This window comes from Varroa destructor, unplaced genomic scaffold (assembly GCF_002443255.2).
Source record: "Varroa destructor unplaced genomic scaffold, Vdes_3.0 BEIS01000004.1, whole genome shotgun sequence".
NCBI classification, from domain to species: domain Eukaryota; kingdom Metazoa; phylum Arthropoda; class Arachnida; order Mesostigmata; family Varroidae; genus Varroa; species Varroa destructor.
Genome location: NW_019211457.1, coordinates 38,521,022 through 38,665,200, shown reverse-complemented (window position 1 = coordinate 38,665,200; position 144,179 = coordinate 38,521,022). Strand labels below are relative to the sequence as shown.

Sequence of the window (144,179 nt, the reverse complement as noted above, 5' to 3'; positions counted from 1 at the left end):
CAAACGAAGAATACACACATCGCATTTATAATTATAGTGTATTATTATAATTATCAACAACAAAATATAGCATTAAAATTATTGCCAGTTGAACATATATCCGTGCTTGTTCTCATTTACTTTTTAGGTATAGGTAGTATACGGATCCATGTATGTATTGCTAATTAACAGTACGAAAAAAACTTTTATAAACGTAAAGTGTATATGTGCCGACGTCTCTATAAGCAGATGTCAGCAACTTTTAACTCAGATGTCCAGTATATAAACGTGCCGCCGTGGGTCAAACATACGTCGCACAACCGTATGATAATTACTAGAACTTCATTATTGTTATTATGATATACCATAGTATATCTATATAGTAGTATACAGATAATGCTATAGTATAGTTTAAATATAGTATGAATTGTCGCAGCAAACGGGAGACCCGATTGGGCTTTGGATTTTTACTTTTTTTTTTTTCTTTTTTTTTTCTGTATATGAGCATATGCTTGTACGAGTTTAATAGAGAAAAGTGGTTATTCGTTAGCTCATTAGTAAGTAATGTATATATATATATATATATATGATAATAATTTCTTCCTGGCTGTAGCTCATCGGGCGTGTGGGACCAGCTAAATCTATGTTTAATGTTGCTTGCGTCAACAACGGCGTGCGACTCAACGTTGATGTTGTGGATGCTCACTCGTCTCTCAGCTGCTGTTTTCTATTTAAGCCGCCGCCGCCGCCACCTGCACCACCTCCACCTCCATCTCTACCACCGCATCACCGCCATTACCGTTCTCTATCGTCACCCTTATAGCTAGACGAAGAGACTACGCAGAACGAGCCAATGCTGCGAGTTTTCTTTTGTACGGCACGGCGGCCGCTCGCATCGGTGGCGGCGATTAATACTCAAAAGCTCTTCGAATACACTCGCTCGCACTAGGATACGGCATATTTGTCTATTTGGTTCGATCTATTGATTTGTTGTGTGCGTCTCGCCTGTCCTATCCAGTGCCTATTTCTTCCTTCTTAAGAACTGACAAATTCAGCTGATCGACTACCCTAACAGCGGATATTTTCTTCCCTACTTTCGCTCTCTTTTCCCTTTATTTTTCGCTAGTCTGATCGCCAAACCTACAACGTTATGAAGTTAATTTCACTATACCATATCTGCTCAATGGCCTGTTGGATTTTATCGTTTAGCAACAACGGCTTCCCCAGTACAATATTGCTGCTGTACAAGTTTGTTGATACCGATAATTTCCTCGACGGTCGCTTGTGTCGCCGAAGACAGTCGCTTAACTTCGTCGCCAACGGCTGCAACAGCAATCAGCCGGTGGGCTTCGGGTGGTTGCTCCCGGATCGCTCCGAACACTGCGCGGTTCAATGCTGCGGCTACGGCTGTCAAGGACGATCGGAACAGCCCCGAACAAACGAGCGGGCGACGTACCGACCCACCAATGTTAGTTCAGTAGTCGCACGCTTCGTCAGCCGCTCTGTTTGCGTCTGTGCATTATACTAGCAATGTCTACGCTCCGGTGCTTCGTTCGTGCTGAACGAAATGAATAAAATAATCAAATTCGTCACTGCCATTGTCGGTAGCGAGAACAAGAAAAGAAGGCACGACGTCATCGTCGACTTGGTGTCAAGATTTGAATGGGATTAATTTATAAGAAATCTTATTATAGTGAAAGTGAGATACATATTTATTTACTATGTAGATAGATACTATTTATTTACTATTTAGATAGATAGATAGATAGATAGATGTCATGACAAAGTTTACATAGATCTGGACTCTTTACTATTCATCTTGGCAAATACTGCGGTATTTGCAGGTTAATGAATCTTGCCTTTCAGTATGGACCGTGGTTGTTATCGGCGAGATTTTGTTAGGTAGGTACTGTTCCTGCCCATCATTTAAATGCAGCGGATTCATAAGTTGTCCTTTCAGTTCTTCAGGTCTCTTTTGCCCTTTAGTAGGTTTGCCAAAACGTGCTTTCCATACATTTTTTTGAAGTAATTTAGTAGAACAATTATTTTTTTTTGTTAATTGGGGTGTAATTAGGGTACACTACTCGGATTTATTGCTCGAATCCGTGCAGTTCAATAGCGAATTTTATTTCCAGTAGGATGGAACACCTGTACGCTATCGTTGTGGTGTAAGAACATGGCTTGATCGGAATCTTTCAAACAGATAAATTGGAGAAAGAGGTGCCACAGAATGCTCTGCCCGTTCGCCAGACCAAACGCCAGTGGACTATTTCTTATGGGAATGTGGTAATACCCCAAAAGATAAGGCCCATCCCTGAAAATCGACGGAGCTGGCGAATTTAAAAGCCGTTGAGTTCGTGGATCAATAGCCGACCGATATCAGCAATGTATTGACCAGAATAGTAATCATTTTGAGCATCTGTTGTAGGGGAAAAAGTTCTGCATTTTGTGTCGACTCTTTTACAGTCTTAATGCTCAAGTCAACTGAATCATAATCATTAAAACTATGCATAAAGTCCTCTGTATATTAAACTGTCAATTCCTATCTATATGATGTTTCTATGTATTATATGGTTATATGTATATATGGCGGCTAAGGCGTTTTGATTATCAGTATTTAGCAACAGTGTTCTTCATTGTTTAGTTTTCCTGCGGCGTCGATCTCGTGGGTCCATTTGCCAGATGCTGGTCCTACTGTTGATAGACGGTGCGTCTGCGGCCGCTGTGGACGGATAATTCTAGCAGTGACGGATCCTGTGACGGCCATTGCCTCCCGTTCGCAGTTGCGTCTTACCCGTTCTATCCGTTGCTGGTCGTCGTGTAAGGTGACTATAGCAGCTCGTGTATGATCTATTTACGTTAGTGATGTAGTCGTCTTCATCAGGCCATAGCGTTATCTCACTCTCTTCGACGAACCGCAAAACAGCGAGCAGCAACAGTGGACCTTGCGTGGACACGGACAGCTTTGCTCATTCTTTCTATCGCTCTTCGCCACAGGCTGGGGCGGTCTGGTGCAGAAGACAACCAGAACGACGGCTATCCGCTTTTACCACCCTAGACGTTTTCGTGATCCAATTCCAGGTAATAAAGACCGGGAAAGAGCACGGGAAAGGAGGGATTGCTTGAGATAAAGACAAAAGGACCGTTCAATAATACTACTGCCGTCAGCAGGCACCAACTGAAGTGTGTGAAATGCTCCGCTAATTCCGTTCAATCCGTATACAATAGCCTGTCGCTGTGAGACATAATGCTACATTCCTGTAAGGCCTATTGCATCAAGGCTTCTGGCTCTCTTCACCCTTGTTTGCCTCACTTCATCCGAACAGCAACAATTAAGGACGAACGATCCGAGTTTTATCTTCTGATGTTTTTTTCTACGCGCAAGGTGCCAGAATCATAGCACTGAGAAAACATCACACTCTTTGTAACGTGTTTACGCCATTCGCAGTCGTAGAGGATTAGCCATCTGACTAGCAAGCGGTACTCTGTAATAGGGCGAAAAGAGGCTGGCTGGCTGGCTGGCTGGCTAGCTGGCTGGCTGACCGTAACATTAATCATATAAACAAGTATGTAATACGCATATATTAGTCTATCTTGACCAAGCGCTCGCCAGACAGCGCCGCCCTGTTTCGTTCAGGAACTAGTTAAGTGGTCAATAAACAGTCGTTAGTAGAGGTGTGCCTAACTTGCAGTTAATAATAAACGTGACATTGATGTTCCAGTAGATGCATGTAAATCGCATGCTATTCTGATGCAGTAATCTTAAAGATAGAATTCGAGGTAGACTCAGGATGGTCTCGGAAAGGATCAGATGGTGGTTTGAAGGAGCGAGGAAAAAGGCGCGCCATTCTCTCGTGGTTAAAAGCCCAGTAACGTTTTTCTATAAGCACCTTCCCGTTGTGCTGCATTCCGTTGGCTTATTCGTGCGCTTCGATGCGGCCATTTTTCATTGGTCAACAACGACGAATGCAGACTCAACGAGCCTCGAGTGCAATTCATGTGCGACAAAAACCTGTCGCAATCGCTCCGATGCCAAATTCTACACGAACAGAACCGTAAACAATTCGAACAAACGCATAGATTCTACACTGATCAGTGCGTACTCTCACCGGTCGAGGAACTCTGTCGCATTCCCTGAGGTGTGCCCATGTTTTATATAATGTTTGTGTAACCATATCTGCTTTGAGGAAGTTTCGGAAATATACTATTACACCATTTGTACCATATTTGTCAATGAAATTTTGTCAGAAAATAGGTTGACCGCGTTTTTTTATACAGTAATTTTTCATCTCTGTATAGTAGTCACATATGCGTTTACCGGATCTCAGCATTCCGATCAGTCGCTCTCAGCTCAGGCTAACTGCACTACGAATTCAAGGGCGATGTCAGACAGCTGTCGTTCGATACAGATTCTGCTTCATCGTTTCGTCAGTTTCCTCTTTTAATCGCCATGATATAGAAGGTCGCTATAGACTAGGGATCCGTCGTCGTCGTCGTCGTCGTCGTCGTCGTTGACTCCGATGTCGTTTTTATGCTCTTTATATATTCGGGTCGCGCGCCGGGGCCAGCGTCCGACAGCTGTTATCACTGCCACTGCTGTAGAAGGTGGCCAGCTTGTTGCCTTCGAAATTGAACTGCATTTAAGCAACATATATTTGTACAACAATCTCTCGCTATAGGCAATATTGCCTGATTTTTGGTTACGGCACCGAATGGCACCAGCATGAAGCCGGGGTTAATCTCGGCTCCGCTTAGTCCAGGTCGCCCTGGTCCCGGTCTGAACCTTTCCGTTTGTATCAGCTGCTTGTGCCAGGCATCAAGAGCAGATGGTGGTTCACCAGAATGCCGGTGTATTTCCATTTACTTCTATATACGACTTGCGATTTGATGGATGCCCTTACTGACGGTGTAAATACCAGCTACAGACACAGCAGCCATAGTAATACACATAGTCACTACAACGGTAACGTGATTTGCCGCCTGCGTTCTTCAGCATCGGTATAGATGAAACTTGCTTAAGTGTGCGTTGCCCTTGCAACACCACCATGGCGTTACGTAAGTCTAGGTTTCGATTTGAGGTTGACGAACCTTCCTTAACATTCTGCATTTGTTACACTATCGCTACCGTAATAAGTTAGGGCTAAACTCATTCAATACTTGAAAATCTGTAACCGGTCTTTCTGAACGAAATGAAAACGTGTTTGTTACGGTGAATCAAAGCCACGGCAAAATTATCCTCTCATTATCATATACATATACAGAAAGAATATATTTCAAATAACTGATAATTTCCGTTGAAGTCTTTCTCGATCCGGATGTTTCGAGCAGATACTGAAAGATTTTATTGTATTATATCGAACTTACCGTTTTTTTCCTCTGCGTTGACTCATCTTTTCGTTAGTTGCTCGTCCCTGCTGCTGTCGTTCTATCTAGACTAGACGCTTGTTAGCCTTTCTTACTCTCTGCGTTCAAGAAGCTCGGCGCGATCGATTCTCGCATTCTCTTCCGAGAAATGTCATCAGACACCGCCGAGTCACGATCGGCTGGTATCGTAACGTAATTAAACGACACGACGATTGGGGTTGACTGACAGGAGAGCTCGAGGCGACGCAGGTCCTAGCGGGGGAAGGGGGCAGGAGCGCAATTTGTTTCGAAGTTGGGGCTATTGTTAGACAAAAATCTTTTACTAGGATGCGCTCCGACCAGCGATCTACGTGTTCACAGTCGGCTTGGTGTATTCGCTCACTTAAAAACCTCTTAACCCTGGTAGTTAGGATTCCGTTTGCCTCTCATAAATTAAATCGACTTGTGGCTTGTTACGAAACTGTATTATTTCAATTCTTTCCCAGAAAACCTGCCTACGATGTATAGCAAGACTTGCACTTGAAGATTAGTTTTCTTCAAAAATAAGCCATCGGCCACAGCGCATCGTACACCCTACACTAACTGACAACAAAAAGCTGGTTTTTATTCATTTATTTGCACCAAAAAGTGGCTAAAGTTATTTACAGTTAGTAAGCATGGGCTGGAAACATCTTGCACAGTTCGCCGCTGGCCATATCAGTTGTGTACCGGCATTTGTGTTGCTTTCAAAGTAAAACGAACGGCGATAGAGGGCCGACGGCGTTGTATGATGGTGTCGTTCATTGAGGTTTGGCGCCTACAGTCGACCAGTGTTGTCCGAAGCTGTCGACGCCGACGACGGTGCTATCGAGCCCAGGATTGGATAGGCCGGCTCGCGCAGGCAGATCAGCAGCATGGCCTAAGGTTTCAATCTTTCAGGGGATCGAGTAAAAAAGAAAATAACGGAAGTTTTCAAATATGACTATTGCCACTCGGACACAACCGTGAAAATCATGTCTATTAATATATTTACATTTGTTTACCTATTTCTCTACGAAGGATATATCGCCCATTGCATTTACCTTGATAGCTGACCCTGTTTGTGTAAGTGGGATTTAAGTTTTTGTACGCAAACTTAAAACCAAGTACACTTTACAGATACTCGTATTCATATACTTTAATTCAAACCCAAATGCATTCACGCTATATACAAACGTTTTAGTAACTTCGAGGCATGCTAATATTAGTGACTTATGCGATTTGAAAACTAAGTAAACTTCATGCGGGGATAGAGCCTAAGGCTCGTGATTTTAGACCAGTTCCCTAGCCAAAAATATATCGTTTGATTTAATTCGTCGTATGTCACCACAATCGCTCGAACGACACTGTCGCAAGAGAACTATTGGATAAAGCGGAACAAAGCCAATACTTGGTTTCAAAATATGTCTTAGGCCACTGTATTAAAATGAACCACGCGGAACAAGAACAATTTGGCATCCATCTGAATGTGCGTATCGTTCTCAAGTGTATCTATGGAAGCAAACTAAGATATCTAAAACAGCATCAGTTCTTAGTACTATTGTTATTGCTTCCGCTACACGCAACCCTCGGTGGCAGAACTGGAGGCTTAGTCCTGCGGGACGCATAGAGCTCGATACTGGATCACGCTCGAGGCCGAGAAGATTGTCACGGCGTGAGGTGCCATCCAACATAAGTCATCTGTTCTGAATGAACGTAGATATTTAGTTAGTTTGTTTCCAACCAGAAGCCGATGTCGGCTGTCTTTGTTTGTTCTTTCTTGGTTTTTAAGCTTACCGCAGGCGACTTTTATAATTCATGGTCCTTCCCTCCCACACATAATGAGCAGATAGTCCAGTTATAATTTCGTCATTATTTGACATAGTAGACGATGTGTGAAGCGCCTTCTTTCTAACTACCAGAAGGCGCACACGTCCTCGAGCGCCAGTTACTCTGGTAGCAATAGCAACCGTCGTCGTCGTCATCGAAGTTGGCAGATTGCTAGAATGCTGTCAGCTAGAGTGCTAGCCTATGAAGCATGCACCCCAGTTTGTGCCGATTTGGACCGACGGCGAAAGTGGCTCCTAGAACGGTCGTCGATCACGCAGAAAGTGGCCGGAAGCAAGTATCGTCGCAACGAGTAGGTGGGTGGACAGCTATGGGCAGCTCAACACAAGCATCGAGGTCGACAACAAGGGTGGCAACAGGGATGTTTGCTGTGGTGATCGTCTCGGCGGTTATATCTACTGTCACATATGTTAATGTAGTTGCTGCTGCGAGTATTATGTATGGCACGGGATGCTGTTGGTAACTATGAAGGTGATAATTTAATAAAACTGCCACTATTTCGGCTTAGCCATCCCGGTGGCCACAGACTTAGCTGCTCTACGAAAGTCACAACAGAACGGCGAGAAGGGCGCTAGTGTACAAATTTGTTGGACTCAGACAACAGTAACAAGGGCTGCCGCCTGCTTGATGATCGATGAAGGTAATGCGAAACGTCGATGTCTATTTATGAACATCACTGCAGTGCGTATCGACGGCTCAAGCGAGCCTACGTGGTCAGTCTGCAACGTACGGACCCACGGACGCCTAGACCCGTACACGGACAGCCGAGCACGGCCGCATCGTACACGCTCATGAGGGTGATAGCCGGGCGATTGCATCTTTATCGCAATCCGCGTTCAGTTTAACGTATACAACAGTGTATACAGTTGTACAGCGAACGTGAATAAGCCATGATAGTTAGAGACATGCCCGCCTCCTTTTAAATTCCTTTTTCCTCCCCCGAACCTGTTTGATGGGTCTATGATTATCTACGGTTCGTCGGAAAGAAAGAATAGCAGAGATGCGGACTGACTTGCTACGATAATCTCACGTCAGGCCGTTACGGCGCACCGAATTAGTTTACTAGGTTGTGCCGAACGGCGAGTGAGAGTCGCCGTCTGGTTGACTAAAGCGATAACAACGACGGACGGCCACAACAAGAACAGCAGTAACAACCACTACGATTGCTGCGACGACGAAAATCCTATCCACAACGGAGGCATCAGCAATGCCAACGGGGCTTCTAACTGTTACTAGATAACCTCGAACCGATAGTTATCAGTCAACCAGTAGCAATCTTCAATCAAACATTTGACGCTTCTTTCATATAGGCCTTAATTTCCACGTTAATTAGATGCAGTAAATGTATGGCTACCTCAATTATACTGTCGTATTTTTTTACTGTCTAAATCAGGCTTACCGATGACAATACTTCTAATATTAGATGCCGAAACTGTCAAATCTTGTCTTCCATGGTAGTCAGCTTCGTGTATCGGTTGCGTGTACGGCGGCCCGTACGTGTGGCTGACTCGACGTAGTCGACAGCAGGAAAACTGGCTGGCACAATAAAAATTGCTCGACGAGGGTCTCTTCTACCGTAGACCATATACGGCAGGTCTTGGCCAGAGCAAAAAAGAGCCTTGTGGCAAGATGTTAGGCAACTGTCAGATCGTCTAACAAGAACGAACAGATGTCTGTCGACGTTCCACAGGATCATTTCGCAACAACTATGAAATCTTTGGTACCGCTTGACATACGCAGACACGACTGTGTTTACAGGTCTGCGTGTTGTATGTGGTAGTTCCTTGATGTTGGCAGTCATCGCAGGGCCACAAATCACCCCCAGAGAAAAAAAACAACCTTACTTTTATTACTTAATCAAGGTGAACGGATTTACAGGTAACACTGACGCTATTCTTCCATTCAGTATTGCTACTCTGACAGCTCGCGCTAGTTATTTAGCAGCTATCAATGCGAACGATTTCTGTTACCACTAAGAATGGCTACTCGGGTAGCGCTGACGGTCGAGGCAGCATTGGCAGCAGCAGCAGCAGCAGCACTGCAATGTCGACGACCACAGCAAACTGTCAGCCAGACAACTATATCCATCCTTGTATGCCTCAACAATGCACAATTATTACTGTCAATGAAACCGAAAATTCTCTCCTTTATTCCATCATCGTCGATGGCAGCGTGCTTGGCTGTGATATAACGTTGGGCTTAGTGGCGTTGAGGGTTGTGCTCTTGGTCTACCACGCACACAGAGCCCTGGCCGTGACAGGAAGCCAGGGTCAGACGGCAACAGCGGAATCAGAAGTTTCTGTTTGGCGGCTTACACGCTGGCTGGCTGGCTGGCTGGCAGCGTTGATCAGTAGCACTAACCGGGGCGGAAGGCAAGGATAGCCGAAGACTGGTCTCCAGCGTGGCGACGACGATGGCGACCGTGATGGCGGTCGCGGCTGGAAGACGGTGCTCACGGTCCCTCGCCCTTCACCGACCCTTCTTCCTCCCCCGCTAAAAATCTATACCGACCAGGCAAAGCATGCCCAAGGAGGAGCCTTTCATGGACCAAAGTCACAAACTGGCCTGCTGTTTTTTCAAGTTCTTTTTGCTTTAACTAGTACGTATAGCTGCTACTGTTGTTGCTGCTGCTGCGTTTACTGACCGATGGCGATGCCGCGTGAACAGCACAACATTGAGAAACAAGAACTTCAAACAGCCAAACAAACCGGTGGCCGTTGCCCGACAAGGACAAAACTACTAACAATAAACCTCCTTCTCTTAGATGGCCTGAAAACAGTGACTTTAAAATAAGCAGAAACACGCTTCGGTGGGTTGATCCAATGCCGTTGATCGACTAATCGCTCGCTTTGAGCATACCGTTTAACCGTGACAGCTGCAGTCCTTCTGCAGGGCCAGCCGAAATAGGGGCTACGACAACCGGACGAGCTGGAACACTCACTTGCTCTATAATGTGTTTGCGCGATCTTCTCTTAGCACTATTGTCATCATCATAATCGAGATCTAGCTGTTTATTGAAGTACGAAAAAAATCGCCCCATCGCCCGAATGACTGCTTGCCCAAATTCGCTATCATATACACTGCACTAAACCAAATAGTATTCGGGGAAGAAAGGTCACAGCCGTTACACGCGAACGGGCTGTCACTGACGTTCGAAGCTCTACGTCGCATACAGCAAAAAGGGAATCGCAATAGCGTTTTGAAGCCGATCGATCGATCGAATGACGCTATCAAATGGCGCGAGCGGAATGCTAGCGGGAAAAAAGCTGGCATCTATTGGTAGCGAACTGCGCCATTGAGTTCTAACCACAACGGCTCTACAAGGCAATAGCAGACTGGCAAAACTGGCAGATGGCAACCCTTGTCAGACTGCAGAATAGCCATTCTAGTATTAATTATGCTGTTAAAAATGCAAGCGGATCAGCCAAGTCTTTGCCATTGGTCTACTTGTCGATCGTAATCAACTCCTCTCTTTCTCTCTTGGTCAGTTGCGGTGCGCGTATGCCCCCCCATGCACGTATCGGATTTTCCGAGACGCCTAAAAATCGGGACATCTTGCAAAGTAAAGTCCTGTTTAGTATGCAACTATTTTTCATAGAAATAACATCGAAATGGGACATGTTCCTATTGACAAATCTTAATTAATTGATACTGGAAACCCTTGAAAAAAGATTTCATACGCGAAGGGGGCGAACAGGATTATCTGTGAACATATATACGTGATGAACAAATGGTAGCCTTATGTCATCAATGAAGTACTGCAACTGTGGGTTTCATATGTACGATGTATATATTATCTATATCATGTATAATCGATCTAGAAGGGTGATAATGCGTTCCGCCAGATGTAAAAGTAATAAGCATTGTCTTTGAGGTCTCTATTTTCCCTCAGTCTAGCTTGAGTAATTTGTGCGTTGAGTAATATATGGGCGAAAAATCTTGCCTATAGTTGAGAAACTTGTGCTGTGATAATTGTGAAACCTCACAATTGAACATCCGAAACCTGGCATCCTACAAAAATACGTGTAATTACGGTAAAATACGTGTAGGTAAATTACACCTAGAGACTGCTGATTGTGATTGCCGCTGTTATTACTTTTGTACAAGAAAATGCTAATCCATAGTCGTTATAGAAACAGATTGAAACATTCAATTGTGTCTCGGGCTTCACCCAGCGTGTATACATGTATATATATATACACGCTGGGTATATATACTTCGATAAACGTGTAGTGACGCGTAACTTGTCGCATCATTCGATGGAGATTCACGTTGAATCAAGTTTTATATACCGAAATTGATGTAGATTAGTTTCGATGGAATTTCTAGACAAAACGAGCACGGAATGGTACAAGCCAACTGTGCGCGTCACGGACGACACACGTGTAAAGCACGAAATCGGCACTACAAAATAACATGGTAGGTAGGTAGGCAAATGCTTTTGTCAAACATTTCTAGAGCTTGGTAGACCAGTTTTTGCATTACCCGTATGTAAGCAACGGTTATTTTCAAGTGTTACCAAGAACCAAACAACGATAAACGATATAGTTTCTATGCGTTTTGTGTTTTTCTTTTTGTAGAAGATAACATATTTGACTTTTTATTGATAGCAGTTTTTTACAGAAGCAGCTCATTGGTATGAAAAGCATCAGAGAATGGCAGCAACAGTTTGTGCTCTATATGAACAAATGGTCGTTACCGGCAGTCCTTCCGCTGGAAACTTCTACCAGTCGAGAACGGTACTTTGCCTGCTAGGATGTTCATTCGCAAAGGTAAAACAGGCGTGTTTGACATTTAGCAGCTGGCGGCCGGTTCCGGTTGCCCGCTCGATGCGGGTCCAGTGCCGAGCCCTTTGTCCGACAGTGAGTGTTCGCCGTGACTTCTTTTCCTCGTAGGCCTCGCTAGATAAAACCTGACTGAACCCCGGAGATCAGATTGGCAAACAGGCCACGTCGTAATGCAATTTTCGGAGTGATGACTGCGGCAGCAGCCAAGGTAGAACCGCTGGCACGAGGAAGCAGTAGTTGCGACTTACGGCCGGTGGCTTGCCACTGTCGCTACTGAGAGAAGGTCAGTCGCGCACAACCCTATAGAATCAGTCCCTCTGTCTTAACTGTTACTGCACCCGGCTGGGCGCTGCTAACGCTCTATCTGCCAGCTTCTGCGACTACTGTGTACATGGACCTTAGCGTAAGGAGGCAGGTCTCAGTGCCTGCTGGTCATGGTTTTCTTGACAGGGTCTAGGAAATCTCCGAACAAGGACCACAAATAACACGATGCTACGGCCCATAAGCAATGCTAGCAGCAACAGAAAAAGTAAAACCAAACGACAGAGCGAACGGGAGCGAAAAACGTTACAAGAGCATAGTCTGAACAAACTCTTCCACAATGACAAAAAGAAGAAAATGATCAAGCACTACACTATGCAATGTTAGAAGGGTCTTAAATAGAAATAGCAGCCGCACGCGATGACGTACACCATTTTCTGATCCTAGATAGAGGATAAAGTAGAACAAGGAGAAAGAGAAGACGGGCTAATCCTGTCCCACTCGACGAAAGGAAGGTGGGAGGCAGCGCTGTTTTGGCTCTTTCTAGCGACAACCAGCTTCTACAGCTGTATAGCTTTGTGCAGTTCAAGGCAGAGTGTATTTCCTCAGGTCCGCTCGATTCGCTCACTGCTTGTTCCTCTCGAAAGGAGACGACAGCCGAACTACTCAGTGGCCGGGGCCGTTGAAGACCCTACTTATGGAGTACTTGGCTACGGTTACTGGTTGCTGACTTTGTCCTGGTTGGTGTCTTGTTTGTCTTTTCTCTTCATGCGACATCATAGACAAGCTGGCAAGCAGCAGGAGGCCTCGCGCTGCTGCTGCAGCTGCTCCTCTGTTCATTATGACGCTTTAAATAGCCGATCGATGAGAGCGTGCGCGGGCAGGCAAGAAAAGAGAGGAAGCCGTAGGGCAAGCATATATACTATCACACTCATCCATGCACAACGCACATTCATACACACACACACACACAGACAGATACATAGTGAACCTCATAAACACACAGCCGCCCAGACGCATGCGACAACCACTACTGCAGAAGCCCTCACTGACTATACGTCGCTGTCTTAACAGAAGAACCATTGGCTACGTCAATGGCTTTGAGTGCTGTAGGCGACGATGACGACGGCCATAGCAGCAGGAGCAGCGGTGGCAGGACCACTCATTTCCGCAAGAAACCTACACTCGCAGCGGCGTTTGGATAGACCTGGGCCTAAGACGACTGTGGCACTCGTATAGTCTAACTGAGTTAACGAAAGAATCAATGAACGCCGAAATAGTAACAGCAGTTGCAACAGCGAGGACGGCATCGGTCGGCCGTTTGGCTTCTAGCGGTTGTCCGGTGGACTGAACAACCAGCGGGGTGTAGTATCTGATCAGACAGACCTGCCTGCCTATCTACACGGTCTGTTTGTTATTACTTCTCCCTCTTTTTTGCGGCCTAGTCATCCGGACTATTCACTTCGTCGCCTGCTTCGGGAAGGACGACCAACATATCGGCACTCCAGCACTTCGTCACCGTGCCGTATCTGACAGCCAGTTTACAGGCTTAAATCTGCGAAGAACGTAGCCTGTCGCTGACTGTTTCTGGCGTTCTACTTGTTCAGAGCTTCTGGCTAGTTCCACACACAAACGCACGCATAACAAGAATCGATCAGGCGGCCAGTCAATATTCAAGAATGAGTGTAGCCGAAGGATGGAACCGGACGGATGGACGAATGAAACGGCCTTCCCGATAGGCACAGCCAGATACTTCATGCTACTATTGCAGAACAAGCACGGGATAGAGGATTGAGTTGAGCGGCTGATTCTTGAGGGATTTGATCAACTTCGGCGGTCGGTGTGCTCGACTCAGATCCGCAAATGTTAGAAGGTCCAACAGAACCGAGGTTGGTCGACGACTATTTACAATACGCCCTACCTCGACGGGCTGATCGGGATATTTAAGAAGCTGCAGCAAGTGTTTCAGAAGCACGACGATAGCCTAAATCACGATTCAGAAGTGGTGGAGCCTTCCTGGTCGTCTCTCACCATTACAGCAAAGAGGAAGTTTTTTGTAGAAACCACCGTATGGAGAGATGAACAGAAGACAGAATAACCTTACCTGATAGGCTGCCATTTGTGTCGGTAGGCTGGCGCACATGGTTAATGCAAACCTAAGCTCACGAAAAACGCTAGCTTATGTAGTGCTGCTAGCTGGCAGAAGCGACCTGGTTGGGTGGCGCTAATACAGAGTTTAAAAATTTTCTTAAAAATAAATACTCGAGTATAATAGAAAAGAACTATAAATTTACAAATTATATTGCAAGGTTTAACAAAACTAGAACGAGATAGTAAAGTCTACTGTATAAGTCGATCTAACCAGATCGAGCCACCTATTTGCCGCTCTTAACAAAAGAAGAAAACGACTGAAAAGGCTAAAAATACACCAAGTGTTCGCTTTTGAGAAATCCTATTTGACAAGTATAAGTTTTTAAATAAGATTCAGTCTGTCACGATTGAATCGGCCTTTAGTAGGTCTACCCTAATGGGGTCGAATTTGTCACTGGTTTAATTTAAACTAAGCTAAATTATAACATACCCGGTAACGCGATGACGCTTAATCAGCTTTTCTCTTCTATTCGATAGTATTAGGCCAGTGGGGTGGTTGGACACCCAGTGAATGAAGAAGCGTCACTTACATTGACCCGCCGGTAAACCAATATACAGACAAGCACCATCTGTGCAGCAATAGGAGTTTGGCCTAACGGTGAGAGCAATCTCGACACGCAGGAGGCTCCCAACTTATCCGAGCAGCGGTGTCGACCTGTCTTGCTTTCAGCACTAGCGTCGCAGCTTTCCTTCGAGTATCAAAGCGACACTGAAAGTATTGTTAACGAATAAACCTAGGCCAGGTTCAGCTGATACAGACAATTTTAGTACGTTTAACATAAACGCAAGCTTTTCTTCTTGGCACTAGAGAGGACTGGGGCAAACGGCAGTTAGCGTTAACAGTCTTTTCCGAATCTTTTTCATCGAAGAGTGAATAGCACTCACCGAGTGCGTATACGAATAGCCGAATCGAAATCTCGATAGTTGTAAGAAAAGAGCCCATCTTGTTAAACATTAGGCGGCTGATGCTAAAGTCTACGAAGTCAAAAGGTGTCCTGTTTTGGTTCGACCCAGATCCTGTTTTTCAGGTTATTAGGCTTCTTGACCTGTTACACTTGTTAGATAGAGTATTTACCGCCATCAGTTCGTTAAGGTGTTATGCCCTGCTCAGCTGGAGATAGCTATTGTGGTAGATCGTAGCCGTCCATGTTTCTCCGACTGGTCCGGGTGTATTGCCTTTGCTTGACGCTCCATTCGATATCCAGTAAAATTCATTTAAATTGTCAGAAAGTAACGACCGCTTTGTCCATCGGTCGTTGAATGTCTTCACTAAGTACACGTTTTCATGTACAAGTATCGGCACCTCCAATCGTAATATCATATCATAGCTATCCAGTTCGAACAATTAAATTCTAGCCGACCTCGGTGTGTGTCTCGATTACTTTTTCATCACAATTAGTTCTCCATTTCATGAAGTTTTTAGAGCTTCTCTCTGAACTTCCGCTCGTATTTGTTACGTCTTTTTTTTTTATGGATATTTTATAAACAGACATGCCGTACGTTCCGGTCAGGGTCACAGGTTGACAAAACGTCTGTAGCGAAGGAGAGAGACATGCTAGGCGCGCTACCAAAAGCGACAGTAAATTGTTCTGACCGTCCGGGTAGATTGGAAACCGACATCGTACACGAGGAGTGAAGTTACAATGGGGGCAATAGCGACGAGACACGAAAGATAAACGTTGCCGAGGAGACAAAAAGGACGCAGCAGCAGCAGCAGCAGCAATTCTCCTTGACGGATACTGACGGAACTGACAAGGAAATCGACGGCGACAGGCAGTGATCTTGGACGCTACCTCCGTTGCGCAGATCGTCGACCGAAGCTAAAAAAGAGAAAAGAGCTAGAAAGATGTAGGGTTACAAAAGTTACGACAGTCAGTACTATCATAGACACTGTACGTCGCTATGAGGTGCCTGTTTTCCGTCGGCTTGTTGCAGGCCTTTAATAGCTAACAAAAGCAAAGCCGGATAGATTTAGCTGCTCAACAACAACAACGACTACGACCACAGGCCAGCAAAGACAACAGGCCAACCTTGTAGATCGTTTCCTTTGCCGCTTCTGGTCGATGGCACGTTGTTATCGGGTAAACGGTGTAGCCTACGGACGGTCGCCGAAGGGAGTATAGAATACCTATATCGGTCCGACCCCGTTCGCTCTTGCTCACTTTCATGAAGCCAGCGCTCGTGTTCGACGACGTGCTTCGCTATCTAGCGAACGCCGTGTTTTCCGAGCCTTTCGCCTTTTTCTCGAGCAACACAACAGCGCCAGCAACAGTTAGTCTCAGGAACGAGTAGGTGCTCAGCAGGTAGCGGAATCAGAGGGAGAGAGAGGGCTTTTGTCCAGTTGACGATGATAAAGAAGATGAAAAAAACAGTCGGTAAAGAGGCAGCGGTGGCTATGGGTAGTGGTAATAGTAGTGAAGCCGACACGGTCCGGCTGGTATTGCGATACTCTGTAGTGTCTGTGACTCAACATCGAAACGAATACATAAGAGCAACGAAAAGTGACAACCGCAGCTGAAATCAGCCCATTGAGCCGTCTACGAGCTTCGCATGCTTGGCCAGGTGGAGAGCCAGCAGGCTCTGGGTACTGGCGGGTGTCTAGTACTTCTGGCATAGGACAAAGCACAGGGCAGAACCCGTCAAGTAAAAGCACAACACATAGCGCCATGCCAGCCAGTCAGCCACCAGACGGCGAACAACTGTCAAAATTACTTGGGGCTCCACCGCGACAACTGCCGAGTCAGACATGCCGTTACGCATATCATCGCTAAGTATACAATCGCAGTTGGAGCGTAGACCGTGCCTGTGTTGGCCAGCGTATGAAGATGTTCGAGGACGCAAAAACACAACAGAGGCCGACAGACGCCAGTAGAAAACGAGAGAAAACAAATCGAGTGTACACATGAAGCGCAAAATAGACTTACACTTCAGTGTCTGCCTGATGAGTTCAAAGATCGCCAGAGCACAAATTTGTGTAAGCTTAGAAAGCTTCTTACAGACAAAATGACCGCGTATTATTCCCTGTGAGTGTAGATATACGGCTATAAATACATGTATAGATTTGTATGCGAACGTCAGACGGTAGTTTCTGAGTAGAACGAAGGCAGTGGATGTAAAAAGCTCGAAAGGGTGGCCATAAGCCTCCGGTCATCAAGCCATCAAGAACTGAGAGGCCATCAAGAACGGAATCGAAAACTTTCAGTGAATTCTAAATTAAACTAAATTCTTTCTAGAACACTTGGTTAACTATTTTAATTTTTCTCGCTATTTAGTAGAAAGCAGACGCCGAGATCTTTGTTTGGAGTTTGGTTATGAATGATTCATACTACTAAAGGCAAATCTTTTGGGAGCTTCCGCAACGATTAGGGAAATGTTGCCCGGCTTTTCTTACCAACATTATTGTTGTCTTTGTGAGTTAGCTCGCACCTCATCTGTCTCAAGCACCGCTCTGCCGGCAGGTGACACTTCACTCGATACTCGCCTGATCAGACTGCCAAAAACAGCAGCTGTCGTCCTCTACGCGGAATTCCCTAAGCATAGTTCTTCCCTAATCGTTTGAGGCACTTCTTCGAGAGTTTGAATGAACGATCTGTCGCTGCGCACATGTGCTGGCGAGAAACTGCCAAATATTTTTAGTGTTAGTAAGAGATTCTATTTGGACGACTGTTTGCTACTAAATATTAGATAAGCGTAGAATAAACTTATGCATAAAAATATCTCATAGTAAAGTTAGAAGGCTTGCGTTCCTAGAAAAAGCATAAATAAATAGATTTAACAAGAACTACCTATCTGGTTACGATCCAATTTTTTCATCAGTTATCAGATTGTGATTCAAAACAAGTTGATGTTGTATGTGTGACTGTTGTTGTACCATGACGGTGCGTTCTTGATACAGAGGAAGTTGGTGACGTTTCATTGCTGTGACAAATCAAAGCAGCTCGACCACTTTATTCACTTCGGAAGAGTTCAATTGAGAGAATCTTCCCCACAGGTCTTAACATGACGAGGCCACTTCGTCTATCACTTCTGTTGACGGCGCCCATTAAGAAAACAGCTAATATTTACCCCACACAGCAGAAAAACACATCGATTAAAGATAGCAATCGGCGGTTCGCTGGGCCTGCTTGATCAACGGGCCGTTGCTTGGAATCAGACCCAGTCTTCCAACCTGGAGTTCTAGGGTGCTTAGAACCCGGCAACAGCTATTGTACGGTTTCACAATGGCTCCAGCTGAGATCATTTACTTTAAAAGGTAAAGTTGATCAGACAAAGACTCTTCGTTTCGTTTGCAGACGGTGGACGGACTTGGCAGATTATCCTGGAAAGCGCCACTTGTCACCGATAGCTTAAAGCTGTTTGTCGCGAAAAAAAAAAAAAAAAAAAAAAAAAAAGTAAATAATACCGTGTTTTTCAAGAATATCTGTCTGGCCATCTTAGAATAGGCTATCGATCTACGCCAAATAGAATAACAGAGGAGTAACTACAATTCTTTTTTTTAATCCATTCTTGTTTACGTCATCCAGCCTGTTTAAGAGCCCTATAGAAACCATCCTTCTCACACGTGAGCCTGCACGAACAAACGACAGCGACTAAGAGTATTACAAGGCGCATCAGTTTGAATTGTCCCAATGCAAATCTTCTACGGTCTCGATTATCGTATATCATCAGTACGGCTATTATGTGTGCATGCGTTTACTCTACGAGCATCCTCAGGATCGTAAACAGGACAATCGGCCTCGTTCTAACAATGAGTACAGATTTTTGGCGAAATGGCGCGGCCGTACGTCGAAACAAAACATGTCACGATTTCGATTTCTCTTCTCTAATCAGAGCGACATATTGGAACGATGGAGCAACGGCGACGCCGGACTCCACTGAACCTCTTGGCGTTCCACTTATTTTTCAACTTACTATTGTAGTAACCTCTACTACTAGGATTTATCTGTGTATATCAATCACGTACTCGATGCTAACGAACAATCCTGTAACGAAAGTAACTTCGAAGCACAGTATCAACGAAGATAATGATTCGGTATGTGTAATGGGGCGTATGACTCTAGAAGGCGTATTAGCCGGAATGAAACTCTGTTCTACATTTGGAAAACTAGGCTCATGGATACATCTACGCACTGGAGTAGACATGAGGTCAAAGGATCCGTTTGCTTTAACTTGACGTACATTCGTATCGTGACGTACGTGCTGCATTAGGCATTTGGGATCAATATTCAGGTACAACTGTTATGTATCTTACCAGTTACATTGTAAGTGAATTGGCCTCTTAAATGAGAAGCAAACTCCCCTTACTTGTTTAACTTGTATATATACGTAAAACATGAACCGCTAACATAACATGGTCTTGAGGCTCAAAGGACTTTTCATAAAATCTAATTCAATATCTATTCCTTCTGTTCTTTTCTTTCGTTGAGACTAAAAAAAAAAAGAGTTCTGTATATTGTGCTCGCCTCTGCTCGACCAAATAAAGAATGAAGACGGGCAATTCGATATAACCTAGTTTAGCCTAGGATCATTGCTTCAGGATCGTTCCGTTTTCTGGCGCTGTCCTATTGTGGCTGCTACCGCCGCACGAGATCATGCTGTAGCCGATTTCGCTGGTTTTACCGCCTGCCAGCAACGAAAACACATGCCGCACGCCTATAAGACACAATGGTCGACTCGACATCACTGCCGCTTGTCTGACAATCGCTATCGGCAGAGTTGGAATTGACTAGTGGCGACTACTGCCACTGGTGTTATAGTTTACTGTTTCTACTGGTCGACCGATCGGGCCTCCATCCCTCTAGCACCGCTGCATGACCTGTGAGCTCGCCACCTTATACATAGTTCAACTCGAGCTGCCGTCTGACAACCGGCCGCATAACGGCAGCGTATTGCAGAGGCTCGAGGCCACGTCGAGAGAACGGTCGGCGACAACCTTAGCTTACGACTACTGTGCCGCCGGCTGCCGCCGTTACATTTAAAAGAACCTCTCTTCGCTTGGCTCGATCGCCGTCGCCGTGGTCGGTGTCGATCACCGGCAGCAGCGACTGCCTCGTGAGACCTTCGACAGACGCTGGAGCGCTACCGTCGCCGGATTGATATAGTACGATGGGCCTACATATCTCGCTGTCGCATCGAGCAGCAGTGGTAGCCGGATCTGTTAGTATTAACTTTGATGTATGCATGTGAATAGAGGCAAACGTGAAACTAATGGGACAATAGCTTAACTAGAATATGGAGTACAGGACCAGAGAAACTTCTGTTACTAATGCAGGCGTTCAAAGATATGCGTTATGATCATTGCCTTTGTGGCTTATTGGTTTTATGGGTTCGCTGCTAGCTGATATCAGTCCGCATGCTAACTCAGTGAGTGACAGGACACATGACGCATTCTTCAAATCGGCCCAACTGCCCTTCGGCACATTATTTTGCGTCGGCTGGAGCAATGCACGCAGAGGCACTTGCGTTCCGACCCATCATCGTGCTAGTCGAACGACCTTCTAGACTCTTGTAGGCCGACGAGCATTAGAAATACATGTTATATCGCTAAGACCGAGAAAGCATAGGAACTCGTTCTCCACTTTGCACTCATTCTAGAAACATGCCCGAAACGGAATGTAAGCTCGTAGATTTTTGCTGAGACAATATGATCTTTTTTTTTTTGACATATACTTTTAAGATATACTGACATGATTCAACAAACTTTTGTTTAGGTTAACAGTATCCAACTTGGATCGATGTCGACAATCCATATCACTACCTATTCTATGCCTTTCTCTCCGACGACTTTACCATTTATCGCCTGTCCAAATCAAACAGCACTTGAAGATGATAAGCAGTAGACACTGATTGCGCATCAATCCCGGCCGACGATAAAGAGCCGCGGCTGTATGATTCGCTTGTTTACGAGAGTCTCCGTCTTCTACTTGAATTCTCCCTATCCAACTCTATAGTTTAAGCTTGTGATCGTGATATCAATGACATGAGACACGTTCTGCTGACGTGACCGGTTCATCTAACTACTAAGTCAAAATTGGCTCAACAGCAACAGTTGATCGCGGGAGCCGATTGAAACATATATCTCTTTTCTGTTATTTTCTTCCCCTCCCGCAACTGCGCTTGGTCCTTTTTCGTCTCGAGTAAGAGAAGTAAGGAACTAGCTAAAATGGAGCAGCCTAAATAGATGCAGAAAGGTCCAGTCAAATAAATATATGATCGTTCGCTTGGCTTTGCATCATTGAGACTATTCATTATATATAAATATATATATATACATACATATAACTGTTGTTATTGTCTGGTCATCTCCTCGATCAACTCTATTATTTATTTCCTGTTTTTCTGTTGCTGATTTTGCACTTCTGGAGAAACCGTGGTTGTGTGCGTTTTCTTCGTTGCACGTACAAATTCTTTATGGCGCTAACGCAAATAAACCAGCCGCGGGTCCTCGTAGTTGAAGGGTCGTGAACTGCGCGAAAGTAAAGCTTGAAGATATTTGGAGCAATCTGCTGACTCCCTCCTTACTGGTCCAGATCGACTTAGGCACTTTACTCTCAGCCTCGGCGCCTTGACCTACCGTAAGCTAATCTCAGCTTCGTATCTACTTTCTGTCGGCCCAGCAAGGCGACAACCTGAGTTTTATTGAGTCGCCTGTTCCAGCCGAGTAGCTAGTTACCTCCACCGAAAGTGGCCAGCGCTTGTTTCTCTTTTCCATTCTAACTGCCTTTTCCCTATTCAGCGGTTACATTTCGGTTGTTTTCATCGTCGCTCCCTTTGCTGACATCAGTATTAGCTGCTTCATGTTCCACTAATTCAATTACGGATCCTGTGTGTTGAACACGCATAAACACTCACTTGCACATTGTCATGCAAAGAAGACGCCGGCCGAAGCACACAGCGGCATCTATCCTAGCACAGTAGTATTCATTTTAAAGATCTGTTGTTCATTGCAGCTGGAGTAAGGCCGCTCTTTCGGACGATGGTGGCTCGAACATCGCTGCCATTGGTGGCGGTGCATCGTAGCGATCACGTCATGCCGGCCGAAACGGGCTGGAGGTTCCATGTCGCGTACTTATCCATGACTCATCAAGATGAGGACGCCACAAGAGAGCTGGCCAAGGGCTAGGGATCCAGTCGGTGCAGGCATCCATCGCAGAAGGCGTCCCACCTGTGTCAATATTATACAGTGATATCGCAGACTACCGTGACCGCTGGCACCATCCGCTGTACTTTACCAAACAACAACTTCGCCACAATATCACACTACTACGACAGTGTTTCGTGACGACTCATCCATGGGCAAATACTGGATCATCACTAATTATATCAATGCATACTAATATAACGTGAACCGTAACACTTGTAAGGGAACTTGTAAGGCAGTCAGGCCAATGCGTCCTAGATAGGATCTAAGTCTGCCAATGAGAGTGCCAAGAAAAGGTCCCCGCTGCAAGGAGCCGTCATATTTATCACCGCTATCACGGTAGATGTGACACGGCCATGTAGCAGGTTTATCGTCGAATGAGACACCAGCTATTTATACGAAACGGACACCTAAGATAGAAACCAATTCAGTGGATAGTGCACAACACACGTAGTAAAGGGGTAGATAAATAATTATACTTTTTTTTTTTTAAATGCAGTGTTCTTAAATGATTTATTAAGGTTTTAGTATCTTATTTTTCCGCATATGATCATAGCCAAGGCCAACTTCAGTGATACTGCTCGTGTCTCAGAAGTCGCTGCTTATATATATATTGCTTATATACATATATATACACATGTATGGTCCTTTACCTGTACATGTTGCCTGATAATTTTAATGAATAAAATCATTAGAACTCTAGCGCGGTAATAATAAGGACTGGCCCATAGCAGCAAGTAATTGCCAACAAGAGACAGTCATAACACTGTCTAAGAGCTACTTTCTTTTCGCCTAGGCGCTTGTCAATAAGTCGTAGCGTGCCATCAGAATAAGTCTGACGGTTTACAGGAATGATGATGCACGCACTGTGTCATTCAGTACTGGGTTTCCGTTTCTGGCCCACGTGCAGTAGCCCCAAAATCATGTGTGTTGGCAGATATGTTGCCAAGAAGAAGAAGAAGAAATTTGGGCTAATTTCGCTTAATCGGATGATAGGATATGTATACACTGATACCTATAAACCTGTAAAATTGAATTTTGTCAGATATGAGGAAGCTGTATCTTTCTTCCCTGCACGATATTACATACAGATTTTAGAGACAAACAAACAAGCAAGCGAATGACAATACAGGTGCGCAATACAATTGGCTTTATATGCTTGTGTATATATATATATATATATGAGTATATATTATAATGAATGCCGTCACTCGACTAAATGGATAAGGTTTTATATTGAATACTTTATGGCTTTACCATTGGTGATGGTCGCTTACCAAAGAACAGGTTTTTTTAGTCGGTTACTTTTTGCTCTATCATTGAGACGATCTTGTTTAAACTAATATAGTGGCCAAATACTTCTAAGAGCCATTATCTATAGAACTAGTTCTCATAAGGGTATAGCAGTGCTTTATGTAGGCCGATGTTCACCACCCATCGTCATACCTGGCTTACCCGTGACAGAAACTTGGTCCGTCCGAGTAATCTCCTTCTCATTCGAGTTTTTTTTTTCCCTATGCACCACTCTGAGTGTTACTACAGATGCTATGCCCACATCACTGAAGATCAAACTGTTCAAAAAATTGCGCTGTTTCTTTCACTTTCATATTTATATATAGTATATAAATAATAAGCCTGTCCCCATATATCTACTGCTCCAGTTGATGCGTTTTAGGCTTGTATAGTTGCAGAATTTATCAGTTTCAACTTCTGCACGTAAAATAATTGTACTTCATTGTACAGTTACCTAGGAAAGGTATAGCAGCTCGTTAGAATCTACATTCATTTTAAAACTTAATGAAATAGATAGAAAACAGGAAAGTGGACGTTACAAATAGGTTTTCTCATCGATGGAACTAGTGTAAGTTCGTGTCGTCGTCGTCGTTGCTACCAGACAGCTGTCCGTACCGCTGTCATCCGTACGCTAGATAGTAATATTGCTATTATTAACAATGACGCAATTGTGCTTTGAGCTATAAAACTTGAGAGGGAAAAAATAAAAGAAGCGAAAAAATCTGATAGGACAGAAATGGTGGCTGAGGCTAGATGTTAACCTAAGGATAGCTTTTTTCCACCGAAGGAGTGTGCGTAAAAAGAAGGACGATCAACTCGAAGACAACTATGCTGTTGTTGCATTTTGACTAGCTCCTAGCCATAGAGGTGGCTACTAGGTCCAATAGAAATGCCACTGGTCGACACTATCATTATTTAGTTGCATCAAAGGGTAAATAGCTCTGGTGGCCAAAGCCGACGTCCAAGTTCTCTGTGTGTTCCTACTGTGTCTGTCAATAGCATCCTGCACCCCACCTAAAGTTAAACTGGATTAAATAACTGAGTTATGGTTATTATTATTAGTGCTATTATAGTTGATCGCCTATTTGAGTCATCGTAATTAAACCGCTGTTTCAACTGCGTCTCGTAGACCCCACGTGGGCGGCGCCGATCACAGCCGACTCAGCAGAGAAAAGCACCTCTACGATGCCACACGAAGTGCGAGAAAGAAAAAAATATACCTAGGCATAAAAATAGGTCCAAACAGAACTAGCACGAGCGAAAGGAAGTCGCACACAAATATAGAAACGCTTTCGATTAAGCAGAACAACTGACCGCACCACAGCTACCTGCTTGCTCCACACAACTTATTAAACAATAGATTGCCATTATCGTCGACGCTGCGTTTCAGTCACGTTGTTTATGTCTGGACAGTAAACGTGTGCTACACAGTCTACAGTAAAGATTGGAAAGTGTACACGGAGAGTGCGCGTTGTTCGTGTACGGTATACGGCGACCAACGAACGGCGATATGCTCGCTTCCCTTGTTGTTTGCTAGAGCTACGAGCTGACTGATGTTGTTGCTCGACGGCCTTCTAGGGGCACGATGGGCCTACCGATGAAAAGACGATCCACAACATGAACCAGGCACTGTTGCAATTAACAAAAAGAAAAAAGCAGAGCCAGAGAGGGGAAAACGGTGTGAAATGACGCGGTTCACAAGTTAATGGAAAAAAAAAAAAAAAAAAGTAATTTTACCTCATGTCTCGATTATGGTCACATGTACCACGAATAAGCCACGTGCTTGTTCGACAAAGAGGTAAAATGTTTCATCAGCTAGTCAGGTTTCTAAAACATTGTAATTATAACATGAATATATCTTTTTTGGGTAGGAACGTTCGTTAGTTGTGAATGTCGGTGAGACTCTTGCTTTTTTTTTTGTGGTTGCTTGCAATGAGCGACATATAGGTGAGCTATAAGTCGAGAAAGGAAGGCAGGGTGTGAACATGCGGACGCCTGCGACAAGACGTGCCAAATATATTTGCTATATTCTTTTTCGTTGTGTAAAGGATTCACCTTTGATTGTCGATCGGAATCCTTAAACTTTAGGTTGATGGTACCAAATGGATGAGGGGTTGGTTTCGGGTAAAATGTAGGAACGTGTCAGCACGACTTTTATGTTGCATCCACTTACAGCCATACTCTATATAAAGCTACATTTACTATTTATATAGTGTAATATGAAAAACGGAGGCCAGACTAACAAGAGAAATGCTCTACAGAGTCCGTGGTCGACTATATTTTTATACTGCAACACGACCTTGCGAAACATGCGACATATAATTAAATGGGACGTTTATCCGAAACGTTTCTCGATACGTGAACATCTGTGATCATTGTTTATACAGGTAGCAATCAATGTTGTTGGGATCAAATTGGGGCTGACTACTAGCGCTTTCCCATAGTTAATTCAGCGACTATTGGCGTATTTGTTTTTGTTGTATTGCAGACGATTTCGGCGGAAAGAACTCCGATGGGAGTTCAGGCGTGCATGCCGCCGTCTGGCAGGGGAGGTGAAACACCATTGTTTCTATTATTGATAAATTGAAATTAACCGCCTATCTCTAACCGTGCTTAGCCCTTGATTATAAGCTTGTTCTCTGGTTCTGCGACTGCAGCTACAGACTATTGCTGTTTTGCTTAAGATGATTTCTTTCGCCGTAGCATCTCATCTTATCGAAGTACCTATTCTTGGTTCGATTTTTCACGTATCTAACGAATGCCACCGCCCCACATGGCGCATTTGGCCGATTCGTTGTCCTTGAAACCTTCGGAGTTCACTCTCGGCTCAATGATACCAGCCGTTGGTTCTCTATTTGTCTTTATATTGCCGTTCCTTGACTGCATTCGTAATTGGCGTCTCCGGCCTCAGTGAGAAGCGCGCGAGCGAGGAGTAAGCACACAACGCATATACGAGGTTTCACGCTCCATTGCGAATGTTGTGGGCTCGTTGAATCGTTAGTTACAAGCATACGATTAGTTGAGGGAAGCTTTCCGTCAGGGTCTCTCTGTAGCATTGGATAATGTTTGCGAGAGCTCATTTTCCCCCCTTTTGGCAGATTTCTTTTGCCTCGTATATCTCGATGCAACCGCAAGCGGAGAGAGAACAAGGCCATGGCCCTCGACGTCAGACAACGAATAATAAGCGAATGAGCAAGCTACCTTGACAGCCATGGCTGAGTGCGCAGCAGGCATAAAGCGTCACCGTATCACTTGCAGCCTTAATGGCGTCCGTGAACAAACCGTACGGGAGAGACTGTTCGCTTCCTTAACAAACATATCGATGTCGCTCCGCGGTGCTGCCTCTAAACAAACACGCTGGCAGCTACGACCATATCTTTTGTTAACACGAGTAGGCCTATGGGCTTCTGTGTTCGGTAGTAATGATGTTGTTCGTGGTGAACTCTACGTTCGATATACACACAAGCACCATTTTGCTAATTCCTATAGTTTCGTTAGCGATCGGTTACGGCTACAAACTCGGCGGCACGTCACCGCCGTTAAACAGCTTACACCCAAAAATCTCACTAATCACTGCCTGCTTATTCACCGACGGTCCTTTTACTCTGTTCGCCGTAGCGCGCGACGCCGTTTGTATGTGATGGGGCAGACACCCGACACGGCCAATCGTTAGTCAGTCAGCCAGCCATGTGGTCACTGCAGACTTTGCCTGTTTTCAACAAAAACAACGACAGTCGGATCGCAATAGGACTTGTGTCAGTATAAAAAAAGAACTGCGCATGCGTGCCGCCTTTCTGAACACGTGCTCACGTTCGTCCTGCTGCTGCTGATGGCGGCGGTAAGCCTCTGCTTGACGGGTGGGCGGCTGTGATGGCGCGAATTGGCACATGTGTGTATGTTGGCGCTAATCATTACCGTAGAAATTTCGAATTTCGCCCGTCAATCTATCTGAACGCCCGCACTACGCGTTGCTTCTAGTGTTCACAGGTAATTGCTACTGAACGGTAAGAATAGGACCGATGTGTGAGTTTTTCCGCGTGTCCATTCGCAAACAACCAACAACGTTTAGAAGCAAAGCGTCCTAAACTGTCGACTGTAATAAGAAAAATGGACAAACAATAGCAAGTAGGAACCACGCTTTGAGGCGCGCTTGGGAAGAAAAATAGAGGGGATTAAGATTTTAGTTGTCATATAGTAGGCGCATAGATAGGAATGCAATCGGCACCGTGCCGAAACAAAGGGGCGTCACGTGTTGCTGCGAAATTTTATACATATTGTGTAGTAATAATTATGTCTTTACAATATACAATATATATATATATATATATATATAGGGGAATCTATCTTTTTGTCAACTTTAATTAGGCTTTCATTTGTTCCCTTTCTTCTGCCGCTTTTTCGCTTACAGAATTTAGTTTTGTTTTTAGCAAGGTCCTTGCGCTGCAATAAATATATTGAAATAAAGAATGATTTCTACCTTGTAAACAATCGTGGTGCCCCACGATCATTACAGTTGTACAGAAACACATTAGCCATTATTAATAAAGAAAGGACGTCCTTTAATTTTTTTATACTGTCCTAGAATGGATAGACCTGCTTTTCTGTTCATTCCTAATTTTCAAAATAATGACAGAAAACCAAAGCACGTGACAGATTTGAAATTTACACTTGGTAGTTCTTGACTCCGTCTGTCCCGATACAGTTGACAGATTCCGCTGACGACATCTGAAAGAGAACGAGCATGTGTCGTCATGAGTTTAACGGTCTGGCTACGGGATTCTGCTTCTCTTTCTGTCCCCTGCCCCCTGGTTTTGTGCGCCGTTGTAGAGGTAGCTACATATAACCAGTGCCCTCTTACGATGGGGCTGCCGTCAGTAGCAACGTTAACGGCAGGGTGATTCTGCGGCGTAGTATAATGGATATTTGTCACTCGACGAAATACTGCGTCGCCTCAAACCCAGCACCGTGCTCACCGCCGGTAGCCTCACCACCGACAGCGTTCGGGGCAAGACGACGATTGGGACCATTTTTGCTGCCGTTGTTGTTGTTGTTGTTACTGTGAGTACGCGTGCGCTAGCCCACGTCCTCTTGTACATGTGTTTATGTGCGTATTATTGTTTGTGGTATATAGGCTCCGCTAACCACCGCTGAAGGTGAAGTGTAGCGCTAGCATTACACGACTTCTGCCGAGAACGATGGATACAAGATCACCTTCGAGGCGGGTAATAGTAGAAGTGTCCGCTAGAGAAACCTCGAAGGAACGAACGACTGGAAGGTTGGATAGCCTGGACCGGATGGACACACAAGCGCATACGCCATCTAGGTGGTGCTAAAGTCATAACATACTTAAAAAAAGTAGCTGAAACCCTGTCGCGTGTCTTATGGCCTTAATTAATGGTGGTGTAGCTGCTACGACGAAAGGAGACTGTAGCCAAAGACGAATCTTAAAAAGAGACACAGATAGAAAGACTGAATAAGTAAAGCGTTGAGTTGACGCCAATCGACCCATATAGGCGAGCAAAGCTACTACACTATAATATAGTCCTGGACGTATCTGTCTATATAGCAGCTCCGAGCGTGTTATGGACGCTTGCAGTCAGTTACAGAATGAGGCATCGAACTCCGAACTTTTTCCTATAAATTGTTGCTAAGTCTGGAACAAAGGCAAATAATTAGCAAGGACGATTTCTTTGCACGCGTTAAAGGTGTCATCTCTAATGCTCATGTTTAGCTAATATAATTATCACTGGACGCGATCACATATACCTATAAGTGCTCACTAGTTGTCTTCTTTTTTCGATTTGTAAATAACCATCCGAAGGTTATTAGCTTTCCGCTTAACCGTGCCTCAAATGATACTGGTAAGCGTGAACTCGCTTAAATATCGTTCAAATACGCTACAGGCTAAAAAAGCCCAGCGAAACTAAAGTCCGGGCTAAGAGCAGGCGAAAAGGCTCGAGGGAGCATGCGTGCAAAAGTTCTGAAAGGACCAATAATTGGAGCTTATTTGAATGACCTGATTGACGTCTTGCTCTTCAGAATAGCTGTTAACTCCTATATAAAAATCCAGGTGTATACAGAATGGCTTCTCTCAGAAGAGGTTCTCTGATGAATTTCTAAACCTTTCAAGTCTGAATTCTATTAATGATTTTCAATCGTTTTATACGTGTCGACTATTGATATGAGACGCACGACCAATTCCTTCCGGCTGAATGATCATTATCTACTTATCGACGATGATTAAGTTTGTGCTTTTGATTAAGATTATGAATTTATCTAATTCTATCTAATCACGTATGATAAAGTTATAGTTAAAGGGCAGTTTTTTCTAAAATTAGGTCTCTGTGGGGTCATAGGTTACGTGGTAGAGGATATATTACAGGTGTTCTGCTAAGCAGTATAGGTCTGTTTAAACAACGAAAATCAATTATAATGATAATGTGTGTGTGCGTATTGTCATCACACATGATCATAGCATAATTATTAGCACAGCTGTTAGTAATGCAAATAAATTCGTGACTTTTTCTTATGATGAACGTGCTTGAACTCTTGCAGCAAACCAACTCAGTTTCAAAATGTTCTACTCGTATGCTTTCTTTGGCAGAAACGTTACGCAAGTTATAACCCGCTGACGTCCTATCGGACAAAGCCTCCGTTATCTGGTGAGGGTGCGCTATTGCAAGCGTTTGCCGTAGCGAAAGGCTGCCTGAAATGCCGTTCGTTACGAACAACACTATCCTGAGTATTCACGACGTCCGCAGATTTCCCCTCATACTCGATTTCGTTAGTGTATCTAAAAATGTAGGCCAACTCTGCTTGTGGCATGTCGCCATCGACCTAGCCGCCATCGTTACCGCGCGCAGCTGACAACGATACGTTTCAAATTTTTGTCTTGCATATCGTCAGCCGTAGATACACATATACACACGTGTACATAATAGCTGAACAAGCAGAACTTCCAACGAACCCAGTCGTGAGTACCAGCGGCAGCCACTGAACACAAAGTCCGCTTGTAAACGACGCGAACGATGACGTTCCTGTATAGCTCGTCGTAGAAAGCCACGGCAGAAAAAGATGTGGCAGCCATGTTTTTCCCTTTCTCGCGGAGAGCTCCTCTTTTGATTGAGTGGCTACGACGTAGTCTGCTGCCGGCTACGGAGAGATCGGCGAGAATCCACAATCGCGTTTGCCGCAAGAGGAAGCACTTGCCGAGGGGTATTCAGTTTCTACGTAACTTGACGGAGGCAGCGTGAGCTAACCGTCGTCTGCAAGCTGTTCTTTCCCATTTAAGATGAGACGAAGTACCGGCACGGTTGGTTGTCCGACATCTGTCAGGTTTACGATGGCCCCCATCTGCTGTCGCTGCTGATAGCTGTCCAATGCTGTTAGAGGCCGCTGTCAACGTGACAGATGCAGTAAACGCAACCTATGCAATGCGGCATCTGCTGCGGTAATGATTCTTCAATGGTATTTCGACTTGGAAGCAAATTGTGTTATTAACAATGCTTTCTTTTTCATTTCTTCTTCCACGGGAATGCAGCTGTCAAATGGACTTTTTTCGTTCCGTCTATTGACGACTATAGGACGCCGTGTGCCTGCGAAAGCCCTGTCGTCCTTCGATTATTTGGCCAAGCCGGCATTATAAGAGGGAGGCGACAGAGGAGAGCAGGTTTAACACGCATAAAAACAAAGATTTTGATGCTGTAACAATTTCACTGTGGATGTCGTTCTTGCGGGTACCAATGGGTGCATTTGTCTACACATGACGACAAATATAGAGATACAAACCTCGATTGAGACGTTTTTCGTGGAGAATGCACTTTACTCAACCGACTGTTGAATTCTCTACCCATTATAACAAACGAGAACATCAAATTGTTGCCGGCCTTGTCGTTTTGTTGAAGTGCACGGCCATTCTATTTCGCTATAGTATGAAGGTTGACCCTCCAGTTGTCAGCAACAAATTCGTATAACAGGAAGGTACTGACGTAACCAGAGATCGTAACGAGAAGAAAAAGGTAAAGAGTTAGCACGCTCCTTGGCCTTACGCGAAGATCAGCCAACCTATATAATTGCATGAAGGGCTTCAATAAGCTCTGCCAAAGTTTCTCAGCATATAGGACCCCTGGTAAAAAGTATCGTACACTCTAAAATTGTCCGCGGCTTTTTGGAGTTCAATGTTGAGACTAAAAATTAACGATGATCTGTCCGTTCTGGCCTGTGATGACTACTTGAAGGTCTTAAACGATTCTGAGAATGCGGATGAAGTTATGAAGTCACTTTAGGGGTACGTGCAGGAATGATCCGCGGGTATCGACGTTTGGCAGGATTGTTTCCTGTATAGATCCGTTCGATCAATCTGAAGCTATCGCGTACAACAGAGTAGAAGAAAGGAATAAAAAGATGAATTAAAACTATGCAAAGATACAACAAATTTTTCGAAAATGCTATGTTCGAATTTTCCAAAGATTGAAATAATGTTTTCAGCGGTCCCTTGAAAAAGGCCTAATATGATGAATAGGCATCCTGGATCTTTTACGTGCACACAAGTGGAAAGCACAGCAACTTATGTACCAAGCGGCCCATATCATCCGCAGTAGTATATTACGAATCGTGGAAGGAGTGGTTTACTCTTATGGCAAACGTAAAAAAAAAACGAAGATTAGCCCGCCACGGACATACGCGTACGGAAAGCAAAGGTCCGCTATTTTTCGAAGGCAACTGCTCTTATTATCGATGCGATATAGATTGACTTCAAAAATGCCTTTGACGGTCACATGCAACGCAAAACCGTGCCGTCAGGTCTCCGTCTCAGGCTGGTAACTTGGACCTCCGATTTTCTTTATGGAAGATGCTTGATGTTATAATCAACTTGTCAGTCTTAGGACATAATACGTGACCTACCGGAAGTTGACAAAGCGCAGTGCAGGGCATTACCTTCGATTCTTTACGCATACATAATTTGGAATCTTTTTTGACTTATCGACTCAGATTTACTTGAAAGAAGGACAAAGAAGGTTCCTTCTACGGATTGGATATAATCACTAGATGAATCTGTACAACTTTCGACCAGTAGAAACGCTGACTTTAGACAATTGAGACAATATAGAAAGTTGAAGACAAAATCGACGAGTCTCGAGATCTCTTGGCAAGATGGTCGAAAAGTATTAGTATAGCACCCTGTAATCGTTTCAAAAGAGAGTTACCAGACTTCGAACGTTCGACATCATGCAGTAACAAAGCATTCCTTTGCGAAATTCACAAAAAAGGTTCCTAAAAAATGTTTCGATAGCACGGAAAAAAACATGCTGTGAGTATTTCTACACAAAACACTTTGGCCAACAGGTTTCTTTTTCGTATAATACTATCATCTTCTGACGGCACTGCATCTGATCGATGCGTTCAGAGTTACCTTTGGTAAGGCATAGGCCTGCTGATTGCTCTGCAATGCAATATAAAGACAGTGGTCACAACTTGTCAACGCATATACAAGGTTTAGTACAGAAGAGTTGCGATTGCTGGAGAAGTTTGTGATGATGATTAGACACGCAGGTGTGTACCGGCGCAAAGCGGCGTAAGAGGCGATAGCGTAGCTTGATACACAGAGAGATCCTTGGCGGCGTGTTGTACTTCAGTTAATTGGCTGTGACCTCATTTATCTCGTATGCTCGTTCTTGTCTAGTCTCAATCATTAACTTCGTGTGTTCTCATTCAAGCTATATCTTACACAGTCAGGTTTTACCGAATTGCTTATGAGAGCAATAACCTAATATATGAATCAACAAGTACGGGCTTTTAGCATTAGAAATTAAGAAAGAGACAACGCGGTTTTAGCACCTGTCTCCTACAAGAAACAATTGCCTAATCGTTTATTAAATGCACACAAACGTCAGGCCGGTAGAATTAGAAATGGATAGATCAGGACTAGACACGACATTGCCGTAGGTTTTGTGGCCAATTCTTTGCCACTGAATTGACGATGACAGTTTGGCCTTCGCAGTATTTTATTACTCGCCTTTTATAAGATGGTGGACTAATCAATACTAGTGTTATTAGAAAATAAATATTTATACGTTGCAATGTGGAATTACCATTCAGTACACAGACAGTTTCGTAACCTATATTTGACGGTCTCAGGCTTCAGGTAGTCGATTATTATCGGTTAGTTTCTGTCAACCAGTTCGTATCTGCTTCCATGATCTGCTTCATCGGGCTGACAAGAGCTGCTAGAAATAACCGAGTTTCTAGTCGAGTAGATAAAATGGTACTATTTGTGACCTTTTCTATTGTCTATTGAATCTATGTATGGAAATCTAGGTACATTGGTTCGTTAGTTTACATAGGCCTATCCACGCCACACGACAAGTATCTAGGTCCAATTTAGCAGTGGATTTCTTCGTAACGCTACTGCTACTCGTTGTAAAGGAAAACAGCACATGTTAACCACATAACGCTTAAACGGCCCATACAGACTTCTTGACGGACACGTTTTTTTCTTTATATCTAATATCCGACAACAAATAAATGTCTGAGTGATTATAGGCCGACTTGTGTAACGACACCTGCTAGGCTGCGTCCTTTGGTCATTTCCATCGAAATATCCGTCACCTAAAATAGCATTATTTACAAGTTTTAAATTAGCAGAACAGATATTGTTAAGGAGTTCATTTCACAATATATATGGAATTATATTTATCTAGAATTGTCCAGGGGCGTTGAATAATGTGGTGGGCCATTTACGATGCACTGCAGATGATACTAATTACGAGAGGACTGTGTCCTAACATAACAGAATTTGCATTGGCATACGACTGTCTTTGAGAATAGACCACCCTACAGGCCTTACAGGTCTTCATAATGGAACAATAATGGCTAGAGAGCTAGTTTTGCTAGTAAAATCAAAAAAGTCAGTGTGGACGGTGCCTGTGTCAGCGGACTGTAAACGGATTTATTTTACGCAAATAGTATATTTTACGAAGTGTGGACATCGTCTGAAGGAGGAAGATTCTGAATTCGAAGATAGGAGAAGACTGTTTTTTCATATATATGTGCGTATTTAATTAACTGAACAGGCAGCGAGATCAATAGAATGTTAATCGTACTGGGAAAAGACAATCAATAGCAAACCATAAATAACTAAAGTTGCAATTTATCATTCTATTACGTACACTATACAAGCTCTACTCAACGTTCACAGGTTGTGTGTTAGATGTTTTTCGTCCCTACCGTTATTAATGATGGACAACGTAGATTTTTCGCGCCATATAGGAGTATACCAATCGGTAAACGAATCAGCGAAAGGGACCCCTCTGCCATTCAAGCAAGTCAATGTATTGTTTATCAAGCAAACACATCTAATCCGCACTTTCCATAATGCAAACGTATGAAAAACAGAGTGAGCTAAACAGTAAAAAAGCAAAGAAATACATAAAAGCAAACATGATACGATAGGATTTAAGTTCTGCCTAACACAACATTTAGACCCGTATGAGGTGCTCAGCGCCGCTTCAGAAGTCTTCTCTATAATACAAACCCGGTGAATATTTCCTGTATCTTTTCTGAATACAGATGGGGCTGCTGGCACTCCTAATACCAGGTCTTCAGCGTTAGGCATACAGAGTGGGTCCGCCTCAACACTGATCGATAATGACACAACTGTCGACTGTCGCCGTTCCGGCTGGTGAATTATACTGGGTAGTTGGCAAGCCAACTAGAGAGTCCTCGGAGCCTTGTCGAAGCTATCGAAAACACAGGTGATTATGGCGGTCATGGCCGATGGCGGTAGCAATCATGTTTGAGAGGTGAGGTAGTCAACATTGAAGATGTGGAAGGAAGGCAGGCTCGCGGTAGAACGTCGGAACGATAAGGAGGAGTGCGGGAACGAGAAGGAAGAAGCGCATATTAAACAATGATGTAGTCGCTTGTAAAAATGAGCAGAGTCGCTAGCTTTTGTAGAGGTAGAGTTGTTTCTCTCACTATCTTTCTGTTTTCAGGCCTTACTTAGCAGTTATATTAGCATGTGACACCATGCGGCCTGTTGTATAGTATAGCGGCTTAGAGAACACCACGTTATGTGTATGCCTTGTTTTGACTACCGCTTACGACGTTGACAACGATGATTCTACTGTGGTAGCCGGTGGCCACCGCCACTTAAATTTCCAGTGCAACAGTACTCATTAGTCGGCAGTCGATAGTCGGCCTGGGAACCGACTCTTCAGGCGACTGAGAACGAGACTATCACTACCGAAATAACTGCTTAACACAAACGGACGGCAGGCATGCGAACACACCGACCGATGCAACAAGCAAGCATGGCCTCACTCAAAGGACAGACACAGACACTTGATGGCGCCCGCTAGTGGAGGCCGATACTGAAATGGAGAGAAAGGGGAAGAGATAGACATGGCATAATCTCGTCGTCTTTCTTTCGAAAACCTGGTCATATGGACATCCTTCCTTCCAAGTCAGTTCAGCCTCAGTGACGCTGACATACATTGTAATGCCATATATGCGGTTCGGTAGACTACTGCTGGCGACACTGCCGCTGTGTTCCTGCATCAATGGCGTTATAACGTTAGATGAGTTAAGTCTTTTAATGACAACGACCAGCTAGAACGGTAGTCGTCTGATATGGACACGCGCGTAAACTGCAGGAGACACGGCCAGCTATGATTATTGAGTCTACCGTTTGAAGCTAACAGTCAACAGCATGGCTGGCTAGTCGCCTTTAAACGCCTCGCCTTAAAACGCAATCGTTCATTCAGCATCCGTTCGCCTCGCGATTGTGTTCGCAGATCGGCTTGTGGCGGTAACCGTGCTGACAACGGATTCCCAAAGGCCTGATCGGCCGCCTCGAAAGCTGTTCGAGGTAGCGTAGCTCGTCAGCGATGGCTGACGGGGCAAAAGGGAAAGCGCGGTTACAAGCAACGGTCCACTGCTTCTCTTGCGTCCGTCGTCAACTGTAGCCTATCGCTTTTCAGCAGCAAAAGGTACGCGCCTTTTTTTTGCGGCGACCCGTAGAGGCACAGCCTGTACTGTCTACGATAGCAAAGGCACAGGGGCAGTGACACCAACGACATCCTACTAGTTTCTAGTGCTTAAGCGTGCTTGTACTGCTGTTAGTCATAGCAAATGTCAAGGCTTACTGATGGCTGACGATGATATCGCTACAATCAGGAGCTTTAAAACAGCTTTCCTCTATTCATCTACTTCGTTACTTCCCTCTAAAGGCGAGGATGAAAAAAATACGCAACAGTAGCAATGGCAATATTTAACGGCGGTAGGTAGCGAGCCTTCAACACGTGGAAACGCTTAGAACAGTTGGATCCAGATCTTTCTCTGAAATGTGCTGATGTTCCTGTTGACGCCCAATAATAATAGAGCATAATGGCATTTTGCGAAGTGCACATACCGTCAGGCTGACGACCGCTTTGTAGTGTACATTCGTTCTCACATCGAAATCTGAATATGTATTGGTAGAATTTTATCTATCAGAATTAAGCATCCCTCGAGAACTGTTTCTTGTTTCATTTTATCTTTGAAGATTTTGCCCTGAATAATAGACAAATTTTGTTCGTATAAATATTGCTTCCTCGTGTATACTTCTTGACATTATTGAGCGACGATAGGCATTCGTATTACTGTAAGAGAAACCATCGAATACCACCTACTATGGACAATGTAATCATGTAAATTCGGACTTTTCCTTGTAAGTGTTTTCAAGACCGCTTCAAGGCGAAATAAATAAGAACAGGTGCTTCGAGGAAACTTTGTGCATATGCTGTAGGGATCACTCCTGCGAGCAGTCGCCTTACATCTTGAATTTATAACCTGAGGCCACTCACTAATATTTTTCAAAATGCCCATATTCGTTAAAGCGTTACTTAAACGCGCTAGATAAAAAAAATTCCATTGGAAATAAATTTTGGGCTGATAGCGGGGCAAAGGTCCCAGAAATGCAAGGGCTCAAAGCGAACCGCAATCACAAATAATGCAGGAAGTCTCCAAAGATTAGCCGTTGGGGCTTAGCTGAATGACTTAGCAAGATGCCCGTTAAATTATTGAACCCTAAATTCGATCCCTTTAAATACAAACTCGATAGAAAATCTCCCGGTCTGTTTTCTTAAAATGTCTCTTGCATTTTAAAAGCCGTAGCAAAAATGGTGAAAACGCAGGCCGTCGATTTAAAACAATATAGAAAGCTTGTACTCTTGGTGAAGAGTTCGTTACGCCTGAACACAGCGGACAGTAACGTCCTTTTGAATTTCGAAAACAGCAGGTCGTTTTCGAAATTATTTTTTCGTGTTTATAGTTTTTGTTGTAGTTAAAACAGCGGGTAAGCGTATGTTCGCTGTGACAAGCAGCCCGCCATCATTCGTCAAATTCAAACGTTCCACGCTGCATGCGGAGAGTACGGCACCTAAACTGAAACAAATTTTGGCGGGTTGTTTGCCGGAGCGCGCATGCGTGTCTCCGCCACTCCTAATATTAGGAGATAGCCAACTTTTTCCTGAGACAGTAAATTTAATTCTCTAATATTCGGTAAAGAGCAGTAGTGCATCGACTTTAGAATTCAAACGAGGCTTAGTTGTTACCTAATCTTTACTGGGACATTGTAAGCTTCTTAGGTTAGCCAAAATCGACAATGTAGAGAATCACAGGTCGGTACGCGGCTGTTGAAGAGGCAGAAGCTGCTTCGATGACAGCACTTTAAAAAATACACAGCAGAGAAGTAAAAGTGTGGACATGAAAGTTATCTAGATGTGCATATTAAATAATCCTTCGGCTTCGATCAGGGCGCTAGTGAATAGATTTCATATAAATGAACCTACGATGTTTCGGATTACTCATGAAGACCTCTGGACGCCTCATATGCCGTCAAAGTGAAGATACTGAAATCTAGGAAATTGGACCAATGTTATTGGCTAGTTAATTATTTCAAATCTCAAACGGAAGGTTTTTTCTGATCAGAGATTTTTTGTCCTCGACGCAAAAATGAATCCTAGAAATTGTTGTCCGCTTACGATCCAAAGTATGTGTTTGTCGGGCGTATACACAGATCTTCGGCTAACGTTCATATTCTAAATGGGGGATCCAGTGAACGATACGTTATGTCACCATACTTCTTTCAGAAAACCAAGCACATAGCTAAATAAATCTTTCTGCAAGCCATTGTGCAGCCACAGAATGCTGAAGTGTCTGAACGAAGAGCATGCGTCTCCACTCACAAAGGCCGAGAGAATACAGATATGTATTGGAACAAGCACAGAATAGCTTTCAGATTTTAACCCGTTCGAGTACTACATATAAAACGTTACTGAGCGAAAATCCAATAAGTTTCGACATGTCAAGGTCGCCTCGCTCACTGGTGCCACCAAGAGGACGTTTCGTATAATTTAAAACCAAAGATTAGCAATTTAGTCTGTGTGTTTAGCATCTGAATTAAAAAATTGTAATCTTTTAATTTATATATATATACTTATGCACTGTCCGCAGGAGTGGTTCATCTTATACATAGGCCGTTTGAGGTAAAATGTGAGGTGAATGAGGAGATGTAAAGGATAATTGTAGTTGTTCACACTTGGACATACAGCATCATGATTCCTTTTTGGCCGATCTTGCAGTCAACACTAGAAATTCTAATGTTAGAAGATATTTTTGGCTTCACACAAAAGACGCGTCCATGCTGGGTATCTTGTAACCTGTTCATTTTTGAGACCCAGCTTTTGTCTTCTAATCTTCCGATGTACGGCGGCTGCTGCTGCTGCTGCTGTCTCAGCGCCTTCGTGTTTCTGCCCAACGTCAGCTCGTACTACTCTCGACGAGCGACAACGACAACAGCCTCAATCATCACCGAGTGAATAACCGTAGAGCTAGCAGTTTGCGGGTCAACCAGTCGGCGGCCAGCTCGACGCCGTCGCCGTGAGAGTAAAACGGGGAGATGAGTAGTCGTAATTGTAACCATCGGCAAAACATAGATAGGCGCCACTGCATGGTTTCCATCTAGGATAACGTACGGTTGTCCGTCTTTCGATAAAATTATTATATTTGCTTTATTTCGACTAGACATAAAAGATCATTTGTGAGAGAGAGATTCCTAATTTTGCGTAAGTAGGGGGGGGGGGGGATGAACAAAAAAAAAAGTCGGCAATTAAAATAGTCGACAGCAAACAAACTCCTAAAGGTGAGGCAGCCACGAATAGAAAAATATTACTAACGGATAAGTTGTTGTTATTTATTCTAAAATAGATGGCATACTACATATACTGTCTTCACACACAACGATGATCCGTTATGTGTCCTAAGAGAACTTGGCAATACTCAGTAGCTGAATGTTACCAAAAAATAGACTACTTTCTCCTGGCTTTTGTGGTGCCTTTGTTCGTCTAGTCTACGAACCAATACATAATTCATGGTGCTTAGGTGACCGTGTATGCAACTGAGGCTAGCCCTGTGTGATTCGAGAGTCATTCTTCTGAACGTACAGTAAATACCTCTTCCCACTACGTAGCTATGATGAAGAAGATTTGTTTTAGATTATTATTAAAAACCTTATATCGTTGAGGTATAATCGAGATTAAACTTCAGTACTGTTTTGGGACGTTCGTGTACCCAAGTTCAACGCGAACGACGTGCACGTGGACGTGGACAGGATAGACGGATACCGTTACGTGCCTGTGAACAATGAATAGAGCAAAAAACAGTTTATTAGGGAACACTCCTGATGCTGTGCCTAAAATTGCTGGAGTCAAGCGACGTCAAGCGCGACCCGATCCATGATGGCTACTGCTTGCAGTAGTCCATTAGTTCGACTGATCTGCCCATCGATTAAACGATTTCCGCCTATGAAAATAGCGTTGGAGCGCGCCTAAGTATTGCTTTTATTATTCATGGAGACCCACATTGGCTAATCTGCACCCGTTTGCCAGGCTGCGTGAAGATCATAAATGTTTAAGCTGTATAATTAAGAGTACAAATACAATTGTAGCATTTTGACGTCAGTTACTCACGGGGTTCTTCACGTGCGATCCATAAAACTATCATATTGACGAATCGATAAAAATAGCTTCTGACGTCACTCAGTAACCAGCTAGTAAACAGAGCACTGTCCAATAGAAGACCTGGACCGCCATGTCTAACCTTTGAAGATTATAGCACGTTCCTGGGCTGATGTACGTTCTGTTCGAAGATTCGATTCGCGGGAAAAAGTATAACCTATGTGATATTTTGATTATGCATATTCTTCTTTTTTTTTTTTTTGTTTTTACGTCCACTAACCAGCAAAAATAAACTTATCATACTATTTCAATTATAAATAGCTGAAGCCTTTTCCCAACGAATCTCATCCTAATTGTATGTTAGTCCGCATGTCATCATCTAAAAAGCTTTATTCAGCTCACGTGAAGTCACTAAATGGATGCAGTTTTTATATGCAAAATAAAATATGTAACACTAATTTACCTAACTATGAAATGTCTATCAACTGGAACACTTCACTAGCCGATGAGGGTCACCGTAAGCCTTACGGCTTAAAATTCAACCACTTAAGTTTCATGTTTTTAAAGACTATAGGAAGCGTAGGTCTTTCAATAATTAGACATGCTAACAATTGCCATAGCAATCTATTGGAGTTAGCCAACCAACAATGTTTTTGGACTTAGGCTATATTCCCAAAGGACCATGCACTGACGTAGCCATTGGACACACGGAGAAAGAAGTATGTCTCCGTCGTTGACTTTGACGAAGACCGATCCCTGAAGACATTCAGACCGAGTAAGGCTATTATCGTAACAGACAGAACAACTACGGACAACCGCTTGACAGTCGCTGTCAAAAATAAGAGCTAAAATGGATGGCTCTTTCCTATTATACTGACCACGCACGAATTCAAACAAACGAAATGTTCAAAGTCCACGCGTTACGTTGATGGACGACATTTTTCGAGCTGCTGGAATCTTCGGAAGAATTTCGCCCCCTCTCAAGTACACGGGTAAACCCTAAAAAGGTAAATGCGTATCTTTCTGCTTCCATTTTTTCGAGTTGTTTAGGCAATGAAAGTACATTATGACTGATATATGATCAATGACGCCGCACGGCAAGAATCAACATACATTTCGTATAGTTTGCAGGCATATCGTGGGTCTTTTTTACACTGGCTACTGAATTAAATACAATGTGTGGAATATCGAAAGGAATGCTATTGATATTAGAAACTAAGTGGTGCCTATAAGGAACATTGCACTCTATAGGGAGGCGAGGCAGGCAGCTAATGGAAACCGAGAAAGGCTTTTGAAAAATGATAGTTACGGCTACTGGTCAAAGGCGCTCCACATTTTTCGACGGGTGTCTTTGAGGTTGCAGTTGATTATGCTACTCACTAGACGCCAGTGAGTTTCTTAGTTCTTCTATGCTTTCTCAGTTGTTTACGAAGTGTTCCCAGCACTATGTTAACTAAGTACGGCTAGAGCACGCTGATTGTCGACAGCTCTTTCTATTCGTTCGCTGTCATTGTTCCTCTACTTGCCCATCAAGGCAGGACAATGCATTTATCACCATTCAACATCTGCATTTAGTATAATATAATCTGTAGATCAGCCACCATTGGCGCACGCCGGATTTACCTCTGTTACCCGTAACAATGAACGAGCTTTCTGTCTACTGGGAGTTACTCAGGATGGCTTGATAAAGCCAGGAAACGACGATGTAATGATAAACTAATACGTGTAGGTAGGCGAGGTCCAATGTGCTTTCAAATCGCTGTTTATTTATCACCTAGGTAAACCTTTAGAATACAAGTACAACGTATGTACTCTAAACACTCGCAGCTAGATTCTTATAAATTTATAGTACAATTACTGTATTCTGTTATTTCGATATGAAAAACCTATTTCCCTTTTGAGCAAAAATATTGTAGCAATGCGCCACTCGAATTGCTTTAATGGTGCATCGCTCTGTTGTGAAATTATCCCATGTGTATGAACAGAACCAACGTTTCTTCACGGGCTCCAGTGGGAAAAGACTCCAGGAACGATGAATGTAGCTTCTGGAAGAAGGGCTATCGGTTCAGTGAGAGGACACAACAGCTAGCGCTCCAGATGTAACTAGTGCCAAGATAGAAATTGACCCGGATCACCCACATCAGTGACGTCATCTAAAACGGGTTTATGAGAATGGGTGCTGCTTCTCACCTTTAGCAGCACAGCGTTCAGGTCAGGCCCGAAGTAGCCGAGAGGTCAACGTCCGTTTCGTAAGTCACTCCCGTACTGTCAGTCGTTATATGACAATTCTGGGCGCGCGCGCGCGCGCGCGCGCGCGGACGGATACTCCGCTCTATAGCCATGCTGTAAAAGTAGCAGCGCTAGAGCAAACAATCTCTGGTTTTCCCGCGCTTGGAGCTGACCCTTGCAGGTACACGATCGAACAACAGATCGTTGGCCCGTCGATTTTTTTGTCGTGCTAACCGTTCCTGCCGCTGACGTCAAGAATGTGTTCGATAGAGCAGCTTATTTTATTTTCCCAGTTATTCCACTTTAATGCCATTCATACAATCCGATCAGCTGATCAAATATACTAAATAGCACTAGATCAGACCGTGCCGTTGTTCTGTGCGTATCAGCTGAACGTAGTAAGCTACACACAATTGATGAAAACGCGTTACCTGCATAAACTTATATTGTGTCAATTAAAAATTCTTAAGCATGCTTGGGGAACCACTGAGTGGGTTTGGTTTTTGGGATGACAGAATCTGAAGATCATGGCCAGCAAACCGCCATGTCTCAGTCACCAATTCGAAAAATCTTGTCACAGATACACAAGTTGCCATGCAGAGAATGCAACAATCGATTAAAAGGATAAGCAGTTTCCGTAGCTATCCACCGATGGGGTAGGTTTGAAGAGATTCAACCAACGCCTTCAGATTGAAGCATTCGTAGGGAAAGGAGTACAGAATCTAGACCATTACATAGACCGATACAAAACTAAGTTGGTAGAAAGGATCGACAAGACTCTGCAGATGGTAGTTACGTCGCGAACGCTCAGTCCTATACAGTCGGCACCCGGAAAAGTAAATTAAACAATCCTCTTACAGCCTGTAACTTCACGGTAATTTGTACTTACGACCAGAACTACCAATATTGCCATCTAAAGAGGGGAGCAACAAGACAAATGTCAAAGTGGTATTATTTAATCTTCGGCCTCCTGAGAGGGATACCGGAAGAAAGGGCTCCACTCGCCCACAGCCTGCGAGACTCGAGGGGACTGCTACGCAAGGACACCAGGTGACTAAAGCCAATCCCGGCCTCTATGGAGAAAGGACAAAAAAGCCATTCAATCTAGTAAGCAGCGTGTCACAAAGCTATTTGAATTTTTAGAATTTCTCAATGCCAGACAATGGCACAGTTTCTCATACTTAAGCCAGTTCTACAGTGGCAAGCATAATGAAATAATGATTGGAATAAAAGTTGTAGCTACAAACCGTAAGTACGGGCGACTAATGTGCAGTCTTCTGCCATTATATATATATATATATATATATATAAAGAGAGAGAGAGAGATCTAGCTCGGGTTAGCTTTTTTAACTAGAGATCGCCAGAAGCATATGAGTACATTTATGAATCATTTGGGTTAGAATTAACTAGAGCAGTCTGCTACATTTGAGCTATCCTTTGTTCAAGGAAAATTGGAAAGCCAACTTAGCGACTCATTATCCAAAGTCTATACGGGACTATTTTCAACGTTATATTATTGATGCATTAGATTTCAACTCGTCATTGATCAGTTTCTACGAATCATACAGTTACCTATTAGCCACGAAAAGTTGTGTCGATGAGTGTCACTGTTTCTCCGATTCAGGTCGCGCACGATCTTGCCAAGTCAGCTGAACGTACCGTTTTCGATTACAATTCTGCGTTGTACCTACCTAGAATGTGTTACACACGAGGAAAGGCGTCATCGCCATTATCGTCAGAGGGGTCAACCTAAAAATGAGACCTACGCTAGCGTTCAGTCATCGCAGCAATGGGCACAATGACTAATAATGATCACGAGCCGCCAACGGACCTAAGCCATGTAAACAGTCGGCACTTGGCCGCACGCTCAGACAGAACATTTTCAGAATGAGGCCTTCAAGAATCAGGCCAGGTTCCCAAATGGCTCGACTGGACAGCGTAACCGAACAGTGGATCGGAAGAGGTCAGGCACAGGCTAAAGAACACAAAGAGTAATTAATTTTGCATTCGGGGCCTGCAGGAAGTGTGTGTCTCTGTATAAACGTTCAACGCGAGCGTAGCATAGGTTTTGCTCTGAGTGGAGAACCAAAACGACTCATTGTGTTATTACCTATACCAAGATCACATTGCATCCGAGACGTTTTAATAAAGCATTGTACGACCCACAGCCTAATAACTGTATGTTACTGATACAAAGAAATAGAAATGCTTGACGAGAACTCTAGATGTACACCACATTTATGGTTGATGACAGACTCGATACAGATGGGCCTGATAAAATAGGGAATGCGGCCAAAAATAATGTTGTGTAAAGCAAATCAATGTCATTCGGGCTGGTGTTCTGGGTTTCGCAAAGTGGCCCAATCGTAAAACATTGGGGTGAGAAATCAATACGCTGTACTATGCCTGTGATGTATACGTTTTTGAGTAGGGTATTGTTAAAGTACGAGTGGCTTGTAACTGTGAACTCAGGTAACATTATTAGCCTGGTTGGGTGCCTATCTATTTTCTAGGTATTTGCTTTCACTTAAAACTGTGGTGTTTGATTCTGTCAATGAATACATTGGTGAAGTCGTCAACAAGGAACGATTCTGAAGGTCTAACCCTCCTTAGCTGTGGCAAATGATGCCATACTGACCACACCATTGTGAATGAGATTCGGATGACGCGCAGTTGTGCGCTCTATTATCTGCTAATGCTATAAGCGTTACATGGCAGCTGAACGCGATAGATACAGAAGAATGCCAGTAATCGACTGCTACTAGTATTCGACGACTCACCACTGATGACAATGATCCTACCCAGTCAGGAAGTACTCACAGAAGACTAAATCTTCGTGAGCGCCAGCGGCTAGCAGCAGCGGCGGCAGCAGTATCACACTCAATGAACTTTTTGTCTCGTCAGGGAACTGAACGGTGTTTTTATGGCGGTACCAGTCTGTATTTCAGTATGTTTTGGTATTGATGTATGTATGGCTTTCGGTCTGTGTTTATATGCCTGCATGTGTGAACATATTATTTTTGAGGGAAGCATCGGCGGTACGCTACCCTCATCAGGAACGGGCTATAGATTCTAATATGCCATTGCCTCTGTTAGAACAGCACCTATAACAAACAAACAGTTAGTTGATTTTTGCAGAAAACAGCAGACAAAACCAAACGTATATAGAGGCGGACGCCTCTGTTTGTTCGTTACGAGCATCATCATTTGACTACCGTCCAAGGACTCCGCGGATGTCGTTGTCGTAGCGACTGCCGCCACAGTGGTCGTCAATGAAATTTCCGTGTTAGCTCGTAACGTCAGACACCCCACGTCTGCTAACAATTTGAGTCACCATAGTTCTATTTAGCCTGACGCGCGAACAGCTGAAACGAAACTAGCGGCAGAAGCAAGTATCGGCAAGTATGGACGACGATAGAAGAGAGGTAACCTGAAATAAAGGAGAAAAGCCAAAACCGCCTTTTCCTTATACTGCTGCTGCGGCTGCTGTAGCTGATTTCGGTTTGTCGGTCCGCAGCCGTGGCATTGGCTGTCGCATCATGATGATTGCGGTGCTTAGCGCAGACAAAAGCTTCACGGTTCGCCTTGCGAAACGTGCGGGTAGGCAAGCCAAGCTGGATACCTGCAAAAATGGCATGGCGGAAGCACCAGCAGCGCTACCGACAGCGCCGTCACCACGCGACTGCCGATACGAGAGAGCAAAAAATATGGACCTTGTTTTTTTTTCGACAATGTATGCTTATTGCTGTTTTGGCAGTGGACTATCTGAGGAATTTATTAAAGTTTCGCTAAGGCAGTCAGCGCGCCAATCTTGCCATAGCGCAAAAAGGCAATGCCTATGTAGTGCATTGCCAATTCGCTCGCGATATCAGTAGGTAACGTGGTAAGGAAAAGTTATTACAGGATAGAAAACGGCCTGATCCATCCACGGTCCACCCACCTGTCAACTGAAAGGCGTCATTGTAGCAGAGCTTTAATGATAAGAAACGTGCACAGGCGAACACACACGCACTGATTATACTTTCGGTTAGATACATGCATTTGGTCACAAAGATATATATAGAATAAATAATATGTATTTGTGGGCCCAATTCGACTAGCTCAAAGCACATACGTGAGGCTTCTGCACGCGCAATGCGTACTCTGTCACACAGTTACGCCATTACAGCCGTGTATCTTGCTAAACAAAACTCCGTTTCTCCGTCAGACTTCGCCTAGATGGATGAAATAAGCGCGTTTCCACACTCATACGCTATATTGCATTTCCTTCTCCCCTTCCTCCCCCCCCCCATACCTGGTCATGGACATCTATATGTCATGTTCCGCTGTTTGCAAAGAAATTAACCTCTCGAAACTAGCGGACCAATGAAGTACTCATATATAAGAGTACTTCATTGGTCCGCTATGATCAATTAAAAGAATGACTACTGTAAAGGTACGCGATGTCTAGAAACAAGACTAAGCAAATCTGCAAATAGCAAAAGCCAAATCGATATCACATCGTACATATATGGCTAGCTTCGTTGATATAAAGTTGACACAAATTGATAATAATAGTAAATTAAAAAATAATAATCATATTATTACGCGTTAAGAGGCGCCAGCTTACGAAGGAGCGTATGATACTTACGTCAAATGATACGATGACGATAGTGGTAACGGTTGTCTGATGGTGATCTTCGTTCTTGGCTCAAACAGATACAATTATAGAGCCAGCGAATCACACAGCCAACAGTCAACCCGTAAAGCCAGCGGCCGCACGGCTACGATCTTCTCCGTTTGGACGGAGGGAGACGTCTGATCTACGTAGACAGATCTACGTGTTCGTTTCGTCCATTCGGCAGCGCAGGCGAGCCTCTCAAGGTCGTTATCGCGCACCGTGAACGAGAATCTGGGAGAACGAAGCAGGCACGCCAGCAACGGTTGGCAGCAAGCATTCCTTGAAGCGCGTATCTCTGCGGCTGTTCGAATCAGCGTCGCTGTAACGCTTAACAGAACGAAGGGCCTTCGCCCATGTTACTGCCTTCTTTGCCCATCACAACACTTCGTCGGGAGGGTAGTATTATTTCTATGGCAACGCCAGCCAGCTTTTCTACAAGAGTATATCTGCACATAATATCATGCTGTCTGAAAAAGCTCTGACGATCTGAGACTGCTTCGTATCCTGCGGCTGAACAACGACGATGCTAAAAACGTGTAACAAAAAAGAAAGGCGAAAATGGGACAAGCGAAAAGTACGCAGCGCATAAAACAACACCGAATCTCTAGCGAGGACAAAGTAAACGATCGGAAAGGGCAGAACAAAGAGAATAAAAATATATAAAGTATATAAAAAGTCGAGGCTAAGAAAAGGAGGAACCGGAGCTAGCAATAACCTATGAAATCTATCGCGGGTCGAAATAAAAGTCGTGGAATTGGGCATCAGGAAAACGAAACGAGTCAATCATGGGATTAAGGAACGATAACAAAATATAGAACGGTGCGATCCGATGCGATAAAAACAGAATGAAAGGTTAGCGATGCGCCAACGCGGCAGGAATAACAACGGCAACTAAATAAGAACATCGTAACGAAAAAGCAAACACACACGAGACCTAGTCGAATAGTATTAAACTAAGTTTGAGACGAGGTCCTAGTTTCGAGCCTAAACCGCCTGGATCACGTGTCAGATGCTGCAGCCGTTGTGTGATGATAGCTAATGGCAAAGGCAGAAAAAACAGCGAATAACGTTACTTCTGATGATGTATCGATGAAGTCACAGGTCGGCAAGCGCAGTAGCAACAATGATAACGAATCAGAGAATCCGATTCAAATCAGTGGCAGAAACATCCTGGCCAAGCGTAATGAAGTGACAATAAACTGATTTAGGACGTAGACGAAGCAAGTTCTATTAGAGATCGAAGTTCCACTAACGGTAATAAACAGAGATTTTTTATTTGTTCTCTTTATCCATCGCTCATCATACGTCCCCTTCCTGCAATCATGCTGTATTTTTATATGGGGAAAAAAAAAAAAAAAAAAACACCAAAATACAGAATGTGCGCTCACAGCTGCACAGGTGAATAAAACCGACTCCTGATTGAACTTTTTCCAGCAATAGAAACAAACTGTATGACTAGCATCAAGCGTCTAATTGCCATAAGCTAATGTTGTAAACAGCGCCACATGTTCAGACTGTCAATTGTCGTCTGCGTGACGATACGTCAACGGCTGCCCGATGGGTCGCTTTCCATGGACGCAAAGAATGGCAACACCTTAATTTAATTCTCAAATTTCTTCTTCGAATTTCAAAAATAGATTTTAATAATTGACATAAGAGTAATAACCTACTTATTGCTGATCTGAATCCCATATAATGTGAACCTCAAGACGAATAAACTGGCCAATAAGTGACACTACCAATCAGCCAATAACGCATCATTACCCATTGGTATCCGCTGATCTCTCTCGGCAGAAAAATATCCGACTAAACTATGCCTACCGATCCAACATTTTTCCGTCTGTTGATATATAATGTAATAGCTATCAAGTAATTGATTCAGTCAACCTCAGCCTCAAAACCTCGGGAGAGTCTTGCCACTTGACGTCGCGCTGGACTGTTTACGTTCCGTCCCGTCGTGTCTCCTCTTCCCCCTCTTTGTCAGTTTCTCGACAGGAAAAGTGACTTGGCTTCTGTGGCAACCCAAAACAGCCCACTGTAGCGGTAGTTGCCTCTACGGGCAAACGGTTTGAATCGGCGGGAGCTTTGCGGAACAGTTTGTTTCCGCTAGCGATGACGACTGCTGCATACGTGACTTGATCTACCCTGATGTGAAAATGATGTCGCTGAACGGATACAGTGTAGCGAATCCAGCCAACAGCAGTCGACATACGAACGTACCATATGCAGCAGAAGCGTCGCGTCGTCTGCTATCTTCGTTTTTCAACAGATACCTACTTTCTCTTCAGCCCTGCCAAAAATTCAACCAGCTATCTTTACCTGATCTACTCCTCTGGGCCGAGCTTGATTGAGTATTAGTGTTGATACTTCTATCGAGCTCTGTTGAAGCATTATTCTCTCTAGAGTATATGCATGTTTGCGTACCTTGAGCCGCGTGTTGGTGGGCCGTGTAAGTGCGCCTCTGCAAAGTGTGTCTTTTGTCTTTCACTAAGTCAAAAGCAGAACGAAAGCCTGCCCCTGTTCGAGCCTGCAGGCTCTGAAGGGCTAGGACAGATAACAGCGACACCGCCTCTAAGCGGAGCTTACCGGCTGCTAAAGGCCTGTTAGCGTAGACTCGACGAAGAACGTTCAGGGACTATCTGTGCAGTAGGTACACTGTGGTTGACCACTTACGTTTGATCCTGTGTCAAAGTGGCCGTCTCAAATTCCAGAAAGAGTCGATAAGTCAATGCCTATGAGTGGGAGGGTCACACTATCTTTGCAGAGAAACAAACACGCACACACACACACACACACACACACATACACACGAGCGGATATACATGATGTCGCTGCTCTAGAATTAGCGCTTTGAAAAAAGAAGTTTTCTATGATTACGAGTCAGAGAGCATTTCGTGCGGAATATCTTTAGCGGTTATCTTGACGTAGCCCTAAAACGCGCTGAATATCCCGAAAATATCCAGTTAGCTCCGACATTTAAACGGAGTAAAGGCGCCAGAAGCGTTCATGACGTCGTCTGAGGGTTACTTACGTGCGTATATAGCATGGCAACCATTATACGAAACGGAAGGGGCTGTGTCTATGTCGACAAAAATAAACTGCGGTTTCGAAAGACCGGAAACAGACACCTGCAGTATCATTCCTATCGGTTCGGAAATAGAGTTCGAGCTACCGATATATATCTAACAGACTATACAGATCTAACAGATAGGCTATTGTATCGAGAATTATATGTCTTGCTTTGTGTGTGACATAAGAGACAATACGAATATCTCATTTCAAATAGGTTCTCGTTACTTTTCTGCTCCGCGCTTTATCATAGATGTGATTCAGAACGTGCCGCCCATGTGTGTCTAACGAGTGGTACCTAAACACTTATCAGAAATTAAAGCACAGTAATACAGTTTATTGTTAAAAAAATGGCCAAATTCAGGAAAAGTGTTGACAATCAAAACAGAAGCTTTTGGAAATAAACAAATATCCAGGATTGCTGATCAAATAAGTACGCGAGCACCATTATCACGATGCTAATCTGACTGCAAGTCAAAAGTCGAAAGCTGCTTAAAGGAGCGTGTGCCAAAAGCCGAAACGCATCTCGCATCAGTCGTAGTAACAGAGACTAGATCAACACAAGTACTTACATTTGCGCGCTAAGTACTGATACTACATTGACATTAGCTCGTCGCTTGAGGCCGAGAAGAGGCCAATAACCTTCCTTCCTAACATTTTGTTGGCCGTTCTGCGCATCCGTAAATACCAGTCTGTTTGTTAATGACCGCGTACAATCGTAGCGTTTCTGCAGACCTGACCAGGGGCACCACGAAAGTATAAAGAAACTTTAAAAAACAATGCTTTCCTAATCCATTACAAATATAGGTGATACTTATATACTATAGTATAGAATAGCGATAGGAGACGGACAGAAGATCGTCGTTTGGGTCATTCAGAAAATTCGACAGGCAAAAATAATAACTGAAATGACGTATGACTTCGGTCGAACAACGACACAACAGCTTGCAAGGATGATGTTGATGATAGTCGTAGTGGTAGAGTGATGGCAGGCCTTCCCAAGGTTAGCGTTCGACGCAACTATATCGAACATTTATTACGCCTATGAGAGATAGACGATTAAAGATTGTACAGATTCGACTGACACTGGCCCGTCTACCTATATAACTTAGCGTCATTGTCACTATGTCGTCGCCCCAGAATAAAATTACTCTGAAACCGTACGCGACTGGTAAAATAATGAAACATACCTATCCATTGCAATTTTTCTCTTAATCCGTCGCTTGATGTAACGTCGGATGGTGTCGAACAGGCAAAAAGAATAGCGTACAAAATGAACAACGCAAACGTGTTAGGTAGTGATACGCTGAATTTTTTTTTTTACTCGTTTTATGATGATACTAGAACGGACGACCTTTATGCGACTGTTATTGCGCAATTTCAATTGGACTCTTCGTGTTGTTACTAGGCTTTCGCTTGATATAGCTTAGCGACTCAAGCCAGCGGGAGTGTGAGTGAAAATAGGCTTAACAATGGCGTACGGCCGACGGTCGATAGTGGCGTCTTCGAATCTACAAGAAATTTATAAGAATAATCACACAATCGTCGAGCCACATACAGATCGAAACTATAATTAATCCTCCTGCTGATATTCTAATCGTCTGCTTCGTTTTGGCGGAGCGCGGGCAATACAAATCGGTGACGGCGAACGCCATATCGGTGCGAAATTAGCGAAGCAGGAATAGCGATAATGGTCGCCTGTTTTATTTCTAATAGTACTTGCCGACCGCGCATCACAAACAGCGGCTCATTAATGAGTTTTTTGTTATTGTTCTTGCCGTCTGTAAATTATTAACAATGGAGTCGGTCGATCGATCGATAGATAGCTGTCCGATGCTTACCGCTGTTGTAAGGCAAGCACAGTAACGTGTCGAGTTGACGATCGAAAAGGCAGCAGTGTATTCAGAAACGAGTGCGTCACAAAGTCGAAGTGTACCAGTGCCGATCTTGCACAGTCACCGTAGACGATAGAAGTCGAAAGGAAGCACAGCCAGCCAATGCGTAGATAGATGCCTGCAATCGCGATACTTAGAGACCGTGCTATAGCTTCCCACTCATGGCAACCGATCCATTTTGCACTCTTTCCGACCATCGAGCACAGCGGTACCTTCACGACTGCTGACTGACGTCGACGGTTCCCAGCCGAAGCGACGACAAGTTTTCTATTCATACGCCCAGTGATGATTATGACGATGGTGATGATGCGACGAAGGCCACGGGAGAACACGGAGGACGTATACGCTGCGCACCAACCAGTTAGGTAAATGCTGGCCGATGAACCTACAGCACAGTAGGGACGTTCACCGTCGTCTTGGTTAGCAACGAATAATGAGAATTAGAGAGAAAGAAGAAGTTTGGCTTTCTTTCGATGGGGATGACATGGATTGACGAGCGAGGAGGCTGCCACAATGATGCCAGGAAAAGCGAGGGTACGAAAACGCTCGCTGGCGGAGCCACGGACAGCGAGTCGATTGAAGTAGTCCTTGACGTGCGCAACGGACTTCCCCGACCGAAGCCAACCACCTTTCCACAAGCGAATCGCACTAATCGTGCTGGCGGTCGTTATGGTCACCATCGAGAGGGCGTTGACGTCTTCTCAAAGAGCTTTTCTATCGCTCCCTCACGAGGCCACAGCTGTTGCCGTTGGCGGCACGTTCTGCGTTGCGGCGCCTCGTCTGCAGCTGTTGCAGCCAGCGACAACACGATTAAGTGGAGCTGTCTTAGTAGATGCTAAGTAAATGCACAGAGACTCGCATTGTAAAGAACTGATTAGCTGGTTGGTTCTTCACTATGAAATCTTGTACGACGGTCACCTATATATAGATACACAGTTCTTCGCTCTTGCGTGGGTAGACAACATTTATGATTTTTTTTTTTAGCATTTGTGGCTATCGTCGACTTGAAAACAAACCTGATATCGCAGGTAGTCGGCCTGTACGGCTACATATGCAAGAAACATATGGCACAACTGATTGAAGCATTGCGCGCGAAATTGACAAACAAGCAGCAACTCATTGGCCTTAGTGAAGGCCCCATGACGCAAGCGAGGAAGGACGGGCGGGCGGGCTCGCGCTTCGATTCCCGTGCCTTTACCGCTAAACCGCGGGCAGGACAGTAACAAATTACCTTATTCAGTGCTCTAAAAATATACTTAAATAGTTTTCTTTACAGTACAAAGCTTTATACGATTCTAAATAGTGAGCGAGAGTTCGGGACATTGAAATCACTAGTTCTCACGATTCCAGAACTATGATACGCAGGTTCTGAGAACGATCCCACTATACTTCCCTGACAACCCATTGTCAAGGATGTTCCTCGGGTAGAAACGGACTTCACCTGCTCTTCCGGGGACATCCAGGCTCCTGTGGAATATGTAAGGTTGTACCTTATAGAACAAGCACATTTCAGGATATATATATTGCGATCGGAACGCCTCTCTTTATAGTCGAACTATATCGTAATCTGTTTTGCTTGAAAAAGAAGGGTTTTCACCTCGCGTTTGGAGCTCAATTGCGTAATACATATGGGCTTTGTCATTTATTGAGCACGTCATGTTTGATTCTGCATGAAGAGCGAAATGCAAGTTATGAGCTAGAAGAACTGTAAGAACATTTGTCATATAGCGAAAACTAATATCGCTCAAAGAAAAGCTCAAAAATACAAGTCCAAAGCTGTGCCAAGAACGACACCATGCCCCACACCTGTGTCTGTGTGTGTACCTGCACGTGTATGCTGGTGTGTCTATGTGTGTGTACACAAACTTTACCCTCGACTAAAAACATGCTATCCTCGGAATGGTTTTTGCCTTTTGTTCGATGTTTGCCGTTTCCAGATGATACGTTCTGGTAGGGGATAAAAACTACGCACTATCGATCGCATTCACCGATTATTTACTTTAGAGGCACTTTTATCTCTAATTTTAGTGGCTGCAATAGCTATATTATTGTTATCCGTACACAAGATATTCGATTTTTTGAACCTATTGATGAAAGCATTGATACCTTTACAAGCCCAGTAAATGTAATGAATCTTCTCTCTGATCTATACTGGTCCCATGAAATGAAATTACTTAAATTTAATGTAATATATAAACAAACAGAAATGTTTAATAGCAATGTTCTGCTGGAAAGCAAACTGCCTCCGCTAGGACGATGTCTCCCGTCAACCTATGGATGATCAGGTACGGTTGAATTCGAATCTGATGATAGAACAATCTTACTCGAACTGTGGTCACTGACAACGATTGCGCCATGTTTCAATCCGTAGTCGAGCTTTTCATCACTGACCATGTCCCAGATAGCGTTCGTTGATCATTTGTATATATTTGGCGTGTATTCGTGGGTAGATTGACTCTGAGTACCTTCAAGGTGCTGCATGACGCTCGTTTAGACAAATGCTCGCGGTTAACCGCTCAGACTTGAGCTGTGGATTCATCAATAGTTCTATTGACTAATAATGTTAACTGTAGTATAAGTTACTTATGGATACTTCAGGATTATAATCAGGAATATCCGTCATACTTATAAAATTCAGTAATATGAGTTGTAAGCTCGTATCAGCTTGTTGATCGATCAGAGTTTTGGTCGTATTTTGCAACAAAAGAAGGGCAGACGAACTCTCCCTAATCGCACAGTCTCGCTATAAATTGTGCGCGATTCAGATAGTCGGTCGTCTTTGAATACTCTAAGTGGCCATCGTCGCGGCTGGGCGATCATAACTCAGAGCGACCGATCGATCAGTCGCCCGATCAAACCGCGGCTGATCGCTGTCTGACAAGTTCGTCGTAACAAGTGACGAAAAATAGTGAGAATCGGTATTATCTAGAGCGTTTATCCTATAACCATGCGTCACAGACAGAGCGATATATGTATTGACTAAAATGTACATCATTAGGAAATCTGTTTCGTAAACAAAGGTACCCCCAAGAAGCTAACAGTAATAGAGCATTCGGTAATCTGCTGTTCTGTTCTGTTCTGTTTTTTTTTTTTTTTTATCATCTTTCCATTATTTTCCCATTTGCCTTTGTGCTAGCACTAGTGCCGCTACATTATCGTTTCCATTACGGTCGTTTTTTTCTTTAATGTGTAGAATAGCTATATGCACAATTCACACAATACTAACTCAACGTCCCCCCCGCTGTCCACATATTTATTTCTCGTTAAAGACTCTGAGGTGGTGGATTTGCTGCTTCAAATTCATTGATTTGTTTTCTGGTAGCGTTTAGCCATGTCTGCGTAACGTCGGACGCTCGTTGCTCTGATGGTACGGCAAGGGAGTCGCACATTTAAGCGACCGATCTACAAGCGGAAGTTTTTGTTTTTGCTTCTATTGCGACGATTCAATGGTGTCGAAAGAAATAGAGCGCCGACATCTTCGTCGGTCGGTCGATCGATCGGTCCCAGGTGATCAATATATCTTATCTTGCCAGTACTGCTAACTGGCCATCGCAGCGGGCAGCGTCGCCATCGCCTCTGCCAGTATTTAGCTTAACTTCATGCTTGATGAATCTAGAAGTTTTCGCCCAGCGTCTTGTATCTCTGTATTAAAGCAGAATGTAAGCTATGTAAAACCTGCTTGATGTCGTTGCTAAACTGCTGTAGTTTGTTGTATTCTCGGATGTTGCTACGATGTCACTGCTGTTCCTACCATTGACGTTAGTAATGAAAAGACAAGGACTGGCACCAACATCAGTTGGAAAGAACGGCATTGTTTCGCGGGCGACAACACCACCAACAGCTGCCTCATGACTGTGAAAGTTAAGGAGCAGATGAACAAGTTTGGGGCCTCTCTATAGGCGTGATGTTTTGCTTCGAATTAATTCGCCAGAAACAAGGCCCGAAGTTTGTGTTCAGTGATATTCATAACCCCTCATCGTTAAGCAATTTTTCTTGTTTTTTTTTTTGCTCTTTTAAGCCAATTGCGACTGTCTGCTTACCTATGACCTTAGACTCCGCTCGTATTTGGCTGGTTTCGAATCGGTAAGTTTGTCGATAGATGAGATGTAGTTCTTGATAGTAGTGTATCTAAACTAAGCGCCGATGCTCCCTTCAAAGGCCTACACCTCCCCCCACGTGGCGCAAAAGTCAGGATAATCATATTTTAGATAGATTATGAGCAGGAAAATAGTGATAATATTCGAATTGATAAAACGCACCCGCAATATTTGCTATTTTTTCCGGCGGTAACTATAATGTACCGTTATGATGCCGACTCATTCATTTTGTTTCACCATAGCGATGGACACTATTCAAGATTGAAACGAACGCCTTCCCCACGCATCACTTACTTTGACGTGTCACGCTACACCATGCCGTGGTCCAGTGTGTCGCACCGTGACGGGCATATGGCCGCACGAGAACGGACATTTTGCCGCTCTGCCCTGTGATGGTTGTCAGATCCGCCGCGTCGGCGGATCTGTCTTTAAGCTGCTTGAGAGGGATGCCGTCAGCCAGCAGTTGTCGACAACGCTCACCTTACGTGCGGGATCCTGAAAAAGAAGCGGGACAACAACAAGCGGAGCAATTTAATGGTTTCACCGGCGGCTTGCAAGTAGTATTATCACTATTATTCTGTTAGTAGCGTTTCGGAGGAAAGCGCGCCCGAGAACGGATAAAGAAGGAAAATACGCGCGCGTCAGCGTCACACGTCCTCCCTCCCTATCGGCAGCATCTTAATAACGTAATGGCAATGAGCAGCGACCTATTTGTGCGTAGGTTGGTTTTTGCTGCTGGCGCCGCCTTCGGTCCACGTCCGTGGAACGTGAAACCAATGGATAGTCAGCTGCTATACGCACTAACCGATCACTCTCAATTCGGTCTAAAGAAAACGAATCTATTATACCTATATATACAGATATATATGTATATATACCTATATAATAGTGATATCATAACCAACCATGTAATGGCAACGACTCCGCTGCGTAATTTCTCGGCCGCTCCGTCATTTTGCGATCGTGTGCTTCAAAGTAGCAGTTATAGAATCGGAGCCAACAATAACAGCATGCCATCCTGACTGGGTGGCGTCGATTGCTCCGCGCGCGCGCGCGCGTAAGCGCGCGCAAATGCCTCCAAAGCAAACGTCGTCATATCCTGCGCCACTGCTGTGCGTCTTCGACGGCAATTACTGGCGGCAAAAGAAGCGCGCCAAAAAGTGACAGCGTCGTAAGTGACTAAGCCGAATGGATGGCGCAAAGAAGAGCAGCAGGTAAGACGGCGGCAACGACGGCGGCTGACGGCGGCAGCGACACCGGCTGACGCCGATAGCGGATAACAGCGCGTGGTAATTGGGACCGTGAATGTAGCCCTACTCACTCTATTCTTTCACCCTCTATGTATATTCGTACCAATTTCTTCCGTTGATTCCCGCTTTTTTCCTGCTCTCCCTCGTCCGCTTTTACAAGCGTCTGTTCGAATAGATAGCCTACAGCGCAATTCTTGTAGTAGCTGATTCTCCAAACGACCAAAGGACCGACCGTCCACCCGAACGTAAGCAACGTCGGGCACGCCATGGCCGTGCCGCCGCCACCGTCAACTCACTCGCTTAGTAGCTGGTGGACCGCGAGGACACTTCGTACTGACTGGCCGCCGGTTTCTGGTTAGTTGCTTCCTCAGTTCGCGCAAAGCAGCGCAACGGAGCTCGACGGACTAAACCAGCAGCGGACAGACATCTGACAGCGCGCGTCAGCGGCGTTGCTAAAGCAACGATGGCGGCACACACACATTAGGGACGAGCTACAGCGTTGCCGTTGCCGACGGTGCACCCGGCCGTGAAGCTGACTAGCAACAGATGAAACAGTCCTGACAACGACGATGCCGGCGTAGCAGAATGCTTGTAACAGCATCATCTTCAGAGCGGAGCGGGATACGTTGTCTGTAACGACGACCCGGCAGCAGCCATTGGTTAGCGCGAATGGTTAATGCCCCCAACGACGTCAAGGTCAGACGCGTCAGAGTCACGTTAGACACATTTGCCGCCACACAGCTGGCAGCGTTGCGCGACAGAATAAATCAGCAGTAACGGTAGTGCTGGTAATAGCGCAACGATCGTTTACCAGTCAACCACCGACGCGCAAACTAGTGGATGACCGATAGTTACGTATTAACAACACATCCGCATGGAGTCGACTAATAGTACTGTCACTCGAACAGCAGCGCCACGTGACGGGCATATAGTAGCTTATATATATATATATGTTTGATATATATTGACACCACTGGTCGGGCAGGAGATAGGGTAATATAATTATTTAAATAGCATTGTTTATCTGGATAGAAAACGTCAGCTAGGAACGAGCGCGAAGGCGTAATAAAAATGAAATAGTATGAGAAAATCGGCAGCAATACGTGACTCAAACGCTGACCGTACGCAAACGTAGACAAATTGAGTTGCAAGTTGAGGCATGAACGCTGGGACAACAATTTACGGTGGTCTTCGAAAGGCCTCGCAACAAGATAGACAAACAGCCCCTATTCGAAACCTATCAACTAACACGAGCACCTTATAACACAGTATGCGATATCCAAGAAGCAAAGAACGTCGGGGCACCACAATACTTAGGATATACGCTTGCCGACGTAGCGGGTGCTAGTGACAGAACGAAGAAAGAGGGGCAAATAAAGGCCTCTCGAACGCAGCTCTTCCCGAGAGCTTGGTACGTCGAAATATTATTGCCGGACCTGGCTCCATATTCCACCGGATTACGGCCTTATATCCAAATAATCGACGGGCGACTAAAAAATAAGGGTACAATTAACCACGCCAGTGTCGCATCAAACCACATAAGGATTTGCTCGTTTTAGTTGGCAAATTAAGCCTAAAGCAGTCTTCTGATCAACTGTCTAACGAAGCTACACACATTTCTCCGCACGACTCAATTCTCGAGATCCTTTGGATATTGCCATGGGAAATTGTGGCTCGCCCTTGTAGCCAACCAATTTCCAAACGTATTCCAAGTATAGGCATCGTCAGCTTACGCTGGCGTCTTCTCCCATCGAAAACGATTTCTTGGTCAAGGATTTTTGCGCAGGTGTCCACACGTGCCTTGCGGCAAATTGGCTTATGACATCAGCCTCGTTACCGGTTACGCCATTACCGGAACACGAAGTAGTAGTAATAAAATGTTGTGACTGGTAATAACTCGTAGCCATTCTTCTGTACACTAAGCATTGAATCAATATGTGCAATTTCTCTATGCCAACTAATTCTTTCACTAGACGTGAATATAAGCTATATTTATTGTAGAAATAACCTGTGCAAGTTATCCTGTACGTGTGCAGTGAACGTCATATCAATATTATCTATACTTCCAGCATAAGCACAAGCGATTGGCGGCCAATCATTTGCAGGCTGCACAGCCAGTCATGACTGGCCAGCCATTGTGATTACTACTACGATCTGGTAATGACGGACTCGGCAAAAGGTAATCAAGATGACCGAATTCTGACGCCGCCGCCTATACGGCGGCCAGCAACTCTTACTCGACGACATGTTGTGTCACATGTTTACAACGTCATTGTTGCTGCTGCTGCTGCTGCAAACGATCACTGGAAACTTTTTTTTTTCTTTTCTTATATTGAAAGCGTCTCGTTTATAATAACCTGCCGCTTTCTGTAAACTGTTGTCACGACCCGAATGAACATTGTCCTGTTGCGTATTTACAATCGGCGTCAATGGAGCAGAACCGGCAGCACCTATAGCAGTTGATGCAGACTGGAACAGACAAGCGGATGCGCGGTGAGAAAAGGTGTCGACAAATTTTGCGTTGCGCAACGATCGGTGTCGAAACTTCTGTTCCCGGCTCGTTTGATCCGCGTCGGCATCCACGTCTACAGGCCATACGCTGTAATGACAAGGCCTTTAGCTCGCAAGACCCAAAGGGAGCAGAACTCTATGTGCGAAGATGTGTGGAGAGAACAAGAAAAGCAAGGGAAGCCATCGTAACGCAGCCATGAGATAGTCCTAGACCACGGAAGCGCAGTGCGCGCCATGAGGTTAGCTGGAAACGAACACTGGGAAAACCTGGCGGCACCGTCATCGACTGCGTCCGCCACCCCAAACGGTACAGATCGAACGAAAACAAAACCTTATGAATATACTGATTTCGATGTAGAGTATGAAAAAAGAACTTTTCGTTTGTTAAACACAGATAGTAATATAATTTTACCTTACAAGACATGGATTTGAGTGATAGTTAGATTAATATATGTGATTGATTCATAAACTATACCTTCTCCCGTTCTAAGAGTAAATGGTTGATTAGACCAATTGATATTATATGGGTACATACTTTCAGATTTCCGTAGTCGTTATAGCACTCATATTAATGGGGAGTGGTGGTAGTAGTAGTGGGGTAATATATAAACTTACTAAGCAGTCATGAAAGTAACTGCGCGCAAATAGCAAACGTTGTACAGACCCAGTCTAGAGTACCCTATAGCAACGCTTATTGCCTCTATCAGATTCTAATATTACGACTATAAACCGTGTCCTGACGCGCTAATATACAGGATGTCACACAAAACATAGATACAGTTAAATTCAGTTTTTATTTACGTGTAATTAATATTTAAATTGCGCAAACAGTATCTAGAACTTCCCCTGACGGCAGATGCGTAAAATGATTATGCCTTCTGGTCAATACGTTGCCGATATAATATATATCTATAAACATTTGATGTTGTGGCGCGTCTTTGCTCGGCCGCAATTTCAAGTCCTTCAGCTTCGCGAGCTTTTGGGAATAGACTTCACTTCTAAGATATACCCATATGAAAAAGCCCATTGGCGTCGCATTCCGGAGGGGCGGGGGCAGGGTATTCCATAAGATCTCTTCCCAGTCGTCACGTCTCCAAATGTAATAGACACTTAAGTTGTTTACGCCAAGTTCACGGCTTGATTGTCTTCTAGATGTTTTGCGACGCTTCGTTATAACTTTTCATCGCTCTCTGTTGGCTAGTGAAGCTTATTATGTATGCTCTTCGCTTTCCGAAACGTTATCTATAAACAAACACTTGAAAAGTTTCACCCGTTTTAGGCTAGATAGTGGATTATCTTTGCAGTTCTGCTACATTTTCATGCTTCCGAGAACATTTTAAAAGACTATTATAATTCAAAGATTAATCTTGATCTACCCGTAGTTTCTAATCAAAAAAAAAAAACGAGATAATCAGACGCACTGAACACTGCATACGTTGCTATTCCGTAGAAACTACTGGCAGACGATTATGGGAAAAAATGATCCGAACAGTCGACCATGGGCAAAGAACGTAACGACCTTGAACTTCGCAGTCGAAGGAAGAATGAAAAGTCGGACGAAGCAGCGCCTTTGCTGGCCGACGACGGTAGCAGTAAAAGCTGCAAATATTAGCGGCAGATACGATGCTCACGTTGGCCAAAGGAGGACCGATTGGCTCATTCGCTGACAGTTAAAAAGAACTTCAACCCAACGCAAAAACGAACCAAGTTGAAGTTTGTGCCAACACGCGTTAGATCGGTACTGACCGACGGCTAACCGGATCGCGTACTGCTGGAGAGGTAACTGTCCATTTATTGTATAGGCATTATTTGCTTTAAAATAGAGTAGAAAATAAAAAAGCGCACTGCTTGATCTCGCTTGCGGTTGTATTGTTGTACTATGGGCTTTTCTGTGAAAACACGCGTGATGAAGGCTATCCAGCAGTAATTATATTGGAAGGACAGTTTTTTAGTGACTTTCGACAATTTCTTCAGTCATCATCGATTTAACCGGTCCTAAGTCACCTATCATTATCAATGAAGTCTGGCCAATTTAATGAACGTGCCCTTTTACCACGTCCACGTCAGCTGTGTCTGTGACTGTTTTCCTGACTACTATTGCTATTATTGTGCGCAACAGAATTTCTATGACACAGGTTCATTGCCAACTGAGTTACCTGCCGAGCCTATAAGAGATGCATGGGCTTTCTAATCAGCGTAAAAATCGTAACTTCTGTTTTGTTGCAATTGTTTTCCGTAGTAAAAACAAACTAATTAATACTGCGGTATCTGTGTATTTTGTAATCTGTTTTTTTTTTTTTATAGGAGCAGCTAAACAGCAGTCAAGGACGATTTCGAGAGCGATGAGCTCAGCAGTGACTGGTAAATTTATCATTCTGATCCTCAAGCATTTAAATTACTAAGGCGTTCCTCTCGTTAGCCACTTGCCCCGTTAATCCTCGATGCTTTCAATATTTTTCTACATAATGAAGCAATACCAATTTTCTGCCTTCATCATCAGCCATTAATTGATGACTATCGCTCCAGCCGCTGGGACCGCCATTGCTAATCAAAAATCTTTGGTTCTGTTAATGCCGTGAACGAATTTAGAAATTTTATTTTTATGTTACAGCCTTAAAGCAAATGCAAGTGTAACACTATGCAGGCGAAGTGTCGTTTTATACCCATCAACCAAGCAACGTCAACAAGACCTTTTCTGTTCTGAAAACGCACTTCTGGCCCTTAGTCCATATGGGGGCAACAATGATCGCACCTGTAAAGTCTCAATATCGAACACCACTGCGACATGTCTGAAAATTACGCTATAGAATCAAGCTTACGATGGGTTGTCAGAGTCAACAAGTTAACGGTCTCTCTAAAAGGATAAATGCATTTATTAAGCAGCGGTTTGTTTCCAGATGCTGCTAAATACTCTTATCTTAATTAGTAGTGAACTTGAAAAGAAGTACTCTTTGTTGGTTTCGGAACAACAAGCTCACTTTAGCTAAGCTCATTGACGGCCGCTTATAGCCTGGATATTTGTGAGCGCCAAGAGAACTCCTCGAGCCCCTGAAAAATCTATGATTATTATTCATAGAGGCACTTGTGGATTTCAACAGATTTTCGCATGAATGCTGACCAAGTCACCAGCACGGCGGATAATTTTCCGACAGCTTCCCGCACACTATTAGCTCCATTACACTGTGGTTGCCACACCTGTCCTTGCCGCTCACTGAAGTAATTGAAGTGCTCTCACAGTAACGACAACGCCAGCTACCGTCGACATGTTAGTTCTCGATGGTGACTGCAAATAGTCTGTTGCACACTCGTCAACTATTGTGTAACATTGGGAGCCTACGAACGAAAATTGCTGATCTATGATACACTAGTTCCTCTTCACCGTTGACGCAGGCACGCCGATGTCCGCTGTTCCTCGTCGTGGTCTGTGAGGAAGAACGAATTTTGTTGCAGCTGCCACCATCGGCGGAGTCTCTGCACGGTCGCGTTAACTTTACAGCCCTTCGTTAGTCAAGCTGGCATAGAGGTAAACAGTACAAGCCATTGACTTGAACGGCCCGGTCAACGCCGAATACTGCAAGGACGCAACAAGGAACAATTGCCACGAAAATAATAGAAAATCAGAACGTAAAACGGGGAGCGGTCGATAATGACACACACATCAACAAACAAAAATAGAGAGAGAGAGAGAGAGAGAGAGAGAGAGAGAGAGAGAGAGAGAGAGGGTGGTCGTACCAGTGATAGATGAAGTCGGTACGTCAACGACCAACGAGATTCGATGACAACGAGAACTTTTTGGGCAAGTAGTCCGGTGAAGGCGGAGATAAACGGTCAGCGGAACCGGAAAACGGGCGAAAGAAAGATGGACGGATTATCAAACCGTGTAGTTGCAACGGCCAAGCGACGACTAGCTGCAGGAGAAGAGATCCACGAACGAATGTAGAATCCTTGCTGGTTGTTGTGTTCGTTGTCGCCGACGCTACTTCTAACTTTATAATCGCGAAGATTGCGCAGCAGCAGCGCGTCGTTGCGGTTTCTGTTTTCTGCCACCACTGACGCCGCCGTACCACGTTGGACACAAGAACCCGGAAACTGAGCTTTCGACAGACGGACAGTCTCATTGGCAGTTTCTTTCAGTTGCTTCCCAACGAATGCCAACATTAAGAATGCTTACGATCCTCCTATTACCATTGTGTCTATGTCTCGCGATGTCAGCTTCTGAACTGCTAGAACATTGACTGTATAGTGAAAAGGGCGTACGGCAAGCAAAAATTTTGCCGCGACACAATAGTCGAAAACACTGCTGCAGAATGGATAAATGAGCATGCGCAGGTCACCATACAGACATACAAATCGAGAAAAACAATGGTATGGATGAGATTCATCGATCAGGCGCAAAAACGGCGGTTAAATTAGGTAGAGAGTGGCTTACTGCGAGTGAGAATGACAGCCGTGTCCTTTGTCTTCGATGTCAAACATTTTCGAGATGTGCGTCTCGAACCTAAAGTATGATCAAATGCTAAAGTACTAATAATTACTAAAATAAGACGCGACAATGAAACTGAATTCCCTTTGATTGATTTGTTATTGAAGAATACCGATCGTGTTAGATGTTTCAACGGATGTTAGTACTGGAACTTCTAGATGTATACTTCAGCGTTCTCGGGAAAACTTTGGCTGGCTCCACCATCGGATTTCTGTTCTCTTAGCCTGCTCATTCATTTTTATGTTTGTTCGAATTTTATCTAACGGTGACAATGTTCATCATGGTTTCAACCAGACGCACCAGAGCGATTAGCGCTAGTTCTACGGATATGTCACACGACGAGAAACACCGTTTTGAGAAAACCACCGTCACTAGCGTTTTCCACCATCATCATCGTCCCCAACTACATGTTGAACGCCGTCTTCCGTCTCGTTCGTAAGACGGCAATTGTCATCCGACTAACACCTCGTTCCTACTCCGTTAGACTTTTTCTACCTGTCACCTACAGGCTCGCCTGTTTTGACTTTACTCATAGCTGATACTGCTGTTTCTGATCTTCTGCATTCGCTGACCACTCATTCTATTCGTCTATTTGTAGGCTGACCATCACCAATAGTACCGAGGAACGTTTTTCGTCTGCTCATCGACAATCATGACCTTCATAATGCTACCCACCGAACGAACGTTGCAGAGACTGATGACCAACAACTGCCGAGGGTCCATATAATGAACTTGTACAGAATTGTGTCGGATTTTCGAAGACTTTCGGATGCAGTCGTAGTTGAAGATCAACAACGACAGCGATGAATCGACGACGCTCAGCCTCGTCAGGAACAGAATAAAGCTAAATGTGGCTTTACCTGAGCAGCAGCAGCAGCAGCTGCAGCTGTAATACGGTGCAGCCTTTATCGCCAGCAGTACTGTTAGTACTCTTATGACCATCGACGACGGCATATGCCACTGTTGTCGCGCTAGATATTCCTATCATCCATCCGACAGTTCCCTCTTCAATTCAGTAGCTCACAACCGACTACAACAAACGCGACGATAACAATAACAGAAGATCTAGGCCGCGTGCCAGTAACGACAGCAGCGAAAATAACAGACACATTGTATGCGATAGCGTTAGACGTAAAAGGTTCTTCCACACGGATACCGGCATCCCACCAGCCTTTAGGGCAAGACAAAGTGCCATCGATACCAACATTGCCATTTTTCAGTGAGTTTACCATTTCAAATCGCGCCGCGATGGCGCTTGCCGATTCGTTCGTTGCCCACTGCCGTAGCGAACACGCCACCGTCATACATATCCAAAAATCAATGTACAGTTTACAACACAGCGCAAAGTTTAAAATATATTTACACATGGATGAACGAACGAAAAAATACTTAGTAGGTTACGCTTAGGACGATAAAGATAAAGTAGTTATAATGGAAATTTATTGGCCATTCGTGATCAAATGAGCGCGATAGAGGCCTGCGCACCTTGGCTATGCATAGCCGGTAGTCCGAAAATTTGTTGAAAAATCTGCTCGGAGAGATCTTAAAGAGATAAATCGTCAATACTAACATTGTTATTTAGTGCGGATTCGCGGCGACCCATTAGAGAGATATCTTTCGTGCGCGAGGTACATAATCGCACATAATAGAACAGTAAAGCTCATTAACAGTACTCAAGTCGATAAATTCTAATAAAATAATCAATGATGACAAAGGAATACAGGTATAATAGGTATTTCATAGAAGAAATACGACCTTGACTAAAGTAGACTAAGCGATGAGCTGCTTACTAAGTACCCTGGCTAGTATTCTTACATATTTTTTCTTGAAGTTACATCGATATTGTGAACTTTATTCTTCTTACATTAGTTTTGGCTCTAGTCAAACATTACTTGATAAACATTACGTAGATTATTTTTCAGATCAAAAAACACAATTTGTCTCAGAGAGAGAAAACGAAATCGTTCAGGTAGCGATAAATTAAGTTGTTTACATATAGCTCGACTAACAAGTGGTACTCTCCTGTGAGAATATCTTACTAATGATGACTGAGCCTGAGAAGGCTTGTTCAAAGGGCGCCTTGGTTGTTCGAACCTTTCTATTCGTAGGCCTCGTTGGCTCCGCGAAAATGTTTCACTGCAAATAAAAAAAAATAGCTATTGATCGTATTTCTTTGAAATAGATTCTAACCCTGCGGCACAGTATCCGAGTCGTGTTGGTGACTCCAGCATTCCGCGAAAGAGTCATTCTGAAAAACTTCCACTGGCCTTTTTTATTGCGCCTGCACATAGGCCTTGTTTCCTCCCATGCAACGTCTAGTTTTATACTTCTATCGCATCAACAATTGTGGACGCCTTTCCATAAACCGTCGTTCATCTTGTTACGAACAGTAACTTTCGAGTGAATTGCATCCCCTTTGCCTCTGAAGAGAAACAGGCAGCCATTAAGTTTGTGCTACGTGATGTATCATCCTTTAGAACATCTCTTTTTTGTGCTTTTCAAGGCCCGTTGAAAGGTCTACACAAAGTGTTTTGCGCGGAGCGACGCCGCCGAATGTAACAGTTCCTGACCAAATAACGTGTGCCGTTTGTGACGGAACTTTTCACAATCGGCGCTACTCCTGGGACGACATTTGATCCAATCGATGAGAATGGATTCTGTAGAAGTTTCTTAGTTTATGAGTGCTTTTTCTAGTTGCGCTATGCATGATGATAGCCATCGAAGATTTGCTGTCTTCGCTCGTTCTGCCCTTTTGGTGCAGTGAGAGATCTCTGCGTCGTCGCCATAGGCATTCACAGCCTTTTCCTCTGACTTCTACTCTGTTTTCCCTCCGCGGACAGAGACGGAGCTTCAACCGTCATCGATGCCGCTAGCAGCATAACGAATGCGACAGATCGTTAAAACGTGTTGTTGACACAGCCGTTGTTGTTATTAACATCTATTGAGCTTTATGATATCGCTTACGTGAGGGTCGGTCCGTCTGACCGATACTCTTGTTTAGACTTCGGCGGCTGCTGCTGCCGTCGTCTGAGTTATACGAAATAACCCTACGACGCTGCAATAAGCGGTAGCACTTAATTTTGTAAAAGTAGCGTACGCTTTCACACAACACTCTACCCCGGCGCAGCTAGAAGTCGGCTGCTGCTGCCGCCCCTGCACTCGTACAATATCCAGTAAAGGCGACATTCGCTGCTGAACAAACGGAATAGCAACGAGGCGAACAAACCCAGCGACGGGGACGACCCACATCGAAATCTGGAGAATAAGGCAAAAAGCAGCCGGGCGAGCGCCTACTATTTCCAGATGGAGTCCGGAGTTTTTTCTTATCGTTCCAAGCGTCGAATCGTAGCGTTGCCTGACTGCGGCCGCCGATAGCGATGACCAGCTATTGGATTAGTACAAATATCTTTGGACAAAGAAATGTAAAGAGGCGGAAAGCGAACGAGCAATGCTAGAAATTAGGAACCGTTGGCAGCGTGGGAAAAGCACTGTATTTACAGTATCTAACAGTCAAATATATGCGCGCCGTAAGGAAGGCTTTCTAAGGCTGCCCCCTGCTACCTTCCGCACGACGTTAGTCAATCTCGAGACTTTCAACGCTGATCGATTGTCTAGTCCGAAAAATGAACGTACCGTGAAGTGAGCAGGATTTCAGCTGAAGTCCGGAGCTTTTCTCACCGTTCTAACCATAGATCGGTGGCGTTGTCTGATCTGGCCGTCAGCAACGATGGCCAGCTATTGGACTAAAGCAAATGTTTCTAGAGAAACAAATATACGTATGGTTAGAAATTGTCACAGGCAACACGCGCTTCGGCGTTAGCAAACGTTAACAAGCGAAATTTCAATAGCGTAAAAGTTCTAATGGAAATTGAATTATTTTTAATCTAACGTATTGCTTTAAAGTGCCAAACTTTTAGCAAGCGTGTAGAGTGTGACTGTTTACTGCTGCTTCTAACGACACCGCTTGCATAGCAATAGCCAACCAACAATGAGACACGAGATCGACTATTCCCTGTTACTAATCCAGTCCCGTATTACCCAACTTTGCTAATATAGCAAATGAATTTTTCTACTGTATAGTAGTTGAACGCGGATATTTGCGTAGCGGTACTTGTTCTTTTATCGCTGAAAATTCCCGTACCGAAATTATACTGCATTTTTTTCGCGCACTCTTGAGCGAACGTGCTCCATATAGATAAACACGATATGGAAACATAATATATTTGTTTTTGGCGAAACAGAGTTCATGAACTGCTTGTAACCCAGCTGGTTCCGTACGATTTATATTAAACAATGCATACTGTAACCCTCTGTGAAAATCAGTTACCCAATGGGCAATGCAAATCTAACACGAACATCTTGCCCATGATCGGGACTACTTTACTGTGCATTGTAATGCGGGTACGTCCACGGACGCTTCCTATAGGCAGTAGCTATCAACGACCATTTATTACAGCGTGCTTACCGAACCGTACCGCATCATCATACAAATCCGTTCTTATGCAGTACGAAGAGGGGTTACCTTCGTGGAAACGTTCGATTCGCGCGGTAGCAGCAGTAGTGTTATCGTCATCACTGGTCATGGTCATGGACAACTCAAATCAGCTTTTGGAAGCGAACGCCAGAACAACAGCGCTGAGTGATCGGCGCAATCTACTGGTTCAACAACGGCGGCAACAATCGTAATGACGCTCTGGCCTATTGGTGCTGGGCATTGTCATTGCCACTTTTGGATGACAGACAACTGTGTGCTGACTTTGACCTTACGGGCCCCATTTAGTGGGCAGGTAGTTGGAGCCGGTTCAGTTCTTCTTTGGAGTTCCAATTACAAGTTTTTTTTGCCTCACTTTACTGTTGGCCGATGGTGTCACTATTCGCGCGAAGTTGGAAGCATCGCCAGTGAACAACCCAGGCCGAGAGAACAATTTCCTAGCAGATCGTTCGCCTTTGCCACTTGTAGCATTGGTCGCAATGGCAAGAAAAGGCCAATGAGCCGCGCAACCGGTTTGGCTGACGCGCTGAGACTTAGGGAAGCCGTTGTTTAGGAGGGAACCATCAACCAACGGCGATCAATGGCACCGCTGCAGGAGCAGAACGTGGGGCAGAAGAAGATGAGGCTTCACTGATGGACACGATTTCAGAGGAGATTGAGCAAAAGTCAGAGAGCGGGAGTGGCTTGACGGAGATGGAACTTAGATGATCTGAATTTTTTAGAAAAGGAAAGTGCGTCTGTAGTCGTCTCGTTCTTCTTCTGTAGGTCGCAGAAGGAAGTTGCGTCAATTCACTAAAGTGTTCTAAAGCAACTGAAAGCGAAAGTTGGAAAATCATTTGGACAAAACAGTTGCCGCCACAGCCGTCGACGCGTCGCTGAAACGTACGTGGGTTATAACTTTCTATTCTTACCATAATCCAACAACAATGACAACAAGGAGCAAGTGTAAATTTTATCTAAATACTGATGCTTGTCATTTAGATCTGATAATAGCCATCTACCTTCTTTCATCTACTTCGATAATTATTGCGACAGCGCAGAAAATATGGTGAGATGATCGCAACGAACAGAAGTACACAGTATGTCAGAAGTGCACGTACTTTCTTGCGTGTAAGGTTATATAACTTCCTTTTCTTGTCTTACAGGCATGGGAAGCAGTCTTATCTACAGTGAGTAGTTCGAATTCTCATAGAAGTTAAACACAATATGTACCGGATATGTGCAGGTACCTGCATGTGCTATGTCTATGAGTATGGCAAAAAAGGCATTTTGCATCTGCCTCCGCACCAGCTGGCGTCGTACACGTGCATAGTGTAATTATCAACGAAGTAGCGGACAGCTGCATGTAGGGTCGACAGAGGATAAGATAATAATAACGCTCTGAACAACTAATCTGGATTATTAATATACTAATTATAACACAAACACACAGACGCGTGTGCATTTCGAAGGGTGCCGTTGTGCTCGTTGCCTTAGGCCTCACGTAGTTCAGTCGCTGCCGCCGCCGCCGCCGCCAAACCTGCATCAGCTATACGATCACTGCTGTTTTTTTTTATTATAATGAATCCATATTTGTCAATGCATGGGAAGAGCAGATGCAACTACTAAAGCTGGCTAGACGGAGTAAATGTATCGGACCGGCTATGAGCGTGGCTTGTGCGATGTTATATCCTCGATCCGTGTCCCTTTAGTCACAGTTATGTTTTCGTCACTGTCGATGCAATCTAATATGAGTAGTTATTTAGCAATCAGCACAAGCAATCGCCTTCTACTGCCATCAGGAAAAATATAGAACATTGACAAGATAGGAGGCGTGATCGCGCAGCGTCGAAATTTCGGTGTTGTTTGGTATCACTACGTTTGCGAGCGAAGGACGCGTGAGCGCAGGAATGGGCAAACGGAGAGACAATCCGTATGCTTTGTAAGCAAAGGACGAAAGGAATATTATTTAAGCCCTGCATCGTCATTAGCGACGATGCTCTATATTGGAACATTTCTAGTCGATCTTTTGTTACGTTACTTATACAACATCGTCACTGCAAATGAGCAGTGTCGACAGACGCTGGAAGTCGAGGATGAAAAATTTAGTGGCTTATTTTTCTTATATATTTATGATTCCTATTGTTATATTATGATTCCTGATGCTGTGTGTAAATGTGTACGCTTACTGATCAAAGCAATGAACAAGACCGTATAAGTTGTTACCAACGATCTAGAATTTCTAGATTAAAAGTGGGCCAATATTGCCTGCTGTTGGCGTCCTGCATCTACTGAATAATTATTATTAATAAGTACTCCGATGTTGTTTTGTAAATACTATAATCTGTTTTCCGATAAAGTGCAAATGCAGACCTACGACCTCATACTTAACAACAAAACACGTACACGTACATTCATTGCCAACTTACTTAACAAACTTAGAGTTATTTCAACTATCTGAACTGCAGGAACTGCTATACGAAGCCCCATCTCTCTAGCCAGGCGTGTCTGCCTTTACAAGCAGATACAATCTGCAAACAAATGCCGCTGGTGAGCCTCATAATCGGAGACGCGTCCCTTTTTTTATCCGGGGTATAAAATAGAGTATTTTTTCATATTCAATAATGCGCATATGGCGTCGAACGTTAATGGCCATTATGCTGCGAGCCACAGCAGGCGTCTGTATTTATAGTGACACGTTATTCTTATTATTAATTATGTAAATATATAGTAAAATTACTACTGAGCGCCGTAGTTGTGTTAACGGTTATCTCCAGTACCTTCTCGGCCGTAAAAACAGCTATTTACTTGACTGAATATTAGGGATGCCTACAGAAGACATTCTGAGGCGGAGTTAACGAGGCGCAATCGAGGCGTGCAAGGGTATGATGCCATCGTCCGCCCGATGTTCTCTGAAACGTAGGGCGGCTTATGAATAACCAGAACAGCAACCATCTACGCACCGCGTTGCAGACAGTTAAGGCACTTCTGAACAGTGCTCCATGCACTTCGCTCACCAAGCCAAACTCATTCGGCAGTGGATTCCATTTGAGCTGCTCCGACTTTTTGCTCAGGAGCGTCGACGACAGCTGCAAGGCCTCCGAGAACCGACGTCGGTACCGCTGCCACTATTACGTTCGTTGTAAACGCTGTGGCTACGTCTATCCCTGCGGAGCTTCGGAGCTATTCGGAGCAGTGAGCTGCTGCCTACCCAGACTGGATGGACGGGCCTCACGTCACCCTTCCGTTGTCTGCCGCCATCGAAAGCCCGAGTTGAGCGGGCCATCGAAGCGGGAGGCTGTCGGAGATACTGGCGGCAACCTAGCGGCCATCATATATAGACACCGATGGACAAAAACGACAAGACAGAAAGCAAAAGGAAATGAATATCAAAAACACGGTGTGAAATAGAAGAAGAACAACCAGCTGTTTCAGAGCCTGAATTTGTGGCGGACGTAGCTACTGCTGTACCACGTTCAAGACGACAACGTAAACGCATGTCATGTTAAGGGAGAGAGTAAACCATCGATAAAGAACTGCGAACAAACCACGACGCCCAGAACCAGAATTGGCCCACTGTCGTAACGGTTAAGGCTTAAGGGCGGAAGACAAGCTGGGCGAATTAAAGCTAATTGTAGCCTTCCGCACATTGCACAAAAATGAATGTACTACCGAAGAACTGATGATCGTAGATTGAAAACAATGCCGAAGTTGTATGATCTCTTGGATACCGCGTAGCATACGTTCTAGCTTTTAGAGTGCCTTATCCGTTAATTTATAATTGAATAATGAAACTACGCTATATATTTAGCGATTGTTCAAGATTACTAGGTGGAAAGAAACGTGAAGGGCATTTGTAGAAGGCGTATACATTTAAAACTTATTGTAAGTGCTCATAAACCGTTGAAAGTTGTTTTGCGTGTAGGGAGCATGTGTGAGCTCTGATTCATTTCCTTCTTTAGCTCATAGATATCGTCATATAGTGTTATTACGTGAGAGCCACTTGGGAAGTATGAACGATTTGAACATATATATATAATCCGACTAAATAACATTCGAATTAATTACACTGTTAAGTTCAGGCATTATTTGTCCGCAACTACAGGACGCAAGCAAAGTTGAAAAACGTTGCGTGTTTTTGCACACGCATTAAAATTTCAAGTCACTAATCATCTGAGATGGCTGAGTTAGAACGTGGATCCGAGGCACACTTCGAGCCCTCTATATCGTCGGGCAGCGCAAATTGGATTTCAAAAACAGTGTATCCTTTAAAGGGCAACAGAACCTTTGATGTAGTCGGCATAAGTTTCGCTGCAGCGCCACCCCCCCCCCCCCACGCTCTCTTTCGCTCGTTATACCTATAATTATCTACAAAGCTTTCGTTTTAATGGGCCAGTTGGGTGATTGTGCGCGTATTGATAGTGTCTTCGTGATAACTTAGTGGATAACTTATTTACCTACTAATCTTTGCGATACGTTGTTGTCTGGGTTCAGACGAGGAATAAACGGGCTTCGTTTCGTACTAGGAGCCGGCCGTTGTCCAACCGTGCCAGCCAACAGTGATATAACTTGAAACACAGAAAGTTTACTGAAATATTCGAAACGCCCCCAACCATAGACGGTGAGAAAATCTTTGATTGCGACCGTGGTAAGTATACGAGCGAACCCCTGCCCGACCACGCGAAGGCCTAGGGCAACTTTGGACCTTGACCTACTACGGCGCCATATGTATTTTTTAAACACAAATAACGCTATTGGTGGATACGAATTTTCTAAGAGAGAGGAGGGCGCTTATATGCAGACAATAGAGATAATGTATGTCACGCGTAGATATTTTCTAGATTCATTATTCGCTTCTCACCAGATGCCATAGGATTTCGAACTTAAAGGGCGTTCACGTTTTGCGACGGTAACTTATACGCAAGCATTGTAACGAAAAAAATGTAAACAATTATTGCGCATCGACGATGGGGAGACGACTGATGATCCATGACCGCTCTCTAATTTTTCTACTGAAAATTTTCATTAAGTTGTGCGCATTTTTAGGCGGAAATACGCCGTCCGACTGGAGCCATAACAACGAAAGGACGATGGCAATGCCGCTGGCACTGCTGCTTTTACTGTTTTTATTTATGCCTATTATTACCATTAAATACGAGCTGTTCTCACTCTCTCGAAAGGGCCTATAACATAACTTTTCTGCAAGGCTTCTTCGTCCGGGTGACTGTTATCCAAGAGTATAGCAACGACGGAGCCGCACATCCGAAGAACAGCAAAAAACAATAACATAAGGGTCGGCAAAAATGACGCCGTGCAACTGCCTTTTACTAGCAGCCATCCGACAACAGAAACAACAACAACTCGTTATGGTCAGTCCCGTCAAAGTAGATGTTAATTGTGATCCTTCAAGCCATAAATTAGTTGCGATATTGTGTTTACTTGGAGCGCCGGATAAGGAGCTGCCCAGCACCTCAAGAGTTTGAACTCGTTTAAAAGAGCTTACGGATGGAGTTTTGAATTAAAGTAAAATGGAAGATCAACAAAAATGGTAGAGAGGTTGAACAGTTGAACAAATTTAGTAATTAGATTTGAATTTAGTATATGTGCTTAAACATCCCATACAAGTAGCGTCCTTTACAATTAGAAACGGTCTTTGTTAGCATCGTTTTATTAAACAAAAAATGACCCAGAGACCTTTCTAGTTATATTTTCAAATATATTTATTTCAGCTTATATAGAAACCATGACCTCTAGTGTGAGCCAATGCTCTGTTAGAGTTTTACAAGTTGAAATAATATTGCATTTCGACATTGTTCCTTTAGTTTTTTTGCGCTACACAGCCGCCTATGTAAACGTAAGTGTTTCGACACAACCTGCTTCGTTTTACGTTCCACAGGAGCTAGAAGGCCAATGCTACTCTTGTTGCGTTACCTATATGTAGGACACATGTGTCAAAATGGGGCTACTGTGCAAGAAACATATCTAGTCGTTCATGCGACCTAGAATAGTGGTGTTTAGGAGTGTGCGATATATTGCTTTGTTTATTCACGTAAGGCTGCTTGGACATAAAGATCGGCGAGCTCTCCTCTTCGAGGATACAACCGCCTGGAACAGGACGTATGTTCACTCTAATATGAGTAATCATGTTTATGTGGCGCCCCACTTTCAAATGAACGGAATATTTCTATATATGAATTAGTGGAGAACAGCGATGCTTATCAATCTGATTTTAGTGCTACAACAGATAGTTCCCCAGAGAAGTGTACACACAGTAAAAGCAGAACGGTTTTTTACTAAAAATTGTTAGAAACGATCTGAAGCAGCAGATAAGTATAATTTGGGATGAAGAATCGGGCACAACTAGCTCATCTACAGTGATCGTTTGGTGTACGTAGGACAGGACACACAACAACAAGAGAAAATGCTATTTACTTCTTCTGATACCTGACGTTTTTACAGCCAGCTATGTAATGGCGCTTGATGAAAAGCTGCGTTAATCGTATGACCCGCGATGCCATTATAATCTAGTTTGTATATATATACTAATCTGCATCTTATGTATGACTCTGTATATATTTATGATTACGATTCAATGATCGGCCGTTATTTAGTTCACTGACACTTTCGGTATTATGCTTCAGAATATTCGACTGTCACGTTCTCTACGAGCTCTAGCCGCGTTCAGATCATGCTAGATCGGTGCACATAAGCTGTACCGTACCGCGTACGTGAGCCGTGTCGCTAACACCCACGAACAGTTTGGACCTGAAAAATAAAGGCCAGCTAGGGTTTGTGCTACGTAATATTTCTAATAAAATAAAGTTAGCTAGAGTCGCCTCTGTACGGCAATTAATTATAGCAACGAAGAGTTTGAAGCAGCTGTAGCGATTAACTTTAGGTACTTTACTTTTCGAACTTTTTTGTACTGGTTTGGCAAGAAGCGTCGACAACGGGCTGACGCTCCTCTCTTCACCCTCGAAAGTGTTAGCTTGGAAGCTATGGAAGTTGTTCGTTTTTTTATTTTTGCGATGTTACGGTCATACAATCGCTGGATTAGCTTAAACAAATGTGTCGTCCTTCTAGTAGAAAAGTGACCGAAGTGTATCATTTGCGCGCCATTTCTGTCATTCGAATCAATGGGAAAATGCTTAGAAACTTTCGTAATAGCTTTCCAGTATGTAATAATCAGTATTAGAAAGTAAACACTGTCTGAAATTATGGAAGTGAGGCGCGGTTGCATCGCTCTTCGTAAGCCGAAGCCATTTTTTGGACGAGCTATCTAATGGTGCTCCAAGGGTTCGCCTTCAAAACATCCCTAAAATACTCAGTAGAACTCCTCATCGTCAACTACGTAATGTAAATAGCAAATCTAGGATTTTTCACAAAAAAGTATTTCATAGGACAGTTGTGAAACCAACTTAACAGCTACACGAAACAACGGGTTCAAGAAACCGCTACTCAGTGATGCTCACGTCGTTTCGCTATTCCTCGCATAGAATTATACGGATCTTGATTCTCTGTAAAAGGGCGCTCAGTGCCGTGACATTTATTACCTATTGCAAGCCTTTTGATGTATACTAAATGTTTACAGAAAAGCACACGTACAACCAACTCCGTAATTAGTACGTACCGCGCGCGGGGTTCTGAAAAATAGTGGGCCTGAATCGCGATACTTTTTACACAGACCATTTTTTCAGTTATATTATGCCATCTTTTGGATACCCCGTCTATAGTTGACCTAGTGCTTGGAACGGTGGTGCCTTAACGTCGAATTTTTCGTACATAAAACATCCGAAAAAACGACACAATGCTACAGCACATTTCTATATTATCTCATCTAATCATCTCTGAACGTTGTGTAAATAATACGACAAACGACTCTTGCGTTAAAATATTGAACTCGATGAAGGCAGGTAAACCTCTGTCGTTTTCAAAATCGACCAGCCTTGAATCTTTAAATATTTAAAATGCTATCTATCTCAAATTATTATAAAAAAAAAATATGTATTTCGATATTAGAACGAAACGAAAATGTGATTTCATGAAATGCCCCACCCTCATAAATATGTGTGTCCTCTTTTATAACAATTATTTAAGCACGGCAACGTTTTGCAACTAACTTCATCCTTATTCGTACGTTTAAATTTGTCATCGTTGAGAAATGGGCTCGATGGTGTGCACGCATTTGTTTTTGCGGTAGTCGTCCGGTATCGCCGTTAGGGTTTCCATAAGATGACTAGTTTTCAACACGAGACAACCTGTCTGTTCGGGTCCGAATCTGGAGCACAGCGTGTCCCTTAGATTAGCAAACAGATAACATTTTTGCTTAACCACTAATTTATATAACCATTAAGCTATCACGAGTACTTGTGTTATTAATCTATTGGGAGAATGAAAAGTTTCCGTGCCCAATATAACTAGGTTCGTAAATAGCCGAGGACCTTCATAAGCTATTTGCTTCACCTCAAACAAGTAGTAGATGCGACAACGGCTGCTGTGCCTGCTGTGACGGTTCCGTGCCCATATGCCATCGGCAAGCACTCGTTTGACGGATGAGGATTGCTCACGGTCAGGTTAATTTCAAGCCCACTTCGTCGGTTCCCTATTACGTATGTGACCGGTTGTCGTAGGGCTTGCAACTTGGAGCAAGTACTATTTATGAGTCGGCCTGTACATTCTTGACACTTAGAGATCGATTGTAGCTAAGGCAATAATTCACAGGTAGCCTCGAACTGACCGTAGCATTTTGCTTGGTGTTCACGCTCCTTTAACTTAGCTTTATAATCGAACGCTGATCACGTAGTCGGACTTCAACGTCGAGAGGGCGCAGACTCAAGAGCCAACTGTAGCCGGTTTGTCGCGCCATCAGCAGCAATGTACAATCTTGTGAAAGCTTTCTCACTCCTATACGAGGTGTCTTTTACAGTTGTGCTTATCTTCCCTGAGTCAAAGGTGCTCCAGGACCAAAATCAGGCTGTGTATATTTACTCCAACGTAACGGATGTGATCGAGATGATTCGGCATGATCTTGAATATAAAAGATGGACTCTGATATTCGTCTATCGAAAACTAACCCAGGACGAAGTTCTCCAGTTAACTCATGCAGCGCATTGGCTACCGCTAAGCAGGTGGATATTTTTCGGTGACAAGCTGGAGGATTTCGGAAGGATGCGTAGTGCCTGGTTAGCCAAGTGTATCTCCTGTGCCCATAATCCAGATCACAACCTATTGGATATCCCCAGCAAGTATCGTGACTGTGAACGACGTACCAATGTGAACTTAACGTCAGAGGATGCTAGCATCCGCCTCAGGGAGATGAACCGCATCGATCGGCTAATTGTTGTCTGCCGAAGTATTTGCTGGGATTTTGATGAGTTTCAGGAGATCATTCGATCTCTAACCAATCATTCGGCAGAAAAGTTACTCGTCAATCTCAATCAGCCTGTCCAACAAGAGTCCGAAGAGGTGTTCTTCAAGCTAAGATCTAGACAAGGCGATGTGGTGCTCGCAAGGCACGTATTTTCCGAGGACCGTCTAGGTCAGGTCGGCTACTCGACTGTAAGCTCCTTCTCACAGAATTACTTCATAACGAAACGGACCCCACGGCACCGAATGGGCAGTTTCGGATTAATAAATATATTCGACAAGTATTGCTGGTTTACGTTGGTCGCCACCGCTATGGCGTTTACATTCATTTTGAACTTAAATATCCACAATGCGGCGTACTCTGCGCTTCAAGTACTTGGCTGTCTTCTACAAGTGGGCATTGTAATTCACAAACGGCGAAATAGCATCCTGTATATAACGATGCTGCTCGGGTCGATCCTGATAGCGCAGGTGTTTCGGACAAAACTATTGTCTAGCTTCAATATCCCTTCGCATCGGACGCTCAACACAGTGGCGGATTTTGTCGCGGTACTCGAACAAGGTAAAGTGCGCGTGTGTGTCTTTGAGAAAGATTTCATCTCTTCACTTATAACGGCCGAGGCGAATCTTCACGTGCTTCGACTGCTTGCCGAAGCCAAGCGAAATCGGAAGCTGTACCAAAGAACTCAAGAGGCATGCATTCGTTTTACTGCACGTAATGAGAACGTCATCACGATTTTGTCTTCAGCCGAGATTTACACGGCAAACTATTCGCATCTCGTCGACATCTCTGCCCAGGCTGTAGCTGAACGCGTCAGCGGCTTCCTGATATCACCGGGGCATCCTCTTGCTAACAAATTCAACCAGATTGTACTACAGATGCTCGACATGGATATGTTCACACGTATTAAACAAAGGAAGCTGTTACGCTGGAAAATCAAAACACTTCTACGACAGACGCATTCAACCTATATTAACCAGCTGAATGTTTGGGATGTAGCTATGGGCTTGTTGATCCTAGCGGCCGGCCTATTTATGGCTTGCATAGAATTCTGCATCGAATATGGCACGAACGTATACGTCCGGATAACCCCTATCGATTACGACCCTTGACAATGTTTTATTTGGAATCATCTGCTGTATTCAAAAATTAAAAGCCATATATACGGCCATAAGGAGCAAAACACCTAAATAGCAACAACGCATTCTACATACGGGATTTATGACTCTCTTTAAATATCAGTTTTACCTTTCTAAACAAATTTTACATTTAAATGATTTATAGTAAGATAGCAAAAAAAATGTACTTAAAATAGCGCCATCGGATAGGTTTTACTTGACAGTTTTAATATATTGGATTTCAGCTTAGTAACTTCTATTAAATGGCAGAAAACGCTACCAGCTTGACCGAAAAACAGCGGAACATTTTTTCTGTTGAGCCTTATCCCTGCATAAAGGCTTAAATTTGCCACAAGTTCTGTTTCCTATAATATACGGTAAGTACGGTAATGCAAGTTAAATATTTCACAATTTCTACCTTTTAAATCATCGATAGCACCACCACCCAGGTACAGGCAGGCGCCTCCAGTTCCAGCCGATGTTCGGTATCAGTACGGAAACAGGTTTTCTGTTAGCGTACCTACGCGTTCAGCTTCCATGGTAGCCGTCGGTGTGACGTAACGTTCCTTTGCGACCGTTTTTATTGTTGACTTAACACTAACCAATGTGAGATAGTCACCGAATCAGCAAATAAGGGGGACGAGAAGAGTTCTACCTACGCTGAAGTTCAGATGGCGGGGCTATCGCCGAAAGGAAGCGTTTGGTAATTTCTGAAACGATTACCCAGTTCATGTCGACTATGAGTGTTTCCATTATAAGTCTTTTGCTGATGAGCACTAGTCGTTATTATTTCGTTATGTAGTAACTGAAACGTTGTTGTTTGATGGCTTAGTTAATTAGCTTTTTTTTCTTTTTTTTCTCTTTATGAAAACCTCAGTGTTTATTCACTCGACAGAGGTGAGTGTCCTTACTCTGGGTAGAAAGCCCGTTAGAAATTGGCCTTGCTTGACTTTCTTGTATAGTGCAATTGTTGTTAATGGTCGTTGTCCTAATACGGTTCATGCGTCCTCAGTCGTAACGCATAAACCAGGTCACCTTCGATTTGGTAGCTGACATCATCCCCTGATGGTGACATGCTTGCCTACTTCTTATAGGCACATAGTCGTCTAGGTTAAAGACCGACATCGACATGCTGCGTTGCGTCGTGAAAATGGATAGCCGTCTATAGCGGTACTTGATGCTAGTGGCAAACTTAAGACTCGAAACGTTTAACTTTAAGTAACTAATGTCGTTAATGTGTTGCAGTGCTGTGGGCATTTTACCTTGCGTTATTTGCATTGGAGAAGTATTGTCAGTAGCAATGGCCTTACGATAGAATCTCAAGATGTTGTCCGTTGTGGCTTTCATTCGGTAGAGTTCAGAGTCGACCCATTTGTTCTACCATGCTTTGTTGGAGTGCGGAAGTTGACGATAGATTAAAATGGTCTTCGATGGAGAGCAGCGTCCCCGCCCAAAAAGCCTGTTACAAAATGTCCAGTGCAACTCCAAGGCTCTCTTGAAGAATGAGGCATTTGTTCGGTTCAAGTGCTCGAGATTTTCCACTAGGATACCATTGCAGATCAGTGGCAAGTTTGACTGTACTGAAACAATTTGCCTAGGGCAGCATGTTGAAACAATTGTAATTGCGAATATCTAAATCGTTTGCACAGGAGATCATCTTCACCTAATTTGTAGAGAGTCCAGAGAATTCTTAAGCAAGACTGTGAAAAAAACTTGCAACCTTGGTCTACACCTGTAGGCAGCTGCTTTGAGCCTTACACTATCGAACAAATGATTATCAGAAACAATAAATGCTTAGAAACGGCTTTTCTAGAAAGCTTCAAACTTCGGTTAGCGCCTGTTAGGATGGTGGAATTAGCCCTCGCGATAGCTCTGTGGGTAAAATGTTTGCATGTTAATCTTAGCGACGTGGTTTAGGTTCGAATTCGGATGAAAACACATTCCGTTCCGTGATGGAAGCCAGCCGTCCGGTGGAACGCCTAAAGGCGATGTCGGACGTAAAGCTCAGAACATCTAGTATTGGGAAGCTAAATATAACTAGTAAATCTCACGAACAAACATAACCATACATCTTATTTATTAACGATGCTTATTTTACAAAAGTTATAACCTTAGGATAATGGTAAAAAAAAAAAAGCAATACATTATTCATGATTTATAGCTACCTAGGGCAAAATCATTCGCGCATAACCCAACGTTTTTGTCAGTCTACGATACGAAGCGAACTACGATCAACCTGCATATCTCGAACTATAGAGTAAATAAAAAATAGACCGCGTGAGCTTAGATTCGATTCTGAAAAAAAAAAAAAAAAAATGGCTCACAATGACGACTGTTGCCTCTTGAACCCCCACTTCCAGACTACCTTAGTTCGTATCCACTTACATCACACGTCCAGTTAACTATTATCTTAAGCACATGTGCCTCGTAGTAGTTCGTTGTTGTACCGTCACTCTTCGATTGAATCAACCAATGCGGTTGCTCCACAAGTTACTCACACTTACTTTTACGGCTTAAAGTTGAATCAAGCCATTTGTGCCCTATGCACCTTGAAACACTGTGTACGAGCAAATACAAGAGAGGCGACCGGAACGCACGACTGCGTGTCGGATAAATCATCTGCTTGTGGACTGCTAGCTCTTAGCGACTAGCGACGCCTAAGAGCTTGGGGTGTTGCCAGGGGAAGCGTAATGCTTCAGAAACATAATCACCTCACCCGCATTAACTGTATGTGACAGGCAACAGACCTGAGTCCCGCAAGTAGTTAATAGGATCATTGGCGTGACACGGGAGGAGATCTTTCCTATCTAGACTATAAAATCTACTGTAAAATCAAAAAGCTTCTCATGTGTTAATTTTTACTGCTGATACGGATGAAATTAGGTGGATTTAACCTTTGCTATAATGTGTAATCTTTTATAGCTAAAACGGTGTCTTAGTCTATAAAACAAAAGATAGAACACACATGCTGTTGAGACGACAGAATATTTTTAATGTAAGATTCGTAAATTATTACCTAGACCTTTGAAGGGTCCTATCGAGCATATGAGTTAAGCAAATTCGATGCTTAACGATTCGATGAAGGTCATGACTTATCTTCAACCTTAAGATGATGTTTTTAGTGTTCTGCTTTAGATCTTTGATGACAGCATCCCGAATCACTTGCGCGTTTTGCGAAAAGAGACCGTGTTTTTTAGGCTATTCTAAGCGAATCTGGCCCACTTTCTCCTCCTTCTCTCCCTCTCCTTCTGGAACAACTTTTGGACTAGATGCGCCAAAACAATGAACTTTTTTCTTTTACTCTTTTTTCTTTTATTCTGTCCCAACTGTGGCAGTTTCTGAACAGCCATATATACTTTCCATCGACGTTTCCATATTGGCATTTCCTACGACTTCTCAGGATACATCGATAATCGGATATGCTTGCCTACCAATTGCCACTTGTAGCCAACGATAACCCCGTAATTACTTAGATTTAAATCGGGAGAGTCAGTGGATTAAAGAAAATATAAAGTATTCCTTTACTCAATCCAGGAAGTAACTAAGGTATGGCAATGCGCCCTGGCATCAAATGGCCAGACTGCGTGATTTCCATCACCACGTCAACGGTCCATAAGCCTTCTGAAGAATTTAAGTAACTTGCGTTTATTTCTTAATTTTCGGCAGTTATTTCATAAAAAGAGATGTTCCCGATGTCCATTGCAAGTACCATCAACATCTTACGACCAAACCTACTCAAGATTGCCACTTGAGATCGATTTACCTCCAGAACGACGCCGTACTCACGCCGGGCTCTCTCGATGGCTGGCGGTAAAGATGAAACGAAGCCTCATCTATGGCGACCGTGCATGGTCAACAAAAGATCAAGACTGTGCACCTCTAAAAGTGACTCAAATTCTAAAAATGATTAGCATCGAAGGACTTCTTCCCATATGAGCAATGCGTTGAGCCTTTCCCGTAACAAGGTCGCTACTGAAGTTTCTTGACAAATTTTTGTTAGTTTCAAGTTTTTGCTTGCAACTGTGCCAAATCCGTTTTAGGTGCATAGAAGTTATCTGGAGCGGTCAGCTGGCCGAAATATATTATACGAATATGCTGCTGAGCCATAGTATACGAATCGACCAATGAAGTCATAAAATTCGCCATATCTCTACATTTCGTGTTTCAGGCACAGTGTCGCCGTTAGGTATTCCATAAGACGGCGGGCTCCCAGCACGGAACGAAGCGTGTCTATGTCCAGATCCCACTTACTCCCAGACTATAACGTGCCCCAACAATTAGCAGGCAACACGCTACCGGTTAACCTGCTACCGGAACCAATTCACCATAGTTAGGTACATCGTACATAGCTTAGATCACTAGAAACAATGTGAGATTCCCCGTGCCATGCCTGCAACCTTCGTGGGCATTATATATAAGCTGTCGCTCTGTCGGAAACGAATTCTGTATTAGAAATCCAGTCTTCTCTAGTCTGAATGTTTTGTTCGGCAATTACCATTCTACTTTAGCCAACATTAAAACTCTATTGTTGGTAATTCTAAAAGGTTCTTGGTTGAGAGAGTTGGTAACGGAAATTTTAAAGCATCATAAATATAATTGAGTAATTCTGTATTAGAAAAACATTCTGCAGCCATAAAAAATTGTGATCATCTTACAGCGTAAAATGTCTTGTGTAAATCTGAGCATTGTCAAGACCGAAGTTCTGTGAGTAGACGAAAATTTCGTATCGTATTGTCTAGTTTTATATGGTACGGCATTATTTAATCAAGCACAACAATGGCCCATGGGCGACACAAGCTAACCTATCGACGACTTAAGCGCCCAGTAAATTTCTCGAGTTGACCATAAAAAGCAATGCAAAATTCAATTTTAGGTACCGATATATAGCACTGAGGGGCAGTTTCGCTACTTAACACGGAGGTCGCCACGTAGCGTAGGTAACACTACGTTCTCTCTGAAAAGAGCTTCCACCAAAAGCAGGGATTTAGCTATATGCTATCTGCGCTCCGTTCATGTGTACTGCACCCAATGACTTACTGGCCTCATAATAAAACGCACACCTGGATTATGTTACAATAAGGCAAACAAACAAACAATAATTTGTAACGTTTTTTTCGGCGTGTATCCCGATGGCAATAGAACATCTATATCTGCGTCAGGCCTGAATACGTTGAAAAACGATCATTTTCAAGCGTGTGACCGACGGCACATTACTGGTGAGGTAGAGTAAGGGCGTCCCGTTGCAAAGGGTAATGTAACAGCTGTGTCTCGAGCGATTGATCGTAAGAAAAAATTGAAACATCGTAAGAAAAGAGCTTTCTTTCAGCAATCGCACAACATAAACCTGTCACCATGGGTGGCTGCAAGAGCGGTGGACAGCCGATAATGCAGTTTGAACTGCTAAAAAGTAATACAATTGTGTCTGTAGCTCCATTCAATGGTTTAGATAGAACGTTTTCAACACCGTCAAACGCAGTTGAGAGACGTGTGAGCTCTTACTAGAAACGGCTTATTTATAATGATAATCAATATCATCGGTACGCTGTCCGTTAGCAAAAAAGGCATCACGCTTTCGCCTTGTTTCTGTGCTTGAGATACTTCGCATCAGGCAGGCTGGCCTAAAGGCCAGTGGAGGATTGGACCTGGTAGTCATCTAGCTGCTTCGATGTGAGCCTTGCCGTCATTAGATCGTAGGCGATAATACGTGAAAGATACAAAGTGGCATTGGGGAAAGGCAGGATTAGCTCGTGATTCTACACTTGCAATTGACCCATTTAGATGGGTCGTCACTTCGAGCTTGTCAGCGAGACTACAGGCACTGTCAATCGCTCTCGATCAAATATGCTCGTTCGGATGATTAGTATCGCGAACAAGGTACTGCCACGCAATTCCAAATACGTAAAGTGGACTCGTTCAGACATACCGCTTGCCTATCTGCCATGCCGAGTTTTCTTTGCCAGCAGATGCCGGTCGGTCTGCGGCGAGGCGGTATCGCCAGCAAGCAATAATAAACTTTTTTAACGCAGTTTATTATATCAGCGATGGCAGTAAGCGGCTTACGTCAAGGGAAGCGATTTTATAGAAGAAAACACCAAGATTGAAGGCGGCGAGTACCATTTTTTGGTTGGTATGATTCCGCGAGATTATGGACGACGCTGGTTGTTTAACGTTGTAAGCGTTGTAAGTTAAAAGCTAGATTTTTTTTTATCGGACAACTGGTCGCAGACGTAACGGGTATAAAGTGAATCGTGCAGTTAAATGTATGCTTTTTAGAGTTGGCCGTAATCTTTATCCATTCGATTGTAGCCGCCTTCTATAGAATTATAGCGAAATCAGAATGTACATGCTATTACGACACGTTAGGACATCTTCAGATGTTGTAATGTTTGCATTTTGAGCTAGTCTTTCAGGCGCCTGTAGTCTAACGGTAGTGGGTCCGTCCAATACCGTAGATGAGGTATGGGGGGTTCTATTTAGTTTCAATACTGTAGCGTGCGTTCCTTCCGTTTTCTGGCTTACGCTTATTGGCTTAGCTACGATGAGATGATCGATTCTACGAACGCGCTATTGAGCTATACTTAGATTTTCTGTGCCGAGAATCCTTTCATTGCTACGGTCGTGGTAAATACAAAAGCTGAAAAATTCACCCACTGAAAAATCAAAAAATCTACATGTTATCCACTAAAGAAAAACGCTCTCTTCACGAATTACCAATGATAAGGGACGGTTATTTCAGGGAAAGGATCATGCGATACACAATACTTCTACATGCGCTTAATGCACAAAAGGATTGAAAAAACACTCATGTAGTAATATTAGATACTAGATATTATTTCGTCTGCCTAATATCTCCGAATCGTCACTCGCAAATGCAGATTTCAAGCCTGGGCGTTCCTCTTCGGCCTGCAGCGATTCCTCAGAAATGTTACATAGGCCTTTGGAGACCTTCGTGTTTTTAGCTCACTGTAGTATATATACGAATAGAGATCTACTATTGTCAACAAGTTGTTGTTTTTCTAAATATAAATTACTATGTTCATTCCGAATAGACGTAATTAGAGGATTACGAAGCAACTACGTTTTGGGACGTCCGTCGAACTCTCCGACTATAGTTCTCTATAGGTTAGTATTCGTTTTAATAGTCAACAAACTGTTAATTGTATAAAAATCTCATCTTAATGAAAATCTAAATCCACCTAATAGGAACTTTCGCTCACTTGTTTATGCTTCGGGCTGCGGCCCAGACTTCCTCCTATCGTATATATATACATATATATATATTAATCTCACATATGTTACAGTGAGCTCCTTAAAAGCCCTTCTAAGTTCTGAGAATCAATGACTGTAACCATACAATTTAACTTTAGCATGTTAACTGCGTTGCAAGTAGCGACCTTCTATACATTGAAAACATACGTATGTATTATATGTCTTGTCGTGAACTAGTTAGAATATATTTAAAGCACGTTTGTGCATGCTCCGATCGGTATACCCAATGGTACGTGTCGCTTCTACACCGGGTATATAAGCCATTGGGCGTTACTTCACATTGGGTCTTACTGAACTTATCCGGGTTTTCTCTCAACAGACCTGTGAAGTAGCACGGCAACAATATGCCAACACTGAAATTTGGACTAGCTATAGTCGCATGCTCAGAGCCAGTATGGCAACTCGAAAAAACGCGCATTAGCATCTAGGCCACACCGCCCCCTTGTGTCAGGCCAAATACAGGTGTCCTGCTCAAGACAACTGTAGTTCAAGAAGCTAGAAGTGACTGTTTCAGAGAATAATTCCCTTGAATAATCGCATAGAATTAACGCGCGATAGTTGTCAACTAAATAAGTTCGAACTATCGAAAGTTCATCGGGCTTGAAATGGATCTGTTTAGAGGATCGCTACGGACAAAATAACGGCAATAAGTTAACAAAAGATCTGTCATAGGTCTGTATTTGCCCTGTTTACTTGGTGTGGGAAAGCGTTTTGTATAGCAGAATGATTACGTGCGTTCTATTAACGAGAACGGCATCACGTCTTTTTCAAGTAGTACACCTGCTGGTATCTGTACATACGACTAGTCAGAGTGCTCGGATATTAGAATCTCACGATAGCCGATTAGGCGTATTGATCCGTGTTACTGGATTAAGTCAATGAGTGAGGTCATTTAGAGAATGGCAAACTTCATTCATCTAGGTCTCGCAGAACGACGCCAACGATTTTGCGTCCCCAACTGACTAGTTAGTCACATTGTCGGCTATGGACGCAACATGTCAATGATGTTGTCTTGCTACTTCAATTGTGTTTGTGAGGCTACTTTAACATGATTAGAATTACGAGAATATCCAATTGCTAAAATTATTTCCCTCTGGTTCCCCCCTACGGACGGTATGGACTAAGTTTTACAGTAAAACTTACCGAATTTACGGCCCTTTCCGCAAAGTGGATACAGTAATATGTTCGGCGAAACTTATCATCGTATGGAAACCACGCTTTCAGTCTAATGACCATCTGCAGGCTTCGGACTATTACTTACACCCCTTTTTGCAGCTAGATTTGTGTTGGTCTTCCTTCGTAAGTTACTTGAGAAGTTCATTAACAGTCGTATGGATAAGCTACTGATATCGGTTCCATTATTTTCAAAAAACAGCAACCTTTTTGCTATGTAGTTATGCTAACCGGCAGTAGCTGCCATAGAGGAACGATATTGCAACGTAGGGCATTTTACCAGGATATCATTGCAGTGTACGAGTTTTTAAAGGGAAAACTTCTAAATACAGCCAATCTGTCTATTTTACAAACTTGCGGGGAATTTTTCGGATCCTACTATTCAGGTCATATTTACGGCGTATTATTTAGTCGATGGGCATCACTGGCAGACAGGTCCTTATAGCACTCAACGTCGCTAGTTCAAAAAAAACGTGACAAGCAGTACGTGATATGGCAAGTTGTGGTAATTTACGGTGGAGTATCAGAAAAGTTAATCTTGTAAAAAATGGCTTCAGAGTCAAAAAATCAGTCGATAAAATCCATAAAGTTGTCGCTTCCTTTATATAGACTCCCATTAATCGGAGTAATGTAATGGATTTAAGCCCATTTCATAGTAGAACAACATTGGGTTGGTAGAAGTATAATTATTGCGTATTCAGCTCGTTATGCTGCTGAGTTTCGAAGACGACCACTAAAAAAAGTCCTTCGTTCTCTTCGGATTACCTTCGTTCAATGCTTGGACAATACACGGATTTCTAGGCGAATGAAGACGTCTCCGCAGGTGGTTCATTCATAGGCTAATTTTCGAACTTCTGCCTGTTTTAAAGGACCATCAACTCCTGTTTTTACGTGTTTACACTCCAGCCGCATAGGATGCATCTGAACAAAAATGTTTAATAGTAATGCGAATAGAACTTGAATGTTTACTTACTCATATTGGAGACATGTGAAGTAGTCTCGGTTCGAATCCGGGCGTAAGCACGGTTGACCTCCTAGTAGGAATCCGAACAATGGAAAAGACGTTGAATATATAGTAGTGGTCCTTCCTCCTGCTCAGGCTCTCAAGATTGAAACTCCCTGTTCAAACATATTGTCGAAAGAATGTTACACGGCTATTTGATATGGAGTGGAGTTAACAAAGGGTCTGCTGTTCTTTTAGATGTGATCCATAATAATGTGCGCTATGTTTCGAGTCAAAAATGGAGCCTAAGAATACTTTTCGTTTACGAGGTTTGAGACATAATTGCCAAAACCTAGTTAACCTTAATGTTGCCATTCAACAAGTTCAATTTGTACATTGGTCCTTTCTTGCGTAGAATCTGCTTATTTAAAAAAAAATCGCATCCCTGATTAAATAGTACTCTTTTTTTTTTTTTTGTTTTTTTTATATGTCGTCATTCCGTACGGAAAAAAGAGAGAGAGTCTGCAAAACATCGTCATACGCTGGCTACTGCCGTATATCAAATAACTGTTGCTTATCGAAACCGTACGCACTAAAGCGCTCGAAGCAGTTTCGCTTGACGTCAACAGCTTGCTTACCTCTCTCTCTCTCTCTCTCTCTCTCTCTCTCTCAGCGTCAAATACAATCCCTATCGTCTTAGCCTTATGGAAATAGTAGCTAGTTTAATACGAGGATACGTATTTTTTTCTATTTCATATTTTGAACAACTATTATTGAATTGGGTTAAAATAAAAGCAATACAAAAAACGTAAGCCAGTTTATCGATGGCATTTTCTCAATGTAGTGTTCTCGTAAGGCCATTCGGGGAATCACGAAGGTAAGCCGTAATTCTCAATCGTTGCTAAAACAGGACATTGTCACAAGCTGATTTATGCCCACTGTTCATCTAGCCAACTTGTGGAACGCAATTCGAAGACATCGGATCAAATCTGAAGGCACCGTCAATGGCAATCGTTTCTAAAAGGTGTTATTTATTGCTGTAAAAGACAAAAAATAACGAGCACTTCATAAAGTACCAGCAAATGAATCTACTGCTGACGAAAATAATAGTCGTGTACAAATGGCCAAACTTACAAGTTACCCGTTTACGTTTGAAATTTTGGGATATTCTTATTAATAAAATTTTATTAACTCGGAAACGTTATTTTTTTCATCGCTGTTATATATAGACACAGCACGTAAGAAATAAAAAGGTCAACTAATTTTTGATAATAGATGTTTAACCAGGATTGATATAAATATGCATTTTGTGTTTCGAAAGCATCTATAGTTATCTATTTTGTACATCGGATGTAAAAGATTCAGAGGTCTATTTCATAGAATGTGAGCAGTACACAAAAAATACTGAAGCCTTTAGTTCCCTTAATTTAATCGTACAAACACGCCACCCACTACGCCATTAACAGAACTGGACTACTTCGAGGCAATTGTTACAACTTCATCTGGACTAACTTGCCAGGCTTCTTCAAGATGATACTGAAGGCAGCGAGTTTCATAATGTCTACTACAATTATCTGCAGCACTCGCACCTGTGCTGTCTGCCCCAATTCATTGCTAAACCCTTAATGGAACTTATTTTATAGTTATATATATTTTATAGGAAGTTTACTATAGATTCTGCAGGGAACCGGGAATCTAGGAGATATGCACGACGGCTTCTAAGGCAGCAATAACGGGACCATCCGAACCAAAGGCCTTGCCACCACTACATTTATAACTAAATAGTTTGCCGCAGTTAGCCTAAACAGTTATGTGTTAATAATATTATATCTGTCACAATTTACAATAGCAGATTTTTAGGATATGCACTTTTTATAAATGTTTGTAACGATATGACCGAAGTCCGAAGTTCGACCGAAGTCCGAACGATTCCGTCACATCAAACTAGTCCTAATTTATATTTGACAAAGCTCATGACAACAACAACAACAACAAATGGATTTTATCAAAATAACAGAAACTTATCACACATTAACCACCGTTGACACACACTCATGAATTATGTTGAATAAGAAAGCATGTTAGTACCGCTTCCTTTATCGCATATAGCAGTATGCTTTGGATGTTCGATGGGAAGGCAGGTGTACGATCTAGCGTGCGTCGCAATAGTATTCGTTGTAGTGCTTAAATCGCTGTTTCCTTCCCAGACCTTCCCGTGCCGAGGGGCATTCTGCCCAAGTCCACCCTGGTGAACCGTTCTCCACGAACCTGCACTCCATTCTCCTCTCCCGCAGTCACTGCTATCTGTGCTATCGCCAGAACTCTCTCCTTCGTTCGAACGCACCCCCACCTGGCCGCTTGTCGTGAGGGCCAGACGCAACAGTTGTCCCCTGGAAGGGAGTACATGTGGATCTTTGAGAGAGCGATTGACAACAGTCGAGGCCGAAAACCGTTCGAACGAGTAAGGCGCTGGGCAAGATGCGCAAGATGGCAGGCAGGAGGACAGGCCAAATGGAAGGGCGACCACACAGGACCTCGCCTCACCGCGGCAATCAGACGCTGGCTGTGGAAGTTATGGTCGTGGTAGTGACGAGGACGTGATGGCGAATGGCCGCCGACTTCACTTCAGTCCAGCTTCCTACGCTTTCCTTTATCTTCTGCGTGTCCCTGCTGACTGACCAGCCGGCGGCGATGGTGTCGGCAGTCGGTCCGTTGGCTCTAACGCGTCGCCCTCGCGTCCCGCTCAAGTTGGCTTGAGTCGGACGTCGTCTGGGGGCGCCACCATCAATACGCAGTTGGCGGAGGGAGAGGAAACGGAGCCCACTACTCGTCGCTGATGCGAGGGCAATGACAAGCGGCGTCAGCAGTATCCACCACTAAAGAGCGGCTTATGAGGCAGCGTTGGCTGGCGATGAGGTGGCGGCAGCAGTCACCGGAGCAGCAGCGGCACCACAACGAGCGACCAGAGCGCAGCTGTGAGCGCACCACTGGTAGTGGTGGTACTGGTGGACCCTGCTGATGTGACAGCAGCCGCAGCCTTAGCAGTTGGAGCGACACAGCAGTGCTCCTAAAAGGAGATAGTATCGTGCACAAGTTCAGCGTTGGCGGTGGTCGTGGTCGTCAAGGAAACGCTTGCTTAGGTCCATGGTATCTGTGTCCATTTGATCAGGAAGGAATACAAGGATAAACGGGACCGTCTGTGGAATTAGCCGCGGCACGGCGAGTAGAGGCGCAAGCAGAGAAAGCGGCTGTCAAAGACTTGTCGTTTGGCAACCTTCCACACTAGGTCAAGTCTTGCCTGGCTGGGCAGGGAGCATCCGACGACGGTTGTGCTCCACCGGCTTAAAATCGGCTGATTCAATCGGCATTTGTTGAATGTGGCGGTACCTATCTCAGTGTGGTTTTGTCTATCTATCTGTGGTAGACAGTAGCAGCATCCCATAACCTTGCTTTTCTTCTAGCTTAATGAAACCAGCAAAACATAACGAAAGGCCATAGGAAGGGCAACAGCGGCGATTCCACCAACAAAGGGTTAAAAAAAATTCGTTTTCACGTCTTCTAGTGTTTATCCCCCCACGCTCGAACAACGGCAGCACCATCGTTATGATCGTCAGAAGCAGTGACAGCGGCTACCTAAGAGCCAAACACAAGTTTTAGAAAGGAGAATGCCCTCGCTAAATTCGACTCGTGGTTCCCTATATGAGCACTCAGTGGAGTGAACATTAGTTGTCGAGCGGTTCTCTCAGACGGTGCCGGCCATCACTCGCTGGCTTTCTGTTCCTGGCCGCTGTTGACGGTGGCGGCAACCGCCGTAGTATCTTAGTCTGGAGAGTGTTGTGGACCGAGAAAGGGAGCAGCTGTGTGTCTGCCTGTTTATCAAGGACGACGAAAAAAGGACGAAAACAGTAAGGGATTCGACAGTGTCGTGTCCTAGAGGTCCTGCTCTATTTGCGATGGTACGTTTTCCAAAACACTGGAATTAGCACTGGTTGCCAAAAGACAGTCTACAACAATACAATTCGCGTTAGTACTATGCAGCTCTGAAACATCAGCGTTTTTTTTTCCTCTGCTATCATTGGCCGGTTGTCATTGTCTCCATTATTTTGGCTAACCAGACGCGGCTGAACTCTGTGTGAGAAGTCGAAGTGAATCGGTTCCTCGAGCCTACGACTTCTCCTGTAATCGCCATGTACCACTGCTGCTGTAACTGCGAAGAAGTATGAGCGCCATATTCGAATAAACGACAGCGAAAAAGACAGAGGAAAAAGATCAATAGAAGGAGAGAGCGTATATGAAGAAGCCGGGGAGTCCCATCATCCGGATGTGTTGTCTAAAGTGTTGATGAGAGCGAAGGGAGTCTAGGAAACCGCGCGGCACAGTGATGATGGCCCACGCATAGTGAGTGATAGTGATAACAGAATTACCGTAGTGTTTGCAGCGTCCTTGGAATTGTTGGCACTACCTCAAAAAGATGCTATCGTAAATGTCCTTGTGCTTGTCTTGTGTGATGGGTCATGAGTGAATCATTCTAACATAGTGTGACTGATGTCTATTCGTAGCGTACATTACCTAGTGCTCTTCTTGTGTAAACATCAGGCATCATTATCATTGTAGGCACTACATCGAGATAACCGCTTAACAAATTAACCCAGTAGAGTGTCTCGTGTGAACGCTCACATTCGAGCTGTTATAAAATAAACACAAAAGTCGCTTTTACTGCTACCACAACAACAACAACAACCGTAGCAGTAACGACAACAGCGAACTCCGTCAAAATCAATGGACCATACCAAGTGTATTAGTTTGTTTATTCATGCACTGTATACATGACTGATACATATTGGTCGCCAAAGTCACAGCCATACGACCTTTGACAAAGTAACGGACGACTTCAATCGGCCTCGTTGTAACCCTTTTGTTACGTCCTCTGTTGCTGCAGACCTTCACCGCCTTCTGAGCTGCCGTTATCGCTGTTGCTGCAGCTGTTGCTGCAGCTGCTGCTTCGACGACCAGCGCTACGGCGAAGAAGCACTTTCAGCTGGTCGCTACGTGACGATTCGCGGGCAGTTCAAGTATCGCGGCAGTGGGGCTTACGGCTAGGGCAAAGGCTTTACTGCCAAAGGCACAGCCACGGTACCTATCCAGCGGTGCAAAATATATTGAGCTGACAACAGCTGCTACCAAAGTAGGCGCGACAGCCGGGGTCAGCAGCCAAGGTGGCGGCAGGCGGCCCCTTGTTTCGTTGTCTGTTGTTTGTCCGTGGAGGCATCCAGCTCCAGTAGCCTCTACAATATGCCTCTGTTCGGCAAGAAGGACTCGACGCGCGGCAGCAAGAAGTCCGTGTCGTCAAACGCAAGCCCCGACGGCCATTCAAACAATGATACGGCGGCTAACAACGACTGCAACAAGGAGAACAAATCGGCTACCCCTGCCGTATCCTGTTCGGAACATTTTTCCAAGGATAACATTTCGGACAAGTATGAATTTAAAGATCTGCTTGGAACGTGAGTAATATTGAATATGAGATTACATTTAATTTTTTATAGATAAGACATCGTGCAACATAGAAGAACTCACGTAGAGCAAAGAAGATACCAGACAGGTGATGGATGAATGGCGAAAACGTTTCGATTAAAACGAATCTTCGATCTGTTTAGTTTGAATGAGTCGTTGCTCTCACTCATCCGCATGAATCGTGTGCTTAACATATCTGTGACATTGTTGTTGAAATCGTACGCGGAGAAAGTTCGCATCGTGTGCCGTAGGTGCCGATTCCTCTCGCAAAGATCTCAGGCGCTCCCCAATACACCTACCATGATAGCGTCAATCCAATCTATCTCTATAATATATATATCTCCTCTAAATATCTGCCATCTGCGATTTGTAACACTGTTAACTGATGTCCTTATTAGTACTTCTAGGATATGCTACGTTACGTATCGCCTTCGTTAAGGCATGGAAGCAATTGAAATCACACGAAGATTAGAGGACCTGAAGTCATCGGGCGATTCCCTGTTCCTGATTGAATCGCACAAACGAAATCCTGCGTTGTCATCGAGTAGCCAAATTCTGTATACTGACGGTTACTGCGTTGCGAATTTATGAGGCTCTTCAGAAATTCGAAATATCCGGTAGTATTAAACATTTGATTTTGGTAACAGCCAGTGAGTGCTCTGACGTCTATTGCAACGTATAATCACCGATTTACGTCCGGATCTACCCGCCCCCATTGCTATTGAGGTTACTTCACCACGCTGTTCCACACCTGATCTCTGGTCTCTCATGGACGGCACAAACTAAGCCATGTCTCGTCTGTGGCGACAGTGTGCGCCAGATATTTTTTGTCGGTCGAAACTACACAAATTATTTACAGAATACATATGAAGTTTGCCTTTAAATTGATGAGGAATTCATTATCTGCATTTCCTCTATTTGTGGACAACTTTCAAATAGGTACTTCAATGATTTTTATATTGAACCGACAGGAATCCCCATTGTCGATGCTCTGCCTTGTGTAAAAGATCCCTTGACTAAATTAACTCGTCCTTTTGTTCAAGGCCCTAAGATGTAGGCGTCAATCTCGCAATTGCGGTTCTTGAAAGTATTTCGCCGGTAACAAAAACTGTTGTCTGGTCGAAGGTTTATTTGTTCATTGTTCTCGATAACCTTCGATGGACTCCAGTACCGCTTTTTAACTTTAAGAAAGAGGAAGCTTAATCACTGATCAGCCCCTAAACAATATCTTTACCCAAAATGATTATTCGTTAATGATATTCTTTTTTTTTTTTATTATAGATCGTTATTTTACCAGGAATTTTGTATACATTTACATATTTAACAAATTTCGTCTGCTAATACCGTGTACTTAATGAATTATTCGAAATTCTGGTACCAGTTAATAAATCTCTACAACCGATGCGACATAAAAAGAGAGAGACACTACGATGAACTTTTTAGACGAAACGATTTTATATACTTTATTGGAGCTGAGGTTAGCATGACTTGCCCGCTAATAACTCCTCATTGAAGGATTTGGCACGCACTCATTATAACGATCTCAATAGAGTTGCGCGTTGTCACTTTTTGTCACCACCTTCCCGTACCAGGGTTGAGCGCGTGCTACTTTTTAGGCTCCGTGTCGGAAATTGAATCCTAATTCTTTTTTACCGGTTACAACTATTCCCGATAGTTGTAACCGGTAAAATGCTCGATAAAGTCCACCAGAATTCCGAAAGTATGATATGCACGATGCATGTACATGCATCCATGAGGTTTGTATGAGATAAGTGAATGCAGATAGAAAGTAGCCTTACAGCTCTGTACTCGTTGGATGCACAGATCAAAAGTGCAAACATTCAGCTCCTCGCCTAAATGATGATCATCTTTTTAAATACAACATTAGAAAAATTCAATTGGGAAAGCGTTACTGCTACAATTCCTGTCGATGCTACGAGAATCGTTCCGGTGGGATAGACTACTTAGGCCTGCGTCTGTAGAGACGCACGTCCGCACGGATCTTGTACTGGATCGTTAAATCCACCTGCTTGAAAGTTTTACCTATGTTCGTGCTTAGGAAGAACAGTAGAGGTAGTGATAGATATTGGGCTTGCAGGTGTAGAAGGTGGGTTGATCAATACTCTTCTGAGGTTGCGAATTCCTTTTCAAGATCATCGTTGGATGCTAAGCGGCTGTACGTAGTTAACAGCCGATACCACTGAAAAATTGCTGCTCCGTCATGAGCGATGCGCTCGCGTTCTTAATTAGTTTTCAATGTACGCACGCTAGTTTCCTTTAACTGAATAGCGGCTCCAATGCAATCACTCGCGAGCATTTACGGAACTATGATGGCTACAGCAACCGCTAGTTAGCTTAAGTTGGCAACAAAATAACGTCCCACAGAATTTATGGCAACGAATAATGACGGCGAGCTACGAGGCAAAACAAACAGTGGTAGGTGCCATTTGTACCGCTCTCCCCGAAACGAACTACACCCATTCAAACCAGAAACACTTTCTCTGCGACGACTAGTTGAGCCTAACTCGTTTTCCTTTCATTTCTTTTTCCGTCTGCCTTTCACCGGCAGCTCTGCACTGTTGTTTACCAAGACCCATGTATACAGAATTCCATCGATGCGCTAGAAGCTGGGCATTCGTCCTATCGCGCAAACAATTGGACCGCGAGCAGTCTCAGCTGAGCGAACAGGCGCCTTGCCATGTGAACGTATGGTTTAGGTGGTTCAACAATAATTTGCTTGGTTTGTCCTGTTTCCATTGTATCCTCTGTTTGTCATTGACAAGTGGTTCTTTTTACTCGTTGACCTTGTGGATTATTTCAAAACTCGTCGGATGTAATAATGGGCTTCGCCAAATATCAGCACTTCAGCAGTCACGGCTGGCGACCACAGTGCAATCTGGGTTTTAAGATCAAATGGTCGAATTGTACACTTTCGCAGATCATGTGAGCGTTGATGAAATCGCCGCTCCATAAAACATCGCTTCCGTCCGGCAGCATAAACCAGCACCTCGCGTGGTCACCCCAACGTATCCCTTCATTCAGCTCGGCAGCCAGCTGTTCAGTCAGCTGGCTGCCGAGATGTCTTCTGCTCGAAACTGGTATCTTTATTCTTATACAGACTGGCAGTGCTGCCAATGATCCGTATAATTCATTACGTCAATCAGCTGAGCTGAGCTTTTCGAAGTGTAGTGTGGCCGCGTAAGCCGCAAGCTGAGTAAGCATTGCGTTAAGGCTTCTCGCACAGACAAGGGGTATGAGAAGATGAGGCGGACGATCATCGGTGTTAGGCTATAAATTTGATAGAAGGCTCGGTCCTGTTCATCTGGAAGCTAAACCGTCTGCAAACAGCCCGATTCCATCCGCTCAGTTCATTTCAGTCAGATTTAATGTCTATCTCTATGTTATTGTTAATATCAAGTGATTTTTGAAGCCCAGAAGCTATTTTCTTACTAGAGCCCGTCTTGTACCAGATACTTACTGTTCGAGTCCAATCTAATATCCTGTATGGCAATCGTTTGCTTAACCAGATGCGCTTACGCTTCATCACTAATATTTGGACCAATATGATATAATAGCGATTCTAGCGAATGCACGAAATGCCGTAATTGGTTCGTGGTGGGATATATAAACCTTTCGTTATGTCTATAGTTAATTTTACATTACATTTTCGTCCTAATCATCCCAGGAACGGGCAGGTAGCTCTATCTATCCTAGGCTGCGTAACTTTATAAACGGATATGTTAAAAGTATTTTAACCGCTTATGAGCAACTTTCATCGTAGCGAGGCAGCGTTCGTCCGAGTCACGGGACTACGTAACACTTGTCGTTCCGCAATTCGATCGCATCTACTCCTTCTATCTATTTAGCGGTGGTTGAAAGATCAGCTCGAACGCTGCACATTGAAGCGAAGCCTTCATATCGATCTGCGTCAGCAGGTCAGGAAGACCTCGCTAGCGAAGTGCTGGTGCATGTCTCCTTGGACAAGCGAATGTTCTAGTAGGCCGTTGTTCACATGAGTTCACACTCACATGGCCCGTAAGGACTAATAGGCCTTAGACAGAAAAGAAAAGCCACATTGAACGTCTTTGAATGAAAACACAGAAGCGTAACGTATTTTTTTTTTTATCTAACTGCTAACATATCAACGAAACCTTAGAGGCCAATTGTAATTTTTGGTTTTCCCGCTTATGCTTTTTTCCTTTTGCGATCTTCTATTATCATTCGACGATCTACTATTATTATTATTATTATAATGTAGAAATAATTTCTCAACGATGCTAAGATACGGTCACAGTCATTCATGTTGTTATCATTACTCTAATCCTTAGCTGCTTATGGTTTTACGTAAAGGCGTACGTTGTATAAAATTATACATATTTTACATACGTTCAGTAATAATAACAATTAATGAACTTACCTAGCAGATTCTGAAAGCAGCTAGTTTATCCAACGTAGATTGGTTTACGCTTTACCTGATTTGCCAGCATCTGTAGAGTCGTTTTGAAGTATCATTGAAGTGACGATACATAGAGGTTCGATAAAAAAAAATCCCTTTCATCAAAACAATCCTATTGAAATAATATATCTAGCCTGGAGGCAGAATCACAAACTTGTTCAAAGGAACAACCTACGAAAGTAAACCATCACTCCTAAAACTATGTAAATGACAGTGAATTCTAAAGGATCTGGTAGCTCCTGAGGATACAGAAGTACAAAAGAGCAACTCTTATATTCCCTTCGTCCTCTAGGTTCCAACAGCACGTAAACAGCCTTTCGAGCTTTTTCTGAAACAGGTCCTGGTGTCGCCAGGCCGTAAAGAAAAACTACACTCGTAAGCATTTATCAATCAGTTAGTTTGTTCGAGAACGAAAACGGTGCATTACTAAAATGAATGTTGGGGGGTGGTCGAGCTATACAGTCATTCTTTTCGGCAAGCGACTTTATGACATTCATATACTCACGAAGTCTCGGAGGAGAGAAAAGAATGGGGATGTTTTGTTGGTTACAAGCTTCTGCTCAAACACAGGACTTGGGGGCATCGTTAACATGAAAGCCTACAAAAACATAAAAAAACATATATAAAAATAACGCGATTAGAAAAGGGCAAAAAGCGACAGACAGAGACGAGAGGCTGAAACACGCGATTGAACATTCTTCGATAAGCGAGCGATTTCTATACTTATATGCAATTCATGTTAATGAATGAACACATGGGTCCTATGAATTAAATTCTTGTCTACGTTGACATAATAAAGTTTTGGTGGTTACTGTTTGCAAGACTATAATACGCCCTGTTATATCAAGAAAATTAAAAAATTAAGGAATTGCAGTGTTTGTTTGAGGCCTGCTTTAATTGATAACCAATATTACCGTAAGAGCATCACTGATTATAACAGTCGCATCATATCATTGTAGCACATGGCATCGTTTCTGCCATAAATCACGAAACCGGACTGCAAACTTCGCTAGTTTCGTGCGCGACCTTAACACCGTCGGCCTGCCCTGCGGCCGACCCGACCAGTCAAATATAGTATATCTAGAACGATTACGAGTTCCCATACTTTTATATTGCTTTGTCCTCTTAAATCTTAGCCCAGATAAGTAACGAACAGGTGCCATGATGATTTTGCAACGGTTTGCAGCTGTAGAAGGAGTGCTGGCTGCTAGGTAGATTAGATGAAGATTGTGAAAACCTGCTGGCCATCGTGAGTTTACTGTTGCTGCATTTGAGTGCACTGAAGTGTTGCCAGTTGGCAGCCGAACGAAACAAGCGCTGGCTGTATACAATTACTTGTTTTCAGTAACTTCATAATGCTGTACCTTGATGTATCATATCAATTGCACCTTAAAATCTAACTTATTTGTTTGTCAACAAGTTATCCGGCGACATTTGGATTTTTTCTTTTTGATTTATACGTGTTCACTTATAGGGGTGAAATGTACCGTTCTGATAGTTAGTTCAATTGATTCAAACGCGATATTGTATAGATAGCATTTGTCTGTTTATATCAAGCGTATCATATAGATGTTCTTACTCGAAGATGAAAAGTACTCTTTAATTGTTGGATGATACGTAAAGGCGGAACCTTTTGGCGCCAGGCAATTTTTTTATTATATTTATATTTTCTATTTGATCTATGAAAACTTCGCGGCCTACTAATGTTATTGGCCCGCTGAAATTTCATAATTTTACAGGTTTAATCGGTAGGTGGTGATAGCAATCTCAGTATGTTTCTCTACTATATGACTGAATGGTTTAGGTTCACAGCTGAACGTAGGTATATTGCATTTGGCGCTGAAACGGGCCAGCCGTCTGACACAGTACCTCATGCCAGTACCAGACTTAAAACTCGTATTAGTAATAGAACTTCGTAAATTTACGTTTAATCATTTGATTCTGTGAGAGAGTAAAGTATCTAGTGCTTGCTGGTGGTGGTTTTTGCTTAGCCAGGCGTATTTGTTATACCACTAGCAAAACGAAGATGAGAAGACCTGGACAAGGGATGTTTCACTCAATTCGATTAGTTCCCCCCAATAATTATTACTTATAACTATTATTACGCTGTTTTTCTTTTCTAATCAGAAGCGGCGTCGACACGAAAACCTTTACCCCTGCCCCTCAAACAGAAGGATGTCTCTTTGTCGTATATAGCGTCTTTCTGTCTGGCGGAGCCCGTCACGGCGATTTTCGACTATTGGGTAGCGGCGGGCCTTAAAACGCGAGAATCGACAGAAATAGGTAGCTTGGCCGCTTCGGCCTGTTACCTTTGATGATACTCGAATGAAACAGAGTGCTTTCCTTAGTCAGCTGGGACGATTGCTACAACCACTGTTCCTTTGGAGCTCTTGATGTTGCGCAGCCGGAACTGTGGCTGCCATCCGCATAAGCGAAAAGCCTTCTATCACGTTCCATTTCTTCATCTCGAAGCCGAGCTCCTACGTTTCCTTAGCGCATCATGTCCTTTTCGGTGCACAGAGGGTGAGTCGTGACGAAATCGTCAGCTGGAAGCTAAGGATTGACGAGGACTACAATAACAAAACACAAGTTAAGCCCGCAGTGAAACTCAGACTGATTAAATAGAGTACCAACTGCGACGATGGCAGAAAAAATGCAATTTAAGTCGCGACATACTTTACGACATATTAATAAATGATTCAATACACCCTGAACGCCTGACCACATATAGAACAACCGTTCAAGATGTCAAGGTCCACTTAAGCACTTGCCAGTTCATTACCGTTACTCGTAAAAAATTTACTGTAGTTAGTACCAGATGTGACGTTGATCGCCTATTTTAATTAATCCACAACTTGCCCGAAAAAAAATTATCTATATACTTTGTTGGAAGTAATAGTTACGCCATAATACGAAACAATTGAATTTATTAGTAAATTATACTCTGATGATGCTAATTTGTAAACAAAAAATTTTTTCCCCATGTTCTGTACTGAAACTCCGATTCACTATTGTTTTATATGGTATTTATGGTATATTTAATTAATTATTATTTAATTAATTATATTATTAATATTATGATATTTATATGGTACTGGGATGATCTATAGAACGTAGGGGTGATGAAACTGCTACTTTACTACTGAAAAGCAGTATACTTTTATCCCTCAGATCATAGGTCAAACCAAATTGGTGATGCAACGTAAATATAACACTAAAAAAAGTGTTGATATCATTTAACTAGCAGCGTCGACGGCACCGACTCTGACGTTTGCCGTTGAAGTAATTTTTGAGGTCCCCCGTACCATTGACTCGTCGTTCTCTGCTATTCGATTTTCGGCAAATCTAACAGGAATTCTTGTTGGGACGCTTTCTGCTGGTGATGTCGCTTTTGCTTTATAGAACGTGCTTCTGAACAAGTGATTAACAACCTTTAGATTTTGTCTTTCTCTCAGCCATCTGAACAGTGACGATGACGGTAGTTTGTCATAAGACAAAATAAGCTTATTAGTTAATTACTTGATATCGTCACGAGAGCCGTCACTTGTGCCACATTGCCTCGTAGACTTATCCTCTACCACACACAGTGGCCTGGACAAGCTTACACGTCAATGCCTATCTGCCTCTCTGTTTGTATGCCACGTAAGATGTTTGCGTAGTCTGATCACGCCATACACCGGGTCACAATCGCCACCACACAGCTATATCTTGATTGAAAGCGACATTGGCTGGCGTCATTGCCAAGATCCAACTGGGGCCGTTGTCTGCAACGCCAACTAGCGATCGAGTCGTCGTCGCTGGGTGCGATCCAATCCGTCGGTGGTTACTAGCCAATACATGGGAAACCACAACGTTTAGCCGGTAATCGATCATCCTGCGTATCTGGTAGACGTATTTTGTTTTATCGTACTAAACATTGGGTGACTGAAGGGCGATGTACAAGGACCGCCAGTGATCACCGAGGAACGATTTCGTGTCGAATCAAATATTGAAACCAACGAAGCGATTTAGCTAAACGGACGGGTACCGAAAAGGCTATCACCGTTAACGTCGAAAGTGCAATCGAGAAGCTGGGAGCTTCTATGGAACAGAAAAACAAGTCTAGAGGCGGAATGCTGAAAGCGGTGCGATCATAAGTTTGATTGCCATTGTCGTCATTTTCTTCTGACAACAAAAAACTGTCCTGTCTCTTCTGTCCTGACATGGTCAGGCCTGATCTGTAAAGAGGTACGTTAGATACAAACACAACCAAAAGTACTCCAATGACATTAGAAGTCTCGATGGTCGCCAACCTGTTTAGCCGTTCAATACAGCAGGTCGTTGTAGGAATAGTGTCATAACAGTGCTAGCTCTTCAATTACTTCTCTATTGTGTATTACCTACTTCGTTTTTTCTGTTGGCTGGCAAACTTCAGAATGGCGCTCTCGCGCTGCTTTCCGGCCCGCAGACTTGTGTAGCCTGCCTGTTTCGCTGCCTGCGTGTTGAAACTTGATTTCAATTGTACGGTTCTGCCTTCGTGATATTAGGACCCGTTGTAATAGTGAAAGAAAAAAAATGCTGGCGGAAAGAGTAAATATTACTAGATAGACAGGTCGGTTGGTTAATTCCTCATCCGCTTCCTTTGCCAGCTGGCTGTTATTGAGCTTCTCTGAATTTAGTAACGAGCGGCTCCGCTATCACCCTATTCTGCCGTCGCCCGCTTTGCCGCTTGGCTTCCGGCACTCGCCGCTATCCGGCGAAAACTGGGCTCCTGGGGATGGTGTATTACGTCGCCAAGCTTTTGCTTGCCGCCAGGGCGTTCTATTGTGCAATTTGCCTTTAAGGCACTGGTGATGACGACAATGGCTTCGAACCCAACGAAGCAGGTGAGCAAACAATCTAGATGACGCTTGTCTGCCTTTGCGCTCGTGAAAGGACCCGACTTATAATGGCTCGTTCGGCTACTATTGCTGCTGCCATTGCCGGCGCTTTACACTTTTTCTTATGCAAAACGTATCCTCAGGATTTAAGCGCGAGCAGGTAGGCACGGAAAGCGCGAATAATCCTGTGAGGCTTATAGGACGTCGACATAGGCTCCGCAGGCTTACTGCGGAAACGTTCTCTTTCCGTTCTCACAATGGCTACGGCTGTTGGTTGGTTGCTGCCTCGCGGCTGCGTTGGTTTGCCCTCCCTCCTTGTAAAATAAATCCCGAAAGAAATCTGAAGTCAGCAGCGATGCTGTCGCTAGGAACGGAGACAGGCTGTTGATTCGACCCTATGGAAGGTCTGAGAAGACAGTATGGAATAGTACGGAACCACAAAAAAACTTGACGATATGTGCATATGGCTCACTGTACGTGACTTCGTATTTGTATTGTCTCCTCCTATCTTGCCGTCCCCCTCTCTCTACTGCTGTTGCTGCTGTTTTGATCAACCGACGACTCACGACTAGAACTGCATTGTTAAGGTACCACTATGATGATGGTACAGGCTCGAATTCGGGTATATACCGCTATGCTAGACAGAATACCCTATCAGAGCCGCAATGATGCAACATGGGTCTTCCACTTTTCATGTACTATATGCATTTGTGGTGTCTTCTGAATATTTTTTGTCGTTATGGAAGCGCACAACGGTTATCTAACAACAACAACAACTGGGGACTTGCAGCAGTAACAACAACAGGGTTATTAGCAGTCAGCGAAATAGAAGACCTCAGATAGGCGTTTCAGTGGTCTCAATAGGGCAAAAAATATTTTGAAATAATCAGACACGAAAAGCCGGTAAACGGTATGAAGCGGCTTGAAATGAATATTATCCTAATATCACCGCAAAAAAATACCCTAATATCATTCCAAAAACTACCCTAATATCACCTGGTAATTACCTTAATGTTATCGTAATATCATTCTAATATCATCACCCTGGTAGTTACCCTGATATTATCCTAATATCACCTAATAAGTATCCTAAGATTACCCTGATATTTTCCAATGGTTACTCCAATATCATCCCAATAGTTACCCTCATATGACTAGGTAATTATTCTAGTATTACCTTAGTACTAACCAATGATTACCCCTAATATTACTTCAAATATTACCCTAATGTTATTCTAATATCATCCCGAAAATTACCCTGATATCACCCCAATGGTTACTTTAATATCATCCCAATAGTTACTCTCATATCACTAGGTAATTAGCCAATGAATACCCCTAATATTACCCTGATATCACTTGGTAGTTACCGTAGTGTAAATGTAAACAATTTGTCGCGTTGAGCTGGGATAGTCTGAATCCTAACGATGAAAAATGACAGATGACAATTAACATAGCTTTATGCGCACCTGATCTTGAATCGTTGTTGCCATTATTGGTCCTCCGCGACTGACCCCTAAGAAGGCGAAGTCCTCTGCGCATAGCCTGATACACTTCGACACTACGTCTACGTTGAAGCCAGCAGCGCAGCAAGCAGTTCGCTCTCAAATACGTACTACCTTTGCTCATACTACATGTTATCGGTATGTCTGGTTAGCCTAATCGGCGTGGGTGTCGGTTAGTCGAGGTGCACGCTTCCAGAATTCAGAAAACACTACATAATAACACCCCGGGGCATGGCGTCGCGCAATATCGAGCATGCGCGTTGTCTTGGTCGCGCACCAGGAGATAATTACTCGGAACAGCAGATAGGTCCTGGAACTATACGGCAAATTGGGCTGCCGCAATGCGAGCGAAGGCCTCGAAAGCGGGTGAAGATAAATAGGACAATACGGCAGTGCGTATATTATTGACATACCGCCAGCCGATTTGCCCGTTTGCTCGTGCAGGCTAGCTTCCTGTCGACCACTCTGTATTCGCCACTGCCACTGTTACTACTCGTACCGCTTCCACTCCTGCTTCATGGTGTGAGTTGAGTGTCTGCCGAACAGAAGGCTTTTAGGACAAAATGGAAGTAGACAAGGGCACACAGACACGCTCTCATACCGACAAACAGCTATATATAAATCACACAGAATATGTGTGGCTTACGTCTGTCTGATTTTCTGCGTCATTCTGTTCAAAGTGCCGGCAGTGGGTGGTGCAGGCCGCCGAAGCAGCCGTAGCAGTGGCAGTTCAACGTTGCTTCCGTCAACAACACCGGTAGCGCTATTGTTCCACCTCTTTCGATGCACTTAGAAAACATTAAGAGCATTGCAGGGCTAATATTGAGAAGGACAACACAAATAGGGCGGAGAGATTGCCGCAGCTATATTAAAACTTTGAATCTCCCGTGTGACTTTTTCAATGATTTCCTTCTTTAAATCTTGAGACGCTACAAGCCATCAGCGACTCTATCAACACCGGGACATCGTCATCACGTTGAAAAGGCGCACGCACAGCCCTGACGATACCTCAGATACTACGACAGCGAGTCCAGCATGTACTGTCACCCCGATTGTATATGGTAACAGTATAGAGACACATCAACGTTCAGAGAAAAATCTAAATGCGGTTCATTCTGCACAGCTCTGCGTGTATTTAGTGCAACGTATCTTATCTTGTGCGAGAAGCAACTTGCTTTGTGTTTACGAGTATCTTCGTGCTACCGTCAAATAGTATATTCAGTTTAATATATTAAACACAACTCGAAACGAATTATCACGCTTGATATAGCATCGCGTTATCTTCAGGTGATTACATCTTGAATAAGAAAAGATCTGTTGCCCATAGGTCGATTTAATCTTTGAACTCAATAGTGGGTAACCAAGACAGCAAATCATCTTCAGTCTGCTCAAGATTGCCCTCGGGTCCCTCGCTTTCCCCTTTCTCCCTCTGTGCTTCTTTACCAAAGAGAATCGTTCTTCTTATTTAAATCTTTTGAATCGAACAGCTAAGATAATTTATTCTAGGCCATTTTCCCCAATCGTAAGATGTCTCGACTTAATAAACACTTATGGAAATCCACGTAAGCCGCCAGTTGAGAGTTTTTCAAGATTAGTCGCGTCGCCAGCGTCCTTCCCATTTTTAGCTTAGTATTACTTCGTTCACCTTGTTTTAGGAACGAATGGCGGATAAAAGCAGAGAATGATGATGGTCACATGACGTCGGCTAGTGGGGCACTGCTGCTGCTACTGGTGATAATAATTGTGATCATGCGAAAGTTGTAGAAATTGGTGGAAAAACAGTTCCAGCTTTGCCCACCAACTTTGACTCTATTTTGTCGATCCAAATGAGAAGCTGTCTTTTACTTCGCAGCGCTGAAAGCTGCCGACATCTTGAATTCGAAGTAATTATAAACTATAATTTCCTATCGCAGTGGCTCTGAGGTCTTGAACTTCAGGATGACTGTGTTCCTGAAGTTTCTTTTATCCAGTTCTGTCATGGCTTGATAGAGAATAATGGTCGCGATATGTCGCGCTGTGCCTTTGAGCTATTGCTTTTCCTTCCCATTCCCATCTATCGCAAGATATAAAAAAAAAAGTTAAACAGTTTTATTTTTGTATAGATTTAACTGTCAAGGCAGCAGCAGCAGTAGTCGTAGCCACAGCAGTATAATGATTTCGACGTAGAAAGTGATTAATTCAGGTGATCGACTGCCCAGCTTTTAAGGTAAAAGTATCAGGTTTGTCATGACTGAGTGAGTTATCTTGCCCAGATTTTCTCCTATCTGACAGGAGGGCAAACTTGTGCTTATGTGTGTTGTACAGCTTGAGTGCTATTGCCAAATCTTTCTGCCAGCTGAACATAGGCGCTAGCATACTCTATGGAGAATAGCATTACGCGTTACGGTTGATTCGCCTTACTACACCCAACATCTTATCTTTAAACAGGCTGAATGAACTAGCTTTGTCAGGATATTTAACTGCTCCGCCATTTTGCTTCTGTCTTTTTGCTCCTGCGCCTCAAGCAATGGCAGAACCAGGCTTAGTTCATTCAAACTCTAGTAGTTTTCATATTTTTTTTCTATTTATTTTGATATTTCACACTGAAACATTAGAGACAAGACGCAAAAACTGTAGGCGATAACGGGCCACTGCCATTGAAATGAGCTGCCTTACCTTGCGTCGTTACAGGTGTGGCCTTATAATACGCGTTGGTACGTTGCATCTACCAGTACAATACTAACTCTTATATAAATAAATAAAAAGAAATAAATCCCATTATTAATCCATGTTTTCCAACTATTATGCTATGTCCATTTTCTTCTGGGTACGTATGTGCTTTGAGCAGCAGGGAGTCTTTTTTATGGGTGGTGTTTGTTTAATAAATGTCGGCCAGGCTGACAACGTTCATGTTGCCTTCAGCCCGCATACAGCAGCCTAAATGGGCTGCTGTATGAAGGCAGTTTTAATAGGAGTCTTACCAAGAGCTGACAAAATTACGCGGCCAGGTTACCTGTACTCCCTCATAGCTACGCTCGCAAAAGGCATTACTGTCCGGCAGAAGTCGACAAGAACATGACGACCGATGAGCAAAAAGTAGCCGTTGCTAAAACGCCGAATAGAACCCAGGCTTAGGTCAACGACGCCAAAGCGGAATACAAATGAATACATTTTGGTTGACATTGACGATAGCGGTCTCGCCGTCGAGGTACACCAATGGCCAGGACCTACCATGCCTCCCACACGTATCTATACGCAGCCACAGCCACTGTGGCAACAGGAAATAAGGGATAAGTGTCGTCCCCCGGAAAAGAACGGCTTAGCGAAACACAGCCGGTAGGTGGGTAGTTGGCTACATTGGACATAATGGAAAAAAGCAAAAGAGGTATCTAACTTACCAAGTTTTACGTGAAGGTTGATCTCGATGACACAGTATTCAGACTAGACGAATCTCTGTACAGGATGGCGTGTTTCTATGCACATACGGCTTTGTCCACTGTGTATAGTGATGCAGTATGCATGTTTGTCTTCCTGGAGTCAACGAAGGAAAACAGTTTCTTTCAGCTTCAGGGTTTCTTGTGCATATCGCCTTCAATCCGTTATACAAAACACAGCGTAAATGTTTTCTTCTTATATAGTCAAGTATTGCTAAGATTAATTGGGTGGCACAAAATGGCAATAAGGCCCAAAAATGCCGTACGGGTAGAATTACCACATTGCCAACAGTTTTTATAGGTCACACCCCCGTTATCGCCATCATGATTAAAGCCTTGTTTCTTCGTTGGCCAGCCATCGGGTTGCCTATCAGCCATTTGACGTCGGAGTACGGCCAAACAATATTTATGTGTGTCGCGTCCGTCCCTGATGAGAGAAGCGGTAGGATGAAAAGGAAAGCAATTTGCATCGTCTACGTTTAGTTAGGTCGTGATAAGAACAATAGGAATATTTCTTATGATGCAGAACATATATGATAATAATATGCTCATCTGAAATTGCCAACATACAAAATATATTGGTATGCAGCACAGCAGATTAAGGGAGACTGGTCGAACGACTAGAATTTTAAAATATGGCGCCGTAGACCCGGCCTGCCTTTCGGTGTTTTCCAAAATCGTAACTGTTACCGAAAACAGTACAATAATGCTTTCATATTGATGAGAGAAATTCGAGTGGGTCAATAAATTATGTGTTTTCGGTTTACTCCTTGTATTACACATTGTATAAAGCGTACTTCTCTAGGGACAGTGGTTGAGGATCTACGGCAACTGCTCGAGACCGAAACCTTCCGTGTTTTTGAAGCAGAGAAAGAAGTTCATTTTGTCTGGGTAGTGAAGTAACTTTCATAACCGTTCACATAAATGCCGTCTTATTATTGTTGTTGCAATGGGAAAGATTAGCCCGTTTTTCTCAAATAGCTTCTAAGGTTGTTCTCCGCAAAAAAGGCTTCATATCACAATGGCTTTTTGAATGATGTATCCAGTCAAACCATAAATCAATTGATATTGCTCGATATATATAAGTCAATGGGTTTTTTTTGACGTGGCTAATTCTGTGTCCTTCAAGTTATACGAGTTACTGCAATAGGGAGAAATAGAACGTAGGATGTCTCTGATGTTCTTAGTTTTTTTTTTTCTTACTCTTTTTCTAATAAATAGACGTTTTTATGTAACGTAACAGCAGGTAAGCTGCGGACTTCTACGTGACTTCATATGAACTTGATTAAATATGATAATATATTTTCTACACTTGGAAGAGCCTCAACAACGACTCGTGTCCGGTCCCGTTCAAAATGTAATGCAGCCTATGCCCTTTGCAGACGTCCAAACGCTTATAGACTGTCAACGGACAGTGGCTTCAGCTTATATTGAGGTTTCTTAATCCGAGCGCAGCACCGTATCGAATTGTCGACTTTGCGTTATTTGTCTCACGATTGAAGAACTCGCATGGCGAAATGAACAAGGAGACCTTCTTCCCTGTTGCTAGCATGACATTGCGTATTGGGACATGCAAAAAAATGAGTAAGCACGAGGAGAACTGCTTGATACTGTTAGTTCTCATTCAGCTGAAAATTTAATTTCAAAGGGTAATTTGAAGAACGCGGACGCTTCCCCACAGAATTCAGTCGGACAATACGTTCCAGTCGACTTCGACTATTTTGTTTCTGGCCCGGCAAAGAACTTGCACCAAGGTCAGCATCGAAGGGGTTAGCAAATATCGAAGTTATTCCAAGTAGCGGCAGCAACAAAAGCAACGGGGGTCGTCATCTGAAAAGCAATGGTTTTTGAGCCTAACCCCAGTCCCGGCCATGCAGTTGTTAATGCCGTCCAGTGCGACTGCCACCAACAAGGCGCCTCCGGGCACTACCCTACCCACCGTAACGACATTAAGGCGTCACATTAATTCTATCGTCAAAGCTCGGTTTCTCCCCTGTCCTTGCTTGCTCCCATTTCTACTGCTGCTAATATCGCTGCTTCTATGCATGATACTTTTCGGAACATCGTTTCGTGGAGAAACAATGGGCCGAGCGAAAGCCTATGATCACAAAGGGACTTTCCCTGGCTGTCCACTGGCGGAATCAGTCAGTTTCGCACTGCAGATAATACACGGGTAAATAATAGTACAACACAGATAGAAAATGCATAAGAAAATGCTAAAGTAGTTTCCGCAAATGAGACGCTACATAGACTATTTATCCATTGTATAAGTCTGGTCGCGTACGTAGCCGAGGATATTTAATTCTTCCATGTGTATATAGGAAACGGTCGAACAAACAAATCGTATGCAACGTAAGAAAACTTACTCTTACTGAAAAGTGTTACTCTTCACTTAAGTATTGCATCGACATGAGAGCATTTGAAAACGTTTTTTCGGCACATACACCAAATACGTGTGCGTTTCTTCTGAATGTTGCTGTTTTCGATAATACGTAAATAAAACGTGAACTAATACTAATAGTAATCAATAATAGTCTCCAGTATCCAAAAGCACAAGACCTTTTTTTTATCCTACTACTTGATATTAACACTACAGACTCCCCTTTAACTTATTTGCCCACCATTTTGCGGCTGCGCTACGTGCAATAATTGGTTGCTGGAGTAGCGCCTCGATGCGTTGAACCGGGCCAAGGTAGACCTGATGCAACGCCTAACAGCGATACCGAACGTAAAACTCGAAACATAAAGACCTACGCAAACTAAGAGATCCTCATGGTCGAATCGGTGGCCCTTGCTGATAGCAGGTGCTCACTGATCTTGAGCGTGATAGCAGAATAAAGGAGGAGAAATCCGCGTGATCTCGTTGGGGCGTGTTGGCGTCACGTCAGCTCTGGGCTACGCAGACAACCAGCTGTTGGTGCACTTTCATTTGCCCTCAGAAATATGCACCTCTATATATAGAGATCGGCAGCGGCGGCGACCCCGCCGATAACGACAGTCACAATGGCAACACTAATAATAGGTTATCTTCGATTCTAAGGCCTGCTACAACGGGCCTATCAACACTATGGGCAAGCTGGCTGATTGGCTAGCCAGCAGCAACGGGCTAACAACATGACCGGATCGAACCAGATTAGACATCAGAGATTACGTATGGGCACGGAAAAGAAAAATGATGACTTACCGCCATCTACCAAGTGTCTGAATACGAGGTTACGTTCTACATGCTTCTATACGCTTTCTTTACTACTACACGTACGCGTACCTTAGGAGCTGGAGGATTCGTATGGATCACTTGAGGAGGAGACCTAAATTGACCGCACACGAGGTAAAAAGGGAATCACAGGGAAAAAAGGCAATAGCGGCATACGCTACCATTGGCTTTCGATTGACTGCTGTGACTATTATAAGTACTTCTCGTACTGTTCTCAGCTGGCTCAATCTGCGTACGATGAGCCAGTCGCCTGCGCCTAATCGACCAATTAAGATCAACCTGTAAAAATCTTCCAGCCGCCCCCTAAGGACCTCTCCCATCAGCCATGATGTTCAAATCTTGATGAAGCCTGCCGTCGCCGCACCTGTGTCTATTCTTGATGCGTTACTCCACTACTATCGAGTAAGGCAACTGCTGCATAGGTTATAGTAATAGTAGCATTTATGGCGAGCTAAAAGGATATCGTGAAGCTGGTCCGAGTTGGCCAGGCTACAACAACAGCAGCACCGTAGCGTACCACAGTCCACTTCCTTTGCCTGTATTTCTATTAGGAGAAACAGGCCAAGGCCGAGTAAGACTGAGCAGCGTCAGCGGCTCACGACGAAGAAAGGAATCACCATTCGCTCGTTTACTATTGCCTCGATTGCTGGTGGAATTACCTACATATCGCTCCGCTGTGTCTGCTGCGTGTTCACTTGTCATAATAGAATATGATTGACGTACTTATTAAAGCTCTCTTGAATTTCTAAAAAATCTTGCCCAGAAATAAAGAAGAGAATGGGAGGCTACTAAGGTTTAGACGAACGAGCCGGTTAAATACCAACTAACGCTTCTTTTTAAAAAGTTCTCCATTCCACTGTTTGTTCAAGTCGGCCGATGGCTTGTCGCCGTCCGGATATGGGGTTCACGCACGTGTGACCTTCCTCTCCGATCGTTTGCCTCCACCGTTTATTTGGGTTATATTTTAAAATAGAACTTCTCTATCGATCGTTAACGTGGCACCGAGTTGCTTCATGCACGCGCATAAATGCATCTATATGCCTTGCCTATTTGTCGATGATTCGATCCTCTTGGAAAAAAACTGTATCAAAAAGTCAAGGAAAACGATCGATCGGGCTGCGCCGGATCGTTCCACCTTGAGTCAATGTGAGCCTAAACTTAACCAGCAGTTTAGAAGTAAAGGCCGTTCTTTCACCTGGCAGGCAAAGTATAGCACATAGAAAAAGATGTGTTTCGTTGAGTTTCGGAATCTTTGGGACAGTTTTGATCTGTTACGGATTGTCATTTGCAGCACCAAGAACGGTGGACCCATGAGAGGTTCGGAGTCATGGGGAAACCAACTCCAAAAATAAGGTGTTTGCTTGCCGGACTCTGAGCACATACGTTAACTGTAGGCGGATAAACGCTTCTTCTACTGACACCAAAAGAAAACATGGTGCGGGACGGGAGAAAAGATAGTGTATAAGCCCGCTGTAAATAGGCCAAAGCATACTCTATGGCCTGGTGCAATTGAGGGCTGCTGGGACGGCAATCTCGCATTTGTTGTTTCGGGGAATCCAACCTATTTATTTACTCCTTTTCTGAGCTAATTGGCCACCGTGTGTCCGTACGTGCGCTATGGGCCGTTCGATAGGAACGTCGCATTGCCCATAGAAACGCATCACGAAGCCGTGGAACGACATGTTTTAAAGGAACATGTGCTTTTTAACGCGTGATGTTATGTTTTCGCCGAAGGATTATGTTTTTGAATCAAATAGATGTTAGCCAGAACGGTTGAACAGGGTTATTATTATTAGACATGGTTCAACAGCTGTGTCCTACAAGTTCGTTTAATATCATCACTTATATTCGATATGCCTGACTTAGGACTTTGTCTTAAAATGTATTGAGCTTTCCATAACTGGAAAGGTGTGAACCGGATAAAAACAATGAACCAGAGTCGGTAAAAATGATCAACACTGGACCATTTCATGGCGTAATCGTAATTATTGTCTTCGTCATTGGCCGTCACGGATAGCGGTATCCGATCGAAAATCTAAGTTACCTCTGTAAGAAACTGGCCGTGCGATACAAATACAACACATTATGATACAGACTATCGACTATATTATCACATATTCTGTTATATGGGTTCATCATATATGGGTTAGTTAAACCACTTATGCGATATGATAGCACAGGCTTGCAGCCTACGTGCTTTCCAAGCACGGCGTGATGATGCGAATGACTGCAAGCGAAGAAGACCATGGTCCGTCACCATGGTGAGATTAGGCACGCCTCGAGTTACGCCAGTGCTTAATTCTAATATTATTATTATTATTTAGTATTACATGAAATAAACCAGATCTTCCGCGACAGAGAGGCGTTCTATCGGTCTACTGTGCCGAAATCAATTTATCTATTATTATGCGTTACGAAGAAGTAAACCATTAATGTGAGTGCAAAGTTTCGCAACGAATGTCCGTACTTGGTCGCGGCAGGCACGTGTGTTATAGTCAGGTAGGTTCAGCCTGAAACCTTTTTACAGTCAAAAGGGCCTTGCTACTGCCGTGCTAATCTATAGATGATTATATAATAATACCAAAAATAACTAGTAATGTTAGTATTATCTTTCAAGACGCTGGCTGCAGTAATTTCCTCGTAACTTAGCGACAGGGTATATAAGACCAAACACTTCAGTTACTACTGGTGAGGTACGCCTTGCAGTAATGGTCGACGGTGGTTCCTCTCTTGTATTTACTCATCCTTAACATTCGAATCGTGAGAACGCAGTCGTTATTGGCTGGCGGAAAGTTCGAATTCCATTATTTGACTAAATTTTAGTAGAGGAACCTTAAGCAGCTAAAAACTGTTTAGAGCACAACTAACCAAATCTCCAAGATTAGGGGGAGCCCCGGGGTCCGGGATTTTTTAAAAAGATTTCATACTACAACTGTAACAACAAAACGTTCTAGCTTGTTTGCATTTTTGGCTTATTTGATTCTTTTGACCTAGCTATCCCTTAAAAAGAACTGCATAGAACTATCGTAGAAAACTAAATTCTTTGCAGAGTACAACCGAATGGCTGCACTACCCGGTACATAATACCTTATCATACAGCTAATTAGCTGAGAAGTATAGTCTATAGTGCAATATGCATTGGGAAACAAATATCTCGAACGTACAAACTAACAAGGGCGCTATCAGAGTAATATCAAAGACCATGAAAGTTGGGCACAATTGAAAGCGTCGTTGGTCGCCCAGCACATCCGACATTTGTTTTTAAGGTTTTGGGGTCGTTCGATGGAACCGAATTCACATAGACGATCGTATGGAACATCAGACTTCTATCAGATTAGAGACCGATTTGAAACCGAAGTTCGGCCTACCGTACAATACAACTGTCTATTTGACCAAATTCATGATCCGACCTTCTGATAGGAATGGCATTATGGTACAGCATCATTCTTGTCTTCTACAAATATACGCACCATAAAACAGTAGAACAATCTTTTCAGTGGGCTAAAAATAGAAAAATTTCTCGCCTTGAATCATTGGCTGGTATCGTGCTGACCTTGTGGTGTGTTGGTTGTTCCAGCAATAACAGCAGTAACAGTGGGATAGATCGCGCTGGACCGATGTTATTCCGTTGCACCCCGTTCCGTTCTGCCAAAAGATGGAGATTGGACCATCGGGACATATTGATTCCCGATGAGTTGATTCGTGTCGCTTTCGATCAAAGCACATTTCCCAGGGTCTTGTTCTGAGTGGAGCTTGGCTGTCCCCGGGAATTCGCTATGGTACTTTTGCTACTGCTGCCATTGTCTGTTGTCACACTGCACGCTGTAAGGGTACGTTGTAGCTGGCAGAGCGGCCGGGTAGCCGCTGGCTACAGAAAAAAGCCACGCTCGTTCATGTGTTCTTGCGGCAACAGCAGTCTCTGTCACGGCGACGAGAAATGGTCCACCACGGGCCATCACAGACATACAGAACAGATCTTGACACCGCTGCGTACCTACTTGCTAGACATTCAGCATCCTTTCATAAGCATTGCACACCTACAGACATGTACATCCGTTGGCGTGTATATTGTTCGCTAGCGCCGGAGCAAGGAAGGCCATCCGAGGGGAGAGTTGCAAATTACAAGACACGGCAGAGAAAAAACTACAGACGCGATCAAAAAGATCTAAGAGTAAAACACTATTGCTTATGCGTGACGGAAAAACGAAGGCCGAACTGTACCCGTTAGCCAACCGAAGCCATAACGAGGATGCATAGGTCATTTTTTTCGATACGAAAGACGTATAAAAACGTATTTATATTATTATTGTTATTAGTAGTATAGGAGTATATCGATGTACGTAGGTAGGAGCTTTTCATGCAGATGCGTTCAACAGAAAGCTATCCTTCTCGTCCAAAGGAGATACACCGGGCTGATCCGTAACGGGGGACTGCAACAGATGCATTGAATGTATTATATTATATAGTATCCTTTTTCGATATTTTCTGAAGCTAGCGCATTCATATAACGATGGCTGAATCAAGTTGACTAGGTATTACCTGTCCAATGAAACGTATTCATCCATCTAAAGTCTATCTAACATGTTCCATATTTATCGTTGCGTATTTGTGAAGGGTTTGTGTTGAAAGGTTCGTTGTTTTTTTATCAGGTCCATACAGTGTTATTCTTCCCCTTTTCGTGATTTAGTTACAAAAGGAATGATTTTTTTACCGGAATTGATCGGAAATGTTGATTGATGAAGTAGGAACAATCCCAGTTTATTTTCTGACCGTGAAAAGCGAATATTTTGTCCTTTCTGAAAGGGAACAATGCTAATTTGCGAACCAAATGACCTCAGTATATATCGTTTCCCGAATAAATGACTACTTTTCCCTCGGGAGGAGTTTATATAGAAAATACTATTAATTAGGGCTAACTGACCCATTCTTGATAATTTACTCGGCAACGCTGAAGGGTTTGTAGAATCTTTCGATTGATTTTTGTTTTCTTTATTTTTTTTGAGGCTCTAAAATATATATAATAATAATAATAACAATACGCACACAGGTTTGGTTTGGAGTATAATTTTTATATTTTGAAGTCTCTGATGTACCAGCAGAATAATGATTTTTACCCAGATCGTTCACAGTTAGTACCATATGAAGCGTCACAGTTCAGATTCACTGAGTGTGCAGACACTCTACTTCTCCTGATCTGACTTCGGTTAATTTACGAAATTATTGATGAAGTATAAATTGTTTCGGAATTTCACATATTTTTACCGTATGAAAACTTCTTTCCGAGGCGTAGGAAAATAGAATACATACAGTAACAAAGAATCGTTACCGTAATAATCGTAAAAATTAGATAAGATTTGTCTCCGCGCCACGGTTGAGATTAACATAGAAGTAAAAGTAAAATTTACCTAAGATTTTGAAATGTTGGATTAAATAGGGTAAAATAACAACGTTATTGGGACATTCGTTCAAGCCAAGTAATCCATTTTTCATTAGAGCGATCACACATTTCTGTCAGATAATAGAGTCCTGGGACGAGAGTGAAAATTCGAGGACTTACGGGTACCGTAATTGAATAAGATATAAAGATTAATACAATAGGGTTTTACGAGAGAGCATGACGCCTATTAAGGTGTCAGCCTGTAATCGAGGAATAATCTATGCTAGGGATCGAGTTTAGCAGAGATCAAACATTATAACAGGTAAATAATAACAGTGCGGTAGTAAAACTAGTGAAACCTTCCGATGGGAGGTACGGAGTACTTAGGGCTGGTTACCTGCAACGCAACAAATGCTGACGAAGGATATAGAAGTACCGTGACAGGATAACGCAATTGGTACTGCAGGATCTCAGGAGAATCAGAACCGAATAGTGAATATCTGTAATTGAACTATGATGTATATTAGGCTTGGTGTAACGTTAACGGAATTCGTTCACACAAGGTAAATGCTGGTGTATCCTATAGCTTACGTTTTTCGATGCGTACTCACTATATATGCATCGAGTACGTTCATCGTAGAAGCGTACGTAGCCTTGCCGTGTCTTTACGAGTCTACGGCCGTTGCAGTCCAAATGTCGGCAAGACGGCATTGATAGCCGTCCCCCGTTGCCGTTTGTTCCATTGTTTGTTATCGCCTCCTCCTTCACCTTTATGGGTAAGGGAGTCTATAAGACCTGATGGGTTCCTGATCATTTCGCAGCTGTCTGTATCGCGTATCTTTGTAACTACCCTAGTTTGTTTTTTCCTTACCAACATATTAACAGAAAGCTTCTAGCTCGCCCTATTCTCGAAAGCACAATGTTATCTAACTTGAATGCTGGTCGACGGTTGCTAGGTGGGAAACACTTCGATATATAGAATCAACTTGGCCCGCAAAATGCAGGGACCCGAGAACGACTTATGCGATGTGTAACACTGTAGTGGTTTTCCTACGATTGCTTTGGTTTTCAAAAGGGATCCATCATACAACTGCAGTACAATCGGTCTGCTTTCCTGCGTGGTTCAATTGAGTCAAACTGGACATGGGAGACAGGGATGGCTATCCAACGGATTGCACTTGATCGCCCGATTGCGTGAGAATCTATTATAGCGGCGTTGGCTTATCTTATAATGTGCCCGGCACTTCTCTCGGTACCATGTGAAATGTGCCTCTCAACGGCGTACAGCCGGATTATTATCACGTCGCTTGTTCGGGTATTGAAAAACGATTTTGAAGTTGTCAAAGACGAGTTAAGTGAGTGGATCTCTTGTACTAATCCTTCGTTATTTTCGCAGAAAATCTGTATGCTGAAAGTCGCCTATGGAGAAAGTACAACAATGTAATATATATCCGTTAGCTGTGAGGCCTTTACGGCTTTTATAGTAACGAAAGATTGGCCCCTTAGAGCTTTCGCCGTGCTCTATCGTGAGAGTTCCATTGGCTAGCTAACCGTATGAGGTTAGAAAAGTAATGCCACATGTCTTCTCAGAAAGAGGTATGATTTCGAACGTTTCCTAACGTATTCTAAGGTGACGGCAAGCTAATTAGGAAATAAATGACAAGATTACATAAAATTGATTCATAGTTCAGGTACGTTTCGAATGTGCCCTGGGAATAGAGGCCTGTTTGACTTGATTAAAGAAGCAGTGCTACCAACAGTCAGCTCACTAGTCCCGATAAAGACTCCATTCGCTAAGATGCTCGCTGATAGACCAGCCGTCGAAATAAGCGCCAGTAAATGGGCTCCAATCGCAGTTATAAAAGGAAACGAGGTAAATGATACCAAGGCATGGGGCGATTGATGAACAGGGTTAGAAAACTGAGGGAACGAAGGAGCAAACAAGTGCTCTATATCGAAGCCAAGCGTGGGTGGCGCCAACCTGGTGTAGTGGTGATTTTAGGTAAGAACAACTGCGACCACGAGCATGATTATCTGCAATGAATAAGGCCAACGAAAAGTTAACGGCGATGACACTTAGTTCGTCATCGCTGATCGGTGTCGTGTCACAATGGGTTAATCGGCCCGTCTTTGCATAGCCTGCATTGCTTCGTTTTTGATAAAACGCCTCATCATACACCCGCGTTGGGCCGTACCTCTTCAGCTTAAGCCCCTTTAAATTCCCTGCAACATCTTTTTGAGCATCACGGCTAAGTAAAACCAGCCATCTGGTCCAGTACTCAATACATACTTTCTACTAAGCTATTATTTCTTCTTTCTGATCGTGCTCTTTTTCTATTTTCATGGTACGTCGTTATTGACTTGGTTGAGACTTTTCGTTTACAGTACGCGTTCAATCCAACAGGTCTGTACATTTGCTCGTTCGTTTGAGCTTGGAGACTTCAAACTTCTGTTTATTATACCAACTACCATATCTGATTTACTTGAGGTCATTTAAATAGCTTGGATCATTGCCTTTACAGACGACGTAAGACGTACGCAGTATATACATCGGAGAGCCGACTCTACCCTTAGTCAATAAGCACGAAGCAGGAGGGACTTGGGCCGTAGAAACCATAGAGATTATTAGCTCGTGAAGAACTGATGCCCAAGCTCCGTAAGGATCCCTGAAGGCATGAGGCTTGTGTGCTAATATAGACAGCTGCAACCTTTGTAGCTCATTTGTCAAGTATTGAAAAATAATGGATCCTATACCACTGTGTGCCCCTGTCGGCTTTATATTGTCACACTATCTTTGTCGCACCACCGCAATTTCGAAGTCCTTTTTGTAGTATCCGCTTTGTTGAGGAACTTTCCACTTTCATTAGGGAAAACTTGCAGACCATCGAGGACAAACTAAGAAAACGATAACGAGGCATCCGGAAGCGGGGGAGGAATGAATCTCATCGTAGCACACTTAACGTCGAGGAATGTCGAAGATGTCGAGATTATGACAACCCTTCTTGATTGTATTTAGGTTTTTACCTGTTCTGTCTCTTTGTTCATCCCCTTCCCTCACTTTTCCGTTTTTTGTAATGCGGCAAGTCTGTTACCATCCGGAAGTTCGCTAGTCTAGTGCCTATGCTGACTACGCCCCTCTCGTCGTGCAGGGACGGTTTAACTGACATAGGAACTTCGTTTAACGGTGGTCACCCTATCTCAGACGAGACCTACGATCATTTCATAGAGCCAAAAAGGGTATAATGGGTTAAAAAGAAAAGGGCCAACAGTAGGAGCTGAGTAGGAACAGCCTGCTTAGGACTTACTGAAGCTGGTGCGTGACTTATATGCTATAGTGCTATAACGTATTATAATCATATGAGACCAGCACTTTCTAAACGATCTAACAGCAGCCCATCATATTAACAATATGTCTGAAGCCTCGTACCTATTCGACGCAGAAAGAAATGGGGTACCTTTAGCATAACTACAACATCGGTTTCGAGCTGAAGTGCCTCCATGTTAATACGTAAAGAAACTATTTTATGTATAAGTATGTCATTGCGTTTTGGCCTTTAAGATTCGAGGAATCGTAATGGGACTATAATATTCTATGATTAAACTTTTCAAGGCGGAAGCACATGAATTCTACCTCAGCGAGCAGACTTAGCCAAGATGGCAATTTCCACTGATTGCAGACATAATTGGCTCACTACCACCTTTATATTCATGTGATTACTCTTTTTATAAATACATTGCCATAAGTTTAGACAAGCTGTTAACGTCACAAGTCTGACAAAATGTTCCGTGTCACAGATGCTGTAATAGACTCCTTACGGGACACGATTACTCAAGGCACTAGCAGTGCTGTTTCAAACGAACGACTCTACGGACGTGTTTGTAATGAAAATATGTTTCTCCCAGTAGCTGGCACAATTCAACAACCTGTACTATTCATCCGTCATATTGTGTTTTCTTATAAGTCGATAGAAAAAATTATAAAATTTAGCGACAAGTGGAGAAGATACAGATATAAGCCACGAATTCATGGCTCATACTTGATCTTGTATGCCTCCGTGTGTGTGCGCACGACGTGCTATGCCAGCCGGATACCGCCGCAAATCGTCGTCTGCTCGTAGTAAATACTTCCAGCCAGCTGCTTACGATCAGGCGCTATTTCGTTATGTTTACGCTTCCCATCTCTAAGATATATTTTGCCGAAATCATTATATGCCTCCGCAGAGGCTTTTACAGACGACAGTCGTCATTTTCTCGGTCTGATGCTCGTACAAAACATTACGCTGAAATTTGTATCGAGCATTATTTGGGATTATTATTACAGGGATTATGTAGTTAAATCCAATCAACCCACGCGTCCTTTGAGCTTCCTTTTTAAGCAGCAACTCTTCTTGCGCTTGCACCGAATATTTGACTCTGTTGAAACTCACAGATTCGTCGGTGAAAAGTTGATCGATATCGGTCCCTTACTGCTAGTACATCAACAGTTAGATAACTGTTGATGGGAATCAATTAAAGGAATTCTATTGTTCTTATGCAATAGGAAATATCATCCTTTTATGAAGGGAGCTCACAGGTAGGTGAAGATTAAATGTTTTTCTGTGCAGTCCTTCTGACCTGCGAATTCAAACCGAATAAACGAACTCAACTCACAGGAAAATGGCACAGAGCGATTATGCACGATCGGGATACTGCCGTCATATACGTGATTTCTCATGCCGTCGTCTTTCAATTTTCAGGCTATCTGACAGAAACCAGTCGCTTGTAGCTGTCTGTAGGGGAAAAGCTTTATCTCGTGGAAATTCGTAGACATGCATTCTCTGCAATAAGGAGCAAAACAGCGAGCTTTCTTACTAAATAGATCGACCTTCGCGTTGCAGAACAAGCCTCTCATAGTTTCACTCGACCGTTAACCGATTAAGCCTTTGTAGCGTCCGCACAAAAGCTTACTGAGTGGTTAGTAAATGTAAGAAGGGCCTGAAAAGGTGTTTAATGTGGATAAGCAAGTGGCGTGAACAATTGGGTACTAAAGACAGGGTCGGTTAACTTACAATCGAGGTCGTTCATTGGCCACAGGTCTTCGTTGATTATCGATTGCAAGAACCACGAACCGAAACGATTCGTAGCAGCTGGTGTACTCGTCCCGTCGACCCAGTGATCTGAGCTGATCAAACCGAAGGCAGGCAATCTGACAGACATGATGCGGAGGACGAAAATGAAGACAGAACTGTTCAAAAAATGGGTCAGTACCCCTACAATAAAGTGCGCACAAATACGCTCCGGTCCTTTTTTTTATATTCATACAGATCAGTTTGAATCAGACGCTTTTGTTGTTATGCATACGAAGTATGCGACTTATGGCAGAGTAATATGTTACGAAAAATTTACTGTCTAAGCCGACGTGATCGGCCAGTCATAGTGGATTTATATGTACGTATACATACATACATACATATAAACGGCCTCAGCTCTAAGTTGTTACCTAATCTTCTAATTTTCTCTTCAGTAGCCAATCGTTCATGTCACTTGCTCATCAAATATATAATTACATGTTATTGTTGTACATCAGTGTGCATCAGAGCACCGTAATCTATGGGTTTATTTTTGAATGCGTGTACGTCTTGTTCCAATGCATATTTGGGCATCCAAGGACTGTAGACTAGCTTGGATCTACATTCCTGGAAGCTGTCTGAGGTCGAAAAAACTGAATTATAAATTATAACTAGTCTATTATAATTAACTCCAACACGGTAAGAATGTTATCATCTGCATGATTCCAGGCGCCGATTGGGCGAATCAGGAGATCTTCCATTGTTAACGATAGGTAATAAGATAAACTGTTGAGACGGGCAGCTTTACATTGTCAGTATATCTCTAAATAACGGAAAACACTAGAAATGTACATAGGCAAACTGCTGTATCGGCCCGCTGATTTTAAGTTCAGCTGCTATGCCATGTTCAGCAATGCAGTTGAAAACGGTGTGTAGTACCTCGGAAATGCCACTAAAGTTGACTACGTGGAGCACCACTGACAACTGCAGGACATAAGGCGCAAGTGCTATACACTCAGTCGGTATAGTACGCGCGAATCTTTGCTCACATACGTTTCTACGATTACCCGATTACGTAAAGGTCCGTTGATCTATCGGCAGGAGGTGCCTGCTGTTGAGGGGAAACAGTACAGAAAAGCAGGCCGAATTGAATCAGAGTGAGGTACGTGGCAAATATCGGATGATTTCACGTGAAACGTCATTGCTCTTGAAATATTTGCGGCTGTTTACGCCACTGTTGACCATACGCAAGCACTCCCCATCTTTATAGTGGGAGTCTTTATTTCGTTAGCATAGAAGGCTTGCCTGACTAGATAGAAGACCAACGTCACAACGAAAAACAACGATCCATGATTTCCTTGAAGGTTTTCCGAATACAAACGTGTTTGCTATTGTGATGCTTATTACTTGACAGTTGGGTTCGCTCTGAGGATAGCCAGGCCATGGGGCTAAGCCCTGCTGGCAACGAGTGTCGTAACTATTTGTTCTAATCTATGAACGGTATGAAGCGTTTATCTATAGCTAGTAACGTAACTCGATCGCTATGTACGTACGTTAGGTAGTGATGCGCGAAACACATAATTTTTATAATAGACCCTTGGCAGGTATTGTGCATACATGCTGTACGAATATGTAACGCGTTCTTCTTGCAGGGGCGCATTCTCACAGGTAGTGCTCGCGGAAAGCCGCGAACGCGCAGGAGAAATGTTAGCGGTGAAATGCATCGACAAGAAAGCCCTCAGAGGAAAAGAGGACTCGCTTGAAAATGAAGTCAAGGTGCTGAGGAAGCTCAAACATCCAAACATTGTCCAGTTGCTCGAGACGTATGAAGACAAAAATAAGGTCTACCTCGTCATGGAGCTGTAAGTGATACTACACTCACTATTGATGACTGTCTATTTCGCAAATGACGTTTTGTTTTTAATTCTTAATTTTTAGTATTTTTATAGACCATTAGAATAGAGAATGCGCTAGTTATTACGCACTAAAAATCTCTGAGTAAGTGGAAAATAGTTCGTCCTTTAGATTTTACCGCTAGTTCCATTCATAGACATTTTTTGTTTGAGTGCGGTAACTTAGCTTAAATTCGAGTATTGAATTATCGTCGATTTCCTTTACTAGTATGAATAACATTCACTTTAAAAGGCTTATGACTTAGCGGTAGCTATTGACCATATATATCAACCATAAGGATTGAAATCGGAGTTTTCTATGTTTGTTTTTTTCTTTCCGTTTAGCCGAAATACTTTCTGTTTAGTATAATGTGCTCCATACACCTCTTGGGGAAGCTGTACCGATCAATTGAACGGGTGAAGGACCTGAAGTATCGCGGAAACAATTAATATATTTGAATTCGGTAACGGGATCCAAGTTCGATGCTTTTATTTTTTTCCTCAATCGGATAGGTTATCCATCAAATGAATTTTCTAACATTTAGCATGTAATAACATTCGGCTCGACTAGGTCCGACAGACCGAAAATGGTCTGTCAGCCTGTGCGTCCTGCCATATGTCCTAACTTCTCAGTTGATGCGTCCGTCGGTCTAAAACGGTAAAATTTTCTACCCGGTAGCCTGAGAGGTTCTGTCTGTTATCGTGTAGAACTGTTATTTTGTCTGTTCATAAAAGTATTATTTTTTGGCATAACGCTGCCTATTGCTTATTGTAAAATGACTATTTTGACGTTGTCGACGATCTCTTCGTTTTCAACAAACGTCAAGGGGCGCTTAGCTTGGACCTAATTCCTTCCATACCCGAAGTGGGGAGCTATGCATGAAGCTAATCTTTACTTTTCTAAGGTGGTAAATGAGCATAAATCGCTACTTACAACGCGCAGGTTACCATATGAAGTGGTTCACACGACTTCGTCATTGTTCATTAAGACAAGCTACTAATTGGGAGCCACGGAAGGAAACACAGACGCAAGCAGTATCCTAGACCTGCTTCAAGGGTGTCACACGCTGCGCACGCCTAATTTAAAAACAGCCAACGTTCTTCGAAATAACAATTACGTCACATATGCATCGTTAGCACGTCATTATAAAAACTAGCACGAGACAGCCGGCGGTTTGCGGAAACCAAATCCTCATACCGCAACATATCTTGAGGCGATTTCTGCCTATCGTAACTCTATTTGTTACGACAGTGCCATGAAAAGTCGTCTAATTTACGCTAATTTACGGCGCGATTTACGCTGCTTTTTGCTATAACTTTAGTACTTCCTTAACGAACACTTATTCGCCGCTGTACTGTATATCCTATCGTTATCGGCGTTATTTTTGGATCTGCCATCATCAATACAGTCGCTGGTTTTGGGTGGGTTATGGACCCTCATGACACATTGTAAATCGCGTGTTTTTTGCATGGAACAACCTCGCGCGGATGGTGAAAAGGCTACAATTGAAGGAAGTTGCACGCCTGAAGTTAAAAAAAAATCGAATTGCACAAAATATCTATAATAGGGATGTTGTTTTTGTTTTAATAGCCAGCTAACTTTTGATTAATTTTTCCCTTTGAAATAACCTATATTTAATTAGAAAAAAAAAAGTCTAAATTAGCGCATAGGTGCAATGCAAGAAACAGCGTGAAGGTATGAAGACAGAACAGACATGCGAACGACTTCACCCTGATGAAGACCAATAGACTACTATCTCATTGGTGCCGTTAGGTACTTGATTAGGTTTGAAACAACCACTACAGAGTATGGCATGCAATACCTAGTTTTAGTCGAGGCTTTTATTAACAAAGGTACTGTATTTTTCAAAGCTGTAGAAGTAAAGATACCTTAAAAAGCTGCATAGAACGCAAGGATCACGTAAGGCTAATTGAAATCTGGTAACTCCTATCTAAATCTTGCCTCCTTGAACTTAGCAGACGTTGTCTATAGTTTGTATATAGATATATAAAAAAAAATACCCATTAGTCGAGCTACCAGATGCTAACACAGACACAAGGCGTCGATGCATGACTGGAAGGTGTACACCGCAAGCAGTAGTAATCGTGTTTCCTTGCTGCCTAACTGTGGCCACCGTTGCTTGTCTTAGGTCATGAAAAAAGCCTGTCTAATCACCTACATATTTAATCCATTCAGAACTGTGGACAACATTTTTAAACAGCAGGCCTTACTTGTATATCAGTTCAGCGCCACAGGATTAATGGCAGAAGCGAGATGGCGTAAGTGATATAACAACTGGTACGCTTGGTATTGCAACTATTAGATATATTGATTATATTGTCTCCTGTGCACATTCCACAGCACCGCGGCAGTGTTAATTAAGGTTATAGGAATAGACTCAGATAGGCCTATGCTCATTTAAACAACGATACGAAGACGTACCGTACGCATGATTCACGTATCACCAACCTAAGACAGGTCGAAGCTCAAACCACCGCTGAATGATGGTCACGGTCTTTTAAAAGGATTAAATGTTCGACACTGCTGTTACGCGTTCCATTAGCCAGCTGGCTTCTAATACAAAACGAAGCGTGTCGACACACGCTTCGACTATCCAGAGCCAGATTACCACGTGTCCCTAATGGTACCAGGCAAAGAGTAATTGAACTTAGCGCCATCACAGGAACACTATATACAGACTAGATGGCAATTATATGACGCGTTGTTGGTCTTTTTGCTAAATTGATAAAAATTTTATTCTGATACAGTGAACGATTGGCAACGATTCATATGTCATAGCTAAGGCCTTGCGTATCCGTAACAAACTGGAGAAAGATAGAATAGATCAGTTTTAGTACGCTATATACCCCTTGTTTTGCTATATTTACTACTCAGATGACTAAATTTGAGGGCACAGAACAAAATGGAATAAATGATACAAACTACAACACGAACTCGAAACAAACGAAGTCTATTCATTGAGGGGATAACGTGTTGTTGAACTCTTTCCTATCGTTTTTCAGTAGTACGTACGATAGAAGTTCTTCCTTCGTGACACATTAACGGGCTCATCCCTCACAGCCTTACACCGCTACGAGGCGGGCTGTTACACGCCCAGAGTTAGCTCCTCATAGGAACTGTGTAGTTCTTGCTGACGATGATGTCGACGACGGCGGCGGCGGCGGCGGCAGCGTCGTCGTCGCCGCCGTCATTGTCCTTTCCTTTGAAACAGTTCCGCTTACACGATGTTAATGTTGTATTGGCTTTTTCTTTTCTCTATTCATCATCTATTGGGAACTTGTAGTAGTATCTCTCTATAGAAACTCTGAATATTATAGCAGCATTTAGTGGTAAAAACGTTGAAGTACTCGCGTGCTCAGATAACCAACAATAACAAATGCTGAGAATGCATCTGTCAAACGCAACTATCAAAGTACAGCATAAAAGTACGCTATTACCATGAAGATGCATGGCGTTATGAGCAAAACATGTCAGCGGAGAGTTCCTGCAAAATACAGGGCAACGCGTAAATTCAATGTTCAGAGATAACGCTTTAGTATAAATAGAACATACATTAAGATAATACAAACTGCAATATTTTCTAAAGTCCCCTAAATAGTAGCAAAATTATGGCTACAACTGTTATCTTTAGGTTGACTCGATAAACGATTTTTTGAAAAAGTATTTTAATGATGGCAAAAATGGTCACCAACGGTAGGCCAACACATTTTTTTATTTAGCACTGTCAATTTTGTCATGCTCGTATGGGTAAACCTTAGAATTCACCAATTTTTAGGTATAGCATCAAAAATTTCCTCCCATTAGTAGTCTAACCGGAATGGGTCTTGCTGGACTTAACTGGGGTTTATTCAATACGCCTATGAAATCGGGCAGCTATCCGTTCCTTGTTTTTCAGTCATGTCTCATTTTTACAATTATAAATATTTGCAAATAATTTTTCGTGGCGTTCATCAGTTATAGTTGACGTAGCAGCGCCGCCCCGGTCACATACAATCGCGTAACGGTCGTAACCTTGTTAGCATTAGTTAGCACCTTTTGACGATCCTGCAAATCAATCTTTAGATTAGAATGGAATAGTAAAGGTCTTTGTTTCATCATTAGCTCTTTGGAGCAATGTATAAAGTGTACTTATTTTTTAGGTATACTTTTTAGATGAACGATTTTTAAACCAACGAAGGTAGCAGGTCGGTGTTTCTAGCCGACGATAGCAATAGTGACAATTCTGGTACAACAATTCGCAGGCTTTTTTATTACTACTTGCACGCGAATTTCTTTAGCGGGGTTGCCTAGTTAACCGTTATATATTAGGCTATATCAGGCCACAAAACAAACAACAGGGAGAACGAGAGGAATGGAAGTAACAAGCAGACTCCTTAATTTCATAGATTTGTTGAGATTCTGCCAGTTTTCAAAGGAGCGGAAGTGTTTCCTTAATAACACTACCTTAATAACTCCTTAATAAAAAAGGAAAACTAACTGGTTCAAAGGGAATGTTGAACTTAGCCGGGAAAAGAAGTACCATATCTTGTCCCGTATGGTTTATAGTAGCTAGGGCAGGTGGGAGAGTAAAGCATCATGTCTTTAAAGCACTGATAAACACCTGAAGAAAGCTTTTTACGTTATCAACTATAGACAACGAAGAAGAGATTATTTTCAGTATGCACACATCGTAAAGCGGATTTTTACAAAATGTTTCTATGCACTGTATGATCAGCTTAAAGTGGCGAATTTTCCAGCTGCATCAAACAGCAGCAGCAGCAGCAGCAGCAACAGCTAATATGGCTAACCAAGAGAGCATGCAATTTCTCCCTTCACAATGTATCTTGTTCCGTTTCTGTTCGCCTCGCACCGTCGTGTTTTCCATGCCGCGCGCTACCGCAAGCAAGCGATGAAAGGTAACGCTAGGAAGCGTTACCTTTCTGACTTTTGTCTAGTTGAAAGCTGGCTGCCCCTGATACTTCCTTCTCAGCTGTCCTTCTCGCGCTACATGTTCGTTCGTTTAGCACGTCTAAGGAACGTTTCCCCCTAGCCTCTCTTCTTCATCCTTTACTCCCCGCTTCGTCACCGTGAACGCTGTCGCACTGGAGTTCCCTTTTATTCCGCGTCGATGGCGGTAGCAGGAGTTGAACAAAGGACATATATATATAGTGAGAGAGAGAGAGAGAGGGAGAGAAAGCGAGAGCAAATGAGGTTCAGCAACCCAACGAGTCACTCTTGTGGAAGCTATGGGAGTCGCCGTGGTTTAGAAATTGACGCAGAGTGGTATTCAAAGGAGGCGAAGTCTATAGAGAGCATGGGGCGGGTAGGCGGGCGGGCGGACCGGCAAACTAGCTGTCTGGCGACCCTATCTGGATCTTTACAACGACAAGCAAAACGCAAGGCAGATACAAGTACCCGGCAGTAGAGCAAGCAAGGTGGTCGTAATAATTCCTTCAAGCACGTACGGTCCTATAAGAAAAGGCTTCTTGAAAAAGGACAGCATCCAGCCAGTCAGCTGCAGAAAGATTCGAAAAGTCCTGCCTGCTTTTAGCTATTGAATGTGAACAAACGCGGATGAAGCAAAGAAAGCACGTTGCCGCTGCCGAAGCTTCTGATCACCAGGTGTCTGATCGAAGCTTGCGCTATTCTTGCTGAAAAGGGAAAGCCGTATCTCCGGCCGGTCGCTAGTCTTGACTTGTTCGAGGCTTCAGTAGAGATCCACTACCAACTACCCGGATACCATGTATTCGAAAGCACTGTTTTCTTCAAGTTATATGCGTAAGGCTCATCACAGCTCAAAAAAGTCCTCGCTTTCCTATCTGAAAAATAAATAAAGAACGAGTCTGTTATTCGTTCATTGCTTTGTCCACCTGGTCCTCCTAGAAGTTCACGAATCGCTCTCAGCTTCTCATCTCTCTTTTTTGGTGGTAAAAGCCACATAGCTTTGCTGCTTCTCTCTTTACTGCCTAGCATGTCTGTAGCTCAACCACACTCAGCTGAGGACAAAGGGCTGAAGGCTGAGGGACCATAAGGACGATGCCTTTGTGCTTTATTCGGGTTCCGTGGTGGCGCTTCAAAAGCCGTAATGTGTGAGCCACCGCCACCGTCACGCGGTTGCTGCGATCGTCACAGGTTAAAGGGATCAGTATGGGACTACCACCTTATCTAATGCGCTTTCCGGACGCCATTCATGTTCCTTGAATTCGGCCGCTTTCCATGCTACATCTAGCTTATGTAATCGTGATGATCTGCTCGTCGTTTGTACGTGTACGGTTTGTATGCAACGCCTGTGGGACGCTTGCTGCTGCTGTCGCCTTGGGATAGTTCTTCGCCGATGTCGAAGAGTCTACTATCGCTTTGGTTGGAAGAGTCCCGGCAACTTCTGTTTCGAGTTTGTTGCTAGCGTTCATAATCACTTTCATCACTTTTTTTTTTTAAATAACAATGGACCCACAAGCCTCTTGTTTGTCTAAAATCGCTAATTATAGTAGGGGGCGTCAACGTTTTCTTGGTGCCTGTTGCCTGCTGCTATCGGAAAATTGAAGTATAGGGGCACAGAATTTTCTTGTCTCAATGCACGCTTTGGGGATTCCAGCGAATATTAATCTGACAAGATCATAACATACGCGTGTTTCGAGGCATGCCTTCTGTAGCACCTATCGTGGTTGTAGTGGGAAGAGTCAGCGACTTCAGAAGCCGCGATAATAATATTAGTAGCGGCGGGGAGGCGACAGAATTTAGGAACGCTGCATGTTCGATTCGGCATTATTCAGTTTTGAAAAACATCTACTATGGGCATAAATGTATGCTAAATGTTACGGTGCTTCTCTACATAGACATGCCTTGTCAGTGTCTGCAGAGTTTGCTCTTATTGCAGAACAAAATTGCTCAGCTATATTTAACGGTGTTTCTTATGTTATTCTGTCATCTGCTCCATGCTGAATTTCCGCATTTGGCTTTGCTGCTACTGCGATTCTACCTGCCTTCCTACAATAGATGAAGTAGGCATCTCTTACCAAGACGAAATAGACGACAAGTAAGCGCTGTCCACATTGACCCCTGCGTGAACCCCTGAGGCCCCTCAAACAAGTTTGTGAATTTGATATCGAGACCAAGTTCAGTAATTTTGATAGCCCAAAAAACAGCACTCGTGTTTTCTTTCACTGGTTCTGTAGTTTTTATGGCTCTGTCCTGATTAGAGAGACTACTCACTTCGAAATCCCTTCAACATTCGCTTTGTCCCCTTCATTCATTCATCCATCCATCGGATCAACAAGGCGGACTCGATCTTATTGCTGTTGCTATACAACCGGTATCGATCAGACCAAATCTTGAGAGTTACTACAGTAATGACTACTGACATGGGGTCTGAGTGTGGCTTCCACCAATCTTGCCGATGCTGACTTACATTTCTTTGCTGTTTTCTTTAGCTGGACATTGCAATTGGACGGCCTGACAAGTCCTGGCTAACAGTCGGTGACCTGTCTGCCATCGATTCGGTTGGTAGATAAGTGTTGCTATTGCGGGTAGCTTATTACTTTGTCGGATGTAGCAACCGCCGAGTTGTCTTGAGGTCCTAAACATCAGAAGGAAGGCACTGCTAGCATTTTATGCGTTTGCTTGATTTTGTTATGATCGACTCCTAGAAACCTGACGTAACTGTTAGACGTATATTCTTGCAGGGTAACGGGGGGTGAGTTGTTTGACCGAATCGTGGAAAAAGGCAGCTATACGGAACAGGACGCTTCGCACTTGATCAAGCAGATACTTGAAGCTGTTGATTATATGCACTCACAGGGAGTCGTCCACCGCGACCTCAAACCCGAGAACCTGTTGTACTACTCGTCTGATGAAGACTCCAAGATTATGATCAGCGATTTTGGATTATCAAAAATGGAGGACTCCGGCGTCATGGCGACGGCGTGCGGCACTCCAGGTTATGTCGGTATGTTGAATTTAACTGAATTGAAAGGAAGGATAATTTATACCAACATTGGGCTTTGTTTTTGCTTTGTATCTTGTAACGTCCTGCGTATGAAGACTACTTTGACGGAGAGGATAACAGATGAACAGTTATTAAGTATAGGTATTCAATTTATGCTTTTCGACTTTTCGTACCGCACCTGACTTCGATTGGTCACCATAATTTCCAATATCGACACTGCTCAGCTCCTGAGGTGCTCGCTCAGAAGCCTTACGGGAAAGCCGTTGATGTGTGGTCAATGGGAGTTATTGCGTACATTTTGCTGTGCGGCTATCCACCCTTCTACGACGAGTCAGACGCAAACCTGTTCGCTCAAATTATTAAAGGTAGGCCTACAAAAAGTTAGGTTGTATGAAGGAATATGCCGATCGATATTGTTGTCACACAGTCAATTCAGAAATCTTAAATAGGATCTCTTTTCCGATATCCGTTCATCACAATAACGCCTGCTCATGGGCATTTAAAATATCAGGTGTGATATGCAAATTCTACTATAACCACGATAGAGATTATATGTAATATGTAAAGTAGATAAGGGCCACGATGGGAAGAATATCAGTTAGACCTCAGTTTAGTTTGATCTCAAATCGCGTGACCCAGCGCCGCTTTTGGGTATACTTCGACTTTGATGAGCAGTACTGTTCTATATGTCCGGTCCTGTTTCATGCAAAAACTATGGCTGGGTTCAAGCACCTATTTTGACACTAACTAATTACCTTTACTCCTTAGTGCCATGCAAATAGGCCCGAAATCTTGGTGATAGCTTAGAAAAGTCTCGGCTATTTTAGTAATCGCAGCATAATGCAGCATTACTTGATTTACACATAATACCAGTTTATTTTCAGTACGTTATAAGCACTCTGTTCAGGTTTTTATTCTCTATATACACACATCAGCATCGGATATATTGGGCAATTGAAAACTGTCGTATTCCCTAAAGATTTTTGCGTGGCGCAACTTTTCGAAATGAACTCGAGACCCCAGAGGGGCGTCGCACGGACTGTTTCGGCCATTGGCAAGCGAGTTCACCGACGTACGTCTAAGCGTTCGAACTAGAGCGAGCGTGTTTCTTCTCTATATCGCCTGTATCGTCTTCTTCATTTGACGATGTCCACGTGCGGGGCCGAAATTGTTCCTACTGACGTTTTTCCCAGGTCGGTTCCGGCAGGTAGATTTAATCGTTCGTGAATCAAGCAAAAGACGTCTGTACAGGTTTGCTAGAATTGGCCTTTTAATCACCTGTCCTAATTTCTAAGACGCTCGAGGCATTCCTCTTTATTGAGTAGATTAATACTGAAAACTGTAAATCTTCAGATCATGATCTTCAGTTGTGTCCTCACTTTCATGTGCTTACGCTCTGTAGGCTCAGCAAATGTTTCACCAGACGTATTACGCAATTGCACAGTCGGCTTTAGAAACAACAAAGTTTGCTGATTTGTTGTTTGAAGTTATAATGAGCAAAATGTGGGAAAACTCACTTTAGAAAAATGTGGATTTTCTGTCTATTTAGTACACGAGACAAACGATCAATGTATCCCAAAGAATGATGAAGTCATTACGGCGACAACAACAGGCCTATAACAACGATTAGGCAGAGCCTGGCAAATAATAAATACATCATAGAGAAGTGAAATTCACTGTGATTTACGTTTTACGGCTTAAGTGTGGTATTATATATAGTACATATATATCGTAAATAACAATACTAAATAATATTCTCAAAAGGATCTTGGCCAGTCCAGTTATCACTAGGCAAGATTTCATAATGTTTGATCGTTAGGGAATCAAGTTTCGTCTTTATGGCTGATTTATTAATGGCCAAACCCATGCTAACTTTAATTCGTACTTGGAGCCTTTCTAGACCAACATGGCGCGAAGCTACCAGTTTGTTATTATTTTGTATATATAATATAGTTATTTTATTTTGAGTAACATGTTTACTTGAGTTGTTCTGTATGCTATACAACCCGATAGCCAAATCTGAATCTAGACTTCAATAGAAAAGAGAAAGAAGTAGTAGAAAATTAAATGTCAAATAATAGAACGGTCTGAGTGATAACAAGGGATCCATTAAAGGAGTCTTTTATGTAGAGTTGGGTCCGTCATTGGAGGATGTTAGAAACTCTGGCAGGTCAAACAGCCAATAACTTTGTTCCATCAGTAATGAAACCTGAATGCGCAGCGGGTTGATTTGCTCGCAAACGAAGTGTCCGATAATCTTTGCTATTAAGAGTCCCGACAAATAGGAAGATATTTCCCCTTTTTTTTTATATAAGGAAATTGGAATTTCTCAGCCAATATCTAATATTCCTAGTAAGAATCAATTGTTCCTAGCGTGTCGGAGACCATGTATATGTACGCGGTGGTGAATGGCCATTACTACCAACGGTCTGTGGTTAATGATGGCACCAACTATCTAGAACACTGCTAGAACATTGGCCTATTTGGACATTGGAACCGATCCTAGAAGTCGACAGATATTTTTTTCGAATTAATACGTATAGTGTGGTCACTCCAGCGTAGATAAACTCCTTAATAACTTAGACTTCATAACTAATCGAAGGAACATGCACCCGTTTCGAATTACCTTTAAGCAGGTGTCTTAGAAGTAAGCTGCTTAAAGCTTTGGACAGATTAAGGTCATTGTACAATTTCCCTATGGGTTGTGGTAATGTTTCAAATTTGTCCTAGACTGAAAAGCCTCCTTGATTATAGGTGATACGGTTTAGATATTTGCTAGATTAGGCGCTATTGTAGGAAACGCTTGGCAGCACGAGTCCAGAAAATCGTCAAGTAAGGCCGGCTTGTTAACAGCAAACAGCATTTGCAGCCGCCGTTGCCATCTGGGATTCGGCAGATTTGGTTTGGTTTTGGGTTCGGAGGAGCAAGGAAAGAAAGTCGAAAATGATTTCTCTAAAGGAGTTTCTACCCTATCCTGGTCGCTCGATTGTCGTGTCCAGGTTGTCATTTGTCGGAGTTCTGTCATTGCAGCGATAGAAAGGCACAGGGAAAAAATCAAAGCAAAAGAAGTTGCCGAGAACCCAGGTGACATCGCAGAGGTGCTGAAAACTGTGCTTAGAGAACTCAACCGCAACAGCCGCAGTTTACGTCGTCTTATGACATCACGTGTAACGAGCCGCGTGCAATTAGATTTGTATATAATAAGCCGCCTTTTGCCCAGCTACTTTCCGTCCATCACTCGACCTTCCCAGCAACACGATAAACAGATGCTGATAAATAGAGTTTGAAAAAGCTATTGACGTTGGTACTGAACCGAATGTGGGGTTGGTACGAGGCCAGACGGCGGCATAATTTTCATGCCATTGGGATGGCTCTGCTACTACGACCGCCTGGTAGCTTTGCAGACCGGTCCGCACTATTCTACACAAACATAGCCTCTTCGGACCGTAGAATCCAAACGGATAGACGAAACGAGATGACAACGTTTAGCATGTGCCTTGTAAACTGGCTAGCACATCGAGTGCTTGTCTATCAGACTAGTTTTAGATTACGCCCTTGGGTTTCCTTAACCACTTCACCGGGTCCCGCCAAGAGACGAATAGAATACGCATCGAACGACCAAACCGGCTAGTAAAGCTAACTGATCGTGGATAGCATTGCAATTGTCCCGCTGTTTAGCCTGGGGCGGAGAAGATTCGAAGAGCTCTAGCCCCTGACAGACTTCTGCGTTGGCATTCCCGCAGTTCTAGCTGGCCATGGTAGAAGTACTGCATAGACCCTGCTCCAATTCCTGCTTGCCTACCACTGTGTCGCTCCATAATATGCGAAAGGTCCAGAAACAGGTTTGGCCTTTGCATCGTAAACTGATTTTGGTTCGGTGGCAGAAGCACCCTCTGCGAGAGCCTTGTTAAGCAGTTAGAGGGCAGGTATAATTATCAGTACTTGCGTCCTACACAACAATTATTATTATTAGCAATAATAGTTATTACTGTTATTGTTATTTCTAAATGACCTCAACAGCAAATCTAAAAAAAAAAATAGATCTTTCTATGCTGCTGTCGTTCTGTTTTTCTGATATTATAAGAGAAAGTATTATAAAAGAAAGCCTAGGATAGTTTCAATTGTAGATTGGAATATCTCAAGAAACTCCAGGTTGTAACGCACTTGTAAAATTAATCTCCATTAAAGCAACCGCTACTCTTCTTTTATATTAAAGAAAGTTCTAAAATACATAATTAGAGCTTTACGTTTGTAAGTATGTTAAAATTGTGTAAGACAGTTAAAGTTTAGCACGAAGCGAGCTTTGTTTCACATCTTATAGATATCCTATCCTATATGTTTTGAATCTTACGCCCGGTATCGCCGTTCTGTCAGGTAGGCCATACCTAGTTTAAGCCACGTCCCCAGTAATTTTTGTGGTTGAAAAATACCTAAGACCGATCTCAAGCACTAATAAATGTTCTCCATTCACCTGTAGGTTGTTTTGTCTAGCGGGAACCGCGTGTTAAATTGAGCCACTGAAATCTGGTGTTATCTGCTGGGCACGAAAGATCCAAATGCAGAATCTAAACATTCAGATCGCTTATTGGCGCTCGCGTACGTTACGAAGCGTAATGGCTTTTCAGCAAATAAAGCTGCTAGCGACGATGGCTACAAGAGAAGGTGTATGTACAAATGACCCCGCTTCTTGGCCGCTACGGAGGACCTTGGGGCTACGAGGCTGCTGTACTCAATCTTGGGCTAACCAGAGTAATACTGTGGGCATGGGGTTTCCATTGACCTTCAATATGAGCATCAAAGCGAACCAATTTGTATACATCTTCATTTAGAACAAAAAAAATGTCGTTATTTCATTGTTAACATAAATATTACTAAAATGTACAGGAGATTTCGAATTCGATTCGCCATATTGGGACGATATCAGTGAATCGGCGAAAGATTTTATCCGTCATCTGATCTGCGTCGATGTCGAAAAGCGCTACACGTGCCGACAAGCGCTTGGCCATCCATGGATATCTGGGAATACGGCGTCGTCGAAGAACATCCATGGCTCAGTCAGCGAACAGCTCAAGAAGAACTTCGCTAAAACAAAATGGCGGGTAAGTGCTATACACAGTATTATCATCATACGATAAAAATTGGAAAGGTTCAATTACCTAACCAAACGCTGTTGGTATGATCAGTCTCCACTGGAGGAAACGATGGGAGGCTTTTTCGTTCCCTCTATATGTTGCCTTATCGTCTTCCACCCAAGTTAACAACAACGAACGGCGAGAACAAGGAACAGAAAGGCAGAGAGGCGTCAGAGTCGGAGCGGCGCAGAGCACAGAATAGAGGCTTTCCAGGGTTCAGATCTACAGACCTGTCCGTCACCTCACGGCGGGCAAATCCGCCGGAGAGCTGTTGCATTCTGCCGGAGTACAGCCTTTCTAAATTTTCCTCTCATGCCCTTTGTAGTAGGTAACACGGCCACGTCTTGAAGCTGACGTAATACCAACTCTGCTGTATACGCCTCTATACATATGTTGCTATATAATGATTGCCATGATTTCTTTGAACATAGTGCGTTAATGCAGGCATATTTACACAGTCACTGCTCCTAGAGTAACTATTATTATATCAATTTAACTGCCGCAAACACTGTAGTTACTGTAGCCGCTTTGCCTAGAGCAGGACATGGTCGGGCCTTACTGTAGGGACAAATCATTCCTTTTCGTTTCATTTCATAGTGTTCTCGTCGGCTCCTACTCGGTACTCTTGTTCGTATCCATGAAATTGCGACTGCCATGTAGCTATTGTTAGCTGCCAAACTAGCAACAGCTTTAGTAACAGCTCTGCCTTTTCGCCTTGTTTCAATGGTGAAAATCATCGTTCGAGTACGTATGACGTTGTGTATATCTACATATTTTTTTTTGTATGTTTTCGACATCGTACCCCGGCCGAACTTTTGGTAGGATGGCGCGTAATGCGTCAGCAGTTGTTTAAATGCAGTCGCCGATTATACATATACGTAAAAACGTTGTTTCTGATGATTTCAGCAAGCATATAACGCGACAGCCGTTATCAGGCAGATGCGCAAGCTGGCTATGGGCTCTCAGTCATCCTCGGGTCACTCTTCACCGCAACCACCTCACACATCAGGACAAGAGCATGATAACAGCACGCTGTCCGATTCCGCTGCCCCCAGTCCCAAGATGACTTCGACCGCTGCCGCTACCGCTACCCCGACGGCAGCAGATTGAACCTGCAGAACAAAACAAAGTGAAGTAGATAACAGCGCGTCATCATCCCTCAACAACAAAAAAAACAGGACAGATGGCCGACTTTTCACCCCCGATTACCACCTCCACTAACGACGTCGCGTAGTGACACATAGAAAGACGATACTGATACGGAATGGATGCGTGGAGCATGGAATTTAGTAAATTAATTAATCAGACGATGATGTGCGACGCGCCACAGGATACATTGGTTACCGTGTATCATTTAGCGTCAACATGACGCCTCTTTACTCAGTTAACACCTATTGGTTAATTAGACTGCAGCAGAAACATCAAAACAATCAACTCAACCCATAACGTCGAACGCCAGATCGTGTACTGGCTCTGCTGACCGTTGATCGACTGACGCTTTCGGTAGTGTCGTCGAGCACTTGCCATAAGTAAAGCGTATAGTTCGTTGGTTTGTACGCATAGCTAGTCAAGTGTGTAAAGCGCCAGCCACATTGGCCTTAAAGCACAGCGTTTTTAACAGAAATGGACAAAAATACATACAAAGAAGCAGTAGAGATTTACGCGACGGAAAATGAATCAGCTCGTTGAGCCGCTGGTCCACTGGGGTGGCGCTCATCGAACTTTATACAGAGGAACCAATAGTATCGAGACATAGTAATACCGATCGTGATGATATATATACACACATACATAAAGCAACTCATTATATAAGAATAAAATACAAATAATTATTTTCGTGTTAATTACCAACGTATTTGAATAAAACTATCGTAGCAGATGAATATCAAAAAGAGGAAAAACGATGAAAAGTGTAACGACTAGGACTTATTATAATGAGGCTACTATTACTATAATAACACGACGGATAATTACTAGGCATAGTCGCCTGTGTAGATCAGCAGCAATTTAACTGGTCGGTCGTTATATAAATTAACATGTTGACGAGGCGATGACGAGGACAACATGTAACTAGACATAAGGACAGTAAGAAGGCGGAGTAAAAAACGGTTTAACATGGCCGCTCGTTTCTCGTTGCGCCCTATAGGTACTAATTCATATTACGCCAGCAGTATCTAAACAACCGCATTTAATATATGTGTCTCCATTCCTTCTCCTCGTGCATAGACTCCCCGTAGTCCCAAATCGATTTCGGCATATGATAGATCTTAGCAATGGCAATGGTCGTATAGTTAATCGATCAAACCGAACATACCATTAAATATTTACGGGGAAGACAAAAAGTTCGAATTCGGTGTACTAGAAAGATCCCAGCCAGTACGGTGGCCCACAGAATCTGCGTTCATTTTCTGTCTACAGATAGATATATACATTTTCCAGTTAAAATTACATCTCACAACATGGACCAAATATTTGGAAAAAATTTCAGGCCAAAAATATAATATATAAATAAGATAATAGCGAGCACCTAGGACATCGCAGGCTTATCGGCAAGTCTAGGATAGCGATTAGGCCGTCGCAGATATCGCGGTCTTATATTCCTTTTTTGTCCATTCGTCGAAAATCTGGGATATTTCAGTGTAAGTAATTATGCATGCACGTCGCTTCGCTTACCTAAGCTCTTAGTTGGGCTGCGAGCATACTTTAAGAACCGCTATAGCAGGGGCGGCCCCTTTCTGTTTAGACTGGTCTGAAAAACGAGCTGGTGAAAATTGTAGTGTCGAGGTAACCTTACATCATTGGGTCTGTATATATTACCTCGTGACGTCCGCATCGTGGCCGTCGTCGAACACGAAGCTCCAAAGAAAGCTCAGGGCATAGTATAAATGATATCGGCCGTGAAGGTGAGATAGCACAGCAGTGAAAACGATGAATAGAAACGAGCTGCCGGAACTGGGGCAAATGAAACGAGCGAATTACGTAAAAATACACTTGTACTGTTACATGTTTTGAACAGCGAAGTCGTTGGCAGAGGCGGTCACGCAAGCAGCTCCTGTTGCTGTCTTACAGGCCGCTTCCGACGGCCGCGACTCGTCGTGATAGTTGTCGATACCGACGTACGTAATCTGCATACCGTCTCGAAAGATGACCCGTTTTTAGCAGATAAAGAAGACGACGACGGAGATGAAACGAGTTCTCGTGGAGGCCAGTGAAGATTTAGAGAAACAGGGCGAGAAAAGATCGGCTGATAGACCGGGATTAGATAAAAAAAAAAAAAGACTGCCAGCCCACCCTAATTATTCTCGACGCTCGTCGAAAGCAGAAACCAACGATTTGAAGAGGCTGTTCGCCCAAGTGAGTTCCAACTTTTGCGAGGAAAGCTGCTAATCCAAAGTTAGAAACTCAAAGCACCTCTTTGTCCAGCCCTGTGGACGTTCATCAGCGAATACTGCTGGCAGTACCAGTAGATCGGCTACCTGACTGGCGGCTATAAAATTCTGCCCCGTATTGTTGGGGGCTAAGATTTTTTCTCGAAATGCCGCACTACATGCGTAATAATCACATGCAAACACTAAATCATAAAGTTTTTTTAAAAGCAAAAACAACATTCAATTTCTTAGCATTTCTGCAGAAATTCTCAGCATGCTCACGATAAAGTCATTCAGGCCTATTCATACTGTAGCCTTCTACATTCGTAGCAACAACCTATTCTTTCTATCGAACTTACGAAATGCCCTTTGACAATATACATGCCTATTTTTTTTTCTCTCTTTTAAAAGTTCCTTGATGTTATAAACTGTTTTTGTACGACGTCATAATCTCAAGAGGTAATTGTCTTAAGTAAGAAAGAACGTTGGATACCTCTGTTTTTCGCAGAATTGATTTGACATGTGATTAGCCGCAAGAGAAATGTAAGAACACGTTTTTAAAAATCTGTTATTACTATTACCCTATAGCTGTCCAGGGATTTTCGCAAAAAAACGTCCATTAGCCGGAACACTTTACTCTTTACTTACCAGTACTATAACGTTATAGTATTGGTAAAACTGTTAAAACAGTCTTGCCAACAGTCGATTTAGTCTTTTTATTTTTTATATCTAGAAGGTGTTAACGACAACAGATAAAAGAAGACAAAGAGCCAATTTGTTACAAATAAATTTATACACAATTTTATATATATATATATATACATTGCGCAATTGGTCGGAGATTTTATATTTATCTATTATGTATCCATATGAACAACTCGACTATCTGAGTCTCAACCCATATCCTCAATTGTCAACGGTGCGACCTGGACTGGGAAATATGAGTGCGACTCTATGGGTCGTAGCAACGAAAAGTAGTCGGAAGCTATCGGAGGTGAAGGGCACATATGTTTTTGGCCATAGCACTAACCAGGGAAGGGCTGCCAAAAGGTAATTCTAGCTAACACCGTAATAAAACGATTGTAGAAATCGTTTAATTTGCTTTAGTACATGGATATTATGATGTAACTGCAAGTTAAACTAATATAAACTGTTTGAATATACTGTAGTCATATGAAGAACCATATACATACGATTATATATTCGTATATGGCAAATTATATGAGAAACTGCGTATTCTAAGGAAAGAAAAAGATTGCCCACAGATACTGGGATACGAATATAGTTCGGTTTACTCCGTGAGTACATCCGGATTCACACACCTATACTATATAAGGGATACAACATATTCTAGAGGAAAAAGAAAAACAAAGATTCTAAAAGCTTTATTAATTAGTACTAACAGTGCTCACTATAATGCTGTTTTACTTCATTCCTCGAAACAGCCCATCAGCAAGGAAACATGTAACCTCCCCATCAACATATCGTAAATAATTAGAGGTAGAGTTCAAATGCACGTACTTTCTCTCGCTTCAGGTGTTAGCACTATCGCCTCTAGAACCTGACCTGACATGCTCCAACGATACAAATAGAGTGTGTATAATACAAATAGAAATAACAGTATCGATATCATACAAGCCAAAACAACACCGCTATCGGTTTGTACCAAATATCGAAATTAACACGTCTTATAGTTCTGTCTTACGCATATATTCGCCAACATAAACTTAACAGAGACCACTGTCAATCTTTTATAATCTACCGATAACGATACTGTGAAGATGAACGCTGATCCGTATCACCTCAGAATCACAGTGAAGTGGCTACACTGAGAATAAGAGTACATTCGTGTATCAAGATGGCCCGCTACGACAGCGTCGTAAGAGAGAAACATATAAAACAGCACTCGAACAGACGAATGCAAAGATCGGAAGCAAGAGCACGAACGCCATCACGGGGAATAGATCCCGGTATATGTTGCGGAAGGCATAATGTCACATGATGTTCTAAAGCGATCCGAGAGACTTTTTATGATAAAAGGAGAACATTTTAGCAGAGCATCGAACTTTGTTTGCATAGGAAGTAATACCAAAATATTGCTAAAAAAAAGCGCTTCCCCCAGCACAACGAAGGCTCAACAACAGCCTACTTCATAAATGTTTTTGGACATTCTATAACATGGCGATAGAACCTCTCTTGTTAGACGTCGTTTTCGCTCCTGGTTTGCCAATATGTTAATCGCTGACTAGCCTGTTATGCGGTGCAAAATTAGACAGCAAACGCTTAGTTCCGAAAGTATACGGGCATTCTGACCCATACATATCTCGTGTCGATGATATGAGCTGCTGGCTGCTAATGTCTTGACAAAATGGTGCTGTTCTAGGTTTCTAGTACGCATGACAGGGTTTCTGTGTGTGTGTGTGTGTGTGTGTGTGTGTTAGTGTGTGTGTGTGTGTGTGTGTGTGTGTGTGTGTGTGTGTGTGTGTGTGTGTGTGTGTGTGTGTGTTTGCCGAAAAAGAAGCTGACAGTATTAAGCCAAACGTTTTAAGGATCACCTGGCGTCGCAAGGACACAATATCATTGCCTCACTGCTGTCGAGTTGAATACTAAAGTTTACTTTGCAGTGCTTGAAAGGGCAACCAAGTGCCGTCATTAGCAACCGTACAACGGTTGTCTGTTTGGGCTTTCGCTTAGGTAAATTGTCACGCCGAAAGCCGATTGTTGGTGAAATAATTAAACAACAAAGAAAAAAGTAGTTACGCTCCAACAAAGTTCTTACGAAAGAGCATGGGCTTCTTCAACTTCTTCTGGAGCTAATTCAACAGACGGAATAGGCTTTGTTTCACCCGTGCGCTGTGTTTATGTCCATCTACTTATTAAATGATCAGCTTTTCGAGACGGCGCGCGATTCGAGGGCCACGGACGTGTGACATGATAGAGTTTTTGAAGCAAACTTAAAACAGGGTCACTTAATAGTGTTTACCAGATCGTGTCTCGTGGATCGATAAGTCCGCTACCACAAGTTTGTCGCTGCTATGATCATATCAGTGTCAGTGAGCCGAGAAAGATCTCTGAAGTCGCTTGCAATTATTCTCAATATTCA

At 43.3% G+C, this 144,179-nt stretch overlaps 2 protein-coding genes and 5 long non-coding RNA genes across 16 annotated transcripts in view; 4 read left to right on the top strand and 3 right to left on the bottom strand.

Annotated features, from left to right (window-relative positions):
• Positions 1-99, top strand: part of LOC111249605 (uncharacterized) — a 13,554-nt gene extending 13,455 nt beyond the window's left edge. For all 3 annotated transcript variants that reach the window (XM_086986021.1, XM_022803665.2, XM_086986023.1), the window contains exon 2: positions 1-99. This exon is cut by the window's left edge. The gene's annotated coding sequence lies outside the window, so the exon portion shown is untranslated.
• Positions 100-5,940: 5,841 nt separating this feature from the next.
• LOC147756177 (uncharacterized) lies at positions 5,941-27,861 on the bottom strand. 2 transcript variants are annotated; one of them, XR_015325654.1, is made up of 4 exons: positions 25,876-27,861; positions 21,663-25,449; positions 14,818-16,207; positions 5,941-6,254 (listed from the first exon to the last, which is right to left on the bottom strand). It is a non-coding gene; the product is annotated as an uncharacterized LOC147756177 (long non-coding RNA). The 2 variants fall into 2 exon arrangements; XR_015325653.1 differs by lacking the exon at positions 14,818-16,207 and having other exon boundaries at positions 25,876-27,829.
• Positions 27,862-34,259: 6,398 nt separating this feature from the next.
• Positions 34,260-36,153, bottom strand: LOC147756176 (uncharacterized). Its single transcript, XR_015325652.1, has 2 exons — positions 35,354-36,153; positions 34,260-34,428 (listed from the first exon to the last, which is right to left on the bottom strand). It is a non-coding gene; the product is annotated as an uncharacterized LOC147756176 (long non-coding RNA).
• A 521-nt stretch (positions 36,154-36,674) lies between these two features.
• LOC147756175 (uncharacterized) lies at positions 36,675-45,315 on the top strand. The gene is made up of 4 exons (XR_015325660.1): positions 36,675-36,809; positions 41,481-41,824; positions 42,803-44,153; positions 44,671-45,315. It is a non-coding gene; the product is annotated as an uncharacterized LOC147756175 (long non-coding RNA).
• A 10,424-nt stretch (positions 45,316-55,739) lies between these two features.
• Positions 55,740-92,086, bottom strand: LOC111250455 (uncharacterized). 3 transcript variants are annotated; one of them, XR_015325658.1, is made up of 3 exons: positions 91,441-92,057; positions 89,383-89,528; positions 55,740-57,262 (listed from the first exon to the last, which is right to left on the bottom strand). It is a non-coding gene; the product is annotated as an uncharacterized LOC111250455 (long non-coding RNA). The 3 variants fall into 3 exon arrangements; XR_015325659.1 differs by lacking the exon at positions 55,740-57,262 and adding an exon at positions 76,108-76,247 and having other exon boundaries at positions 91,441-92,085; XR_002673381.2 differs by lacking the exon at positions 55,740-57,262 and adding an exon at positions 83,256-86,617 and having other exon boundaries at positions 91,441-92,086.
• Positions 58,234-76,232, top strand: LOC147756174 (uncharacterized). Of its 3 annotated transcripts, none has more exons than XR_015325656.1 (5): positions 58,234-60,835; positions 61,979-62,307; positions 62,833-70,385; positions 70,649-75,030; positions 76,124-76,232. It is a non-coding gene; the product is annotated as an uncharacterized LOC147756174 (long non-coding RNA). The 3 variants fall into 3 exon arrangements; XR_015325657.1 differs by lacking the exon at positions 76,124-76,232 and having other exon boundaries at positions 58,235-60,835; positions 62,833-62,889; positions 65,610-70,385; positions 70,649-75,095; XR_015325655.1 differs by lacking the exon at positions 76,124-76,232 and having other exon boundaries at positions 58,235-60,835; positions 70,649-75,095.
• A 226-nt stretch (positions 92,087-92,312) lies between the features above and the next one.
• Positions 92,313-141,000, top strand: CaMKI (Calcium/calmodulin-dependent protein kinase I). 3 transcript variants are annotated; one of them, XM_086986018.1, is made up of 7 exons: positions 92,334-93,750; positions 94,292-94,856; positions 124,391-124,600; positions 132,314-132,576; positions 132,801-132,941; positions 137,461-137,675; positions 138,615-141,000. In XM_086986018.1, exons 2-7 carry the CDS (start codon positions 94,645-94,647, stop codon positions 138,816-138,818), a joined length of 1,245 nt encoding a protein of 414 aa, XP_086842144.1. In that variant the 5' UTR covers positions 92,334-93,750; positions 94,292-94,644; the 3' UTR covers positions 138,819-141,000. The 3 variants fall into 3 exon arrangements, with proteins under 3 accessions (XP_086842146.1, XP_086842145.1, XP_086842144.1); XM_086986020.1 differs by lacking the exon at positions 124,391-124,600 and having other exon boundaries at positions 92,313-94,856; XM_086986019.1 differs by lacking the exon at positions 132,801-132,941 and having other exon boundaries at positions 92,314-94,856.
• The last annotated feature ends 3,179 nt before the right edge of the window (positions 141,001-144,179 follow it).

Bases quoted from the DNA above. Each gene is read 5' to 3' on its own strand.
- CaMKI (XM_086986018.1), top strand. From the start codon at position 94,645: ATGCCTCTGTTCGGCAAGAAGGACTCGACGCGCGGCAGCAAGAAGTCC. The intron at 124,601-132,313 runs GTAAGTGATACT...ATATTCTTGCAG, and splicing joins GTCTACCTCGTCATGGAGCT to GGTAACGGGGGGTGAGTTGT. The intron at 132,577-132,800 runs GTATGTTGAATT...GACACTGCTCAG, and splicing joins CGGCACTCCAGGTTATGTCG to CTCCTGAGGTGCTCGCTCAG.